Consider the following 116,461-nt stretch of genomic DNA (forward strand, 5'->3'; position numbering starts at 1 on the left):
TACAAGGTGTTACACAAAATTGTTATATCACCAAAAATCTCAAAGTAACCTAAAACTCACATCTTCTCTTATCTCTCTAACTACCAAAGTGTCGAGAAAATAGACACTTATAAATAAACTTTAACCCTAAAATATGACAACTTTAGGTTTATATATGAAATAAGTATATAAGTATTTATTTTCTCACTTTGACTTATAATTCAAGACAAACCCAACAAATCTATATCTTAGTTTAAATTGAGCCAACTTACAAAACTTGAACTTCTCTTTGATTTCCTCCACCAAGCATCTATAAAGTACTACACAAAACAATCAAGTTCAAGCAATGCTTGAACTTGACTATAGAGATAGGCTTTGTCAACTTGTTTACATGGTTCTCAATTATAATAATCTTCTTCACTATTATAATACCTTGTGACATGATATTTAGAATGAAGTGATATCTCGTATCAATATGTTTGGTCCTTTTATGGCATGGTTCTTGGTTAAATGAATAGCATTTTAACTATCACAATGTATAACAATCAACTCATGTGACAAACCAAAATTATCAACCAAACTTTTCAACTATAATTCTTTCATTACCTTCATCAATGTTATATACTCAGCCTCATTATAGGCAAGACAACAATGAATTACAAAATTATTTTCCAACTAATGACACACCCCAAGAAAGTGAAAATATAACCTATTAACAATCTCTTCCTATTCAAATCACTAGCATAATCTAAATCTACAAAGCCCTTAATACCACTTCTAGTGCTACCACCTTCATCATATACCAAACCACCTTTAAGATAATAGAGTATTCATTTCACGGTCTGTTAGAGGACTTTACCATGATTTTCTATAAACCTGTTGACCACACTAACAACATGTAAAATGTCTAGACGAGTGTAGACCATAGCATACATAATGCTTCCAATTGCACTAGCATATGAAACACTTGACATGTTCTCCTTCTTTCTTTTAGTTTCTGGTAACAATATTGAACATAACGTAAAATGGTCCGCAAATGTAATACTCATTGAATTATAGTCTTGCATACCAAAATAGTTAGAGTACCTTCTCAATATACTCTCTCTGTAATGAGTATAACTTGTTAACGCTTCAATCTATGTACATCTCCATACCTAAAATCTTCTTAGCTACACCCAAATCCTACATCACAATTCATCACTCAACTGATCCTTCAAAATATTGATCTTAGACATGTTCTTGGAGATAATCAGTAAGAGAAATATATCATACTCATATGGAGTCTTCAACTCTAAAATTATTGATGGAGGTCTATTCACTAAATAACAAGTCATATCAACTTATTTAGCCCAAAAGTGATTTGACAATTCAGCTTGTGAAAGCATATAATGTGCTCTTCTCAAAAATGTTCTATTCATACGCTTTGCAATTCTATTTTTTTATATTGTATTCTTGACATTATGATGTCTAAAAATTCCTTCATTATTGCAGAACTCATCAAACTCACGTTATAAAATTTTCAAACCATTATTAGTTTTTAAGTATTTGATCTTCTTACAAGTCTACTTCTTAATCAAGGCTTTCCATTACTTGAATATGATAAACACATTACTTTTTATCTTAAAAAAAAAATACACTTAGACCTTGCTAAAGTAGTCATTAATAAATATTAATAGATATTATGCTACAACTTTTGATATAATAGGAGAAGAACCTTAAAGGTCAAATTGAACATAATCCAGAATGCCTTTGGTATAATGAATAGTTGTACTAAATTTGACCCTGTATATTTTACCATAAATACAATGCTCATAAAAATCTAAGTTATCTATTTTTATACTACACAGTAAATCTTTTTTACTTAACTCTAACATCCCTTTTTTCCCATTTATATGTCTTAGCTGCATCTGCGATAGCTGAGTAGAAGCAATATTCAAATCAATCATAGATTATACATAAGATGAATAAATAATTGTTGAACCTTGAAGATGATAGTGGTCATTAACTATCTTTCATTTCATCATGACAAAAGCGCCTTTACAAACTCTTAGAACTTCATATTTAGCATAATAACCATAACTTTGAAAATCAAGAAGAGTCAAAAAATCAAATTCTTCATCATCTTTGGAATATGTTGAACCTTTACTGTTCTAACAATATCATAATACATTCTAATTCAAATAGTACTCACACCAATAATAAAAAGTTATTTGTTGTCCCTTAATGAAACAATATCATTGACAACTTTATAAGTGTAAAACTAGCTTCTATTGGGACAATTATGAAATGTTCAAGCAGAATAAAAAAATCCACTCATCACCAAAGCCATCAACAACCATAGCCTGAACATTTTCAGCTTCATCGGAAAAATTTTCCTTTGCTAGCAATATTTGCAACATCGAAGGTTTCCTCATTCTTTCTCTTATCTTTTTGTTTAGGACAATTCTTCTTAAAATGCTCTACTTCATGCCATTCAAAGCATTTAATTGTTTTTTACCTTGATTTTGATGTAGACTTGCCTCCACTGCCCGAAACCTTATTATTTCTTATTCCACTCATAACCAAAACCTTTGTATTATCATCATTATGACTCTCTAACACTCATTTTTTTTAGCTTTCTAGAGTTTAAAAAAGCTTTGACATCTTCTAAACTAAAATTATCCCTTTATATAGCAAAGTGTCAACAAAATATTCATAAGATGGAGGTAACAAACATAATAAAATCAAAGTTCAATCCTCGTCTTCAACCTCAACATCAATATTTTACAAATCTAAAATTACTTTATTGAATTGATCAGGATGGTCTTTAATAGGTATTTATTATTTGATCTAGTGAGTATAGAGTCGATGCTTCAGACGCAATCAGTTCATTAAGGATTTGGTCACGTAAAGATTTTCCAACTTCGTCTATAACCCAACAAATGTTGTCTCTTCAACAACCTCCCTAAAAACTTCATCAGACAAACAAAGCAAAACAGCATTATGTGTCCTTTCCATAAGATCTTATTTATCCTCATCATTCATCCCTTTAGGCAAACCATGTACACCTTTTAATGCCTTAAATAGACCTTATTGAACTAACAAGGCATGCATCTTAATTAATACACCATATATTGAAGTTATTTCTACCATTAAATTTCTTTATATCAAACTTCATTGTTGACGTTACTTTTGTCGCCATTGCAAAAGCCAATTGATAAAAAAGTGAGCTCTAATACTAGTTTGTAGCAGAAACCCTAAAACCTCAAACTAATTAGTAAGTAGAGAAATATAAAAGATAAGCACAATCAATCACACAAGAGCACACATAAAATGGATATGGTTAGACAACTTAGGCCTACTCCACGAGTGAGACGATCAGGAAAATTCACTATAAAAAAATAAAAGATTACAAGATGTCACACAAAATTGCTCTCATTCAAAATTTCAAAGTTACCCAAAACTCATTTTTTATCTCTTGTCTCTCTAGCCACCAAAGTGTAGAGAAGAGAAACACTCACAAATAAATCTTAATCCTAAAATATGACAACTTTAAACTAAGTTGTCATATAAACTAAGTAAATTGATTTACTTTTTACTACTTGGACCCACAATTTAAGATAATCCCAACAAAAACATCTATTTCATAATAATAAGGTACTATTTTTACATGGTCCTCCACTCATTTTCAATTGCCACTTTTACCACTGTTTGTCCTGGAACTTCAACGTCTATGGATTAAAATTTTACAGGCCTATACATATCTACTATTGCTGGGCTACAGATTGTACTACTGAGGTAAGTATTATTTCGGACACAGATTTAACAGCTTTTCGCCCAAGTAGGTACTTAACAAAGCCCAGGTCCAGATCTTGAAAAACGTAAAGAGTTCATCATGTTTCGACGAAGTTGATCGCATATCCATCTTCTTTTCGCCTACCCGACACTGCCACACGTAATGCATATCCATGGTAAAACCTTTCACTTTCCTCTCGTATCCTTCTTGGGAGCAGCTGGATAAAGCTGTCAGTAAGGTAACAAGGACAAAAGACAGCATTTCACTGCTGGCTACTATGCCTCAAGGACATGTTTTCCCGTTCACGCATCGAAGGCTACACAGTGTAGGAAGCACATTTTGTGGCGATCCATGAAAGATCCTAGCAGTGAGGGTGCCTACCCCCACAGTGGCAGAGGAAGCACATTTTGTGGCGATCCATGAAAGATCCTAGCAGTGAGGGTGCCTACCCCCACAGTGGCAGAGGAAGCACATTTTGTGGCCATCCATGAAAGATCCTAGCAAAAGACTAGCACAACCTCGTTAGTCAAAGGAGCCATGGTTTTTCGAGCGGTTTACACGTGCAAATGGACCCTCCCTGATGCATATTTGGCATCGAGAGGATCTCGATTGGATATGCAGTTGCAGATTCCGGCCATGCAACAGTCACTTGACAGTTCCTATATACTCAACTGATTTGGAAGGACACAGCCTCGTATTCCTGTGAAAGAGGGACAGGTGGGCAAACAGACTCCTTCCAAGATCACTTTAGTTAAACAATGTGGAAAATTTCGATACTGATGGGTTTTTTTAAAACAAAATGTTTTTAAAAATAATTAATTTTTAGTATTTTCATAAAATGTATTGATGTTATAAATAATTTTTAAAAAATAAAAAAATATTTTAAAAATCATACACTTAAAAAAAAATTAATGAGAAGGAAAGAGGTTTCGATATAACCCTTGGGCAAAAACAACAAAAGATGCGTCTGGTTGTGGAGATTTTGAAGATTTGGATGAATACAGTAATCGGTAGTTTTGTATGATAGTGTAACAAGGTTTTAATAACACAAAATCCTGAATTAATCATTTTTATTGAAATGAATGAATAAATGTAAGAATAATAAAAATGTGAAAATTATATAAAAAATTTACAATAAAAACAAAATAGATATTTTATTTTTATTGAATAATAATGAGTAATTTTTAAAAAAAAAAAATCTTCATTTTATGTTGATATATAATTAATCATAAACTAATTATTAATATTACCATAAAAAACCTCTAACGTTCTTGAAAACTATGTCTTATTGTATAATTACTTGAAAATTATTTTAATACATTAATTTTAAAAAATTATTCTAATTTCTTAAGGAAAAAAAAAAGGTTAAGGGTTATTTAACATATAAGCCTTGCGTGAATAGGCTTAAAAGGTCAAATCCACTTACCTAACATTCTTTGTTTTTTTTTAATGGATTAATGATACATTATTTAACCTGATATATATAATGCGCATCATTTTTTAATGCAAGTTTTGACCCTCTCATATGGTTTATAAAGTTAGGTATAAGTTTTTAAATCATATAAATTTAAATTTGAACTTGTTTTAATTTAAAAAATATAAAAAATTTTATAAAACCCTTTAGAAAGCCATTTTGAAGCTTAAAAAAACATTACAAAAATTATTATTTATCCCTTGATTGGCAAAATTATGTAGCTTTGTTTCGGGAATAAAAATGTTTTTACCATAAACCCTATTAGTCATTACAAAAATGGATAGAGGTAAATGGTTTTTTTGTGTTTTGATTTGATTGTATAATGTAAAAGCAAAATATATTAAACTTTGATCATGAAGCTTTTTAGTCTTTGATTTAATTTTAAAACAGTTAAATTACTTTATTGTCCTTGTAATTTAAAAACTATTGCCTTTGATTTAGGAATTCTTTTAATTTTTATATTTTGTTATTTGATAGTTATTAAGAGCCTGTTTGACTAAGCGTTTGCGGCTATATTTTTATTGAACAGTTGCAACATACTGTTTGGCTACATAACGAGCCGCAATTTTCATGCATGGGCCCCACCTTTATCTGCATTTAAAACACAATTTCGCTGAAGCAGAAATTACATGATTTTCATTTCTTGTTTATTGCAATTGTGTTTAAACATAGTATAAAATTGTTCTCCCCTTCCTTCCTTGACCAATGCTTCGGGTGTGGGTGGATTTTGTCCAAATAAGAAAATAATGAGGGTTGTTCTTGCTTGGGCGTGCCACTGTTGAAAGCGTTGAGGGAGAGCTGGGCTGGCCTACTGAAACTATTTTTCTTTTGTTCAACCACGAGAGCTTTTCTTAACAGTTTTCCTTTTGTTCTTCCCCTATTGTTGCACTTGAAGATGATGATGACAGTGATGAAGGGCTAGCCTATTGAAACCATTTTTCTTTTGTTCAACCACGAGGGTTGTTCTTAACAGTTTTCATTTTGTTCAACCATGAGGGCTATTCTTGACAATTTTCATTTTGTTCAATCACAAGGGCTTTTCTTAATAGTTGGGATGTTCTTTTCCTTTTGTTCTTCCCCTATTATTGCACTTAAAGATGATGATGACGATGATGGAGGGCTTCTCTATTGAAACCATTTTCTTCTTTTTTGTTTTCCCTTTGCTCTTCCTAGTCTTATTTATATGCTCTCCTTGTCTACGTGGAGAGTGAATTTAATTCTCTCTACCAAAAAAAAAAAAAACAGTAAAAAAATTTAATTTTTTAATTGTATTTTATTTAAAAAAAAATTAGTGTTTAATATTATTTAATAAGACTGCATAAATTAGAAGGAGATCACATGATGGCGTGATATTTTCAGAATTTGATTGTAATTCTAATTTTGTTTCTGATGATATTTTACATGATTTTGTTACACGCTCAAAAAACTATAATCCTTGTCCAATGAATTTCGTACATGATGGAATTGTAGATAGTTTAATGAAACAATAAAAAATATTTTATATAAAGTATTATTTATTTCATGATATAATATCATTAGTTAAATCTACAATATTTAAATTAAAAACGATCAATATTAATATATATATCTTTTTTAGTTATTTTATAACTTCAATTTAAAAAGCATTATTAACAAAACACATTAAAATTATTTTTTGTTCAACTACAATTTTAACCAAACATATATTTTTTCAAGTTAACCTCAACTAAAAGTACTTTTTATAAAACAATTTTTTTTTAAACCACGATCACAACAGCTACCACAATACCAAATACACTAACTATCATTATGAGCAATATAGTGATTTCATAAATATGTAAAAAAGAAGTTAAAAGTGCATGAACAATGTCTGCTAGGTTTGGACAACACGGTATCATCCGGTGTCCAAGACCTTGCTTTTAGGGCGACAGCCAAAACATCTTGGCATCCTTTCCATATAAAAGCAGCGCGTGTGGCATAATTGTTACCTGTTTGGTGCATGTGGCCTTTTGTTTTTTTTCTCTTTCCTGCTCTCTTTCTCGATTTTCATGATAGCCTTCAAAAAGACCAAATCAAACCTTGAGGTTTATTATCCTCAAGATTTCATCCATATTCTCTTTCTTATAATTTTTTTATATAGAATAATTTATGAAATTAAGGATTTTTATTTCAATTTTATCACTAAGGGATTCTTTTTTTTTTTTTGTTAGATTTGGTTTCTATTTTTTTTTATTATTATTAAAGATGGTTTTTGAAATTATTTGTTTAAATATAATTTCATCATTCTTGAGTTTTTTTTTCTATCAAATCTAATCTTTATTTATTGCTATTTTTTACATTGCAAGATTTTTTTAGATTGATTTTTTTTATTTAATTTTACAATATTTAATTGGTCAGATTTTTAGCTTCTTGATTAAGCCCAGATCTAAAATTTAATAGCTTGCAAGTTTAAGAGATTAATCCTAATTTATGAAATTAACATTGATTTTCTTGATTTTTTTAAAAAACTTTTTTAAGATTTTTTTTCCTTATCCTCCAACATTTTGTTATTTTTTTTATTCATTTTCTATAGGATTTTTTAGTTGTTTTGAAAATAACATGAATTTTCTTGGGTTTTTTTTTCTTTGTTAAATTTAGTTTTTCTAAAGGAATTTTTAAATTAAATTAAATTCATTGATTTTATCCTCCAAAATTTAACTTTTCATGCATTGAGCTTCTAAATAGAACCCAAGTCGAAAATTTAACGGATTATAAGGTTCACTCGGACTTGCTTTTTTTTTTCCTGGTTTTTTAAGCTTTTTTTAGTAAATTCATCCTCCAATATTCTTTTTATTTTTTTTCTATGAGATTTGTTTTTTTAAAAAAAAAAATAACAAGGACTACCTCTATTTTTTTTTTCCGGTCTTCGTTAAATTTAGTTTTTTTAAAAATAAATTTTGCTTTTTAATTAAATTAATTTTATTGGTTTCAACCTCAGAAATTTAAGTAGACATGTACTGAGCTTCTTAATTTGACAAAAATTAACCTGAATTTACGAGGTACTCTTAGACTTAGTTTTTTCTTTCTAAAAAGTGTTTTTTTTTTTTTTTTCATCCAACAACATTTTATTTATTTATTTATTTTTATTCTTTCCATATGATTTTTATATGGTTTTGAAAGTAAAAGGATTATCTGGATTCTTTTTCAAGATTCTAACTTTTTAAAAACAGAATTTTATTTATTTAATTAAATTAAATAAAGATGCTCGTTTCTTAGTTCTTTATCTTTTTTTTCTTTTTTTTTTTATTTTGGCAAAAATTGAACCTGATATTTGTGTAGTTGAAACTGAAACGAAATTGAAGTTTTTCACACTAGAAACAAAAGAGTTTTGTTTTTTTCTTGTGTTAAATGTCATCTCTATTATTTTAAATTTTTTTAAACTATAACCTAAAATTCTAGTTCATTACATCAATGATCAATCTTTAATTTAACTCCAGAATGTTATTTTGATACTTCAAATATATGAGAGCATGGCAAGCGGGAAAAAAATTCTCATCAAATAAAACCATGCTAATATAACTTATGAGGATGAAATTATATTAAAAAAAAAAAAAAAAAAAAAAAAAAAAAAAACTGTAAAAATGAACAGTGTAGGTCACGGAGAAATTATAAGGATGCCCAAACGGTCATCTGCACTTTTTCAAAAGAACAAACTCTTATAGTACATTGTATAATAATATAATGTGCATTCCAAAGCTTGTAAAGTAATAGTTGTTATCCCTATATTTGACAACTTATACCATTATATGACAGTCGTCCATGTTGATAACATCTGCCATCCAAACAAAAAGAATTTGTTAACAATACCTTTACAATCAAAATGGTTGGAAGAGCACCCCAGAAGCATCTTGAAACAATATTTATCGCTCATGAATTGATTTTAGCATGGCAACTTTAATACTAAAAAATGCAGAAATGTAAAAGTCAGAAATTACAGCATCTACAAATTCATGCATCCATTCACACAATTGAACCTGCTTACAAAATTGAGGAAAGTAAATTCTGTAGTACGTGCACCTGCAAGACATCATCTGAGCTTTTCTTGCTGAGCTCGGGAAGTATAGGACTCTTCAATATGTCGGGTGAGGAGTGAAATCCCATAATGAGAGGCACTTGAGGAAGCATAATAGGATGTCACAGTAAGTTGAGCAAACTTTGGAAGCACATAACCTACAAATTTATAATTAAACACGCAATTCAATGTATGTAAATTGTAGAAAACATAAGAATACATGTAAATCTAACTCAAGAAAGCAAATCAGCAAACGAAAATACACGGTCAAGATGATGAAGTGCTTTAGTATAAGATGTTTGTTTTATCAATCATGTCATTATACATTAAAAAAAAAAAAAAAAACACTAATGTGGAGTTTAAACACTTCCATAAACATGTTTTAGTCAACAAGACATGGAAAGAAAACGTCGAACATGCGAGAAATTGAATAACAGTCCTTATTTGTATTAATAAGATACATTGTACAATACACCCCCTTAAAAAATGCTCTGAGAGCACCTAGTAGTAGCCAGTTAGAAGACTACGCACCTAGGCAGTCTAGTACCTGCCAAGGAATCTAGTACGGACTACAAATGCTTCACTAACCCTGTCACATACCTTTGACCCAAAACTGTTAGGAACTTCCTCTCGTACTTGTCCAAATCCAAGAAGCTAACCTTTAGGGATCCCACAACTGTGAGGAAGTTGGAAACTCATTCAGCTCAAATAGTACAATTACCCTCTTAAGTTTCTTATTTCACCATGCTATGGCTACCTGTTACTGCCTCAGATGATGAAACTTCCACAAGATTGATAGAGTCACATCAGCCTAGTCCTCTCATTTCTCATTAAGTGACATGCTATTGCAGCAAGAAGCCACGGGTTTGGCCCCATTTGGGCTCTCAAGCCAACCTCCCTATGATCCATAAGCCAGCAACTAATTGGATTGCATTGAGACTCTTCAAGTTCATACTTTCATGAGCTGTATGGAACATTTCTCTATATTTTCCCTGGTTCCATTGTTACAGCATGCCTTACACAATCGATCAGATCATATAGATCATTAAACTCTTTAGCTTGAATTACAATAAACCATTAGCATTTACTTGACACCTAAATGTTTGCAATTTTTGTCTTTACTTTTCTTTTTTGAAACTGAAATTCTTTGAATTGTTTGGTTCACTGGGACTAACTGATCCTTTGATTGATATGGCTGTTATTGCCCATCACAGTATCAAGCACTTGAGGGGCAACTGAGAATTAGTATATGTTAGAAGAGAAAAGATACGAGGAAAAGAACAATATTTTATTTTCAAGAAATAGTATGTGGAGGGTAATATGGCAACATAAAAACGTTTGAGTTCCTGAACTCATTTCCATTTTCAGAAAATGGTTATAGGAATGTGACTTCTAGAAGTCACTACCAAACTGGGCATTGGAGTCTTAGTTCAGCGTATAACCTGAAGCACCCCCTCCCCCCCAATAAAAAAATAATAATAATAAGATAAAATTGTAGAATCAAGGCAACCCACTTATCCATTTCATGCTAAGAAAAAATGTTGCAATAAATCAATCACAGTAACAGAGGTTACGCCTACCTCCAAATGCAGCACTGGCAGCCGAAACAGCAAGCAGTGGAGGAAGCTGTGAGTAAACAACGCATTAACAAACTGAGTAAGCGTGTCATGATTCATTGATATTTGCCAAAAACAAGTGGCAGGCATAATGTAGTAAAAAGATTCAAAAAGCAAAAACAAATAAGGATAATAGATGTATCCCGACTAGGAAAGGAAGCCACTTTGGTCCCTTCAATCGATTCTGAAGGAATGGAATCCCTGAAATAAAAGAGCGTACTTAAAACCATGAACTGCACTAAGCGAAAACAACAGCAAAATTCACCAAGACGAGGGATTTTGAATTGTTACCGGTATTGAAACCATGAACTGCACTAAGCATTCCACCAATACCCGAGCCAGCCTATTCAATTCAATGACGAGAAAAAGAGATTTAAATTAAATCATCAGCTATAATAATTCTAGAAAATACATTAAGGATTCGAAGTTTTCCTATATAAAATCCTCAAACTCAACTTATCTCGAAAAGTAAAAAACAGAAAAGAAAATTAAACGAGCATGAAAACAACTAATGGAGTTAATTAAACAGAAATCGAGCAAAAAATTGAAAATTGGATGAAACAGAAATTCAAAAAAAAAAAAAAAACTGACCACAGCGGTTGCGTCATGTAAAATAGAGGTAATGGTCCATTCTCCCTTTGCCTGCACCGAAAAAGAAAAAACAGTTGCAAATCAGGGGGTTGTTTACGTTTTTTTACATCATTGAAAGAAGAAGGGGAAAAGGAGAGAGAGATTGGAGATGAGTAGGTACACAAATAGGGTTTAAGAGAGAAAGACAGCGAGGGCAGCGAGGGGAACCGAGTCCAGGTTTGATAGTAGGATCGTGATAGAGATTTCCGGTTCTTAATTTCTGCTCGTATACCTCTCTAGTCCCCATTGATCCACCACCAATTTGTAGCCTCACTCTCACCAAAATAAGACGCTCGCTCGCTGCACTCTGCAATTCAAAACCTACATACAACAGAGAGAGCAAAAATCAAAAGCCCAACACATAAATTGGCCCATCTAGTTTTATAATTGGTTCATGCTACATTGCTACTGCTTGCCGAGGAGATCCAAGTGTGTATTTGGCAATTAGGTAAGACTAGTTATGCGAATTGCGAATCACTGCAGATGGGATAAAAAAAATTAGCAAAATGTAAAAAATAAATATATAAGCTTTTTAAATTTATTATTTTTAAAAAAATTCTAATTATAAATCAGAACACCTATGAAACTTATTTGTGTCAATAAATATAAAAAATAAGATATTAACGCGTCTATTCACTTCGTTTAGCTGTAGGTTGAATTATTTTTTTTTCCAACACAAAAGAATTAATGTGTAGATGTTATTAACGTATTCTCTTACATCAAGTAAAAAATATAACCGTGAATCACAAAGTCTACACTTACATATAATAAAATATAATCAAGATCATATGCATTAATAAAAATATGTAAGATCTTAAACTAATTTTTAACATAGCCAAAAAATAGAACAATATTGCAATTGTTATAGTGAAACACCATTTCCTTAGTCCGTGTAGAATGAATTTTCAAAAACAAAAAGTGTAAAGAAAAAACATTAAAAAACAAATTACAAAAGAATAATAAAAAATGGTAAAATTAGGCCAAGTGTAAAGCATAAAAAAATAATATTTTTCCAAAAAAAAAGTGTAAAGAGAAAAAAGGACAAAAAAATAAAATAATTTATTTGGTATGCAAGTTATATTTTTTAAAAAAAACATACCATGCATACAAGCTGTTCCAATTTGTTTTTTTATGTGAAAGACTAAAAGTATCATTTCAAAAGCCTATGCAATTATCTAACTATAAATAAATTTATAACCATTTATGTAAATAAGAAAAATTATTAACAATAACCAAGAAAGAAACTGTAAAGATGAGATATTTACCCGATTATGTTTACCAAATTTATTTATTTATTTAAATCAATAAAAGATAAATTAACCTTAAAAAAACTCATGGTTTAAACAAAAAATACAAACAAAAATGATTGAATAAACCCACAACATAAAAAATATTATGAAAGACTGAAACATTAGAAAAATATAAAAAATGAACACATGGCAATATGATGGAAACACATAAAAAAATATTAAAAAAAAGGGTCTCGAGTGAACCCAGCAGCTAACCCAGGTGAACAAATTAAATATATGACATAGGATATGAAATTGGGATAACATTATAAATACCAAAGCAAAAAATTACCAGCAAAAAAAAATATTTGCAAAAAAATGATTTAAATAAAGATGAAAGTTGACTCAGGCTAATCTTTCATATTTATGACCCGGGTCATAATTCTAGGGTTACCCTATTAAAGGCAAACTTGAAAAAGAAAAAGCAAAATTCTTAACAAAACAAATATTGAGAGATTAAATTAAGAAAAAAAAAAAGCCAATGAAAAATAAAACAAATATCAATTAAAAGAATTAGGACTTAATTTCAACACAAAAACCAACTGAAATTAAATGTTAAGGGAAAATTTAAATGAAATTAAATGTTTAGGGATGGAATTGAAAAAAATTTAATTAAAAGAATTGGCACCAAACTTGACATAAAAATTCAATGAAAAGAAATGATCAAGGATAGAATGGAAGAAAAACAAATAAATCAAGAAATTGATTGAAAAAAAAAATAAGAATTAAAAAAATAAGAACCAAATTTGATATTAAAAAAAAAAACTAACAAAATCAAACAACTAGGGACGAAATAAAAAAATAAAATCCAATTAGAAACAATCAATATAAATAAAACAATTGTAATTAAGAGAAGAAGAAATAAATCAAAATAAAAAAGAAATTGAAGCTGTAACTTAAATGACGTGTTGTTTAGCCACTATTTATCTTTTTCTTTGGCAGCTTTTGTTGATCGAGTAGGCACCTTCATTAAAAGCAATTAATGAATATGGCGTTTTCAATCACCTTTGGAGCTGTAACCACCACCAATCAACTGAGAAACACACCTTTTACAAAGATCAGTTATTATCATCAAACATTTACATCCTATTTTCTTCAATGAACTCAACAATATCTTATCTCCGATCAGCCATCACTATATTTTTAGATTCTTGGTTGATTGGGTTAACACTTTCAAGCGAATGGATGTGAAGCTATAGACATCTAAATCGAGCAAGGTTGGATTGAAATAAAATGTGTACCCTTTACCAACTTCAGGTGTTCTTCAATGACAATGGCGTCATCAGAGTTGCTCCGACAAAGTCTCAAAAGTAGGTAACTCAATCATCGATGGTTGTGATTCTCATTTCGCAAGACCACTAATTTTTTTTAATGTATTCACGCTGCAATCCTCCTCAATGGGTTCTTATCAAAGATTTAGACATGTTTTTCTCAAGATCTAATGGCTAGAAAACAAGCTCATTGGTCTCCAAGTTTGGGAAAACCATTGAAATCTTTGAAATCAAGTTTGTTGCAAAACTACCATTATAAAGCTAACATATGTATATAACTCACAGCAGTAAAACATACATAAAACTCTCTCATTCTGATTAGAGGGCCAAGCTTTGATGAATGAGGATCAATCTTTGATTAAATCCATAAAAATTATAAGTTGAAACCCTATAAATAACCTTTAAAAAATCAGGGTCGGAAGGAAAAAAAAGGTGGCAAGGAAGAAAAGGGCAAAAAGCTTATTCTTGGAGTTTATTCATAATCATGTTTATTGCTTGGCATCTAAGAGCTAAAAGGATAAGTCAAAGTTTGAGCAAAAGAATTTTTGAAGCAAGAAAGGCAGTAACTATTCCGAGTCTTGGGAATGTATAATCCTTCACTAACCTAGTGAGTGATGTCCATAAGGCACATATCTAACTTGTTTTACATGTTTAAAAGTGTTTTTGAACATGTTTTATTGTTATGATGTTTTTTAGTTTTGATTTTGATTAATGCAACTAAACCAAAATTAATTTTTTTTTTCAAGTTTTTAAACCGAATCGAATCGAAAACTGATTCAAACCAATTAATTTCAGTTTGGTTCGATTCTACTTTTCCCCTTCCAAATTGGTTCAAACCAAAATTATTGCGGATGATTTTTTTCTAGGCTTTTTATTGACCATTTTTTTTTAGGCTTTTATTTTTGTACTTGCTTTCATTTTCTAGAAAATCAACTCCATTTTTTTTTTTTTTATAGATCCTTACCTAGAAGTTAAACCCACCAAAAAAATACACAAAACAAAAGGAAAGGAAAGAAAAGAAGTAATTTGACTGCAAAAAAAAAAAAAAAAACAAAGAGAAGATCAAAAGTTATTGAAATGTAAAACCATTAAATCATTATTATTTGAACCAAAGAAAACCAATTGCAAAAAATGTACATAGATCCTCACACTGTCCATCTTTATCTTCTTCTTCATACGGGAGAAGTCTGTTCTCTTCTTATTTTAGCTAATCAAGTTGCCTCTCAACATTTTTCTTTTTAGAAACTCTTATGTTAGCCTTCTAATCGGCTTGGATACCTCTTTTTTTATTCAGTTCCTTGTCTAGGTCTTTCCTTTCTAGAACAATCTAATGGTTATGGAGCATGAAGGAGGAGAAGATAGATTTGAGAGATGAGAGATAGTGAGCATGGAGAGGGGGCGACTAAGAATGCTGATTTAAGTTTAGGGTTAGAAGAAATATGCTATTTATACTTCTTTTTTTCAAGTGCTAGCCTAATTGAACCAAGCCAATTCGGTTCGGTTCAATCAGTTGCAGACTTTGAAAATCAAAACCGAACCAAACCGAAGAAATTTTGTGATTTTCTAATCGGTTAATTTTGGTTTTTTTTACTAGTTTGATTTTTTCAATTAATTTTTTTTTATGGTTTTTTCAGTTCAATCGGTTATTTGATTTTTTTACTCACCCATAAGTTTACTTATGGTTCTATAGATAACCCAAGAGAAGTTAGTAACTTATAAATCAAACTACATCATTTATGGGTATCGAGAATCTCAATTTATGGCAATTTTAATTAGTCTACATCTCATTAAGTTTGACTTCCAATCAAGTTTTAAAATCTAACAAAAACCTTTAATTAAATCTCTTAAAATCAAGAATATGGAACCATAAACTCACAAAACATCCAAAATAGGCTCATAAAAAAGGTGCAATAAAAAAAAATTTAATGACCAAAGCTGAAAGGATAAACAACAAGCCTATGTTAATCATGAACCCTTTTAGTTCATATTGTAACATAATATGATTCATTCTTTGTTATTAAATTAGCTATCCTTCCATTTTCGTACAAACATGCAATTGGGGAGGATGGGGCACTTGTTTTTTTCATTTTAACTTCAATGTCTAGGCCAGCTTACATATACCTTAACTAATTTCACGGGCCCTTAAATTAATGACCATGTAAGCCTCGAATGACCTTAAGGTTTGTGGAACTTAAATTGATAACTTTTAGAAAACAAATTTAGAACATGACCAGATAAGATAATTACTTGGGTCTACTAGTGGTGGCTATGGATGCCCTAAGACTTATAAATCAAGCTACATCATGTGTGGGTATAGAGTAACTAATCAATTTAGGGCAACTTTGGCCTTCTTGGAATGGTATATCTTGATGACGGGACACAGAAAATCGATAATGATCATAAAATCTAGAGTGGAACTCTCCAAGATTGTGCTTCAAGAGTTGGTACGTGGGAAGTATGTCCCTAGGGCATAAATCCACAGAAGTATAATTTATTTCTATAGTTGTTTGATGTTCCATTTGTGACTTCTATAAACCATTTATTTCTATAGTTGTTTGATGTTCCATTTATTTCTATAAGTATGTGCTTTCATAGTTACCTCTAAATAAACCTTTGCTGCTAGCAATTTATCATTGGATTAGTCTTTTCCTCAAAGCATCCGTAAGTTGGAGGCAGCATATCATGAAAGCAAATATTCACAAGTGCTCTTTTTTTGTCTTTTTTCTTTTCTTTTTTCTTTTTTTTATGTTGGAGGAATAATACAAAGTGGTCCAATAGACTTGTCAGGATGTCTTCTTTAGACCTTGGCAGTCAAAGACCTTTCACTTTCCACATGGCTCCATCTGCACTCTGTCTTTATATCCAACGGCCCGAGTGCAACTGCAATTTGTCCAGTGGAAAAGTAGGTTATGGGTAGCTCGGAAATTTCAACACCTTTTCCTTGTTTTATGTTCTCTGTATTCAACATTGAGTTCTTAAACATCCATGGATTCGACTTATAATTTTCCTCAAATTGACTCGTGTTGGAAGGTCTAGAGTAATTTCTTTGTCAAATGTATACATTTTTCCTTTTCTTGCCTTAACAATTGGTGTAATGACTTTTCATGTTAAAAAATAATACAAATAGACATAATATAATAGTTTAAACTATTAAATTTTAGATAATTTTTTAATATAGTATTTAGAACCTTGATAATTAAACGGTTACGAGTTTCAAATCTCAATATCATCTCCATTTATTTAATAAAAATTAAATACAAGGATAATATAAATCTACAAATTTCAAGCCCAAATAATTTTTACTCGATAGGATATGTTATAAAATAATATAACTTAATATAAATTCATATCTTAAAATCTCTTCTAATAATTTAATATTTAAGATTAAATTAGTTCTTTGATATTTCATTACATTAATTTTATACAGGCATCTAAATTTTAATTTTCATGGTTACATGTTTCCTCGAATGCAATACCATTAGATATTGAGTCACAGCATGGTGGTTGCTTCTTTTTTGTATTTTTCTCTTTTAATTAGCACAATTCTTCTCTGATATTGGTTGTTCATACTATACGTTCATTTTACGTTGTGCTCGAAACAAGCTCTAAGAAATAAGAATTATTTCTCATAGACCAAGAGTAAGGGTAAGAAATTATTTTCTGCATGCCTTCTTTCCCGGGTCCATTATAAAGATAGTTTATTAGATTTACCTTTATGACCCGACAGCAAACTTTATAAAGATTTGTTTTTTTAAATTTTAACATATTTTTTAATAGTATTTATATTACTTTTTTTCTACATTATCTAATCACCATAAAGAAACTAAGGTATCTTATAAACTTTAATTTTAATTTTAATTATTATATATCTGATATAAAAATAATATTAAAAATTCAATCCAAATTTATTTTTTTTATTTTTCTTAAAATTTTTAAATAGATTTTTAACATGGTTTTATCATATTTAAAATATTTTTAACTTTCAATCACCTATAAAATATGAATATAATATTATTTTTTAAAAAAAATTAGTTCAATCAATTATAAAATATTATTTTTTAATATAAACAATGATTTTAGTTAAAAAATCATTTATTTGATAAGATCAATAAAAGATTAGTATTTTAATTGATAATAAAATTAAAATATCATATATATTTTCAAGTTTAATAATAGTCTCTAGCAAATTCTTAGTACCTGGACTCTCTCTCTTCTTCTTTTTTTCTGTTTCAAAAATTTGTTGTAAATTGAAAAAAAAAATACTTTCATAATTTACTCTATTATTATAGAGCAAGCAAAAAATACAACTGTGGGACACGTGACTATTAGTCTTGCACCACGAACTACTCCATGATATCAAATCTTTCATTTTATATATATTTTTTATTACAAAGAAGAGGCTAAAATAGAAGATTTCGTGGAAGAGAAGGACCTACTGGTAATTAAACTCCATACCCGGTGGCTATATATATACAAGTCCCACCCAAGCCCATTTATTAACCTTCTTTTCAAAACATTAATTAGTTCTGATTCGCTATGGCCAAAATCTTCGCAAATGCAACTAGTTCCTTCATTTTTCTCTTCAACGTTATTCTCTTCTCCTTGACCCTTGCTGCAGCAAAACCTGAAGGTTTCTCAAGAAACTTATCTCCAGAAACCCTAGGCCTCAAGCGAGAGAAACTGAGCCACCTCCACTTCTACTTCCATGACATAGTCAGTGGAAGCAACCCCACTGCTGTTCCAGTTGCCCGAGCAGCCATGACTAACAACTCTCTCTCATCATTTGGACAGGTCACAATGATGGATGACCCTTTGACGGTGAAGCCCGAGATCAGCTCCAAGCTTGTAGGAAGAGCACAGGGGATTTATGCATCTGCATCGCAAAGTGAACTTAGTTTTTTGATGGCATTAAACTTTGTTTTCACGGAAGGGAAGTATAATGGTAGCACCCTTAGCATTCTGGGGAGAAACAGTGTGTTTTCTGGCATTAGAGAGATGCCAGTTGTTGGTGGGAGTGGGCTTTTCAGGTTTGCGAGAGGCTACGCTCAGGCAAAAACTCATGACCTTGACTTCAAAACTGGTGATGCTATTGTGGAGTATAACGTTTATGTCTTCCATTATTGAGTTGTTCTTGGGTGATTTTCTACTTCTTTTTTCAAGAAAAAAACTGCGCTGCTGTAATTTGCTGAATGCATCACGCTCCTTGGTTGCACAGTGCTTTATTAATTAATAAATTAAGTTGTCGAAAATTTAATTGCCCATGTCTTGATGGGCCAAGATATCTGTAAATAGAATGAAGCTGCCATACCGCTGACACTTCTTTTCCCTCTGGTCCCCCGTCTACACTGCTTTCATTAAAATCCCATTCGTTGGGTCTCGAATATTTAGGCAACAATGATGTTGATTTTATGAGCTTATACATAGCCGTGTCTGTGTGGTTTTCTTTATAAGTAGACTCTTTCCAAGTGACAGTGACTAAAATATAAAATCACTAGCCAGCTTTGTTGCTTTCTTCCTTCTTTTTGATGGAATATTCGAGCTAATTAATGACACTGGAAAATAATGGCCAAAATTAATAGCCAATATACCAAATTAATCGCATTGAAGGGGAGGAGTAGGGCAGTTTAGCCCTAAATGAAAGATGCCTTCAACTGGTATTACTGTACTACTGGAAATCGCTAAACCTGGACTCAAAGACATGCTTTTGTGTCCATGAAGTAATTGCAAGACGTCGGGTTTCGTTGCTGTGCTTTCACCTAGCTAGTGTTAGCATATTTTAGAAGATAATTATTACCTTAAAGGATTCCCTTTAATCCATTCTTATCAAAATATAAATATTTGTAATCCCTTTCTTAGTATCTAGCTATCCATCTTCTGCTTACAAACATAGTGAAGAAGTTGTTGATGATGAAGTACGGATCCGCGTTATGGTGATTTTTCTTTTACTTTTTTTAAGAAAAAAATCACGCTGTGCTTAAATTAATTAAACTAATTAAAGAGCGTGTGGAACGTGGAATATTAAACAAATTATCAAGGCTAATTAAAGTATAAATAAAAGACAAGAAAAAAAACGAAAACAGACAACCAGAATCACAACTTGATGAAAATCTGCCCTTAATTCAGATTATAACAATGACACTTCGTTTCATGCGGAGCGGTCGCACTCAAGATTTGGCTCTTAGACCTTGATTTATGTGGTGAAGGATTGCATATTTACATGGTGAAAATGGCAAAGGCGATAGAGATTCCATTCCTTCACGCAGGAGAATTCAAGACTGAGTATGAAGGTGGAGACTCAGAGTTAAATCCCTTTCTTAGAGGAGGAGTGTTCAAAAAAATGAAGAGGGTTAAAAAATATATATAAAGAACAGTATCTGAGCTCTCTTAATTAGCTGTAATTACAATAAGCAGTGCCTTATAGAAACCTAACGCAGGTGAGGATCCCACAAGAAGCAAGTCAATTAGATTTGATTCAGTTGTATAGCCTGATAGATTCTATTATAGACCAACAAAACAACTCTAAGCTCAAAACAAAATCTGGTCTTGTCATACTACATTAACAACTTAAAATTATAATAATAAAAATTTTGATCGTTTAATCAGGCTTAAATCTTTCCAAATAATTTTATAGGCTGTTATTCTATGAATAATAACTTTGTTATTTTTGGATCATTGGATTTCTCCAAATTAGTCCTATAAATTGTTGTTTGAACTAATTTTATTATATTTTCTATAATTTTTTGGATTTATTATTTTATTTCAGATTGTGTTTTAATTTTCTTTATGCTTTCAGATTTTAAGTTGTTTCCTAATAGAGTTATGATTTTCTAGCATATTTAAAGGTCTTATAAACTTTTTAAGAAAACAACTACCATATATTTATTTTTTTTAAAAATAAAACTATGAATTTAAGATTTATATATCTCAATCCTTTTTTCTCATTAAAACTTATGTGTTTCTTATATTATTGTTGTCCTATTAAGCAACTTCCCAAAAAATTATAGACCCTCAGATTATTACCAATATCATAAACAACAATCTTTGTTTTGTTTAGTGTCATGGTTTCTTTGGTATTTTACCTTGTAGTTATTACTAGATTAGTGACTCGTGTTGTACCACAGGCTGGCCAAAAAACTTTTAGCACACAAAAGAGATGCTTAAATGATGAAAACATATATAAAGAAGCAAGAAAAACCCAATACTCGAGTCATTAACACGACTAGATCCAATAAGATCGGGTAGTCTAATAATATAATTTAAACTACAGACAACAATAGCAGACGAACTGTAAAAAAAAAACATTTGGCAACAATCAACCAAAATAAATGAGTCACTGATATTATACCTAGAAGGAAAAGAAAAGAAAGTATTATTGGCAACCCACTACCACTTCATTGTGGACATCGTCCATCACAAAAAATGCTTGCTAGGATGGTTCAAACCTGAATGCAAAATTTTGGACATCGATATAAAAAGAAGCCGCATGAGTCTTTAGAGAAACGTCTTGGAAAAAAAAATCAAACAAAACAAAATGAAGTAAGCATCCTCATATATTTAATAAACCAATTATATTTAATTCAAGAATAAAATTTATTTTAAAAAATAAACTTAACAAAGAATAACAAATAAAAACACATGAGGCAACCCAATTAAATAAAAAAAAGTTAAAACCAAGGTCATTTAAAGTATAAAAAAAACATAGCTCAATATGCAATGAATGGCCTTTTTTAATTATTAAAATACTCGAATAACCCCACCCCCAATTAATTAATTAAAAAAAACAAAAAGACATAAATACCCTTTAACCTAAGAGTTAAATTATTTGACACCAAGGGTGCCAAGGTAGTTTTACTGTCAAACAAATATTGAAAATAATGAAAAGGCTCTCCATCTACCCATTTTTTTTTATATATTCTAAGAATGAAAAAGTTATTTTATTGTTGAAAATACAAAACAAATCCTGAGTAAAAGTTTAAAAATTAATTTTTTTAAGGGTAGCATTGTAAATTCACTGTACAATTCAAATACAAAATACTCATCTAGCTCCTAATCAATTTTAGAAGACCAAAATTATCCCAAGATAAAGACTATTTTACCTTTAAACACATGGCAAAAAGCTTATTTTAAGGTCAAGAAGGAGAAAATAATGTCCTTATCCATAATGAGTTGTGTCTAGGTGAAAATATTTTCTCAATCTCTTTTAAAAAAAAATTTCTTAATTTTATTTGAACTTAAATATAGATTATCTTTAGATTAAAAACAAATACAATATACTTTTGAGGTGTTGACTTAGATATATAATAATTAAAGAAATTGCTTAAAATAAATAGTTGAGAATAATGGAATGTGTTAGGTTGTGCCTTAGCCAACCTTCCTATTTATATAGAGGTAGCAAAACACTGCAGTAACTGTAATGATTACAACATCCTATATTAGAATCATATTCTGATAGATACATGAGTAACTATAATGATTACAACATCCTATATTAGAATATTATTCTATAATATGCCCCCTCAAGCTGAGGGTGGGGGATCAACCCAAAGCTTGAATCAAAAAGCAGTAAAGGATGCAACAGGAAGCGGTTTAGTGAAGACATCGGCAAGTTGATCCCGAAAGAGAACAAAACGAATCTGAATTTCTTTCTTGGCAACACAGTCATGGACAAAGTGATAATCCACTTCAACATGCTTAGTACGAGCATGGAAGACAGGATTTGCTGAGAGATAGGTAGCACCAAGATTATCACACTAAATGGTAGGAGCAGAGACTGAGGGAACCTGGAAATCTGTTAACAAGTATTGAAGCCAAATGACTTCAACGGTACCATCAGCAAGGGCTTTATACTCCGCCTCAGTAGAGGAGTGAGCAACAGTGCGTTGCTTGCTGAATTTCCAAGAAATCGGCGTCTGACCAAAAAAGACAAGATAATTGCTCGTAGACTTGCGATCATCAATACTACCAGCCCAATCTGCATCTGTAAAGCCATGTAGAGCAAAAAAGGACCCTTGAGTGATATGGAAACCATAAGATGTCGTACCTTTAAGATAACGTAAAATACGTTTGACAGCGACCCAATGAGAATTTGTAGGAGCATGCATAAACTGACAGACTCTGTTAACAGCAAAGCATATATCTAGACGAGTGAATGTAAGATATTGAAGAGCACCCACGATTTGATGAAATCATGTAGGATCAGAGAATGAATGATTCGATAATAAAATGACTTTCAAAAGGGAGACTGGAGTATCAACTGGTTTGCAGGAAGTCATACCAGCGCGGGTGAGGATGTCAAGAATATATTTATGTTGACGCAGCATTAAACCCATACCGGTATACTGAACTTCAATACCTAGAAAGCAGTGAACATCACCTAAGTCACGAAGCTTGAACTCAGAGCTGAGTAACTGTATAAGGTGATGGAGCATAGCAGAGTTGATACCCGTGAGCAGAATATCATCAATATATACCAGGAGATAAAAGATATCAGTACCATCAGATAAGATAAACAGGGAGGTGTCAACCTTGGAAGCTTGGAAACCGATGGAGAGCAAAAAATCACTTAGACGAGTGTATCATGCTCTCGATGCCTGTTTCAAACCATACAATGATTTGTGCAATCTACACACATGAGATGGAAGAGAAGAGTCAACGAAACCTGGAGGTTGTTTCATGTAGACCTCTTCAGTAAGAACACCATTGATGTAAATCCCGAGAAAAAATAAATAAATAAATAAATCAAGGCTAGATTAAATTTAAAGGAAATAAACTAAACTAGAAAGAAGTGGGGGCAAAACAAATACACTTAAAGAAGATGGGGCCTAAATGCAAATAAAAATAATTATAGAGCATAAGTACTCCTTTTGTCACAAAAGAAAACAGATCTGGAGATAACGTAAAGAAAGAAAAGAGGGAGTTTTATGTTCATTTTTACAAACCATCCAAGATTAAGGGTTGTAGGTAAAATAAAACACTGGTGGGAAAGGGGTTAACAAGAAGAGAAGAGGGAAGGGCCGGCTGCCATTAAAAAGAAAAAAAAAAAGGATCAAAACTTTTATGTGTATCGGGTAAGGTATTCTAAACCTGTTTTTATGAGTCATTTCAAGTTGATTTTGAATTGATGCCTGGATGTTAAACTATAGATTTTAGTTCTTAGACTTAAATTGAAGAAAAAGTATGAGTTACTAAATTAAAGAACTTCTTGTGTTGTGTGTAAATGGAAAGGCTGACGAATATGGACAGTTTCATCTCTTGATTTTCAAGAGATTTCAGGTAGGAGGATGAAAGAATTAGGATCAGATTCCTTATAGAAATTGTAGTTTTGAATGTTGGCTAATAAATGAAATTGGTCTTGCTCAAATTGGAGTTATAGGACTCCCGTTATGGGTCACCAAATGAGACAGTAACAGTTCAGATAGTAACAGTTTAAAAAGTCTAGACAGTAACAGTTCAGACAGTAACAGTTCAAAAAGTCTAGACAGTAACAGTTCAAACAGTAACAGTTCAAAAAGTCTAGACAGTAACAGTTCAAACAGTAACAGTTCAGACAGTAACAGTTCAAACAGTAACAGTTCAAAAAGTCTAGACAGTAACAGTTCAAACAGTAACAGTTCAGACAGTAACAGTTCAAAAAGTCTAGACAGTAACAGTTCAGACAGTAACAGTTCAAAAATGTCTAGACAGTAACAGTTCAAACAGTAACAGTTCAAAAATGAGACAGTAACAGTTCAAAAATGAGACAGTAACAGTTCGGATTTTAAGTAGAAATAGTTCAAATATATGAATAAAGAAATGATGACTGAAAGAAAGACTTATTGGTTGTTGATATGTTTATAATAAAACATATCTGTGAGTGAGAAGAACTTATGGGATAAACCTGTGAATTTCAGGAGGGACCACAGGCGTGGGGCAACAACAACAGCAGTAGCAGGGGAGTACGAGTAGAGCTTCTATTTCAGGTAGGTGAATCGCACCTATACTTCCTAGTAAATTTACATGATTTATTTATATTACCAATGTGAAATGTGCATTTCTGAATGTATGGGTATTCAAGGTGAAAAGTTGTGTAAATTGCCAAATGATGAAATTATCATTGACAAAGGAAATATGAGAAGTGCGAATTGAGTCGTAAACTAGCATACATTTAGTGTATGTTAGGATCCCGGATAATGGGATCATCATGTAAGGACTAACATACATTTAGTGTATGTTAGGATCCCGGGTAAGGGGATCACCATGTATCGGCTAGCATACATTTAGTGTATGTTAGGATCCCGGGTAAGGAGATCGCCATAATTGGACTAGCATATATTTAGTGTATGTTAGGATCCCAGGAAAGGCGATCACCATGTATGGGCTAACATACATTTAGTGTATGTTAGGATCCCAGATAAGGGGATCACCTTGGAATGACTCATATGGAGTGATGGTGATAGTACCGGTGATATTGGTATCGGTAATGTGATAAGCAAAAAGAAAAAAATGATCATGTTCAATCTCTCATAGAGTCTATAATGAAGGTTGAAAGTGGTAGAGGGAACAATTAATAATAGTTGGACAAGGAAGGGCTTATAATAATAAAAAAAAGAAAACTAGAAGGGAGAGGCAAATGAACTATGAATACATGCTACTTTGTCAAATTGTTAGGTGTTCATGTTGTCATATTTATTGTAATATTCACCTTTCAATAATATGTATTTTGTTTCAGGATCATCCCATACACGACAAGAGTAGGTCCTAGCTTATGCTCCTTTCTTGTAATCTAGTTTCTAGGGAGTATACCCTTGTAGTTTGTAAATATGAAAATGTTTGTATAACTTAATTTGTATAATTAATGTTTAAACTAGACTGAATGAATGTGACCATGTAGTTCATGTAATCATGCTTATGCCGATGTAATTATACTTATTTATTTTTATCCATCCATAATGATATCTTGTTATATAATGCATGTCGTAAATATTGTGGTTGATAAAAGTGGGCATAAGTGTGGAAATTGAAAACCCATGATGATTGGGTCAGGAATTTAGTTAGGAGATGCGAACTATTAGAAATGTAAATAAATTCATGTCAATAACCTCGGACCTTCCGGTATCATGAACATATATGTATATATATATATATAAAAAAAAAATTATTGTGTTTTATTTCGATTGATATGAGATTGTCGTTTATCCCTAAAATGGGGGATGTTACAATTGAGGAAGGCATTATGAATATCAAGCTGATGAATCTTCCAATTTCGCGAAACCGCGATAGAGAAAACCAATCGGACAGTGGCCTGCTGAATAACTGGACTAAAGGTTTTAGAATAATCAATACCTTCCTGCTGGGTAAAACCTCTAGCAACAAGGCATGCTTTATAGCACTCAATACTACCATCAACATGACGTTTGATCCGATATACCCATCTACTGCCAATAACGTTCTTCGAAAGATAAAATGGAACCAAAGACCAAATGCGATTTTCGCGTAAAACGACAATCTCATCACACATAGCATTATGCCAAACTGCATACCAGTCAACATCAGAGAATCCAAAAGGCTTAGAAGAGGGAGAATACAATACCCGTGTAGAGGTAAAAGTAGTGGTAGTGGAAGCAACCAGATTAGCTGTCTTCGGCTGCCGCGATCTAAGAGTCATAGGATGTCTATTATGTGCTGGTGGAGACGCAGGGGAAGAAAGTTGTAGCGAGGAGACCTGTGGTAGCTGATAAGAAGAAAAATCAACCATAAGTTGCAGTCCAGCGGGAGAGGATGATAAAAAATAAGCCTCAAGCACAGGACTGTCAGCAGATGAGGGACTGAAAGTAAAGACTGAAGCTGGAGGAGTGCTGGCCAGGGAGGGCGAAGCAGAGGAGGGACTAGAAAGTACCCCAAGACTATGAGGAGAGGAGACCAATTGACGATCTGAACCTGCATCATAAGGGTTAGATAAACAAGAATGGGATGATGGTCAAGGGATGGGTGGAGGCTGTGGTCGGGTGGCTGTTTTGAGTGGCAAAGCGGAGTGTTGGGGACTATTTAGGTGGCTAGTGAAAGTGGGTGGCGGTGGGTGGTTTAGCAAATTTGCGAGGGTGACAGTAACGGGTGGGGTGGGGGTTGTGGTGTAGACCTTTGCAATCTCTTCAGAATTATCAAATGGAAACACATGTTCATAGAAGCGGACATGACGGGAAATATAAATACGGTGAGATGCAATGTCAAGATATCGATAACTAAGATGCGAGGAACTATAACCAAAAAACACACATGGAGAAGAACAAAAATCCAATTTATGATTATTATATGGATGCAGAAAAGGAAAACAGAGACACCTAAAGGTACGCAAAAAATGATAATCAGGAGACCGTTGAAATAAACAATCAAATGGAGAGCGATGGGCAAGAATTGGAGTAGGCATGTGATTTATAAGATAAATAGAGGTTTCAAAAGCATAATTCTAAAATTGAAAAGGTGCTTTATATTGCCCTAAAAGAGTAAGACCTGTTTTCACAATATGCTTATGACGACGCTCTACTGTTCCATTTTGTTCATGAGTGTGGGGAAAAATCAGATGATGATGAATACCAATGGTCTGAAAAAATATGGATAGTTTTTGGTACTCACCGCCCCAATCAGTTTGAACAGGTTTTATTTTTAATGAAAATTGACATTCGACTAGAGTTTGAAATTGATGAAAAACAAAGTAAACATCAGACTTAGCAACGAGAGGATAATACCATACATATTAAGTATAAGCATCAACAAAGATAACAAAATAACGATAGCCATTTGAAGGAAAAAGAGGAGTAGGGCCCTATACATCACTAAAAATTAATTCAAGTGGAGCAGAAGTTTTGTGACCCGTAGGTTCTAAAAACAAACGCGATGATTTTCCTAAAGGACAACTTTGACATTGAAAATTAAGACGTTTGTTGTTACAAATAATCTTATTTTTCAAGATTAGCAATTGAAAAACATGTGAAGTAGGATGACCTAGTCGACGATGCCATAAATCGGCAGAGGCAGAAGTGTAGGGAGACCAATAGGCTTGAGAAACTGACGTGACGGAAGATTTGGTCAGGGCATAGAGACCATCTTTACTCTGACTTGAGAGAAGGACATCATGGGTGTTGAAATCCTTGACATAAAACACACGAGGGTGAAATTCAAAATAAACATTATTATCAAGATAAAATTTCTGAATAGAGAGCAGAGGTTTCATGATTGTAGGAACATGAAGAACATTAGATAAGGTGAAAGAACGATGTGGTGTCTATATTTTTGTATAACCAAGATGAGATATAGGAAGGCCCTTACCATCACCAACATGCAAATTATCATTACCAAGATACGGTTCTGAAGCGGTCAAGGTGGCAAGATCAGGTGTGACATGTTGATTGGCATCGGTATCTGGAAACCAATCAACAGAACCAGTTGAGGAGAGATTGTGTTGCACCAGGTTGGCAGTAGGTTGTTGGCCATAACCTCGCTGCTGGAATTGAGGGCAATAGGGAGCTGTATGGCAGAAATTCTGACATAATTGGCAACGTGGATTCTTCCCCCTATTGCGCTGCTAATAGCCCTGCCTATTGTCACCGAAGAAGGAGTTTTAGAAGCTGCAGTGATCAGGTTTGAAGCCAGCAAATCGGTTGTCTCTGGTGTTGGACTGGTTGGAACGCCAGCCACCGTTGAAGCGGCCCCTGTTGCGGCCAGAATTGCCAAAAGTCTGGCGCTATGCAACAAGAGCAGAAGATAGAATGTTGGGTGTGGTCAGCAGAGGAGCATGTATGGCAGCAGAAGATTTATGAAGAAATTCATGTGTAAAGAGATGGCTATGAAGATCTGCATATGATAAAGGTTCAGCCTTGGTAATAAGACTGGTAACTAAGTCTTTAAACTCTCCCCAAAGACCACGAAACACATATAAATTGAAATCTTCAAGCGAAATTGGCCGACCAGCAGCGGCCAATTCATCAAATAAGGCCTTCGCTTTTTGCATAAATTGAGTTACTGATTCATCACCCTGTCGAAGATCCTGAAGAGAGCCGTGAAATTGCATAATACGAGAGTTGGAGGTGGAAGCGAGAGCTTGCTCAAGAGTTCCCCAAGCTGAACAAGAACTTTGATAGCCAACAACAAGATGCAAAATTTCCATAGATAAAGAGGAAAGAAGAGCACTTAGAATGAGTTGGTCTTGTTGTTTCTAGGTTTGAAAAAGCAGATTTACCTGAAGAGAGATACCATCATGAGCAAGAACATGTGCTAATAGAGATGTGTTGGAGCCATCAACAAAACCAAAAACTCCTTGGCCTAGGAGATAAGGCAGCATCTGCATACGCCAATATAAATAGTTAGTGTTTGTTAATTTGAGGGAGATGACTTGATGAGTGTGAGAAAGGGAGATAATGCTTGCGGCAGTAGAGGTAGCGGAGGCAACAGACATGGGCTGCAAGAGGAGGCGTTCACCAGCCATGGTAGAGGAGAATCCAGGAGGTGACGCAACAGAGCAAAACAGAGGAGGTGCTGCAAGAGAAAAGGGCTGCACTATCGGAGAAGAAGAAAGCTAGACTATTGGTGCTGCAAAATTTGAAGATGTATGTGGCAGTTGTTCCATTGAAAAAGGGAGGCTGGGAGAAAAGTAGGTTTAATTTATTTTAGGGTTTTATGGCTCTGATATCAAGTTGAGAATAATGAAATGTGTTGGGTTGTGCCCTAGCCAACTTTCCTATTTATATAGAGGCAGCAGAACACTGCAGTAACTGTAATGATTACAACATCCTATATTAGAATCCTATTCTGATAGATACATGAGTAACTATAATGATTACAACATCCTATATTAGAATCCTATTCTATAATATAAACAAATATAAATATGAATGTATGACTTAATTACTTAGTTGGAAGGGACATATATTCTTTTATAGTATACTCTAGATTTGGGGGCTCGTAGCCACAAGCCAGAATAACTTTTTTTATTAGTTAACAAAATATGTTCGAGTGATTCAAACATATTTTAATGAAGTAAAAAAAAAGATGTTCGGGGCATAATTTAATCAAATAATAAAATGACATATAACAAGATATAAAAAGAAAAAAGAATGGTTACCAAAATGAAAACGCGATAAATATAAGATTCCATCCAATAAAATGAAAAACAAAACTGAAAAAAAAAAAAAAAAAAAAAAAAAAAAAAAAGAGAGAGACTTAAGCCAACCTAAGTGATTGAGCCAAATATGCAAGTTAAGCCATAAGACCACGATAAGCCAATAGGAAGAAAATAAAAATAAAAAATTTTAAGTTCATTTCCAAACAAATATAACATATAAGAAACAAATTGGAAAGAAAAAAGACCAAAAAAAAAAACACACAAGCAAATCAAGTGAGTCAACCAAACCCTGCAACTCTAATCATGCAAATGAGATAACTCGAAAGAAAATAAATCAAAAAAATATTACGAAGCTTAATTTTAAAACAACTTAATGCTGAAGGCTAGAATATTGTAACAAATATTCAATTTAAAAAAAATCATAAAATCAACTCGAGCCATCCCAGACAAACCCGTCAAACCCACAATCTAAAAGATGGGATCGGGATAAACAAATAGAAGAGATATTGACAAAAATCACGAGGCCCTGTATTAAAAAAACTCCAATCTTAAAGAATGGAACTGAAAAAGAAAATCAATTCTCAACCAATGTAATTTTTAATAAGGTAGTTTTATATGTAGTGTCCTTGTTGGTTGCAAAAATGACAAATGATTTTGTGTGCGCCTGAACTCAAGTTTTTAATGAAATTAGGTTTTGTTTGAGGTTACTTATATGGATCATATCCCAACCAACTTTTGTCGTTTTTAACATCGAAGTAGTTTTTGAACTTGTTTCTTTCCTCAATGAATTTAAATACAATTGTTTCAAGATATTTGATTTTAGACTTTAAGTCAGTATTTTCTTTTTTGAAGTTCTACAAGCTTTTTTTTTTTTTAGACACTATATAATTAGGTATATGCATTGAATCTCGTACTAGCTTCTCTTTTTTCTTTTCTTTTTTTATAGAACTACAAGTTTTTCTCTTAAGTTGTCATTTTCATTTAAAATGGAATAATTATTAGTTTTTAACTCATTATTTAGTTCAACCAAACTTTCATTTTTTTTAACAGTTTTAGTTCTTAATTTAAGGAAGTGATCTATTTACTAAGAATGATATTTTTCTTTAAACATTTCTTAAATTTCTTTTGTAAAACAGAATATAAATCATATGTTTCATCATCATCCTTCTCCTATTCTTCTTATTCTTCACAATCGTTTTTAGCCATGAGACATTTATTTCCATTTTCTCTAAAATTCTCTTTATCTTTGTCTAAATCATCATCATCATCATCATCACTCCATATCCCTGCCATCATGACATTTTTTCTTGTTTTATTGGAGAATTTTCTTAAGTTTAATGCTTGCCCTTTTCTAACACTTGTCCACAAATTCCAATGCCATGCCCAGTATTTCAACTACAGCATAATAAACTTTAAATTAGCTCGGAAATACTTAAATGGAATTGACCTAACTTGAGATATCTTCATCCATTCACCTTACAAAGAAGCTGCAATATTCTCCGACTACAATCTTTATCGACAACTGAACGACATTCCTTTGTAACCATATGAATAGAAAGTTTAAACCATGAACAGCTAGCTAGAGCATGTAAACAAAGAATTAATTCAAAGCTCACAAACTAACCTCATTAACCAAAAAACTTAAACAAAAAAAAAAAAGGTTTTATTATACTTCTCTCACAAAATACTATTCATTATAATAGCATTATTATTATTATTATTATTATTATTATTAGTAGTAGTAGTAGTAGTAGGTTTATCGAGTATTATGCCTCATTATTTATTTCAATTTATCTTTTATAAAATTATCATAGTCTCATAATTTGAACTGCATATGTTTAACAGGTTAGTTTACTCATTTGATTTAAGTTTGTTCTTCTTTTTCTAATTGATATTTTTTTTTTTTATCTTTTAACTTTGGGTTGATTAAGAATTAGATTACATAATTTATTTCAGTTTTTTTATGAGGTTATTTACATCTTATAACTCAAGTTACGGGTTTGATGGGTTAACCTAGGTTAATTAGAGTTGTTTTTTTTTTTTGTATCTCTTTTAATTGATTTTTCAATTTCAACTCCTTTCAATATTAGATTTATTAGGGATTTAACTTCATAATTTTTTTTTAATTTACTTTTAATAAAATTATTTCAGTTTTATTACTTATATCATGAATTTACCAAGTTAAATTAATCAGTCAACTATGAGATCATAAAATAAAAGTTTAAGAAGAAAAATAAACAGTGCATATAGCATTAGATAACCATTATACAAGATCGGACATTAAAAGTTTAACACATTTTCTTTTCCCTTCACATGATTTTTAAGATTCATCACAAATACCATCATAACATAACTTTTATTACAATGTAAAATGTGAAAACCCACGGATGCATCTTCAAAATTTCTCCTAAAAAACCAAACAAATAGCCCCTCTCTGCTCGCCATGAAAGGTTAGCAATAGAGTTTCAAACTCATCCCCATGATTTTGTATTTTAGAATCTGCTAAAAACTCAATCTTTTTTGGTCTATTTATTTGTGTGGTTGTTTCTATGTTTAAAACAACCATAGTAACTCAATCATATGGTAATGTTCCAATAACATATTTATACTAGTGGGGCCTACCATTAATTGTGGCACAACCATAAGTTTACAAGAAGCAGCAAAGAGCTACTTCTTGCACTGGGAAAACTCATGAACAGTGGAGTCATTCATGGTTTTTTTTCCTGAACAGTGGAGCATGTCTCCATTGTTCATGGGTTTTTTCCATGACATGCTCCACTGTTCCGGCCAGACCAGTTCGATTTAAAGCTAAAAATACATTGAAATGGGTCTAACCTAACAAAATAAAATAAAAAAAAATTTAATTGTGTTTTTATTCAAAAAACTTGTGTTAAAAAGAATATTTTATATAAAATATTATTTATTTTATGATATAATAGTAATAGTTAAATTTACAATATTTAAATTAAAAATCATCAATATTAATATATATTTTTTAAAATTATTTTATAACCTTAATTTTAAAAGCATTCTTAACCAAACACATTAAATTACTTTTTGTTCAACCTTAATTTCAACCACAGTTTTAACTAAATATATATTTTTCCAAACCAACCTCAACTAAAAATACTTTTTATAAATATTTTTTTTTAAATTATAACCAAAATCACAATAGCTATTACAACACCAAACACACGCAAAATTCCCTGAGAAATAGCATCCTGCACTGATATTGTTGCTGCATTCTTGTTGGGATCAAGGCACCAAACCTTGTCCTTTCCTGTAATTGGCATCAAACACTTAAATACTAGAGTTACAAAACCTAGTATTTTATCACACGTATTAAAAAAATCAAATTAAAATTAACTATATTTAATTTAGTGGATCAACCATTAACTTTTTAAATCCATTAAAATTCTATTTAATTAAAAAAAAAAAATTGAAATTGCTTTAATTTTTCTTTAAAAAATACAAAAACAAATGCTATTTTAGATTATCTAAATTTATTCAAGTTAACCTATTTTCAATCTTAAATGGAGTTATGATAAATCACGTTTCATAATTTTGGTTTTTTCAATAATAAACACTAGGGAAGTATCTATTTTAATTTCATTTACAAAAGAAAATTATAGAACACACTATTTTTTTAATATATTATTGATATTGAGTTATAAACCGTTTTATCTCATCAAACTCAACACACATGTTCGTAGATTAAAACACTTATATTTTTTTAAAAGATTTAAGTTTTAAAAATTTTAAAATTACTGAAAATTTATATAATTATTAATTTAAAAATTCATAAAATTAATTAAAATATATACAAACTGATTATCAATGTCAATCTAAAAAAAAAAAAACACTCATTTTTTTGCATTAGAACAACTCAATCACAAACCTTAAACCAGATACAGGCCCAAAAAACCCAATACCCGCAAACACAAGCCATAGTCCAAAACCACCTATAAATCCCCATCTAGGGTTTTAATTCCTTCCTTGCACCCAACCTCCGCCAGCCCCCTCTCTCAGAAACACAAACACAAAATGCCGGCTGGTCACGGTCTCCGGTCTCGCACAAGAGATCTCTTTGCTCGTCCCTTCAGAAAGAAGGGTTACATTCCATTGACAACCTACCTCAGAACCTACAAGATTGGAGACAATGTAGACATCAAGGTTAACGGAGCTGTCCACAAGGGTATGCCTCACAAGTTCTACCATGGACGTACTGGACGTGTCTGGAATGTCACCAAACGCGCCATCGGCGTCGAGATCAACAAGCAGGTATATTAATCTCCTTCACTGTATCTTAGGGTTTTTGGTAAGACTTTTATAGTGCACTTTATGTGTTTGATCATTTGTTTGTTTGAAAATGATAGGCTTTTACTTATAGGCTCGATATTTATAGACAGTTTGCTTCGTGGTTAACATGGGTTTCTTTTTTATATCTAAAAGAAGCTGTGAGGGTATCTATTTGTGATTTTGTTTTTGTTATTGATGAATTTGAGGTTTCGTCTTGTAAGTTTTTTTTTTTTTTTTTTTTTTTACTTTGTTTGAAGATTTGAGCTTATTTTCATAACCAGTAATTTTAAAGCTGAAATAACTAGCTGGGCTGGTTTTACTTTTTTGGTTTGATTACTGGTTAGACATCTTTGCTTGTCTTTAGCTTATGAACTGTTTAATTTAGCCATTTTGTTGAGATTGAGGTAACCAACCTACCACGCCCGCCATACTTGGACTATGTTCTTTCTCTTCCCTGTCCGTGAAGGTGGATCAAATAAGGGTCCAAACCAAGCTCACGTCTCCTTCATTGTCATTGGTCCTTTCTTTCGTCGTGGTCCCTTTTTTATTAAATCTTTTCTTTTGATTTGTTTCTGCTGAATATTCAAAGGAGCCCCTGTATCATTGGTTGCATGTCATAGGTGTTCTCTTTTTAGCTTGAACTGTAGATGGCCTTATTTAAGTATTCATGGAAAACGAGCGTGAAGATTATATCTTTGTTTGATAGGTTATTACTGAACTTCCATCTGACATTATTACACACCATTGCTCAGCGTGGACTCATATTTTGTGCTTTGCATATCACCGGATTGACCTGCCTGTTTGTTTCCGAGATGGTCGCTTGTGTTGTTTTAGTGATTGATGTTTTTTACTGTTTACTATAATTTGAGCAATGGAGGGCATCCATGTTAATCCCTTTCATTTTTACAGGTGGGTAACAGGATCATCAGGAAGAGGATCCATGTAAGAGTGGAGCATTTGCTTCCCTCAAGGTGCACTGAGGAATTTCGTCTCAGGAAGAAGAAGAATGATCAACTGAAGGCTGAGGCTAAGGCCAGAGGTGAGGTTATCAGCACAAAGAGGCAGCCACAGGGTCCCAAACCTGGTTTCATGGTGGAAGGTGCGACATTGGAAACTGTTACTCCCATTCCATATGATGTTGTTAATGATCTCAAGGGCGGTTACTAGGTCGCCTACCAACTTTTTGTCATGCAGTTTGGTTTGTGTCTCCAATTTTTGTGGACTGGGGCGAGTCATTGGTATTTTCAGTTTCTGTTTACATTTCACTGTTAGAGATCAGCAAGATTATAAAATACTTGTGGGAATTTGGAATTCATTTAAAGTAGCTTTCGAATTAAATGTTTTCGCTGCACTTTTGCGTTTCATTTTCCTGCTCGTTAGGGTGGCTTATTTTGAAGAAGCATCAGTTGCCTTCTCAAAATATTCCTGAAAATTTAAATATTGAATGTTTACCAGTTAAGCCACCCACTTTTTTCTTTGCCTTCGCGACATCAACTTGTTATTTTACTGTTGAAAGCTGATAGGCAAGTTCTTGGCATACTGAAGTTGCCCCGAATAAACGCAGGGTTTCATGGGGCAGCAAATTTAAAGTCTTAAACTGACGGGTCAAGGATTTTAGTTTCTAAGCTCTGCTTTCCGCTTATGCGTTAATGTATTATTAATGTTTACAGCTAGTTTTTCGACCATGCATTTGCTCTTTGCTTTGTTTTCTTCTTTTTTGGCCTTCACCACGCGTTGGGTCTTGGTGGCAACTACTTTTCATGTATCTCGCAAAACTGGATAGAGGAAAGGCATTTGGTTTTTTAGAAAAACATCTGTTTACCAACATTTTCGTTTTTAAGCTGGCTAAATTCCAGTAGTAGTTTGTGCCAATAAATAGAAATTCATTTGCGAAAAAATTATCCATATCAAAGTAAATCTACGAGTTAGAAATTAGGAATGCATGGAATTGTTACATAATAAGCAGCAGTCAGCGAGCTAATTGTAGTTCTTTTGACACATCTCTGTATCCGTGGCACGCTTGCCTCTGTTGTTATTTGTTGTCATCTCCCTGGAAAAGATTAAAAAAGACAGTCTCTTCAAAGAAAAGAATATGTACTTTTACAGCAAGCCTGTCACGAGCACTACAGAAGTGACTTGGGGATCTAAGACAAATTATCCTCTCGCAGAAAATATTCACTAGCTAGTGATTTGAAATGATTTGAACCCTTTATTCATGTTGAAAGAATCTTACCATACAATCAAGACATAAGCTTGAGGACCCCCTCTCTTCCAACCAAGAACAAGCTCAGTCTACAAAATCAAGCTGAAGCTGAACGATGAGGATATACTATGCACTCTTCTCTCTTCTGCTCCTGCTAGTCTCAGGTTATTCTCTTATCACCCTACAAATAATTAATCATTTCACATATGTTCTACCATTACCTTGTGTGTGAGTTTGGCAGATTACCAATTAAAGCAGAAATAGATGATAAAATCAATAAATCATGTTAAAATGCCATAAAGTCGTAAACTGCTGGGCCTCTGGCATTTGGGAGGTTAGGCATTCATGCTTCTTTGTTCCACTCAATTTTTTTCTTTTCATATTGCCAGCTGCGTTTAGCCATGCCAGGGCAATCCATGGGGCCAATGCGGTGAGGATTCCGGAGCACACGTGCCACAAGCTGCTAAGCATGAACAGATGTGACTTGCAGAAGTGTAACCAAGAGTGTTCCAAGGAACCTCTAGGGGTAGGAGTGTGTAGGAATGCCAACTGTTCTTGCACATATTATTGCAAGCAACCTCCACTGTAATGCATTCCCATACTGCCGGAGTTTGTATTCAGGCACGTACATAATACAAATTTAGATTTAGGGCATCGTCATGATGGCATAACATGAGTCTTCACTCATATGTAAAGGAATGCAGTATTTTGTGGCGACACGTTTTTTGATTTTGCTCTTCCTATCATTCACTGCCATCTACAGGTGTTGTCTTGCACAAAGAATTAATAACAACGCTAAATAATTTATTGTGACCTTGATTTTTATTTTCTTTTTCATATTAAATTTGACTCAACCTCCAGCAGAGCACGTGACAATGAACTAAATTTCAACTAAAAATTCTGGATGCAAACTTTTATTGGGAGGAAATGGCTCTATTTGTCTGTACAAAATGGAGCAATTATCTAATTTGAATTTATATCTTTAATTTTGTCAAACTAATTTCTGAGTAAAGCAATTTTTTTTTAATGTCATTTTATTTTATTTTTTCATCCAAACTTATATAAGATTACCTAATTTGCACGAGATTGATATCGATATCAAAAAATACCCCTTACTTTAAATGAGACAAGTAGCTCATTTATCACTATATTTTAAAGGCTGTAACCGTTGAGCTTGCTTATATATATATATATATTATGTTTTTATATTTTTAAGATCTTTAACATGTTCTTCTACCGTCACATATTATTCAAACTAATTAAATTCCTGCATAATAACTATATATTATCTATAAATGTATTTTTTAAGAACCAAACAGTTCTCTCCTTTTAGTGGTACTCATGGAATTTCATTCCTTTTAAGGATACCTTTTGTTTTGCAGCTGCTAGTTATGAAGATTCTATATTATCCTTCAAATTTCCTCAATTCTCCACTGACTGGTTACGTAACCACATTCTTTTTTCCTTGGAGAAACGGTGATTACCAAGCTCATCAAGGACTCGGGCATTTCACCTGTGCGTTTTTTCCAGTTAAGGTGTCCGGCCGGTGACCCCATCTAATGAATTCCAAGAGGAGAACAGTAGGATGACCCAAATCTGTCTACTCCTGAAGCTGAAAACTTGTCATGTAGTCCGTGTGGTAAGAAACAAGAGCTGAAAACTAGAGAATTTTATTCCTTTCAGAAACCAGAGAAAAAGAAGGAACTGTGACAAAATGATCATTAAACCCAAAAAACTAAGGGGGCACATGCAATAGCATGCCACTAACCACTTGCTTTGCCGGGAACTTGTAAGTACAGGATAATGACAGACTGTGCCACAGGGCATTCTATTAGCAACGAAAAAAGCAATTGAACGAGGCATAACTTTTCTATGAGACAAAGGTGACATGATACAAAGCAGATCATAGCGAGGATCCCCGCTAGGAGACACCTAGAATAGAGCATATTAACCATGATCTACGATTCTTACAATAGCTTAAATCGATCCATATCTGCAGGTCATTGCCTTGGGATCTCTAATCCTGCCCACATCAACAGCAACTAATCAATCATTTAACCATCATTCAAAACAATAGCAAAACACACATACACACACACAAGAGAAGGTGCATTTAAATTCTCATTCTAGGACCAGCAGAAAAGAAATGCATTTTAACACGGTTTTTCAAAATCCAAAACCCCTATACTGACCACATTGAGATTATTAGATGGTCCAGTATTTAAAACTCATCATACAAATCAGAAATTCTTTCAATCAAGCACTACAGATCACAAAGGTAGTGGCTAGAATAAAGGCTCCAATTTTCAAACAGTCTAACACTTAATTTTGAATGAACCACCAATTCTCTTAAAGGTCACCCTGCTAGCATGGAAAGCAAACAGCCACATGTTTGATTTGCATAGCTCTTGACTATGAGTTGTGAGTTGCAAGCCCAGGACTAGATAGTCCTTGACATATCTTTTATTATATCTGTTAGGAAAAATAACCATGCCCAAGTGTCCAAAAAGTATTGAGGATGTAAACACAGGCATTTCCTCTTCATGAGAAACTTCTTTTAACAAATTCAGCAACACAGTGAAGTCCCAAAGACTCAAGCTGGGACTGAGCAATCTCCTTGAATTTAGCAAAAAGGCTGTTGATGACCATTCACTTAGATACACCGATTTAAGGCAACTATCTATGTCAAGCCCTTCCATAAAACACATATTGCAGGTTCTAGTAAAAGCATAGGCCTCAAGGAACCACAAGCTGACATCCATATCGCATGAAAAAACCAAAAACCATGGAAGAGAAAAATCCATAAAAACAGGTAGAAAGAAATTCAGCAACAAAACTCATATTTGCTACCTGTAGTGTCAACGTCTTGGTCTATTCTTGCAACGAAATTCAGCAAGAAGTGCTATATGATCTGAAGACCACTCTGGAGAAGGAAGGGCCGTGTCTTTCCTCAAGCTTTCCTCATCCAATAGTTCCAACAAAGACTCCACCATTAAAGAGTCCGCTGAGAGAAAAAAAACAACTGTGAATCCCATTTTACTAAGCTTTGCATCAAACAAGGATCAAACTTCAAATAGCATGACCAAATTAGGATAGGAGACAACAGCACGGCAAAAGATAAGAAAGAATAATGTTGCAAAGAAGTTAACCTGTGTAAAATATATAATCTAGGGCACCGATAAAGTCTCTAGTGCAATTCGTAAATAAGGGTTCATTTGTTGTAGCATCCATTCTCCTCCTCTGCTGATCTGAACCAAGACCAACGCCCACTCTTGCAAAAGATGAGTATGCACTGACCTGCAATATTAATTGTATCACTACCAGCACAGCCCACAACAAGCAGAGCAGACATTACAAACCTTCCCTAAATCCCACCACCCCAGAAACAAGAGACAAGCCTTCCTCTTGGCCTTCTTTTTCAAATATAAAATATTAGCCAAAAGTTACCAGCATTTTGATTTCCCTAAAATCTCCAGAAAGAAATTTAGTGCAAGCTATATACTAAGACCAGTCTCTTATCAGAGGACATATTACCAGCGGCAGCTGATGTGTAAGCTTGTTGTGAGGCCGTAAGATTCCAAGAGGGTCTACTACTAAATCCGGATGCAATGGATCCACCTTACCCATTGCAAGAAGAGAATGGGGAGCACTGCAACCAGGTTCAACAGCAACCTCAGTTATTGAATGTACCAAACATGCACAAGGCAAACGCATCTTCTATAAGTGATAAAACTGTTTCATAACAGCAGACCAACCTTCCAGGAACTGAATTGAAATCTCCACACACCAACATAGGAATATCAGCACTAGCAGCTATTTTCTCCAATCCTTTCAAGAGAGTAAGGACCTAAGTTCACAAACCAGAAATCACAAATCAATCATCAATTTTACAAACACAAATCAAAAGAAATGTACACATAAAATGGAGAAATAAATAAGAACCTGCCAAAGCTTGACATCCTTTAAATCCTGGTGAACATTTATATGTGTATTTGCCTGTATTGCAAGATAAAAGGAATCCAAAAGCAATTACAAACAGAAAGTTATTCATCCATAAAAATTGGAGCAACTATCTTATGTTTTGCACCCACCAACCTCGAGGAAATTTAAAAAGTGAAAAAATACAGCAGACATTTAATAACAGACAAAGTATCATATCCGCACCATCAATTAGAGACCTCATGAGCAAATTATGACAGACGCCATACTTTTTAGCATGAAGAAAAAAAATATTTTTTAATGAGAAAACAAGGCACGACTGCTGAAACAACCTCTTTATGAGGACCGAAAAAGCATCACTATTTGACACAATAATAAGCACAAGATCACTTACAACACAAAGTAGCTGCCGCTTCCCAGGATTATCAGCTCCTTGATTACTAAATTTTGCTTCCAGAACAACTATTAATGCAACATTATCCTACAAGTATTAAAGAGTTTACATGAGATAACTAGGCCAACATAAAATGGAAAAAGTTCCTCATGCACCTGCAAAACTTCAACAAAATCAACTGCAATACACTAACCTTAACTAATCGATTTAGAGCAGTTTTTCTTTGAGCACTTGGAACCAGCGCATCAGTCAAAGACTGAGCAGCCTTATTAAATTCAACCTGCAAACAAGTGACCCTTTGATGCATGAAAAAAAAAAAAACAAAGAAAAACTACACAAAAACATACCCCCACATCCAAAGGACTTTCAAACCTCATATTTTTTAACATGTGAAAATCTATCTCTGCGGAAAAATGTTGCACAACCATCAATTGTATGGGTATTTCCAGCATAGACCTGCAATTAATAACAAGACCAAGCATTAATTATGAATATTGAACTTGATACATGAATTGCAACGATAACAAGGAGTGGTTTAACAACCTCGTTAGTTTTTCTCTTATACAGAGCTTGATAACCATGCTTGTCCAGCTCAGGGGCAAAAAATTCCTCATAATGATCACTTTGTACCTGAAAGCAGGGGAAAACATCGTTAGTTTCCCTGAATAGGCAGAAGATTATCTCCCTTCTCCATTGATGAATATAACCATTAAACAAAGAATTAGCTATGCAAGACTCAATTTTCCAGGAAGCTACCATAAATCTTGTCATGTGCGTCATAGATTATAGTGAGCTCACTAACAAATAGTTTTCATGTAAGGTCTTTCAAGAAACATAATCTGTCATTTTCATCTAGAACATTGCTAGAATAAGTAATCCAGTTAGAGTCCGACAATTTTACTTAGCCAAACCTGAAGAAACAAAAGCAATAGCAAGGCAGCCACAAAGAAAAGAATGAAAGAAGTCCAACCATCTATCCCCGTGTCTATCATTTTCACTTGCATTTTCTGACAAGATTAAGAACTTCAATGGAAAAAATCAACTTTAAAATCTCCGCTCACTATCCTGACTGATAAATGAAATTGATATTCATTTCATGTCTTACCTCCTGAAGACAAACAATGTCTGCACGATAGCCAACTATTTCCCTCAGTAAGTTCTGTCGACGATATGGCCAAGAAAGAGCCCATGAAGGACAATAACTGTATGTTTCGTTTGTAGCATACACATCAGATAAAATGTTGTATGAGAGCACAGTAAAGGTTCCAGTTGATGAGATACGACCATCCAAATCTAAAGGCACCATTGCATCAAGTCCACTAACTGGGATCAAACGACGTGGAGTTGGGGAGGGGGCTGGAATGACACGGGAAGTTAGTAGTGTGTTTGGATGTCCTACAGGTAATTTAGTTTCTGCATCTACCACAACACATTCAAACTTGAGAACATGGCCAATATCATCAGCTGATGGTGTATATATTTTGGAACGCCCAACCTCAAACCAAGTTTCACCACTCCTCTGTGTCACCGCCGCAGGATACAAAGGCGTGGAACCATTTGTCAAGCTAGCACTTGATGCAGAACCAGATAAACTAGTATTAAGAACTCCAGATCCTGAGCTATTATAACGCCCAAACAACTCTTCCTCCTCATTTCCATTTTCATTTACAGCACTTGCAGCTCGATCATGTAGAACACGATGATGCTGCCATGCATCAGAGAAGCACTTGGGAGAGCAATGGTAACTTTTGGCAACAGGTATTTTGGCCTTAACACAACCTATACACTGCAGTGTAGCATGCTCAGATGGATGTACGCTACATACAGCAACTTTTCTATCACTCTGTATCCGATACCTGCAAACAAGCCCAAAAACAGGGTGATGCATATCAAACTAAGATAAGACTAACTTCTATGTGTCAAATCATCCTGTAACTAAGGTACAGGTGCAATGATGCCCAGTCAGAGGATGCACCTTAAAGTTCAACCAAATCACAATCATGAAACAGCAATTCCATCAAAAAGCTAAACTTTAAATTATGTGTAAATATGCTAAATTAAAGTGCTGATGCTTAATCGGTTCTTTTACAATTTATTTTGCTGCTGCTACTCAAGTCATGTACCAACTCAAAAAATATTTGTTTCAATCCATTCCTAAGTTTATCCATAGTTGGCACTACATTACATTTAATTATGATATTCTTTTGACCATTCAAAAATGCAACTCCATTTTTAAGTTTCCTTATTTCTCCTTTAACTATATTGACCACGGGGTACTCTCTGTGTCTTCTGCACCGACTACAAATGGTCCCACCTAGCTAAGCATATTTTGCTTGACAGCTTACAATTATCATACTCAAATGTGTCACCATAAAGCAAAAATGTCAATAAAGCTAACAATACAGGTCACACCTTTTTTGTCAAAAAAACACCTCCTGAAGGAAACTAAAAGGATGACAAAAATGGTTGAAGTTCCAGCTAAAAATCCTAAACCCTAAAGTCACCATGTTTTAGGAAAAGTAAAGACATGCATATCTTAAGCTGGTGACAAAAATCTAAAAGCTTTTTCATTGACCAGATTAATCTAGTCCAGATCTTATATAAGTTTAAACTTTTGTTTATAAGAATGTTCTCACAAATATTGAAGAGAACTATTAGCATGCAATGTTGGGAAATACCAATGATACCAAGGTTTTATTCCAAATCATATGCCAGCTACCAAAGAAAATAACAAAACACATGTTGAGCATGCATGTGCATTATCACTCCCTCTATTATTGCATACAGCACATTACTGCCAAACAGCTGCCACATCAGCAAGTAGAACTGAGAGCTATAAGAGCCCAGAACAAGAGCAGGGCACAGGCATGGGTGCTCGCCAGATACAAAGGCATGGGAACAGAGGCTTGTGCCCATGTCCATGCCAATGGTCAAGGCCAAGTCATGTGGCACATGAATTAAGAATGATAAAAGTGGTGACCCTAACACCTCCAGGATATTAACTTATCTAATTGCTGTAGTGGAAAAAAAAACAAATACTATATTCCTCCAAAAACTTTTGTTGAACTATTTGCCCCATAATGGATAAGGCACTTCAAATTGTAAATCCAATGGGAAAACTAAGAAAGTAACATTAAATTCTTACTTTTTAAGTGCTACAGGAGGAAGTTTATACAGGTCAGGAAGCAAAAACCCAACATAGATCACCATAATACTAGTCAATTATAGTAACAGTTTTCATTACTAAATGCAATTACCCAAATTGGTATATAACGATCATTAACATTACTTTTTAAGGAATTAAGTCTTGAAGCATTGCAGCTCTTTCCATTGTGAACTATTATTAATCTCAAATGGCAAATCTCACTTGCGCCAGAACACTTGTCTGATAAAATATATCTATTCCCATTAAATCATCAATATGTTTTCAAATAACTGCGCATCGAATAGTTCAATAACAACTGACCACACTAATAAATTTATAGGACACATTAGAATCTATCCAATCAATCACCCAACAGAAAATAGAGAAAATTGCAGGACTGGAGAACAAGCATGACTCAAAAGCCAAGACACATGGTCCAACTACCAATTATGTCTCTCACTTCTCTTCTTAGGTTTACTTGCTGTTGGTTAAAAACTTCAACCCTGGATTACTGACTCATATTTCAAAAAACAAATTGAATGCCCAACATTTGAGATGTATAATACCACACTGTGAAGCTGTAAAAGGCCGTCAAGTGTTACAGCTCACACACAAAATCATTTTATTGAGCCAAAATGCCAAATATTTCATGATAATTACTTGTAGCTCACCAAGTTACTTCTAAAACTGCATAATGTAAAAGCTTTCATTTTCATCACTAAACAGTAATTCAATACCTAACTTTCTATTACAACTCTTCACTGTTCACCACATGGTGGTACGATGTGCCTAACAGTTGTCAAGAGGGGTTGAGGCACTCACCTAGGCAATCCAAGCAAGGCGAGGCGAGGCCCCAGTGCCCTTATTAGCCTTGGGCATTTGATTTCAATGAAGTGTCGCCTAGACGAGTGCCTTGTGAGTGGGTGCAAGGCGTTAAGGCTAGCACCTACTTGAAGTTCTTCTTTTATGTAGGATTTTTCTTCTTTTTTTCAACTGATTTATGTTTTGACCTATTTGTCCATTTTCTTAACTGATATTTAATTTTGCTTTTTAATCTATATGGCTACTTACTACTTTAAATTATCTTATTTTGCTTTAGGGATGAAAAATTTAAAATTTTATATGACTATGTTATGGTATTTTATATTTTCTTTTGATTTTATAATGACCTAATCTTAATTGGGAAGATATATATTTAGATTTATATAATATAATATAATATTACTTTTTTTTAATTTATAGTATATTGCCTTGGTTCATTTGGGCATGCACCTCGCGACTCGGGCATTTTACAAGCTTGGCGCCTTTCGCCTTTGACAACAATGGTACCTAACAATTTGGGGGGGGGGGGAAGTAAAATACAAACTACACAGCCTAGATTTTCAGTTTACCCTAGTTTTTTGTCATACAAGTCACCACAATACCAAACCAAATAATCCTTGCTACAGCAACATACCGTTTTCATGGAGTCTTATTCGCCAAGCAATTTGACTTATCACCAGTGTATTAATAGAAATTTTAATCCTTATGATATGTTATCTAAAACGCTTTAAAATGAGAACAGCAAATATTAGAATGACACTTTAAAGCAGCCACTAAACACCATAAAACAATATTCAGATACAATCCATATATAATAATATATGCGAAAGTAAGCCAACAAGAAAACTCTGCTTGCATATTCAAGATTTCCCCCGAACCAGAATACACTCATTAATGAAATTCACTTCACATAAGTACTGACACCACCGAAAGCAAAAAAAATAAAAACCCTATTATACAGTACCAATTATTTACACCCACAAGCTTTAGCTCTACCACTCTACATTTAAAAAAAGTTCAAAACATCAGCTAAACCCCACGTAACAGACTATTCCGACCCCGTTAACACACACATAATAACATTAAAAGAGCCCCAAAATGCACAAAAATAATCAACCAAATCCAAAAGTTCTGAAAACCCATTACGAGCAAAAACAAAATAAAATCACTCACCACTTATATCTCAAGAAATGACCGTCAAGAGGGGCAGACTCGGGCACATCATCGGTAATATAATCCTTATCCGGTCGCCGTAAAACAACATACGGCGTTAACTCACAGCCAACAATAGGAATATCCGATGGAAGATGCACACGCAGCACGCTCAGCATGCTTTTATTTTCTTCTTCAAAGTTTTTTTGTTACACTTCACTTTCCTAATCACACTGTAACCCTATCGTCGATAATAAAATCAATCGGCGTATATTATCCGGCGGATCCGCCATTTAATTGAACCGATTACCCGCCAGCCTAAATCAACCAATCAATCAAAAACCCTAGATTTCTCAATTAAAAAAATAAACAGCAGATCTCGAGAAATTACAAGTGAAATTCAAGTTAGGGTTTAGAGAACGATGGATCGACTAGGGAGATGATCGAGAAATTTCCACAGAGAGAGGGAGCGAGAATTTTTTGAAATTTTTTGAGAGAGGGAGAGAGAGAGAGAACGGGGAGATTTCGATAATTAGGGTTTTACAGAGAAAAAGGTAGAGTGAATAATAATAATATGAAAATACGACGCGCGTGGGTTTGTGTGGTGGTGTTGGAGGTGGTACGGTGGTGTTCTGCTATGTCTAAAATCGGCTGCTGAGTGAACCCTTCCAAAACGGGAGGTGTTATTCGTTGGGAGAGAGAGTATCCTCTTAATGATAATACTATAATAGTAAGTTTTATATATACTGAGGTTTTATATTTCCACTTCCCGGGAATGTGTACGTGCAGTATTAGTTAGCTTGCTGTTCTGTCATGTCTCATGTCTAAAAATTACATTATTCTTATTATAACCGAACCCACCTCACAAATCCATCAAATTATAAACTAGTTTACTAACTCGGATTTAAAAAACAATTCCAGATCGCAAGAAAATATTTGTTATTGTTATTAAACATAGTTTTTAGATCAATTTTAAAAAAAAAAAGAATTCAACTTTTTATCTAGCCCGAATTGAAAATTAAACTTGGTTAACTTAGCGAGTTCAAAATCAATCATGAAAACTAGTAAAAAGTATGACCTGAATTTTTAATAAAAATCCAACACGATATATTTTTATTAATATTAAGATGACAACTTATTAAATAAATTCAAGTTTCGCGGTTTAGCCCTTCCAAACCTAGAACTAGATCATGGGCTCCAAAGTAGCGTTTTGTTATTATTCTAGGACAAAAAAGATGGAGACAACAAAGATAAAAATATATATGGTTGAAAAGACAGAGATAAGGATATAAAAATAAAATTATCTCTAAACAATTTTGAAGTTAATTTTTATACTTTAAAAATAGAAGATACAGAAGGGACATGTCTCCATAAATAATAATTTTTTATTCATAAAATATAATTGTAAAAAAAAAAATCTTAATTCTAAAGTTGTTTTACTAAGACTTGCAAGAATAAAAATAATTATTATCATAGTTTTTAAACACAACTCGAGGGTTGATCGAAGGCAAAGCCTGGGTCATTAGTCAAGGCTCAGGTCACGGGTTAAGTTAACCCAAGTTAGTGTCAGAACAGAAATGGTTATTATCATAGTTTTAAAACCCCGATTTAGAGGTCGACTTGGGATAAAACTCGAGTCACATGTCAGGATGATCAACATAAAAATAAAAATGATTTTTATCATAGTTTTAAAACTTGATTTAGTGGTCAACTCGGGGCAAGGCGGGGGTCACTAAATGGAAGAGTCAACTCAGGCTAATATGGTTAAATGTAAAGATAAAAATTATTATTATCATAGTTTTTAAACACAAGGTGACCCAAGTAAGCGTATGAATAAAAGTGTTTATTATCATAATTTTAAAACTTCACTCTAATGTCAATCGGGGAAAGGTTCATGTCACGAGTCGTGAGGATTAGCCCGGATAACCTAAAAAATTAAAAATTAATCAAAGCATCCTTATTTTGACTAAATTTTATTTTCTAAAAACAATGGGTTTTTAACCTGTGTTTTATCCTAGATTAACCTTAGTTTTATGTCGGCCTAGGTCGAGTCAATCATTTTTTTATTTTTTTAAAAACTCAAACTAGTTCACACCCTAATTTGACCCAGTTTTGAGTCATCCCACCAATCTAGTCCTTATTTTATAACTAAGATTATTATAATATTAGTAATTTGAATACTCAATATAAACTAAAATAAAAAAATAATATCTAATTATTTTTTAAATATATAAGTTTGACATCAATACATATTAAAAGTAAAATGGATTTTTTTCATATTTTATTATGTCTTCTCCACCATAACTAAACATGATATAGAGATAATCGTTTTGTCTTGTACATTACAAGCACACATAATTTTTTCTCCATCTCTTTTTTTATCTTGTCTCCATCATCTATGTCTTTTCTGTTCCATGATAATAAACAAACATTACCTAATAGATTTAATAACCGTCTTTTCTATCCCATGACAGTAAACAAACATTACCTAATGGATTTAATATTTACTTTTTTTTTTAAATTCTAGAAACTTTGAGATTGATCATGTTTTTTCTCTGTGTTTTACTTTGTGGTCATCTCACTTTACGTTTTGTCTTTCTAATTCAATTGAAAACTTTATATCATGAAATTAGAAAGTATCAAATCAAAAGAAAAAAAAATAAAAAGGATGAAATTTTAAAAAATGATAAAATTCAAGAATAAAGTCAGTATATTTACGAGAAAGATATAAAATGATTTAAGACAATAAATGATATAAAAGAGCCTTAAATTCAAGGAACAAAGAAGTTTGTTCTTGAATTTTAAGTTGGTTAATACTTTAAAATCTATGTATCTTTTATCTTAAGAGATGAAAAGTTATCAACTTTTTACCTGAATGGTTTAGGAGGTATTTATATCTCCTGAACCTTATCATTTTCAGAGAAGAGAAAAACTAGAAAGTCCTATACTTTCGTCGATATTATTAAGAGACAAATATCTCTTGCATATCATTAATGAGATAGTAAATACGATAAGTTCCTTAAGAGACCTTGTATACACCTATAAGTATAGGAAAATTATTACAATTATTCTAAATGGAGAGACATGACGATTTATCATGTTTTTTTATACTTGTTTTGTAGATAATCGTTCAGGATCAGACATATAGTCTTAATATTTGGTAATGTTCAAGTTTTTTGGGTTTGTCATATTTGTCAGACCCATGTTTTCTTGAGTTTGACTAATTATCAAGTCTAAATTTTTTTGGTCTGGTATGTTTGCCAGACCCATATTACCTTAAGCTTGGCTACCTATCAAATTCAAGTTTGTTGGGTCTAGCATGTTTTTTTTACCCATGTTTTCTTGAACTTGGATGATTATCAAATTTAAATTCTTTGAGTTTAATATGTATGTACTAAACTTATTATAAAATCTTAATAAAGAATTACCTCATCGTGGAATGTTTTTATTTTTAGATTTGTTAAGCTTTTATTTTTCATGCAAATGAATAAATCAACAAAGAAATTAATAATAATAATAATTTAATTGAGGATATTATCATAGACAAACTCTTTGTAAAATATCACAATGTATTGATAATCTCGGCAGTGTTTCTTAAATATGATTTGAATCTTTTTATAAGGATTTTGTAACACTGAAACTTTTCAATATTTTGTCTTGGATAACTTTTTTTTTCCTTTTCTTTTGTTTTCTATGTGGTAGATTATGCTTCCCAAGAAGATATTATTGTTTGTGTCATCTTTTGACTCACTTTTGACTCACTCTAAGATTTCTTTTTCTTGTTTGTATGATATTATTGTTTGCTTTACAAAATTTAAAATTATAATGGTAATTTTTTTTTTAAATGTATTAAAATAATATTTTTATTATTATATTTTAAAATTTATTTTTATTATCGGTATATTAAAACTATTCAAAATCAATAAAAAAATTAAAAATTTTCAAAAACATTCTTTACACACAAAAACAAAAACACCCTAACTATTCTATTACCTAACAAATGAAGACATGCGATAGTCAAGTGACAAAAATATATTTATTAAGTCATGAGTGGCATGAATATTATATGCATTTATTAGGTCACATATATATTTATTTTATATACTAAGGCAGCCAGACATTTCATATTTACTGGCTCACTGAATTTATTTATAATAAGAGGGCGTGCGAAAAGAGTTTCACTTAAACAAATAATATATCTCAATGCTTGGTTGCCTCTGATGTTATACGCTTACCATCCTCGATATATTAATAAACTTTCATCCAATGGCAAGAAAGAGTATTTTTTTTTATATAAATTTACAAGTCCATAAAGGTCAACAATTCTACTCACACGAAAAACCTCGCAGTGAAAACACTACTTTCATCACATTGAGTTCAGCTAAGCTTAAAATCAGACACAGCTCCTCCTTCTCATGGCAAAAACAATGTGTCCAGAGGTCGTTCATGTCATGGTCTCAACCATTTTAGTCTTGATGATGTTTACTTCTGTCTTCTCAGATTTGGCTGCGGATAAACGAGAGTGCAACGAGCAGCTGGCTAGCCTCTCAGCATGCCTACCTTTTGTTGGCGGCGACACAAAAGCTCCGACTCCAATATGTTGCAGCGGATTAAGACAAGAAATTAACAAGACAGAGAAGTGTCTGTGCCTCATAGTTAAGGATCGCAATGAACCCGACCTTGGCTTCAAGATCAATGCTACCCTTGCATTGAGCCTCCCTTCAATTTGCCACGCTCCTGCTAATGTTTCTGCATGCCCTGGTACCTCTAAAACAAATGATTTTTTAATGCTTACGTAGATGTTTCAAGCTAATCTGAGACCAAGATCTGCTTGGTTTGTCATTCTTTTGTATCATTGTTTTCCTTCTCGACAGAGATGCTACATCTGGCTCCCAATTCAACAGATGCTCGAGTTTTCGAGGATTTTGCAGCAAGTAATAAGAGTAACGCAGTTGTTGCTGGTAATGACCTAATGTCAACCTTCACCATATCTTTTTAGCACACCTAGCTTTTGTACTGACTAACTTCCCCATCACAGGCGTTCGAACCAGTTCAAGCAATACAATGAAGGAAAGGAAATGGCTTGAAGTGAGCATGGTCGCTGTTATCACATCAGCTCTCACCATCGCGGGTTAAGAAGATAACACTTGATATAATCCATGTCGATTAAGAGCACGTTTGGCATTGCTCCGGCGTTTTGACAAAATTTAAAATTTTTTTTTTTTTTTTTTTTACTAAAATTGAGTTACGGTTGTACTTTTTGGATCGTTTTGATGTGCTGATATCAAAAATGATTTTTAAAAAATAAAAAAACATCATTTGCATGTATTTCGGCACGAAAAGCTATTTGAAAAGCAACCGCTACCACACTGCCACACTACCACACTGCCAAACATCATTTAAATGTGTAATGCTCATGTTCCACGTATTGTAATTCCATCACTCTTTCCACTCCAATCTGCGAGCCCTACTGTTTGTCACTTGATCACAACCCAAATTTTGCGACAACTAATACCACTGATCAAATAGATACTAACTCAAACTCCACTGCATGCGAACATGCAACATCCTCTGACCAAAAAGAAATAGCTAATGATAAAAAACAATAAGGTGATATTACAGTGAGATATATCTGATAAAAAAAAAATAAAAAAAAATCATCTAGCACAGCTATTTTAAACCAACTCGGATTTGTAAGAGGTCTAGGTTCAGGCTCTAAACTGTTTCTTAGCAATACATGTAAGAATCGAAGACTTCGGTATTCAATGTGTCCTGAAAGCATCTGTAATTTTTCTTAACGTATCCTGGCCTTTTCACCTATTTTCTGGAATGACCTTGCTGTGACCCACCGTATAGGCATGCCCTGGAAAATTATAGAGCAAGACTATAAAATACATGAAAGTAGTAGCGAACTGACAAGTGCATGGTTCAATGTCATAGAGATATATATGTGCTGTTTATCAGTAGGGATATGCTAATCCTAATCCTTGTCATCAGCAAACTTTGTTAAAGTAAACAAAATGGATTACAATGTGGGACACTCAACTTGATGAGAGGGGATGATATTAAGCTATCCACTTAACACCACATCAGCTGTGCACTTTAAAACACCTCAAACGAGGAAACAATTGAAGCAATTCATCACGACTTCGTCTCTGCAAGAAAATTAGCATGCTTGTGAAAATAAAAATGAAAGAAACATCAAGGGAATGAAGAAAAAAAAACAGGTTTACTCCTTCACACATGAAAATCTATCCCAGCACATTGTTGTGATGCATAACCTGAATGTGCAGTCACGCATCTCCAGCTTTGAGCATTCACATCAAAATTTCATTTAAACCTTATTGATGCTTTTCTCATATTCCCCCAACATGACCTACCTAGTCTCACCACATGATAGGGCATATCTCTTTGTTCTTCATATTGCACGATTTTTTAACAGTCATGTAATAACAATGGCGACTAAAGTGGCCCATTTGCCACTGGCAATTGGTACCAAATCATCTGGCACCAATAGATGATGCATGTATGTAAAAATTCAAATTAAGCTTTGGGTAATAAATAACAGGACTAGCTATTCAAAACTGGAAGGATTTTGTGTTCTGCAATAAATTGCTAGATACTTTAGAGCTACATCAGTGTTGGATAGAAGTATAGGGCACAAATTGCAAGAATATAATGGATGTAATGGAATATTATGGGATCCAAGCCAGATAGATCGTCTTTTCTTATTGCATTTGTTGTGAGTTGCAAGAAAACAAGAATTGGCTATTTCAAAGAGACTACCAATATTCATGTTGTTTATCTTGTTTATAGATTTGGAAAAGACAGGAGGCGGAGGAGTCTGCCACATATTTTCCAGTTTTAATCTGAAAGATGTATCCCGGCAATGCTGCTGACTTTCCTTCCTTTTTTTTTTCATTTGATAAGTGAGTTCCAATTTTGTTATAGTTTTTGACAAGCCCCCCCTTCTGCTAATGCAATAGCATTGGAGAGGTACAAACTCATCGGTAATTATTCTGACTATTAATTTATAAATACACAAACTTCAAGAGAAACTCTGAGGCTGTTTGCAGTAACAAACAAGCAATACCTTTATGCCAATGCATCCATTTACATCAAGGGTTGTAACTGTGTTTGAGCAGAACCTTGAAAGGACCTCCAGGCACTTATCTGTCACACCAACTATTCCAAACAAGCTGCATCATTTTTTAACATGACATCAGAAACAAGAGTATAGCATGAGAAATTGCAATAACTGCAAGGTCACTGCATGCTGATTGAGTTTTATCAGAGTAACAATACAGAATGGACATCATGCTCGTCAATTTTAACCAAATTTATAGGCATTAATTTGATTGTCATTCTATTAGGCAGATGGCAACATCTGTCATGAAACAAATTAAATTAACTACACATATGAAGAAATTTCCAGTTGTCTATTGTGTTTAGGATATCCTAGCCTGTAGTTTGTGTTATGTAAAAATTATACTAACATCCAGAACATCATCCTCCATTTCATGAAAAACTGGCAAACTGGGAGCAGCGGAATGACCAAGGCCAGGGCACATTTGTCTGGCACAGTTCCCCGTGAGCAAAGTTCAAGCTTGTCAAAGCTGTCAAATAGTACCAGAACTAAAGAACAATATGTTCAACAAACTCTTCCAGCTAGGCTTGACTAAAATCAACAATATGATCTTTAACCAGAAAAGCAGTCAGTTAAAGATGGCTGCAAAATCAAGTGTTTACATGCTTTGTCATTCATTCTTTATTGGGACAGGGTAGGGATGCATTTTGAAATTAGTGCCGAGAACAAAAGAAAGACCAGCAATCAGAGAGTGCATTCCTTATGTTGGTGTTAACTGCCAGAAACATGTATTATCAGCTCTCTCTAGCTTAACCTAGGAATTTACCTGAGAAATTCAAGAGAGGTGCAACCTTCAGCAATAGCTACAACCCCCACATCAGTAACACGAACACACCTGATAGAAAAATAACAGAAGCTTTTGAGCTAATTTTCTCTTATTTTTCCAGGAATTATCTTATATTTTACTCACCATGTCAAATTGAGAGAGACAATATTCTTGCATTTAGCTATACAAGAGAGTCCTTCATCAGATAGATTCTGAAAGTCAAATTGAGGTATTACTAAACCTGAAATAAATTTTGGAATGTAAAAAGCATGTCCAGCAAAAAAAGAATTTTACCTGCGCACCACATAGATCTAAAAATTTTAGAAGGGGTAGACTTGATATCTTCTTATAGGCTTTGTCTGTGAAACTGACAGTAAAGCAGGACAGGTTTTATTATTTGGAACTGCAACGCCTAAAATTACAATTAACAACTATCTAGAGATACCTGGAAAGAGCGTAAAGATTTAAACTCTGTAGAGAGGAGCACTTGGATAATATTTGTTGCAAGCCACCATCTGTTAGCTTGATGCACCTAGAAATCCCGAGATGATTGTAAGTTTATAGCAAGGACACCATAGCAGGAAAGTATAGTTTTGTACCGGTAACAATCAAATTCATAACCTTACAAGTGTATATCCTTCTAGAGGATGCTTTAAGTTGCATAACATGGATTAGTGCAAAATTATTCTTGATCTTATTTAAACTTAAGCACTTCTTTTTGCAATTTTAATTCATCCCTCATAACACAGTGAACTAAATTTATGGTACTTCCTATTTCATTTGATGATGTTTAATTGTAATCTTTTCGCTCATTCCCTTATATTAATCTATTCAGTTTTCATCCCCAAAAATTGATGATAATAACAACCAACATCGATCAGTTACATACCTAGTCAGGTTCAATGACTCCAATTCTTGATAATTTTCAGCAATTAATTGCAAGGCTTTGTCAGATATATTCTGCAAACAAAACATCAAACTACTCTAGTCATGGATTACATTGAGATAATGCATATTCAACATGAACAGTTGAAAATTAAGCACAAGCTATACTGATTATTAATATGTTTGACTTGTTCTGTGTGTTAACCCAAACCGGTCACAAAATCTATACTTGAGTTAATTGTGTTGAATTTAAACAGTCCGATTTAAGCACAAGAAACAATCATAAACAACTGCACAGGATTAGAACAAGTCTTCAACAGTTCTGCACATTTGGGCAAACATAAAACTAAAGTTTGTGAAGAACCCCCTACAGTGAAGTTAAGACAGCATAAAGAAGTTGCTTTTTTTCTGGTAAAAAAAGAAGAAGAAAGAAAGTAAACAGAAGGTGCAGCACATTTCTACAAAGCCATTGAAGTATAACACAATTACATGTCTCTTCTTTTTAATCACAAGTATGATGTGCATCATATAAGAAAAAAGGTAACATTCAATTTGCGAATCAAGTACCTTACACCCACTAAAGTTCAAATCAACAATTTGCTTGCAATTTTCCACCACGTGCTTTATACCAATGTCTGTTACCCTGAAGGTCAATTTACAAGCCAGACTACTTAGTACTGAAAAATTGCATTTAAGGATCTATTTGAAGAGCAAATGATCTGAAAATGATCTTTACATACCTGACATTCCAATAAATAGAGAAGACCTTTAGTTTAGAACAAGTACTGGCTATTGCTTCTATTCCTTTGTCAGATATCTTCTGGCAGCCATTCAGGTTTAAAGACTCCAGTTTTTGAAGAGAGACAAAACACTGAGGTACTAAGAATTCTCAGTAAAATGTTCAAAGAAGGCCAAATCATTTAAAAACAATTTAAAATTGTAAAAACTTCATTTCTAGCAATTTTCAGATTCAATTCTCAAAGACAAATTACTTCCATTAGATCTGTGATTTAGCAGTAACCCGAGTCCTCAAAGTCTCCTTTTAATTATAATTAATAAATTCTCAGACCTGAAGTGAATTTGCTTTCCTTTTCAACCTGCTTACATGAAAAACTACAATATCTGAGAGTTTGCAGGCAACCTTTTATCAGCATGTTAATATTGTGGAGAATTGTATTGCTTGCATGAATGGTCCAAAATTTTGTAACAGGGAAATCACTGCTTAAAACATTGCCTTCTCAGATTTACATCTCTGAATCTACTAATAACAACCATGACTCTCCATGTTCAAGTCTATGAATTACTAAGCTAAATTAGCTAATCAAAAGCTTCTGATTAGCCTATCGCCTAGAGTCAGTCCTGTCCCTTCGTCATGCTTGACATTTTAAGTTTATCTCTCAACCTTATCTGTCAATTATAGAATACATATTATATCAAATTGATCCTCGAGAACTAGTGCATATATGTGTTAAAACATCCCACATTTGTAGACTTCTAGCAGTTAAGATAGAAAATATGCCACAATATCATTTGTTGACATAATCAAATAATACATACCTTGCTTTGCAGGACTTCTAGATGTTCGTCTTCGATATCTTGTGCAAATTCAAGGTTTATCTCCTTCACGTGCTGATATCTTGGCTATAGAAACATAACATGTCCAACACCTCAATATCAGTCTATCACCATCACCATAGCACAAAAATGTCATATTTAAAATGCTCCCAAATATATAAACAACTAGTTCTGTTCTTGCATGATGCCCAAGTCCATTGTAGTATATATTTTATGTTGAAGTTAATTTTTATAATTAGGAGAGATAATAATTTAGCTTAATGGAAACTGTATTTTGAGTTTTAAATTTATCGTATAGTTAGTTACTGGATATCCTAAAAATGATTATCTTTTCGATAAAAGAACTCAATTTACTACCTTTTTGGTATCCCATAATTCAAGGAAAGAATACTATGAAGGAAGTAGCACAAAATTAATGCATGAATCTAATCAATTAACTCACTATATAATACAAAATCTCTCTCTCTCCCCCTCCATCCAGCAACGGCATCACAGCTTTCGAAACTTTTCCCACTAAGCTTAACAATTACATGCTCTACTTTCTCTCAGTTCCGCCCCACTTCAAATAACACAAAGCTATCACTTTTCACATACAACACACACACACATAAACTACCTTTTATCAAAAAATACAAAGCAGAACAGAACAAATATTGTTTTTGGATGAAACCGAACAAATTTTTTCACATGGATGTAGAAACCAGAGCATATTATTTATTACCAGTGAAGTAGCAGCAATGAGTCTATCTCCAGCTTTATTCATCTCACGAAAATCAAGAGCCTTTAACAAGATCCCAGATCATAAAAACCAATATCAAGCCATAAAGATTAAAAATTGATCCACAAAGAGAGAGAGAAAAGAAAAGAACATACCATCCAGAGAGGTGGGAAGCAAGTGAGTGTCCTGTAAAGCCAGGGGCTGACAAGTAAAAGAGAAACGAGGTCTCTTTGAGGGAGTTTTGTGCTGACAATTTTCATTACTTTTGGGATTGTTTCTCTGTTCCATGTTGTTGTCGCTGTTTGCTTTGGTTCGATTTCTTTTGCATCCATTTCTTGTGGTTTCGCTGGTTCTCTGGGTTTCAATAAATATTAAATAGTATGTGAGATTTTGCACCTCCATCCTTTTTCTCTTTACATATTTAAGAATAACCCCTTCATTTTTTTTCTAAGTTCTCAATTTTTTTTCTTAATTTGAGTCCTTGTCATTTAATCCGAATTATTTGAATGCTCTAAATTTTTGTTATTTTAATCCTGAAGTAATCAAATGATTTAGCTTCATCAATTAAAATTTTAGAGAACTTTTAATTATTATATGATATGTCATAATTAAATTTTGGATTCTCTAAAATTATCCAAAAAAAAAATGAAAACAATTAACAAAAAGGAGTTAATTAAAGGTTAAATGACCAAATCGAATCGAGTGGCTAAGGTTGGGAGTCCATTTGCAACAAAGGAGGGTCTAATTGAAGAAAACAATGAGAATTTGGGATCAAATTAAAGAAAGATACTGAAGATAGGGGCAAAGTTGTAAAATAATTACGTTCAAAGACATAATTGAACTTTTGATAAGCCTAATTGATTTAATCAAGGGCTTAATTAAACTTTTAATAGGTTTAACCGATTTAATTAAAAATAAATTAAGTTTGGAGGCTTAACTTAAATTAATTCACAAAAATTAAAAGATTATGGACACAATTAAAACTTGAAAGGGTTAAATTAGTGCACTTAGGGGTTTAGTTGAAAGAAATTTGAAAATTGAAAGTTGATTGATGGTCAAATTGAAGAATTTCGAGATCAATGATCACTTTATAAAAAGTGCAAAAATTTAAAGATCCAATTAAAAAATGATAAGGGTGAAATGGCTAGGAACTCAAAAGATTAGGGCTGATTAGTGGCTTTATTGCAAAGTTCCAAAGGTTTAGGGATCAAATTGAAAAATACTATAATTTCATTATTTATTATCTTCTTCCCATTAAAACAAAAGAAAAATATGCCTAAATACTCATCTTTTAGCTCTAATTTCTCCCTCACCTCTTCACCACATCACACAAATCTTATATCAACTTACACCCTAGTATTTGTACTTAATTATAAGCTAAAATTCCAACTCTTATTGCACCAAAACCATTTACATATTCTCTCCCAAAAAAGCTACTAAACACTCCTCCGCTTGTAAAAACAACATTGTGTTCTTCATTTGCTTGCAGAGCATAACAAACTTTTATCTTTATCTTCAAAGAATGACAGAGATATATTCTTCAATATCAAAAGTCAAGATTACACCAACTTATAAGCCCTATAACCTCCTCGTTTCTCCCACAAAACCCTAAACCAAGAAGCTTAGAGAAGGAGGAACACTGACATGAATATTGCCTCTTAACCAAGACTATAACAACTATAAAAACTATAACTAAAACACTTTGAAACGGACCCCAAATCATACAAAGCTTTAACCACTAAAACACCTTCCAAACAACCATTTTCTATACTAGAAAATTCTATTCTCAAGTCACCCTAAGACAACCCTCAAATCATCACAAAACAACCCTTACAAGCAGTGGCAATAGCAACCAACTCTAAAGAAAAAATAAGAGCAGACATCGAACTTCAAAGTAGTAGAACTCCCTTTACAAATATTTATTTCTAGCACTACTAATAGGGAATCCAATAATGAAACTTTCTCCCACTAATAGTAGCATTAAAATGTAGCAGTAGGAAGAAGAGATATATTTGGGCGGAAAGACATGAGCAAACAATAAACTTCAACGTGGTAAATCCTCATTTAAAAAGATTTATTCGCGACACTACTAGTGGGGAATCCAAAAGGGTATGTAGTAGTTTCAAACCTTGTAAAATCTTCTCCCACCAATAACAGTATTAAAACGAAGTAGTAGGGAGAAAAGACAGTCTTGAGTTGAAAACCAGAAGCAAACATTGAACTTCAATGTAGTAAAGCTCTCTTTATAAAGATCATTTTGTGGCACTGCTAGTAAGGAATCCAAGAGGAGATGTTGTAGTTTCAAACCTATTAAAATTCTCTCTCACCAGTAACAACATCAAAATGCAATAGTAGGGAGAAAAGACAGACTTGGGCTTAAAAATAAGAGCAAACATTAAACGTCAACATAACATATCCCCCTCTAAAGATATTTGCTCATAACTCAACTAATGAGGAATAAAAAAGGGGATGTATTAGTTTTAGAACTAGTAAGATTTTTCCTAGAAGCAGTAGAAATAACACTTGGCAGTAGGAAAAAGAAGATAAACCTGGACTAAAAAAAAAAAGCATGCAAATTAATAGAGAAGAACCCCCTTTAAAAGTGTTTGTTTGTTGCATCTTCAGTAAGGAATCAAAAAGTAGATCAAGGAGTTTTAGACTCACATGGTGATCCTCCTCCAATAGTGACAAAGCATGATTCCATGCATCGACAACAACGTTGTTGCATAATACATGCGCTACTACTATTCAAGCAGCCCTTTTAGCATGATTCCAGTAATTCCTGGATACATCAAACATCTTAGAAGGTAGATTCATAACCTCAAATTATTTTTCTAATAAATTTCTAAAATGTTATGAATTTTGGGATAAATTGCTCATTATTATGTATGTTTTTGGATTGTGTGGACATTATTGGTTTGGATTTATGTGTGTTTTTTGTTTGAAATGATTTGGTAATTTGTGTCGATTAGTGGGTTCATTATTAGGGTTGTGATTGATATTTGAACATTAAATATTGATACATTAATTATGTTTATGTTTGTGAATTAGTATATGATTTGAATATAATTCATGAAATTAACAAGATTTTATGGTTGATTGTTTGTTTGTTGGATTATTAAGTTCGTGAATGATGAAAGAATAGATTGTTTTGAATTGGTATCTTGTTTGATTTAAAGCACATTATTGTATTTTTCCAAACAAACCCCGCGTGATTTCTAAAATATCATAAAAAAGATTCAGGGACCATTTTAGAATTATTTGTGAGTCCTTCGTATGTTTTTTCAACCATTTCACTTAATATTGGAATTGTAGACCTACACTATAAGATACTTATTTTGTATTAAAAATACTTTCTTTTCTTCAAGATTTTTATAAAAATCACAAAAAATCCTTGTTTAAACAAATACAAAAATATGTTTTTATTCATATGCATACAACCAAATTCTAAAAAAAATACATCATGCATATTTTATAAAAAAATAAAAATCGCATTTTTATCATACTTAAATCTAAAAAATCAATCAATGAGTATCACAACCGATTTATGATTATGCATTCGAATTTGGCCAAAACTTCAAAAACACCATAAAAATTAATTTGTTTAATCAATAGTTGGGATATAAATTTTACAATGTAATGCATACTCTCATATTAAATTAAATGAATTGACAAAAATAAAATGTTAGGAATTTGTAGACTTTGATATTTAAGAGTATAAAATTACACTATAAAATATATCTTCAGGAATTAAAGTTACAAAATAAAAATACACCATTAAGATTTAAACTTTAGAATAGTTAAATTTTATCTTGATAAGATAGAGATCTCATTACCAAGAAGGATCTTTCTTGAACCATAGATGAACCAAAATATAAAAAACAAGAGTTAGAAAAAAAAAAACAATCAATCAATAATGTAACTTTCTATAGGTAAGGTGCACTATAAGTTATGCATCTTTTCCATGTATAACTTGTTCTCTTACCCAGATTCTTGTAGACTATTAGGTTTTTTAGTAACCATAATACTAAATAACGACTTCAGAACCTTTCAAATCATAGTTTTATGATTTATCCCAACAAATCCAAAAAACTCCTCGATACAGGAGGATAACCCTACACTCGACATCGTGCACGCCACAACATAATCTATTTCTTCCAAGAAATTAATATGGTTCTAGTATTAACAAATAGTAAAATACTAATTTGATTCTTTGTGCTGCGTTGCAGGATGGAGGAATTTTGTTTAACGCAAAAAAGATGTAAACATTGTTAATGTTTTTCTCTACAATCAAGAAAAATCTTAATTGTAATATAAAAATTTAATACATGCGTTCAATAAAATGAATCTATGTGTCCTAATAAATGATAAAAACTTTATGGATTCCAACAAAAGACTAAGTCAAAAAACTGAGATAAAGATCTATATTAAGATATCTGATCTCATATTACGAGAGCTCTTCATTTTTATTTTTATTAAAACGTAAATAATTTAAACTCCATTGAAAAAAAATCTAGTATAATTCCTGCTTTTCTTATTAACATATTTTTTAGCAAAACAATTATATTTTTTTGCCATGGATTCTTTATTTGATAAAAAAAACAAAAAAAATTAGAATAAAAATATATATTTGAAAGAAAAAAAAATCAAAAAACACATTGTAAACCTCAATAAACTAATCCTTCAAATTAAAACTCTCATAAATTGGTCAAAAACTACAAAATTAAACCGAAAAAAATCTCTCTTAAGCCCAATCTAATTTTTCAAGCAAGATGAAGGTCAAAAACTACCATTATCGAATTTCTCTCTTCGAATGAAACCCTTAATCATTAAACTTGGTAATTTTGGTTGTTGAAATCATGACAACTAACAACTTTCTTTTTCTTCTGCTGTTTTTTTGATGATTTTCTCTCACATCTCTCAATAAACAAAATAAACTTTTGAACCAAAATGAAAATTGTAATGAATATAGGATTAGCCATGTATTTTTTTTTTATGTTTTATAATTTAGTTTTTAATCTTTTAATCTATCTTTTTACCATAGTTGCACATTGATATTCATCTAATTATGCTAGAAAATGATTCAATTGAAAGGAAAAAAAGTTTAGGTGCTTTAATGTTTATATGAACAGTGAAGCACCATAGGTTTTCTCATATTTTAATATATTATATGAACAACAAAGCACCATAAATCTTCCCATTTCTTTTAATATATTATATAAACTCTGTTTTTTGTTTATTTTATCCTTGCATCATGTATATTTTGTTTAACCTAGGTTTTGTGGCATAATTCTTAAACCTATGACCTAGATCATGGACTTTATTGGATTTAATAATTTTTTTTAAAAAAATTTTTTTTAGCTAAATATATATTAACAAAAATAGAGAACTTTTTAAAATAATAAAAAAGTTAAAGGATGTAATTGGAAGGAAAAAAATTGAAGAACAAAAAATAAATAAAAAAGAGGCTAAGTGTGTGGACATGGCCTCGACCTTAAAAAAGAAGCCTAGGCCTCCGTGTCTAGACCTTTTTAATTTTTTTTTAGGGGTAGACGACAAGTTATCCATCCTTATTTTTTTAAGGAAAAAAAAAAAGATAAACAATGCTTTGTATGCTCTTATCTAGATTCTAGCCATTAGTGGTAACAAGAAAGTTAGTGGTTTTTTTTTTCCTATCAAAACCCTATTTTAGACAATTCTTTTGTTGAATAAGTCTAGTTGCCTAGTTAGAGGCAAATCTCTTGTTGAATAGAAAAAATAAATAAATATTATAGTAGTAATATGGACATTATCTTTTATTCATTATTTTTATTATTTAAAGATTTGATCTTATTTGGCTTTGAATAATTCTTTAAAAGCTGGGTTGTCGTAAATTAAAAGTCGTCTAATTGTCTGACTTCAAATGGTAATCCACACAAACCACCAATGAAAAACCTCTTAAATCCCTATTTAGGAGGGAGGGAGAGGGAGAGGGAGAGGGAGAGGGAGAGAGATATTGCTACACTTAGATTGTTAGTTCTCTATTTTGTGACTTGCATTGATTTTCTATTTAATAGACAATCACTAAAAAATAAAAAGCATAACTTACTATTTATAGAAAAATCTGAAAAACCCTATAGATTAATAAAATAACAATTTGCCTCTTGAATAATGTTCATATATTAATTTCGGAAAATTTTAAAAATTAACTCAATCAAGTTCTTGATTTTTCTAGATCTAGAAATACAATCCTTGAATTTAATTATATTATAGTCCTTAATTTCTAAAATATATTTTAATCAAATCATACTTAATTAAATTATCCTAGTTTAATTTATTATTAATGGTTCATAATGCATGTGACCTATTAGGTTTATAATATACTGACCTAAATATAAATTATAATTATAATTAAGTATAATTAAATAAATTAAATAATTGATTAATTTATATTTAAAGATCATGTGTATTATCCAGCAACGTGTCATGATCTAATTTGATATTAAAGCATGAAGTATATCTGTGATATTAAATCATATTTGTTCTTAACATAATAGTCATTGATTGTTTGAATAAAATTTAAAATTCTTTTAAAAAATCTGATTCCACCTTAATCAAGGATTTTTTAGTCAATACTATTTGAGAACAGATGAAACATTTTTTCTAATTCACCTAGGGTGATGAATCATCTCTTAATCATTTAAGTAGTTACTTATAATTCATATTATACATAATGTTTGTTCCTTCGTTATCTTAATTAATCTTGATTAAGATAACATGTAACAAGATAAAAACATAACATTCTCTATATATGATAACTTGGTGATTTCAAATCTAAGAATCATTTACACAATCGTCACGTAAGCTTTTCTATAGAAATAAGTGATCTCTTTATATGGAATTCTCATATGAATCAATTATATATTCATGTTTTATGACAAACACTTGTATATACTAATTTTTTGAAATAGCTGGATGCATTGATATATGAATTCCTGAAAATCAATATCATGAATTCGTTCTCCACGATGGATGGAGTTTAGATGAACAAAATGATCTTCTTTTTTTTTTTTACAGTAAAGTTATATTTTTATATATCATATATCATCATCAAGTTAATGAGTTAATAAAAAAGATTATTTTAAATTCAAGCTGGAATAACATGTAAAATGTACTTATTACTTATAATTAGACTAAACCTTTAAAAATATATAAAATAAAAATTTAAAATATTAAGAAAAAAATTATAATCCATGACCAGTGATTGGATTTTATATTAACATTATAATCCAATGTTTCATAAATTTTTTTTGAGATTTTATCTTATGTTTTATTTTTTATTTTTAAGTATTACTTGCCAAGAACCACATATTAACATTTTCTCTTATATTCGTCCATTCACATCACCCTTTGGGCATCTCCCCCTTGAAATATTGAGAGGAATGCACTTATGAGAAATCAAATTAAATTTGTTCTTTCTTTCTTTTTCATTTTTCTTAAGAACAAGGAAAAACAACAACATCAAGCGATACAAAAAAATACAAGAAGAAAAACGACCTCTCGGGGAAGAAAAAGAAATTACCCGTGGAGAAAACGACAAGTCGTAAGGAAATTAGACTGTCGCCATTGCAACCACAACAAAAGAGAAAACACAAAATTCTAACAACAAAAACCTAGGAGACGAACTTCACTGAACAATGATGTTCAAAACCCACAATTCTCTTATTGCATTAAAAACCTTATTACAATCAAAATCCCAGCTTGAACCTCAAAGCAGCAAACTTTACGATTTTTTCCAAAGTCGGTCCATTGTAAAAGTAAGGCTTAAATGGGTGAAAAACCGATCTTTAGACCATATAATTGATACAGAAACTGATCTTAAAGCAGCTTGTCTTTTAAAAGATGCAATCAAAAGGTCTCCTACTGGATTTCTCACTGCAAAGTCTGTCTCTGAGTGGCAAAAACTTCTTGGCCTTACTGTCCCTGTTTTACGTTTCATGCGCAGGTATTTTGAAGTGTTTATGCAGTTTTTCTTATTACCCTTAAGTGATTTTTCCTTGTTTTATTGAAAGTAGGGTTGTAGAAATGAATGTGTTAGATGAAAATTTGAATCTTTTCTTCAGTTTTTAGGTGTGCCCATTTTTTGATTTTCCCATATCGATAACTTGGTTGTGTGGTTGTTTTGCGATGAGATTTCGAGAGCGGCGATTTTTAGAGGATTTTGTGCTTCATGAATTGATGTGGAAATTGGAGTTTTGTAGTTTACTAATTCTATGTATTATTCTCTTTGGTTCTAAATTGTAGCTGATAGATTATGTCCTAAATTCTAAGAAGCAACTCTTGAGTAAAATCAGTTTTCTTTCATGGATTTAGGTATACCTTCACCTCGTATGCAATTAATGACTTATTTGAATGATATTATTGGTGGGATTTATTGATGGTTAAAGGAATGATATTTTCTTACTACTTAATCCGTTTATGTGTAGGTACCCAACTCTTTTTAATGAGTTTCCACATGCTCAATACACAAATTTGCCTTGTTTTCGGTTAACAGAGACTGCGCTCTTGCTAGATTCACAAGAACAAACCATCCATCAAACTTATGAGAGTGATACAGTGGAAAGACTTTGTAGAGTGCTTATGATGATGAAGAGTCAGACAGTGCCCCTTCAATCACTACACCCCTTGAAATGGGATCTGGGTTTGCCTGTTAACTTTGAGAAAGTATTGATACCTAAGTATCCCGACCATTTTCAATTTTCTAAGGCACCAAATGGGACTAGGAGTTTGCGGCTTGTGCAATGGCGTGAAGAATTTGCAGTTTCGGCATTGCAGAAGAGCAACGAGACTAGTGAAAAGGGTAAGGAGTATCGGCAGTTTAAGAGTGGGTACACAGCTTTGACTTTCCCAATGAGTTTTCCAAAGGGCTATGGAGGGCAGAAGAAAGTGAGAGCATGGATGGATGAGTTTCACAAACTACCTTATATTTCACCTTATGATGATTCAAAAAGGATTGACCCGGATAGTGAACTCATGGAGAAACGGGTTGTTGGAGTTCTGCATGAGCTTTTGAGCCTCACAATTCATAAGAAGACTAAGAGAAACTACGTGAGGAGCCTGAGAGAGGAATTAATTCTTCCTCACAAGTTTACTCGACTCTTTACAAGGTATCCAGGGATTTTCTACCTCTCGTTGAAGTGTAAGACAACAACTGTTGCTCTAAGAGAAGGTTACAGGCGTGGAAAATTAGCAAATCCACATCCTCTTGCTCGTCTAAGAGAAAAGTTTTATCACGTGATGAGGACAGGGCTTCTTTATCGCGACAGAGGTGTAAAGATGATTCCTCAGGAAATTTTGCTAAATGACGTGGAGGATGAAACTGGACAAGAAGAATCCGAGGAGGAAGAAGTTGAAATAGGTGATGACTGCTACGAGGAAACCTCTGAGATGGGAGAGGATTCTGATGAAGATTAGTCTTTTATCCTAATAAATTCGCTAATTGCCACATTTTTGAAGTGAGAGAAATGGTCCTCGGGACCTTCAGATATCGAGTTAATGAACTCCGAACAGAAGTATTGAATTTGGATAATTATCTTGCCAGTTGCAAAGGTAGCTCTTGACTGTTTATGTTACTAGGGGATTGTGTTTATGCACATCAGCATGCATGCGTTTTGTCTTTAAGCTAGGGGTTGTTTTTGTTATTTCATGTAAAAATACATGTTAATAATATTTTTTTTATTTTTAAAAAGTTATTTTTGATATCAAAATAATTTGAAAATATTAAAAATATATTAATTTAAAATTAATAAAAAAAATTTTAAATTTTTTTAAAAATATTTTTAAAACAGACATTCAACCCGAAGATTATACACTATTGTATTGCCATCATGTCGTGTATGATTGCAGGCAAGTCCTTCCAAGTCGTGCTCTTCTACTTTAAGCATCTTTCAGGCAGGCAAAGGGTCTCCGGTAGTTTAACATCGCGGAGTCATTTGAGTTTGTTTTTCATCAAATTATTCTGAGGTTACAAACTCTTTTAAGAGTTCAGATTCATGTCGACTGTATTTCTTTGGTTAGTAATGATATGACTTCGAACATGGCTTGCTTTTCGTTTTTTTTTTTTTTCTTTTTAAAATGATTTGTTTTTGTATTTTTGAAGTAAAAAATAACCGCATTTAAAATTGTAATTCAATTTTTAACATTAAAAAATCTAATGTATCACCTACCTGGCGCAAATTGATTGTTTCACCTCCCACGACAGCTGATGCATAAAACACAAATACAAAGACAAATCTATGACTACTGGAGGATAAAAAAAAATTAATTTAATCCTTTGAATTGTGAAGAAAAGAAATTTATATACGCATATGAAAACAAGAGATCGGATTCCGGGATTTAATACGATACTAATCCCAAGCACTGGCTACAGTTGGATTGTAACCCCCACCATAACCAGCAGAAACCCCATATCCACCGCTACTATTGTTTCCTCCACCATAATAATCTGTACCCCTGTTAAAAGAGCCATCCCTTCTCATATCACGGCCACCAAAACGGGCTCCCACAGAGCGCCGATTCTTGCCACCACTAAATGAAACCCGTGAAGCATAACGGGTGAGCCAGGCAGGCACTTCTTGATTTGATTCTTGCATAAGATCAGCTAGTGGTCTTGCTAATGACAAATTATTCTCATTAAAAAATGCTGTAGCCAGACCTGTTTTTCCAGCTCGCCCTGTTCGCCCTATCCGGTGAACATAATCATCAATGTCATTTGGAAGATCAAAATTCACCACATGAGCCACATGGGGTATATCAAGACCCCTTGCTGCCACATCTGTCGCAACTAGAATTGGCGTCTTCCCACTCTTGAATGATCTAAGTGCCATTTCTCTTTCCTGCATGCCAACATAGAGATGATCTCATATTGAAGAATATCATATTGAAGAATATAGCTAGTAAATTGCATGGTGCAAGAAAACAACAGACAACAGAAGAACAGGCAACTAAACAAGCTGGAGCGATTCTCTACTCTCTACAGATTGTTTTTGTGTCAAGAGTGAAGAAGGCCATCTGCTCCTTTTCCTAAATTGTAGTGTTACTTTCTCACAGTTTACCAAAGAAAGGAGTCTAAATTACCATATGCCCCAGAATAATCTTTATAAAAACACTAACCTCAAGACTGCTTAAGCTCATCAATGTTGTAGGGAATTGCATAAATAAAAATGCTGAAGAAACAAAGTAAAAGATACATGCCACATTCATGTACTCAGTACTCACTACTAGACCCAAATCCGATAACTTACCTGTTGTGATCTATCTCCATGAATTGATGTAGCAGGAAATTTATTGACATACAGCCAATGTTCCAATGAGTCGGCTCCCTTCTTTGTCTCCACAAAAACTAATGTCAGAGAATGCTGCAATTTAACAAAAATCCACGGTCACTATAGTACACTTTTGAAGTTTTTTGTATGGTGGCTGTTTGCATCCTTTTATTCCTCTCTTCTCTCATTCAGGCTTTTTTTCTCTCTTGATAACACATGTCTCACCTTTTTCCTCAATTTTATCCTTTTATAATATGAGTTAAAACCTTCTACTCTCCTACCTGTCACTAGATAAATCAAATTCAAGGGGCTAAGTTTGAAATTTTAATGAGGCTGGAAGAGACTTTTTTCCTTAATTGATATGAATAAATCAAATCACCGGTAATTTTGCTAGAGAAAAGATTAGATCATATAAAATTGTCATGGTCAGCAAGTTGTTTCATCGTACCTTGCCATTAACTTCAGTTTCTCTCTGAGCATGAAGAAGGTCCATGAGATGACTTCTCTTGTCAGTCTCATGAACATATTCAACTCTTTGAACAATTAAATCAGTACTCGAACCGACCCTTCCGACAGCCAAAAATATGTAATTTGAAAGAAAATCAGAAGCAAGTCTCTGCATGTCAGCCAAATTGCAAAAAAAAAAAAAAAAAAAGTCAGATGCAATGGAAATGGCAGTCTTCAATGGATATCAACAAGCAACCTTCACATGTGAATGGTTAGCACCTAAAAGAGTGCTCAGCAACTCCAAGATAGCAATGGTGCTTGCTTATCTAAGTAGGCAATTGTCCAAACAGAACCAAAGGTACATCCTCACTAGAACGATAAACTTTAGCAGTCAAGCTACTTCATACCATAATTTAGCAACCAAGTATTATTATATATACACTCACTGAAAAAATAACATCCAACATTTTCATAACCAAGATAAAATACTCAGACATATCACTATATTAATAAATGAGCTTCACAAGAAAAAAAGTGGAAACTAACTCAACCAGCACCAGCAACTAAAACAAACCTGTATTTCTTTAGGAAAGGTGGCACTGAACAGCATTGTCTGTCTCCTGCCACATGGGGGCATGTCCATTTGTTCCACTATCTTTCTAATCTGAGGTTCAAATCCCATATCCAGCATCCTGTCTGCCTCATCAAGTGCTAAATATCTGATCATCTGCAATGACACTCTAGCCCTCTCAACCAAATCCACTAACCGTCCAGGAGTTGCCACTAGAACATCAACCCCTCTCTCAAGTTCTCGCAACTGACCAAGCAATAAAGAGCTAGTGAATAATTAAACTAGATGACAGGCACTCCTTTGAGACAACATAAAGGCAAAATAAAGCTGAAAGGTCACAAAAGGCATAACTTTATGAAGAAAAACATATATATGTGTATCCAGCAATGCAATTGACTTTGATGGTGTAAAAGCAAGTATAACCATTGCTATTGCAACTCCCCAAGTGAAGTAAGTCGCTTCATGGTACCATTTTATGATGGTCCCTTAAATATCACCCTCCCTGCCAATCAGCTCCCTTGCACCACAACATTCATGCTAAGGTTGCATTTGGTATGGAGATAAAAAGCTACAAGTATAAATGTTAAGAGTAGTTGGCTGTGTTATTGGCATCATTAGAAGAATGGACAATTGCTCTAATCATTTTGAACATGGTTCAGGCTAGAAATTTGGGTGATGTGTCAGTTGAAGTACATCCAGAAATGAATCCATGTAATTGGTCTGAAAAAGAAGGATGCTGCTAAAGAGGACTTTACTAATATTAGTGCCACTGTATTTTCCATGGTTTACCAGACATCTAAGCAGTTTCCAATGAAGGAGATATCATTCAAAATAACAAACCAGAAACAAGCTATTGTTATCATTTTAAAGTTGGTTAGGAAACCCAATCCGAAACGCCCCCGTGTTGTCACATAGGAGGTACAGCGGGCACAAGTGGACTCTGGTCTTATCTATTTCCCTCTATCATATAATAGAGAGGATGAATGAAATAAGAAAAAAGCACCAATGATAGAATAATTTCCAGTGAGCGAGTACTTTTTTAAGGATAATGGATTCAAGAAGAAGAGAACCATACAAAACATATCCAGCACTAATAGAAAAAAAAGAAAAGAAAAGAAATGAAGAGAGAGAGAGCTATTGTCATATGATTAAACCTGTTGGTTGATTGGAGCACCTCCATAAACTACCACCACCTTGACACCAGTTTGATAGGCGAATTTTTTGGCTTCATCGTGTATCTGCAGTCAGATTGCAAATAAAGAAAAATAAGAAAAACAAGTCGTATAAAGCCATTACATGATCCAGAATGCACATGATTAGCCTGAAACTAAATAACACCTGACACGAAAGCTCCCTTGTAGGAGAAAGAATGAGAGCCAGTGGGTACACTGTCCTCCCTCCATGTGGTCTCTGCACATACTGCTCCCGCATAATTCCAGCAATTATTGGAAAGCAAAAGGCAGCTGTCTTCCCTGACCCTGTCTGAGCACAAGCCATCAGGTCCCTCCCAGCAAGCAATATTGGGATTGCATTGCGCTGCACTGGAGTTGGTTTCACATACTTGCATCTCCGAATATTCTGATTCACTGCCTCACCCAGGTCTATCTCTGCAAAGGTATTCACAGGTGGTGGCACATTTTTCCCACTCGTCTCCACAGGAATATCCTCATACGCATCAAAGTTAATTCCTGTATTCTCTTGCACGTCAAAAGCCGGCTCTGCATCACCATCATTATCAAATGGATTCACCTCACGCTCCCTCCCACGTTCCAGCCCACCAATTCTATTATTCCAACCACCACCACCTCCTCTACCACCAGAACCATAACCTAAGCGCCCAGAATCCAGTTTCGAAGCACTGCCGCCACCGCCACCCCATCGAGAACCACCTGCAGGCCCGCCATAACCTACACGATCATTTCCTAATGACGGAGCAGCAGGTGGTGGCGCCAGGAAATCAGAAGATGGTGGCCGGTTACGAAGGTGTGGCGGAATGTAAGTGGCACGAGTAGGACGCGGACCAGACGAACCAGATTCTGCATTCTCAGATGCAGAGTTAGCCACAGAATCTGCCCATGAAGTTCTCATAATTGGTAGCAAATCACAACTGAAAAAAGAATCCAATACCACAGCGCCGAAATTCCCTATAATTGAACATCAGAAACTCGATCAATCGCAATTGCAAGTAAAACTAAACCTCAAATTAAATTAAATTAGATAAACAACATCAATTAAGCAAAATTGTAAAAAAGAAAAGGAAGAAGCACAAAATTCACTAACTATCATGAGATGGTGAGTTTGTTAAAAACGAAGCGAAATAATCGGAAAAATGCAAAAAATAGAGTAACAAAATTGTAAAAAAAAAAACCTAAATTGAAGCCGAGAGAGAGGGAGAGAGGGGGAGAGAGAGAGAGACCCGAGTTGTTGCGTTAATTTGAGTTTTAAAATTCAAATGGAGAAACCCTAGTCTGCTCTTTCTTTTCTTTTTCTTCTTAAATGATTTATCGGGATCGGACACGAAGCGAAAATATCGTTACGGATGTTGTCCTTTTCTATGCTTGGTTTATTAAGATTTATTTTTTTTGTTGTTGGTGGTGGTGGTGGTGGTGGAAAGACCCGGAAGATTTTGTAGTTTCCGTTTATGCAAAATCTATTATTTGCACCTATGTTTTCTTAGTTTTTCAAAAATAAAATAAAAACCCTTTTTATTATCATTTCAATCCCTTATTATATTTTTAATTTCAATCTATTATTTAAGAAAAATTAAAGAGGATGGTGATTTCACTATACCTCTGAACACAATGCACCGTAGAAAGTAATAGTATATTTACTGTATTGTCCTTGATAAAAAAAAGGTTAAGTTGAGAGTAAAATTATCCTTATAATTAGATCATTTTTGCGTTTTACAGTTGATATAAAGTGGCATTTACTTTCTTTCTTGCGCAACAAACTTATGTTGGTGCCCTTAAAAGAAATAAATTATTGGGTTGGCATTGAGGGCTTTTTTGGTTTTTTATTTAATAAGCAAGGGTGATTAAGTCCAACATCTACCATTTACAGGAGCGAAAGAATCTTTTCAGAACATGACACTCAAATCATATAAAGTGTTTATTTCCACTAAATACCTATAATACTCTTGTTTTGATTAAAATTTTTTCTTTTTTTAAATCTTCAATAAAGGGTTTTCTTAGTTAAAATCTCTAATGCATTCCTATTTTTTTATGAAAGTTATCTCTATTAAATATATTTTTTTCCATGACAGACATCTATCTCATCAAATTAAGAGCGTGTTTGGCAGTGTGATAGCGGTTACTTTTTAAATAACTTTTGGTGCCGAAATATATGCCGATGATATTTTTTTATTTTTAAAAAATCATTTTTAACATCAACACGTTAAAACGATCCAAAACATATAAACCGTATTAAATTTTTGCAAAAAAAAAAAACAAATTTTTTAAGAACGCGGTGCTCAAACGCTACCTAAATGTGTCTGTGGTTCATGCCTCAATAAGTAATTGTCTTAAGAAAGTGTTATTCATAAATAGTAGAAACACAAACAAACATAAACAAACAAGAAAATAATGTCTATAATAAAACATCATTTATTTTAATATAGACCATATGACCAAGACAAAACACATATAAACTAAAAAAAAAATTAAACTCTTGAGTTTCCTCGTTCTTCTCTATATTTGGGCTCATAGGCAAGATACATTTTAGAATCGTTCCCTAAGGCCTTAGAAAGATAAAAAAATTGTTTTGGTAGCCATGTAATATTTTACAAGTAGATGGAAGCAAAGGCCTTAGCACAGATAACTACTTGTGAAGTCATCTCTTTTCTATATAAAAAAAAATATTGTTTGTAGATTCGGATCACTAAAGGTGTTGATCAATGATAATAACACCTAGCTTGGTAATAAAAGGATGATATCAAAGTGTCAAAGGCTCCATTTGACTACAAATTCTCCTCAATATCACCCGATAGACAAATGGACAAACAGAACTCACTAACAAGTTACTACATCACATTGAAAAAAAAATAGAAAGTTGAACTCCTTAATGAAATTTTATGGGCATACAGGACCACTAAAAAAACTTCAACAGGAGAAACACCTTCTCTCCAACATATAGGATTAAATCTATTATTCCTATAGATGTTGCATTTCTTCATGAAAAATAATGAAAAGGGAGTTAAAAGCCATCTTGGATTTAGTAGAAGAAGTTAGACTAACAACTACAGTGAAGAATAAGTCTTCAGACACAAAGCTACTTGATATCACAATGTCAAAGTAAAAAACAAAGAACTGCACTTCTATTGTACACATATTGCACTTGTTGAATCACATGACCACACAATCCTCTGTATATGTGCATGACTTACTAGTACTTGACACAATTCCTCCTTATGTAAAAGCTTACATTATAACTTGTGACTCCAGATTCCTACAACATCTCGCTACCCAAATAGAGGATAAAATATTTTTGGCAACATTAATATCATAACCTATTTTGACCCCTCATTTTCATGTGTGTGTACGCGCATTGAAGCAACTCAACTAATTTTAGGCCATTTCATGAATTTTTTAACCTTTTTTCTTATCGATGAATTTTCAAAAATCAAGAAAAATAAGAAAAAAATATTTAGTGAGTATAATGATAATCAATTAAGAATTAAAGGAATACAATTATATAATAAGGATATTCTTAGATGAGGTAGAATATTTTTTAGATTAAGGAATAAAACATAAGAATATTTCTAGATGGGGTGGTATAATATAAAGACCTTTAGATAGATTATGAGGGATGGTTGAAAGGAAAACCCTAGCCACTATGGAAGGAGGAAACAAAATTAGAAAAAAAAAATAGAGTGAAAAAAAAAAAGAACGAGAGAAAATCAAGAGAGAGAAATTTATTTGTAGAATTTTTTTTTTAAAAAAAATATGTGTAGGAAAAAAAAGAAAGAAGAAGTAGAAAAACAAATATGAAATAAGAAAAACCATGGCCCATCTCATCTCTCTCCTACTATCACCAGCCATCACCCTCATTGTCGTCCATTACCTCCATAAACCCCCATGCTAGTGCATTGTCAACCACCACTTTTATAAACCCTCATGCTAACGCTAATTAACTCCCATTGTGATAGTAGTACTAGGAGTAGCCCATCTTCTTTCTCTTTTCAAATTGAAACCACACCAGGCCCTCAACCTTCCTTTCTCCTCCATGCCCATGGACGATGACATCTCATGCCAATCTCACTGACCATTTTAGGCACTCGCACGATATCCACTAGGAGCACCAGAAATAACAATGAAGAGAGGAAAAAAATAGTAAAAACCAAAATGGGTATAATGCCCATTTCATAAATGATTGAATCCTTTCCTTTAAGTACAGACGTTGGATTTTTTTAATAAATAGCTTAATTGACGAGTCTCGTATTTTTTAAGAACGGACGCTAAAGTTTTTGAATGACCTAATCGACGAGTCTTCTATTTTAGATATGGACATCCATTTTTTTCATGAATGGTTTAATTGACGAGTCTTCTATTGGACATCAATTTTTTCATAAATGGCTAATCGACGAGTCTTTTATTTTTAGGAACGAATGTCAAATTTTCCATAAATGCCCTAATTAATGTGTTTCCTATTTTAAGGGATGGACGTCAATTGTTTTTGCAAAACATTAATAATAAATTAAATAAATCATGAATAAACTCAAAAAATAATTTAGACAATTAATAATATGTACTTTATGAGAAAACACATAGAAAAGATAACTTTAAAATGATATAATAAAGATGATGTTTATATTTCTTTAAGCATAATCAACCCTTTACATGAATCTCTGAAACTAGTACTTATTTTATCATTTCTAATTCCTTCAATTGCTAGGTGGCAACTCTATTTTTTAATTCTCCTTTTAGTTTTTGAAGATCCTAATGTTTTGCTAGATGCGACAACTAGCATTTCATTCATATGCCAGAAATAAGTACTTACACACCATATCCATGTGGCACTTATAAGAATGCACACTGAGGTTTGGACAAGATATATAGGCCAAATATAGCAATTTTCATATGCTAGGTGTGCATATTGATTGTTAACAATATAATATTGTAGCGAGTCAAAGATTACAAATCCCTTATCATTATACTGTTTAGATTATTTAAGATCATCTCTAAATATCACGTTCATCATAATGCCACTATTGTATTCAGAGGCACTAAGCAAACACACCTTGCTCTATCACAAGTTGCATATACAAACTCCCCTCAATGCTTTAGTATTCAAATGCCATATAATGGACAAGGTGCATCATTTTTAACTTATATAATTTTGAATTTTAATTTTTGAATAAGTAATTTTTATGTAAAATGCAAAAATAATCAAGGGATGATAATACAAAAAAAATATATAACTATATATAAAAAAAAGTTGTTTGAGCTAAACTCATGTAGTGAATGCAATTGGCCCTCCTATACAACTAGGCTGACCAACTTAATTTTTCTTTTTCTTTAGCTTTGACCTTGTCTCTTTATTATTTTTTTTTTTTTTTGACATTATCATTTTTTGTTGGACAATAACACGATCAATCAAGTGACACTCTATACAACCAATAAATGTATGCTATTTCTTGTGGGATCATTTGTAGGCTTTCACCATTTTTTGACAGTTTATATACTTTTTGTATATTGAAGTATGTTAGCGTTAGCACCCTTACTATGGTGAGTTACACTTCATATTATTTTTTTAAGGTAAGTTATGGTATTTATTTAGATACTAGTATGCACAAATGAAATAGATAAGAAGAAATAATCCCCTGCTACATATTATATCACCTTGTTATAATTTCTATTAAATTGGCTTGATATGCTTTAATCTAATTTCAACATCAAAGAGTTTGTTTTACATGGAAAATCAACTCACTTTAGAACACCCATTTTAAAGTATTTCTATGACTTTATTATACCAATATTCAATTTCATTTAACCTTTGATTAGGAAAAAGACTAAAATTTGTGCTCTTTGTTTTTCAAAAAAAAAAAAAAACTAGGAATTCATAAAAATAGTTAATCTTGGTTTTCTATTAAATTCATTTATATACTACATAAAACCTTGAATTAAAAACAAGTAAATAAAAACCAATATTAAGTTTTGAAATAATAAAATTATATCAAAATTTATAGAATTATATCTTTGATTATTTTTCATATGAATTTTTTCAATCATCTCTCTTTACTTTTGACTTCTTTAAATAAAATGATTGATAAAATCTATATTATTCATCTTGACAAAAATTCCTAATATTAAAAAACAAAGGATTGAGCTATAATAAAGTTTAAAACTTAGGAACTAAAGAATAATCACTCCTATTTGTTGAAAACATAAAATCTATTTTTCAAAATCTTTCAAAACAAAAAAAAAAGTGATTTTCAAAGATTATGATCTAGTTATTTGGTTTTTTTTTAATAAAAAGATCCTTTTTTATTTTAAAAAGAATCTTAAAGAAAAAAACAAAATCACAAACAATACCAAGTAAACATATATAAATATTTAAGCATTATAAATGGTGTTTGTTTTACATAAAATATTTTAAACAAAATAATTTTTTTTTCCATAATTGATAAATAATGATATAAAAATATTATAATAATAGATAAATAATAATGCAATAAAATAATAAGCTATGATAGTTATAGGAGCTAATGTGAAAAGAATAGAGACAACGATAACGATAACAATAATAATAAAAAAAAATATATTGACATAATGAACATAGTAATTATGATATAATGATAAAATATTAATGGTGATAATGATTATAAAAAAAATTATAGTGACAATAATGATAATAAACAATAATAATAATTATGATGATATTAGAATAATAACAATGATTTATAAAATAATAATAACATGAAATTAACTAAAATTATAATAATATTTTTATTTTAATTAATTCTTTTCTAAAATATTTCAAATAAAACGAACACCTCTTGTGTCTATTACTCGAAAAAAAAAAAAAAAAAAACAATCAGCCTGTTAACTTTAACAACCAAAGCATCACACTCGCTTTCTCGTTCGCGCGCTTCTCCACTTCCTTCACTACACCAAAAGAACTGCGAAAAGAAAGACACAGGTGAAAAAAAATCTGATTGAATCAATATAGGTTTAGGGCTATCCCTAATCGGCATATTGTTAAACCCAATTCGGTGTTAAGATCAATCAAGATGGGCACGAATTCGTTATCTTCAGAATCAATTACCGATCTTGATCAACAGATCGAGCAACTCATGCAGTGCAAGCCTCTCTCTGAACCTCAGGTTTTGCTCAATTCAATTTCTGCTTGATTTAGGAAAAATTGAATCGAATTCCCTAATTTAGCAGTTGATAACTTGGTTTAGTGTTTTTAATTGTATTTTAGTAGTTGGATTCAACTGTATTTAGTAATTTTGAAATTTACTAGTTTCTTTTATTTTTTATTTTAGTTTTTTTTTTTTGGCTTCTGGTAGAGAAAGGAAATATAGTGATAAAAATAGAAATGATTTGCAAAATAATTACTACTTTCTTTTACTGACGGGGTCACGACAGGATTTTTGGCAGTCAATGCGGGAAGATTTAGGATTTTTTTTTTTAATTTGGTTAATGCATGTGTTTTTTTTTTTCTTTATGGTAAAAAATGGAGAGTTAATATTTTTTTTTTTATCTGTTTCGATGTAGGTTAGGACATTATGCGAGAAAGCTAAGGAGATACTAATGCAAGAAAGCAATGTTCAGGTTTAACTCTTCTTTTTTTTTTTTTATTGAATTCAATTGCTCTGTTGTCGCATGCTGGAATTGGAAGATGTTGAGTTTGTTGATTTGTTTTTGGATGACAGCCTGTGAAAAGCCCTGTGACAATATGTGGCGATATTCATGGGCAGTTTCATGATCTTGCAGAACTTTTTCGTATTGGAGGGAAGGTATCAGTTCTGACCATGACATCACTTTGTAGTTTTTCAACTCTTCTGTTTCAGATGAGGGCTTTGTCTTAGATAGTTTATTGAGACCTGTGCCAAATGCTTTTGAAGATTCAAGTTATCCTGAGGTATAGTCAAGTAAATTGTCATTGGTCAGGAAACTACTTGTTTTTGTTCATTGTGCTGTTTCACCTTGTGTTTTGATTTGTCCTTTGGGTTCATCTATAGAAGTATCTACTATATACAATCTTCTTTTTTGGTTCATTAGCTGTTTTTGCTCCTGATTTCGATACTATCTAATTCCCTGATTAGACTTGTGACCATTTTAAAATTTACTGACAGTGTCCTGACACCAATTACTTGTTTATGGGGGATTATGTGGATCGTGGCTATTATTCTGTTGAAACCGTGACGGTATGTACATAATTCATCCAGTCTTTTGCTTTTCATTGCTTTATTAAACTGATTAGTATTAGATAGGTTGTATGTCATTCCATTCCTTGCTTACATATACTAACAGAAAGAAGTATAGATATCCATGATAGACTAGTGGCCTTGATTATATTACAAAACTTCTTTTACCCACAAAAACTCAAAAAGGACCCTTGTTGCTGAGGCTCGTTCCTCTTTCCACAATATTGTGATAGGGCTGAAGTAGCTGGAGAAATAATTTAAAAATAGTTTAGTGGCACAATTAAATATTCTTCATGTGTTAATTTGAATCTGATGTAAGGGATAATGCCAATGCTTGTGGCGCTTTTTTAAGAGCTGGTGATAATTTTTGAGCAATGATCCTTGAATTTCTGACTGGCTTTTCTTTGATGTTTGGTTTGGCTAATATAAATTGCATGTTAACATTCTATGCCTCCTGTTTGAGGTAATTATTTCAAATACCACCTTTATAAACTGTGCTTCTACCCAATCTGTGCATAGAAAATGTCTGACACTTGGAAGATTTAAATTGGTGACACTTATTGATATATTTTCCCAGCTCTTGGTGGCATTGAAAGTGCGCTATCATCATAGGATTACCATTCTCAGAGGAAACCATGAAAGTCGCCAGGTACTTTATTTTTTGTGAACTTTTTCATCATGAGTTTTTATTTATACTGACCACTGTGGTAATGCTTGGATCCTGTGTGGGTCTTTCTATTTCTTTTATAAGTGCTTCTGTTGTAAACTTGTAATCTGGATTTATAATTTTAAGCAGTTTAGTGTATGATAGACATTTCATCATCTAGATTTTTCACTTAATTCCTGGAGGCGTCAATGGAGTTTCTAGAAGATGTGATACTTAGTTTTATTTTGGACAGTTGAAGTTAAATGTTAATCTGTATTAATTGTGTTTACTTTAAATTGTGGGCTGTGCCTGCATATGGAAATACTGATTACTTACATCGTTTTTTGTCCATGCAGATTACTCAAGTTTATGGGTTTTATGATGAATGTCTAAGAAAGTAAGTTTTTTGTTTGCAACCTTTATTAGTTGGCTATAAGTTTTAGCAGTGCTGATATTTTCTAATAATAAGTGTGCAGCACATGCTTGACATGCAATTATAATGCATATGTAGCATATGTCAATTTGTTTATTTTTTTTAATGATTTTATCCATTGGAATTTATCAGCAATGTTCTTACTGTTGCATTAAAGTCTATTTTTTTGGTTCCAATAACTACCTTTTGATTGCTGCATTGGTATTAATAATCCTTGCAAGCATTTTTAATTTTCCTCCTACTTTTGCTTGTTTGAGTAATGCATTTGGTGGGATCCTTGTAAAAGTTTTTGGTCAAGTTTTGACAAAGTTCAAATTTGCACAACTCAGCAGCTATTTAGAGAGAAAAAAGATAGCACCATTGGAAAATAGTGGTATTGAAGTTTTACAAGTTGACAACTTTTGACTTGTAGGTTCCTTTTTCATCAATGTAATACATTATGCTGGGATAAATGTTTTACATTTAAAGAACCTCTGGCATCCTACCCCCCCTACTTGGGATTACTGTGCATTCTTTTCTCTTCTTCAGCTCTATCCTTTTTTTTTCTTCCATGTATCAAGTCCATTCAACAACTTGCTCAAAGGATGTGGTAACATATTAATGTGCTTCACCTCTACTTTGCTGTAGTTGGGCTTGTCTTAATCCAAATTAGATGCTCCTTTGGAAATTTTTCACCGATTTCTTACATCTTCATTGCTTGTGAAGTTTCTTGATTATCTGGTTAAAATTAGGTGATACAATTAGATGGGCACAAATTAGATGCTCCCTTGGAATTTCTGTTGCTGGTTTCATACATCTTCATTGCTTGTGAAGTTTCTGGATTATCTGGTCAAAGTTTCTTTAATTACAGCATATTCATGTGCATAGCATTTGATTGCTTTTGATTGCTTTTGATGCTGATACAGCTATCTGTTTATACATTTTGACATGCACTTTGTTTTTGCTACATATAACTTCACTTCTTATAAGGTAGGGCTAGCAATTTGTTATAATTCAAAGTGTGCTAATGTAGTGATGGAAACAGTTGATAAATGTGCAAAACAAGTATTGATTATAAGTGGTATTATTGTGGGAGACTAGTTTGTTGAATTGCCTGAGCTGCTGTTGGTATGCCCTTGTAGATCCACTGCAATAATTTGACACATCTAACATACTATCTAGCAGTATTTTTGTAAATTTTCAATCTTTTCTTTCAAATCTCTTATATTACTCTTTTCTTATGACTTGTTACAGGTATGGTAATGCTAATGTTTGGAAGATCTTCACCGACCTTTTTGACTATTTCCCATTGACTGCTTTGGTTAGTAAGACTTTCTATTTCTGGGGCCTACTATTGATTTTGTAAGTAGTAAAAAAAAGAAAAAAAGAACTGGGTGTGTGGGAAAATAAATTGGGAGATATTAACCAACCTGCTCTAATCCCTAGCTAGATATAGAAGAGATTCTTTTTAGCTGACTCATGTTGAGTTCTTTTTTGTTTTTCATTTTCAAATCTCACTGTTATGACTGTTATGCTTACTTTGATAACGTTGTTAAATTAGCCTTTTGAGGCTGTATCGTTTGGTCAATCATGACTGTGTATTTCCTAGTATTGTGGTCTTTCGAAGCTCCAGCTTACGCTTCTTCATGTTCCAAAATGATCCTTCTAAAATGGTGCGAGTTGCCCATCTTATGAGTTTGGCTAGAAGATTTCCTGGTTTAGTGTTATTTACAAATGTGGTCATCACAAATTTTTCATTTCTCACTACATATATCACCAGAAATCGTCTCATATTATTTTGAGGAATCTCTTGGGTGAATTTTGCAACTTTATTTGGTGTTTAAGAAAGCTAAGATCAACTAGAGTGTTGGAAGTCAGTGACAGTAGAAAGCTAATGGTTTTATGGAAGTTGAAATGTATCATTGGTTATTTAGTAACTCCTGAAACTCTTCTTTTTCCTATTTTGCTTCATAGGTTGAGTCTGAAATATTTTGTTTACATGGTGGATTGTCCCCAACTATAGAGACTCTTGATAACATAAGAAACTTTGATCGTGTTCAAGAGGTTCCTCATGAAGGAGCCATGTGTGATCTGCTGTGGTCTGATCCAGATGATAGATGTGGTTGGGGTATATCACCTCGTGGTGCCGGGTATACCTTTGGCCAGGTAACTTGAGCTTCACGTGTTCTATCTCTATTCATGCAAAGAATGTGTTGTTTTTATCAAAGTTACAATGGTGACCTCATTTCTCCTGAATTCTCTTCATCTACGTTTGTTATTTAATGCAGGATATATCCGAGCAATTTAATCATGTGAACAGCTTGAAGTTGATTGCTAGAGCACATCAGCTTGTTATGGATGGATTTAATTGGGCACATGTAATCACCATTCTTGAAATTCATGAATAGTATTTGCACTCTCATGTTTGGCATGAAAATGAGGTTTGGGAATGACATTGTTTCTTCGGTACAGGAACAAAAGGTGGTTACCATATTTAGTGCACCTAATTATTGTTACCGCTGTGGAAACATGGCCTCCATACTGGAAGTTGATGACCGCAATGGCCACACATTCATCCAGGTAATATGTCATCCACTGATATTCTTCACAAGATCTTACATAATTTTAGTGCCAGCATCTCATTTTCGATTTTTGGTGCATTCCAGTTTGAGCCAGCTCCCAGGAGGGGAGAACCTGATGTCACCCGTAGAACTCCTGATTACTTCCTGTAAGCAGCCTTCTGTAAAACCACCACCACTTACTCATCCACCCCCCCAACCCCAAATCCCTACCTCATGCTCAGATGGTTGTGGATCCTAGTTACTTTGGGTCTATAAAATTTAAGTTTTAGTAATGCCTTGCTGATGGTCATGGGATGAGAAAAGCCTGTATTATAGTAGGCAAGTTGGATGCCTTTTCTTTCCTGTCTTGTGCTTGAAACCACGCTGGATATTTTTGTGGGAATCAGCTAAGCTGATGCACAGTGAAGCATTAGAATGTTAGGTATCCCTGTTTCATATTTAGCTTTCCTTCTGGGGCCTCTATGGGGACAACAAGGTTGACGTCTGCTTGATGCTCCATGCTAGAGTTTTTCGAATGGTGCTCGCTCTACTGTGATTGAGCACATGGATGCTTTGATCAAATTAGAAACGATCACCACTAGGATTTTAATTTATCGCCAAGGGCAAGTAAATTTCAACTGTCCTCAAGGGGCGCAACGGTAAAAAACTTGAAATATGCATAATAGGTTTTAAATTCAAGTCAGGATATGCACCTCTTATAAGAACCTGGAATGGTTAAAGTTTTACTAGCTCATTTGGATTCATGGATCATAAAATACATTTTTTTTATAGGGGTGGGGTTTTCTCAAATTCAAAAAAAAAAAAGAAAAGTAAATTTCAACCCCTCAGTTTAACTTGCTATGCTCATGGCAAGTTTAAGTCCACATGGAAACCAAATATTGCCTAAATGATCTATAAATCCGGCGTCATCAGTACTGATGTTGTGTTTAACTACATTATGGCTTCTGCGAGAGAGAGCACACACACTATATTTATTATCATGACTCAAATGGATTGCGACATTCGCCCTAGGACCTTCCCAAAATTCTGATTCTACTACAATTGCCACCTGGTGACAAAAGAGGCCACAAGAAAGAAATCAGAGGGTAAAGGCTGCAAATAGAGCAATGGCATTTTCTGGACAGGATCAGTTGCCGCAGGAGAGGTGTCATCATCGACGAAAAAAATTATGCAATGATATATAATATGAAGGTATGATAAATTCTCCCTAGGATCTTTACAACCTCAGATACGAAAAGAGAGATGGAACAAGATCCACCACAGACCAAGCGAGGCCTGAGTATTGGAGGAATCGAATGCCCGTGTCAACATCAAATGAGCCCTGAGATGAGAAAACGGGTAACTTCTTAATATAACCTGATTGCTTAAGCTCTTCCGTCTTTTTACAAGTAACTGATCCTTTTAGCATGGGGATGTAGCTGGTTGATTTTATAGGAATGCCCAAGGTGTTTGATACAATAGGAAGGATCCATTTTGCCAGCGCCTTGCTGCAGTACTTCACAATGAGTATTGTTGGTATCCCCACGAGCATTCTTCCAAGAAAGGCTGAAAGAGTGAGTTGTGGTGTAAATATGCGTGGCACTGATTCATGGTGGAACTGGTGGTAGGTTTGCTGGACGCCGGCCACCTGAAAAATATTGCAAATTTACCTCATGAATGTTAACTAACTAGCTTGTTTCGTAACATTAGTAAAATCAATATTAACTAAGTAAATGGTATTCCAGACTTGATAAGTTATGCTTGATAAAAACTTCACTGACATCTGCAAGTTAAAAAAAGAAATAGTATCTAAATGACATCCATGTTCTGCTACTAAAATTAATTGACAGGAATACTCAAGCCTCAAGGCATAGAATGCATGGCTGTTCTTTGTTCTCACCACATAACCACAATTAGTATATAAAAAAATTATCTCAAAGGATAAGGCGGTGCAGAGTCTGCAAGTAGTTTCATTGTGCCAGCAATCTCTATCTAATAGTTGATAATAGAGATTTCATAGTGTAATAAAGAATGATGAATAAAAAGACTTCATCATGGTGAGAAAGGCGAGAGGAATTGTAAACAATTTTAGGAAGTTGATACTTTGGATATGATGCTTCATTATTGGACCGGAGGACTGGCTTATACATTGGTACACTCCTTTTCTCTCTGCATTCTATGTGCGGTCTCTTTGATTACGATTACACCTGGTTAGTGTCCAAGGACAAAAAAGACAGATACAAAAGAAATAGATATGTGTTTGGTTGAAGAGACAGATAAAAATAATATCTCCAGGACATTTTTAGAATGATTTTTTGTACTTTTAAAACAAGAAATACAAGGAGACGTGCCCCCTCTATCCCCGCTATCTTCGTCTATTACGTTCCAAAATAGTAACCAAACGCTACCTTTATGATCTTTGAATTGAATTTGTAATTCATGTTATCACATACACCAAGCCTCAAACTCTTCCCCCTATTTTCTTCTCACTACACGCACTATCCTAAATGATTTTGTGCTAGCCTTTAAAGAGTTGTTTCCAAGAATGTACATCATTAATTCCCAGCATCAAGTTTCTCCTTGGCACTATATGATTGCTGAGATGCATTGGAGGCAAGCTATTGCATTGTCATCATGGAGACAAGAACCTTGTGGAATTTTCCACCTACCTTGTTGCTTTATCCCTTTTTTGTCACACCATTTTATTCATTTTTCCATGCTCAGACGCTAATTCCTCTCACCCCTAACTATCTTACTATCTTCACTATCCTAGCCTTTGCCTTTTCATTCTATGCCAAGATAAGTAATGGTTTTGTTCTATGCTAAGATTAGTAATGGTCCAAGTACCCTTTGCCTTCCCTTTCACGAATAATCAGCAGAAAGATAATGGTGGAATTATTTATCGTACTTCGCTAAATATATTTTCCTTCATGCATGGAACACGGTTTCACTCTAGTGAGATTTTATTTTTCTAATATTTATTAAGGTTAATCAAAATGCCTCAAAGTTCCACTGTTTCTACTTTCAGGATGTTCTCTCAAGTCTCAACAATGTAGACTTTCAACTTTTCCTATTTCAAAGAATGATGATCATAAGAAAATATAAAAGTGCAAATACTTCCCACTGCATGGTAATTGATATAATAGAAAAGGCAGACAAACAAAGCTAAGCATCATTCCAAAGTTAATGGGTGAGTGATTGCTTACTATTCCAAATGCAACACCATCGAAGGCTGTGTGGAACTCAAAGCTTGGAGTTGGAAGTTCTGGAGTCGGATAAGCAAAAAGCAATAAAAGGCTCAGGGCAGCCCAGAAGGTTGTCACTGCAAGTGAAATAGCACATACATTACGAGAATACAACAATTGCAAATTTATCCAGATTAAAAATTTTGATGCTGGTCTTTGAACAGGGAGTACGATATCATGTTATACCTTATTTGAACAAGGTGAGGTCAAAAGTAAGTACAAAATTCATAATTCAAGCACTAAAGAATCATCCCCTGTAACCTAAACAACCCCAATCAGATTATTAACAATATCCTAAGTCACGATTCAGTAAAAAGATGTGTGTCCCTAAGAGCCTCAAATTCTTTTCAATATAATGATACTGGTATTTGCATACCTTTTCTCCGTTTGAGAGGAAGAAAGCTTGAGGACAATCATTTGTAACCTGCCAGCAGGCAAAATTCAATCTTGGTATTGGTTGTTTAAAGTTCATCCATCAACTCATTCTAGGATTGTTGGCTCTGCACTAGGCAACCATAGAGGCATCCATAGAGTTTTCATGTTTCTCCAAACATGTATCTTGGTTTGTCTCCAACAGTCTTCCTATTTGTCAAAAATTTCATGTCTTGCTCACCAACTTTGGAGCTGATGGGCTATTCAGAAATTTTGATTGGTATCAAAGCCTCATATAGGAATTTGTTCAAATGTGAATAGACTGAAGAGTGAAAAGGACTAGAATTATGATAACATGGGAAGAAGGTAGCGTTCTTCTGTGAAGGTTTTGCTTAATATAATCATACTCATCAAACATGCATTCCTTCCATAAATTTTTGCCACTTGATTGGCTTGAAAACAATTTAATAGTTCTAAACGTAGCTTCTGCAAATCAAAATTTGAAAACCATGATCGCTAGAACCATAAGATTACATACCATTTTGTCCCGAGACTATGAAACTGTCGACATAATCATGGACGGATAGCCAAAAGGAAAGGATCACAAAACCAACAGCAAGACCAGCTATGATATCAATTCCACTGTGCATTCCGAGGTAAATTCTTCCTAACAAGGAAAAAAAAATTTCATTTTGGGAAAATCTAAAAGGAAAAACTGATAATGCTGCCAAAAATTATGGAAGACAACTACACATACCCAAACCAGTGAGGCAAACAATCAAGCAAACAACGGCAAATCCCGCAAATTTCAAAGAGCCATCTTCATTTTGGGTATAGGATAAAACATAGTGCAATAGGTATCTGGAAAATTATTTAAAGAGAGTACAGTTAGTCCAATAATAAAAATGCTGTAGAATGTTCAGGTGCAAATTTCAAAGCAATATAATAACCACATTTGAGTTTTTGAGGAGACAACAACCAACTAATTAATATTACAATCATACCACTGCTAGAACCTTGAAAAAATTGAAAATAGAAGGGAGACGAAAGAAAAACGAAAGATCAGCTTTAGAACATGCACAATGCCTCATAAATTAGCTACTGGTATTCTTCAATTACTTGAATAACACAAAACGGTGATGCCTGGTAAATCCTATAACCCATGTCAAAAACCACAATGCAAAGATGAGTACGAAAGGAGGAAGATGAATACCCAGATAAGCAAACTGTGTTGAGAGTGTGGGAAGAAGGCAATCCATATTCCAAAGCATTCTCCTGCTCATCTTTTGTGGCAGTTATTCTCCTAACAGGAGGACAAGAGGGTCGAGGAGCTGATACCACATCCTATGACAAATAAAATATCAACACTGAGCCGATAAAATAAAGAAAGCCTGTAGCCTTACAGTTCATCTTCCAAATCAAAGACATTAACAGCGAAAGAAATGGGATGGATCGGGTAAGAACGAAAGTAAATAAGTACCTTTATGCAGTTTCCTGAATAATCACAGAGAGACATTAAAAGGGTCATTTGCCTAGCCAACTTGCCATGCCCACTCTACATTGTGAACCCAAAAGCCGCTCAATTATTACCAAAACAACAACAGAATCCAAAATAACCTCTAAACAGAAATGAATAAAGCATACCCAGAAGAGCAAAGGAAGAAACGCAGTGTAGAAAGGCACAGAAACAACACAGGATAATCCAGAGAATAAAGCATCCAAATATCCATGCTGATATTTCTGCAAATAAGAGCCAAAAAAAATGCAACAAAAAATGAGAAGAATAATAATAAAATCCCACACACAGAATTCAATACAAAAGAAGAATATCTGGGTTGTGTTTATACTGATGAAAGTGATAGAAACCTGGATCTGGAGGATGATAGGAGTGCCAGTTATGACATGGTGAGAAACCCAAGGTTGGACCAAAGTTCTAATCTTTCGAGTGACATCAAGAGATGAAGATATAACAATCCACGACACAATCCCACAAAGTGCCAAACCTTGCCATAATGATATGCTCTCCATTAATTAATCTGTATCTCTTAAATTCCCTCCTCAAAAAGAAGGATCAAAGAAAGTAAACAAAAAGGAGAAAACAAAAGAACCAGCCAACGCAAGAAAGAATTTGGACTCGGCAGGTTTGAATGTTTCCTCTCCTTTTTTTTTTCCTCTTAATTTTTTATTGTGCTTCTTTTCTAGGAAGCAGCCGGCAGGGCTTCGGTGGATTTGGCAGGCGGGAGAACGAACAACGAACACGAAAAGAAAATTGTATGGATGAAAAACAAAAAGGCTGGATAAATTTAAAAAAGAAAAGGAAAGGAAACCAGTAATATTAACATTTTAGCTCGTACTACTAAAATTACATGTTAACAGTAATAGACTGCTTTTTTTCCTTCAAAAAGTATTTTTAACAAAAATAAAAAAAATTATTTTAAAATTATTTTTTTAATATTTTCAAATTGTTTTGATATATTCATATAAAAAATAACTTTAAAAGATATTATTTTAATATATTTTTAATAAAAAAATACCTTAAAAAATAATCATTATTATATTTTCAAACTCTTCTAAAAATATAATAAGTGAAGAAATGCTCATATTATCTGGATTTTGCAACACTTTTTATAAAAGGGTAATGATTAACATTGCTTGTATGATAATATAACAAAATATATGTTGTAACATGTATGAACACTTAATAAATTTTTATTCATCAAATAAACTAAACAATTAAAAACAATATCAACATATAAATTTCACAATTTAAAAGCAACATCAACACATAAATTTCATATTAAAACCAAACCATTACATCTAGAATAAATCTATTGCAACTTAATCCTCCCAACTTTATTCTAGTGTATTGATCCTAGCTTTATTCTATCTAAAAATAAATCCTACAATGGCATCATATCCTCAAGGCTGTCATGCAATGGGCTCGAACACATAACTTTTCAAACATTGCAACACAAACATGCACAATATATCATAATATTTTGAGAATAACAGAATATTCATTGGGAGTTCGAGATAAACCTTTAGGGGTCATTAAAGTAATTGAAAAACTGCTAGCAATGATTCAAAATAGTAGTGGAGCGTGACAAACATAATGATTATAGTTTTTAAAATAATATATATTTTTTTATTTTTTTAAATTAACACATTAAAATAATTTAAAAATATTAAAAAAATCTAAACTAAAAAAACAATTTTAATTTTAATAAAAAGTTAGTTGAAAGTGACTTAATTGTACAACTTGTGTTGGTCCCACGTTAAACAAAATTAAGAAGGGCCATAGGGACATTAGTTTGGCAAGTTTGACGGTCTCTCCAATGCTGTCCACATTAATGCAACCACCAAATACCTGTCTGCTTGTTTATGAGCTTAGCTGTGGTCTTGTAGTTCAAGGCAGAATCTTCGGTCAAAGGAGATATTTACTTTTGTTTTTTTTATATATATTAAAAGTATTTTTTAAAAAATTAAAATTATATTATTTTTTTACTTTAAATTAATATTTTTTTTAGTATTTCAATTAATTTAATGTGCTATATCAAAAATAATTTTTTAAATAAAAAAATATTATTTTAATATATTTTAAAATAAAAAATACTTTAAAAAATAACTGTTATCATATTTTTAAACATTCTTCCAATAAACAAGAGGCTCACATCAAAACAAATATTAATTTAAAATGTGCCTGGAAAAAGGGAGAAATTTTATACAAAATTCCCTCCTCAAAAAGAGGGATCAAGAAAGTAAACAAAAAAGAGAAAACATTAGAACCAGCCAACGCAGGAAAGAATTTGGACTCTGCAGGTTTGAATGTTTACGCTCCTTTTTTTTTTTTTTTTTTTTTTTTCTTCCTCTTGAATTTTTTATTGTGATTCTCTTCGAGGAAGCAGCCGGCAGGGCTTCGGTGGATTTGGCAGGCGGAAGAACGAACAACAAACAACAAACACGAAAAGAAAATTGTACGGATGGAAAACAAAAGGGTTGAATAAATTTAAAAAAGAAAAGAAAAGAAAACTAGTAATATTAGCATTTTAGCTCGTACTACTAAATTATATCTTAACAGTAATAGACTGTGTTGTTTTGTGTTCAAAAACAGGTTTTTGAAAAACTTTTAATTTCATTTTATTTTAAATTATTTATTTAGTATTTTTAAATTATTTTAATATGTTAATATTAAAAAATAATAATAATAAAATTATTATTTTAATATTTTTTTAATAAAAAATACTTTAAAAAACAACAAATAATACTATATTCTCAAACAACTTTTAAGTGTAATAAATGTCTCATTTTACATGATCAAATATCTAGATTTACATTTATCTCTTAATTTTTTTAGTTTCTCTTTTAATTATTGTTAATGATTTTTTTTTTGGTTTATTTACATAGATAATTATCGATTTATTTAATTAGATACTTATAAAAGATTTCTGCCTTACACTTTGAATTTTTTTATGTAAACAAAATATTGAAATAGCCTGCATGCCTAGGTTTTTTATAAAAAAAATTACGACTCGTAGCATTGCACGAGTCAAATAAATAAATATATTAGGACAATACTTTATTTTATTTAAAAACAAATATTATACTATAACTTAAAATGCGTGGGTTCCTTTACTATAGAAGCAAATATTGTTCACGCACACACAAATCTTTGTAGATGGCATTGTGCATTTGTCAAAAAATTATTTTGGTCCTCAAAGTTTCCCCCTGTAATTTAGTCCTAATTGAAAACCAATTAATTGTAATTTCTTAGGAAAATGTGGGTTTTAAAGAAGTGGTACTAAAATGAAAAAGACACCAAACATGGGTGGCATGCCATAAGTTTCAACAACTAATACATTTTGGTTCTCAAATTTAAAAAATAATACAAATTATACAATTTCAATACCTCAATATTTTTCAAGTTAAATTTTGATACAAAATTTTATTTTTGTTATTTTTCAGTCCTTGACTGGAGAGGGGAAAGAGAGAGGCCATTGTATTCCAACAGTAAAGAGAGAAAACTATCATTGACACTGATTTAGACCATCAAAACAATCAATATTTGCGTCAAATGATTCAATTTGATGATGAGAGTTTATATTGAGTGTTTTTTTTTTTTTGCCTTGAAAGTCCTTGAAAAAACATATATAAGCGTGATTTGATCTTTAGTTTCGGGTTAATTTTGGTTTTTAGGGTGATTTTTAAGGCCATAGATAGGTACATCTCGATTCTTAAAATGTTTTCTAAGTGTTTTGGGTTGAAAATAGATTGAAAACATGTTTTTTGATTAAAAAAAAAAAGTTGAAGTTTGATTTTTCAACCACCATAAAAACCAAAATTTTGATAGCATCAGACGATGCATCATCTGATTTTTTTTTTTAAAAGAAAAAACTTTAGGGCAAGCAACATGCCCCAAATGCAACAAAAAAGTTAAAGGGCCTAGTCACGCTAGCCTTAAAGAAATGGGCCAAGATTGCTAGCTTGACTTGCTAGACCTAGCAGTGCCTGGCTTTTCCTGTTTTTATTTTTCTAGTTTTTTTTTAATTTATGCTTTTTTTTATATATATGTATTTTTTCAAAGTTTTACTTTATTTATATTTAGATTAATATTCATTCTCTCTTTTATTTTATTTAGGAAGCCTCTTTTAAATGACAATTATATTTTGGTTATGCATTTAATTTCTTAAAAGGTTTTTCTTATCCATCTATATATTTTTTTTTTGTATAGATGAATTTTATTTTGGAGAGAAGAAAAAAAATATTTGCATATAATATTTCTAATATGTGCAGGCTTGCATGATATTATTTTCTCTTTTATTTTATTCAATCAATTAATGTGTGTCTATTTCTATTATTGTTTAATTGAATACAACAATTATTTTAATAAAAAAATGCAGCAAACATAACCAAATAAATATTCCGTCTTGCGAGATTAAATATCTCGATCTATACCCATCTCTTGATTTATCCATTTTTATTTTTAGTTATCATTTATCATTTGTTTTTTTTTTTTATTTTTAACACACATATTGCTCGATTTATTTAATTATATGTATGCATAAAGCTTTTTGATTCTAACTTAGAATTTTTTTTTTTAACTATGAAAACGTGTGTCTGTAAAAACAATTTCATTAGTACTTAGTTTAAGAGTGATTTTATTAGCAAAGCCAATGATATCTTAAATTTTAATGAATCTTTTCATTACCATTTGTGTTTAAAGCATATTACTAAAACATGGTAAATTCATAAATCAAATGATCATAAATTTGAATATAATTACAATTTCAACTATCATTAAAAAAAAAAATAATTTAGTTCAAAATTATTGCTAGATAAAAAAAAAAAAAAGAGAGTTTTTCTTTAGGGTATTTGGAAGTGATTGTTTACAATTTCAACTTCCATTCACCTTGTTATGAATCAAAACAAGAAGGGCCTTATTTTCTTCCTCTCTCTTTAAGTATTCTCCCCTCCTCTTAAAATTTCCAAATATACTGTAAGTTTCACAAAAAACAACAACATAGAACTCGATAGTAACGTCCAAATAATGTTAAATTTCTAATTCCTTCTCTAGGAATTTATCAAATAAGATTTGTTTTTTATTGAGAAGGTTCCTAGAACGTCAATGGCAGCCATGCAAACTTGACCAAATTGGTTAAATCTCACTCGTCTACAATATCTGTACGTAATTGACTTCAAAAGGAAGATAAATAGCTGACCATTCAAATGACATTTCACCAAATTTTTTTTTTTGTTGAAAAATTGACGTTGGAGTATTAGACTGAGGACAAGTAGGCAAGATAGAGAGTACTTCAAAATTTAATGATGGTTATTTTTTTAAAGTGATTTTGCTCAGAAAAAATATTAAAATAATTTTATTTTAGTTTTTAAAATTTTAATGAAATTAATACAAGAAGGGCCTTATTTTATTTTAGTTTTTAAAATTAATACATCAAAATAATTAAAAAAATAAAAAACAATAATCTGAAATAAAAAACAATTTAAATTTTAATAAAAAAATTGGTTGAAAGAGACTTAATTGTACAACTTGTATTGGTCCCACGTTAAACAAAATTAAGAAGGGCCAGATGGACATTAGTTTGGCAAGTTTGACGGTCTCTCCAAGGCTGTCCACATTAATGCAGCCAACAAATATCTGTTTGCTTGTTTATGAGCTTAGCTGTGGTCTTGTAGTTCATGGCAGAATCTCCGGGTGGGTCCCAGAAGATACTCATTTTGGGCAAGAGACAAGAGGCTCACAATGAAACAAATCTTAATTTAAAATGTGGCTGAAAAAACAGGGTGACATTTCATACTTTTAAAACTGAAAAAATTATCTGATCAAATTATAAATCTATCCTTTTATAATTTTTTATCATCACATATCTATCCTTATAAAAATTATCACATATTATTTATTTAGTTTTAATGTATGTTGTGATTAATATTTTACATAAGTTTGACATAAATAATGAATGATCGTTCATGGATATATCAAAGTTCACTTGAAAGGTTGTGTATGATGAATTATTATAATAGAGTTCAGGATTTTATTAATTATTTACTATCTAATCTAAAAAATAATAGTGAAGACGATATTAGATGTCCATGTAAGAGGTGTAAAAATAAAAAGTTTCTCGATCTAGATGTTATAATGATGCTTCTTTAACAAAAAAGATTTATGGAGAGATACATATGTTGGTTTGCACACGGAGAACCATATGTTTCTCATGAGACCATGGTAGAAAAGATAATTAGGTCAACTTCTAGTTATAGCAATGTATATAATGTTGTTGATGACAATAGTAATCCTTATAGGAATATGTTTGTGGATGCGATGAAAATTGATCAGGGTTACGCAGGTTAATATCCAATCATAGATGAAGAACCTAATGCAAATGCGACCAAGTTTTTTGATCTTTTGAAAAACTCCGACGAACTATTATAGGATGGATTCACAAATCATAATAAATTATTGGTCGTTGCATGAGTGTTCACCAAAAAGTCAGATCATGGGTTGAGTGAGGCCGATTATAATAAAATTATCGAATGAACGAGAAATATTTTATCTTAAAGGTATAGGCTGAAAGAGAACTTTTATGCTACTAAATCCATGATGAAACCTCTCGGCCTAGGATTATAAAAAATTAACAAGTGTTCAAACTTATGCATGTTGTACTACTTTGAAAATATAGAATTGAACAAGTGTACAATATATGGGTATGTTTGTTATAAATCCAAAACTGGTAAGGGAAAGACTATTGTTACACATAGAAAACTTAGATACTTTCCAATCACACCTAGACTACAAAGATTATTCATGTCAACAAAGATTATTAAGCACATAATATGTCATTATTCACATAATACAGTGGACGGAGTGATAGTGCATCATTCTGATAGTGAAACCTGAAAACATTTTAATAGGATGCATTTTTAGTTTTTTAGTAGAATCAAGAAACATACATCTTAGATTATGTACAAACAGATTCAATCCATTTCAATTATTTACTACTCTTTATTTTTATTGGCCAATGATAATTATGATTTACAACTTGCCATCAAATTGTGTACAAGGCTATTTGGATTTGCTCACAAATTCATACATTGATCTTATCGGTAAAATGCACTGCTACTTTCTATACCTCCCTTTCATGATTTTCTGTATATATTGGCCAAGCACTTCACCTGTTCCAGTGATTTTCTGCATATATTTTCATGTTCTTACGACAGCTTCCTATCCGATGAGGCCATTTCTGCTATCCGACTTTGCTGAATGACATCTCTCCATAGATGAACAGAGAAGTCTTCCATGGAGCTGAAGAGCTTCATTGATGGAACATGGATTGGTCGGCCATTTGAGTCCATGTATGGAGAGGAATTGTAGTGTTCGTAGAGCAATGTAGCCAGGTCTTGGAAAACAAGTGGATTGACAAGGGATGAAGCAATCTGGTAGACATTGATATCTGATTTTTGCTCCGTTCCAAGCCAAGCTATTGCTGCCAATGTTGCATTAACCACCATATCTGCTGGGACCTTCAACGAATTTCGAGAAAGAAGCAATTCTTCACAAGTAAAGAAAGATGAGGTATTGCTTTCCTTGTAATAATATAGGATTATGAGAATTAAGCACTAGTTACCACATCAAGGACGCCATTTTGGTCTGCTAAAAAACCTGTGAGCTGCCCTTTTCCATAGCACAAAACTATAGGATCCATCATCCTGAGACAAAGGGTGAAAGAGAATGATACTGAATCATTGAAATTAATTAATGTGATGATAAGAGGTTCGATAAGAGGTGCCTGTTCCCTTCCATCCATCCTGGGAATGGTTCTTTCCATGTGCTCTCAATGACACTAGGTCGAATTACGACAACCGGTATGTCTCCTCTCATGTTATCAACCACCATCTCCCCCATAGCCTTGGTGAATACATATCTTGCCACCCATATCTTTTTGCCCTGCATTTTTTGGTGTCAAATATCATATTTCAAGTCACAATTTATTCACTTCTACTTGCCATTTTCCCAATTACTACATCTTGACCAATAGAATTCATATCGATTCCTTCAGAAATGGAAAGAAAAAAATCATTCACCTTTCTAAAACCAAATCTTTCATCTTTTGAGCCACTTCATTTTTTTGAGGAAAATCACTTCCTTGGAAATTGACAAACAAGGCCAGCTTTCACTTCATTTTCGATGTCTAATGCTGTGCTTCCAGAGACTGTTGGATTAATTATTGGCGGGATTTTCTCTCTAATTAATTTTTTTTTGGGTTACAGTTGGTCATAATTAAGTTCTTTATGAAATAAAATAGAGGAAAGGGTGTGTAGATGGGTAGTAGACATGCGCTTGGCTCAGATTAAACCTACCATTTACGAGTTTTTACCTTATCAGACAATGAGATTCAAGTCTTTAAAGTAAAAACTAATGATTCGTGGAACTAATATAACGGAGTCGTATCTTAATCTGATTTTTATACAATCCATTAAGGATATTGTCCACAAAAAAACTGAGTGTTCAGTGATTCACTCGGTGAAGGCATACATATTATTATATTATAACGAATCCTTCACAACACGACCGAGAAAAAACAAATTTAGCGCAAAATAATCTTTTATATGAGGTTATTTTTTTCAATCAAGTAATTCCTCAGGGGAAAAAAAAGAAAAAAAACGGAGGGGGTGATATTTTAATTTTGGTGTTTTAAAATTTAAAATGTAGTTGTAAAGTATTTAGAAATATATTTAAATTATTTTTGATTCATAATTAAAAATATATTTAAAATAATATTTTTTTTAAAATTATTTTTGATATCCACACATTAATGACAAATCTAAAAATATTAAGCGTTTTTAAAATATTTTTCGAAAACGCATTATAAAAAAAATAAAACCTACATGAGAAAACCGAAGAGCTGCAAGTAAAACAGGACAGGAAAGTTTTATTTTTAATTCTTTCTCGGGTACACTGGTAAGAAAAGAAATAATCTCTCCCTTTGTAAACCATCTTAAAAATGATCAAACAAGCATGCCGTCATCACGTCAACATCTTTCTCTTGCAAAAGCATGGCATTTCATTAATCCCCTGACAAACACCGAAGGCAATTGCACTTGAAACCAAACCCTTGGAGCAAGAAAGATTGCCGAGCATCATGATCCATACTTGCATCTATATAACAGATCCGGAGCTCTTCATCTGCAACATACCAACAGAAGCTATAAGTCATTTTAACGTTCACATGACAAAGTTTGCCGGATTTTCCCACAACCAGGCAAGCCCAACCCACAAATTGCAGTCGTGTAACTGCTCAAAGTAAGCACACGACTAGCTACCAAAAGTCGTTTTGGGAGTAGAGACAAAACAATAGTTGCACAAAACAAGCTTCACATAAACTCAAAGGTGTAAAATGATTTCTCGACTTCCTTGTTACATCTCAAGCATCCATTTTTACAAACCAGTAATGCTTAACCATGCTAATTAGGGGTGTTAATAAAAACTGATCAACTGGAAAACAGAGTAAACCAAAAACACCGAACCAAGAGGAAAAACCAAAAAAACCGTTAAAAACCCACTCGGTTTGGTTTGGTTTCGGTTTTAAAAACGGAAACCGTTAAACCGGACCAGACAAAAAGAGCCTAATATCTCCAAGAAAAAAACGGGCGTATATATATTAAATACTTAACCAGTTAACCTAAACCCAAAATTATCCCCCATTTCACTTAACAAAACAGCCACCAACACTCTCCCTAGCCTACCATCTCTCTCGTTCTTCCTTTTGCTCCCCAAAACTTGAAACTCTATTCATCTGCATCTGCCATATCTCTCTTGTTCTTCACCAATGTACAAAGTTTTTAAATCCATTGAAACCATTCGACTGTAAGCAACTTCTCTCCCTGACTTCACAGTGGCTACAGCCCTAGTGCTAACAGCCTTCATAAGTAGTGGAGATCTAATAAAAAAGACTAGTAAGACAATTATAGTGATTCCCAACTCTAATATCTGAAACCGATAGTCAGAATATTTGACATTCAAGGAAATCAAATTAAAAAATTACTACTTATAGAGGGGGGAAAGGACAACAAATTAAAACTACACTTCATTAGACAAACCTTCCTCAACATCACAAAGGGCCTTCAACTGTGCATCTGCATTGTCTATCCATACAATGTGTGCATTGGGATCTGCAATAAATAATTGATAGATTAGTTCGATGAATTCCAGGCATGGTCCATGGCAGATGTGTTAGGATTGAATGCAAAGCCAATTGAAAAAATCCTGGTAAGTTCAGTAGGGTGGACAGACTACGTTTATTAATTCCTTGTTAAAGATCAATATGATTTTCCGATCAATGACTGAAATTTCAAGATTTGAGAAAAGATTGACTATGCATAGTCATGCTTCAACAAAAACTCCAGTTACCAACAGCATGAATTTATCAGAAACAAATAATAAATGAACTATTCCTTTATAATATACCCCAGCATTATGTCAAGGAAAGGGTGAACTTACCACAATCATGATTGTATAAGGATGGAAGCATGTACACAGCATTTCCAACAGCAGCTTCAGCTTCTATACAGGCTGCAGCTGATGATAGAAGATCCTCATATGATCCTACTGCCAATTCAATACGAAATGCATTTATGCGAATTCGTGCCAGTACACTGTTGTACCATTCCTTGGTGAGGACTTATAATGTCAAAGACAAATTCTCATTCAAAAACAGTAAGCACAGTGCAATTTAAATTAAAAGGTAATGATAAACTATCCAGGATACAAGCCATCTGTTCATCTGAAATATTTGCCATAGCAAAACCACTCTTCAGCAAACCATAGCCCTCTTCCATCTGTAAAATGTTCATATATTATAATAATCTTCGCACAACTGAATTGTAGCTATACCATCAAGAAAGAGGACAGCAAAACATATCAATCTATTATGAGCCAAAAATCATATTCCGATTAAAAGATCATACGAGCAGGGACTTAGGTTCTGTACTAGACAATAACTTCAAAAGCGAGACAATGGGCTTTCTCAAAAGACTGTCAACAGTAACATAACATTTTCAGTTAAGAGACCAAAAAATGACTAGCCTGCTCAAAGATTTGAGAAGGCTAGAATGGAGATTGAAAAATATATGATTGATAAAGCTAACACGTTTTTCAACTCTCTCAAATAAGGCCAATAAAAATGAGCGGGTAAAAGCACTCCATCAAGTTAACAACAAATCCTCTATTCATTACTACAAATATTGCATGCATTGATCAGCAAAGCAGAAAGGAGTGGAGGAGAATTTCCCTATGAAACCCAGACAAGAGAATAGAGAAAGGAATTTGATATAAACAAAGTCACGTCCGAATTTGACCTTAAAATATTTGCTGACTAGTTTTGCAAGATCAAGCATATCTCTATCTCTCAAACTGTATATCAGAACAAGCTGAAATTTTATAGGAAGATACTACACACATGAAACTATATTTTGATAAATTTTTAGGTCAAATAGAATTCAACAACATATTATTCAGAGAGTTGAAGTTACTAGACAAATCTTGTCAAATCAGTCACTAGGCCTTTGTGTGTTGTTTGGGACATATACAGATCTACAAGTGGAATGTTGTTGCGATTCAAGTTGAGCTGTAAACTAGACATCTCAAGTTTACCAACTACTTAAGGTAGGTCCAATAATTCATCCAGACAATAGAGAACAATGTTTTTGAAATCAGAATTGAAAATCTGCCAAGAACGTGCAAAAATTGAAGATTCAAGCTACATGGAAGAATTTTGGCAAGAAGACTTTTTTTTTTATTATCCAATTTTTTTTATTTTTTTTATTTAACATTGAATAATTTTTTTTTTTTGAATTTGGGTTTGTTCTAGCTCATTAGACATTGTTTAGGGGTTTATTTCATTATTGGACTTATGTTAGTTGAATACTAGTTTAGGCCTATTAGCTTGCAACCCAAAAGGGGTCCACTAGATTAGTTAGAAGCGACTATATTATGTTTTTTTTAGCTGCAAATTTAAGTAGCAAGTTGGAGAATAAACGAGAGTTTTCTTTTTTTTTGTTCGCGGCAAAACAACCTTTCTTTGTAGAGACAAAGATCGTACATAGACTTATCAAAGATTAACTGGTTTCGTGATGTCATTCACATGCTTAGGGTTCTTAAATATAGAGTTATCCCTGGATCAAAATCTTTTTCCAATACCTTTGGTTCTTAGGTATAGAGTTACCTTTGGATTAAGGTTCTATCAAACCTGGTTTTTCGGCTTTCCGGGTTGTTATCTACTTCGTTGGGGGTTGCTTGACTACATGATCAAGAAATCCGCGTCACAATTTTTTTTGGAAGAGAAAAAAGGTGTGGCAAACATTCTCTGTCATAGCAACAAGAATAGTGAATTTTTCAAGCTCAAACCATATCAAGTGGCATATAAAATGCCATTATTTGTGCTGCATTATTTCAACCTATAACACCTTATCCAGCATATTTGTGGTATCACAAATAAAAGGTTCGTGTAAAGTCGTCACCTCTAAAACCATCTCATGAGATAAATTAGATGGTTGAAGTATGTCAAGACTTTCAGCAGATGCAGCTCCTGATATAACCATGCAAGCCAACCGCTTTACAAGAAGTGGATACTTTAGACCTTTGTTCCTACATGATGACAGAATCAAAGAGTAAGAATACAAGACAAAAAAAAATGCCCTACAAGTCAAATCCTTGGAAGATAAGTACTGCATTTCATTTCTGTTTTCCCTGCAACAAAAGAGCAACTGTGGAAAGAGCTAATAAAAGGAGCTGGAACCTGAAAGCTCTCTGATATAACATTCTTTTACACAAGAAGGTAAGAGGAGGAACGAGTACAATTAAAGAATATCTGGCTCTGCAATGATTAAATAAATGATCTTTTGTTCTCGATGCCACTGAGTAAATCGCTAAATCTCATAATAGACTGTAGTATAGTAGAGCACGACGTTAGAAATTAGGCTTACATTAATGCTATTAGTTAAAGAAATCAAGATGAGATCAAGGCATCATCAAGATACAAAGAAGTCAAATGAAATGGGTTTGAGAAACCTTCATACCGACAATAGTCATCAAAAGCTAACCAATCTGCTTTCGTCTCAACTTCATAAAACACCTGAAAAAGTTGTGAGAAACTGAAATTTAGTTTATGAAATCCAGTCCTTGGCCAGGAAACATCCAATAAAAAATCATAGCAAAGAAAGCCCCAAAACGGAAGCAACTTCTCAACAGTACAAATGTGTGTGTGTGTGTGACCCACGTTTGTTTAAAATCATAATTCAACCTCTTAAGCTGAATTGCACTTATTATCTGCAAATAGAACTAGTAAAACGCACCCAGTTAACTAAAATATGGTCTACATTAATCACGCATCAAATTTGAGCTATTTCTCATGCCAAGCCAATAAACCAACTTTGTCTCTTAATCAAAATGTCAAACAGGTTATGGGTATTTTACTGCTTGACCAATATCGGTTGCCTATTTAACGAAAACTGCAACTCCCGTTATACCTTGGCATTCTCTTTACACTCTTGACTGCAAAAGGCAACCCCCTTTCCATGAAACTCGGTCGAAGTTAACTTCTTGAGGCAAAAATAACAGACAGTGTTAATAGTTGAAAGAGAAGGATGCGCCAAAATAGGTTTTGCAGTGTGTATGAGATCTCCAGCACCGATTTTCCTAGTGGAAAACACGCCTCGACCAGCTGACTCAGTGAGTGCAACTCGAATCGGAGGCGGATCGGGTCGGGAAGGCCTGTTGTAATCTTCTGTGGTGGTGGAGAAGGGAAGTGTGGAATGTTGGGATCTTGGGAAATGTGGGGTTTTGAAGCGGGAAAGGTAACGGCTATAACGGACTAAATGGGACATTTTGGTTCAATGGGACTTCTATCTTATGTTATCTCTCTTCTTGTCTTCTATACACAAACATGGCATGGGACTGCGAGTACCAACCATGCATTTGAATTTTTTTTTTTTAAATTATTTTATATATAATTTTAATGTATGTTAATATTAAAAATAGATTTTAAAAAATAAAAAATATATTATTTACTATTGTTTTAAACGATGATATTCTATATTTCTAGAACCATCTTAGGAAAAAAATTAGAAAAAAGGTGAGAAAAAAAATTACTGAATTCATATCTTAAGTCCTTGACAATAATATCTTTATATATACAATATATCAACATTACTCCTTTTCTTTTTCAATATAGCATATGTCATCTTGTAACTCTTTTTTTTTTAAAAAAAAGAAAAAAAAAATAGCTGCAGCTTGAAAGAAAAATATGGGAAAGTAGCATGAAAAAATTTATAGCCAGAAAAAAATGCTAGCACAGCTAGAAAGAAAATACTGTTAGGATCCATTGATTAAGGATATAAAAGCTCAATTACAATTCAAAGGATCGAGGACTCTCCATCGAGCAAATATGTACACAATTTTGGTGTGAATTGAGAGTCTGCATGAGAAAAATATTCATTACCAGTAGATGCAGAAGTCTCCTTTCAAGGAAACAAAAGGAGCTTAGAGTATGCTACATAATATGCATATTCACACAGATTAAAGATCATCTCTATACTAGTCATAGTTAAAAAGTGTATTTATATTATATATATGTATATATAAAGCACACTTGCACGGGTATTTAGCTCCGTCGTGCCCCAGAAGATGATCATCGATGCAACGGTGATCTCCAATCAAGATTCTCCTCTGGATAGTCCTTTTGCATTTCTTCGGGAGGGATGAAGCAGTCCATGGAGAGTCCAGGCACGTTGAATGCAAGATCATCGATTGTCCATGTCTCCTCCATTCGTGTGATCGAAAGACCTGACTTCAAGCTGTCCCCAAACCTTGTGATCATCACACTTGATTGACCGCCGTGTGCTATCATCACACCCTCCACTGTCCGATAGTCTTCGATTTTTGTTGCCATCGTGGTTTCCCAATATGTGGGGTAGGTTCCCGGAGACTGAATTCTGGTTAAGTAGGAGTCTTCTAGATGCACCAGCAGGCCACTTCTTTGGCTAAAGTAGCCAAATATTATGTGCTTGATCATCTCTGCTGTGCTGTCGCTTCGAGCAGCCAAGTCTGTTTGATCAGCAGACAACTTCAGAACGAAACAATCTGTGCCTGAGACACACTTTTCTCCCATGTATTGTGCCGGAGAGAACACAGCTGATATTGCCATGGGATCGAGTCCCTGCATAAATTATTCCATCTTGAACATTAACAACTTGAGATTTTTATGGTGCTCCATGTATTCGTACGTACTGTGTTTTAATCACCTCTGCAAGTACTGCTTTAATTTTTTACTCCACAGGGTTGAAAGCCAAGAATATTTTCAAAATGGTAACAATCAACAATATGAAACTCATGAACAGTTCAAAACTGTCTCACCCATTCAATAATCTACTCCAAGTTCATTGTCAAAAAAAACTAAAAATCTGCTCCGAGCTACACTCAAACCTCATGCAAAGGGTCATTACCTGTAAAATGGTGTCTCAAAGAGCTACGAGGAGGAATTATGAAGACAGCCCAAAACTTTATGCATTTACTTAACAATGTTAAAATTAATAAATGAAACACATTTCTTTTCAATCCCAGAAAAATGAGGGGTGCTTTTTAATGTTACCATGATGGTCTCAAATGATCACATGTAGAGTAGCTTTTGATGCCTGTGCCTAGAGCATCACTGTCAAAAACTACCGCTGTCTATCTCCATTAAATAGCTAGCATTGGTTTCTTTTCTGACAAATATGATTCAACTGACTCCATTATTTGACAAAGGGGAACCAAGACCCGGCATCTTGGGGGTGGTTGGATCTTGATTCAGGTAAAATGAGGTGTGAAATTGAACAGGGACCACCTATAGCACCTAGTCGCATAGGTGAAGCACATGAACAGGCACGTAATCTCAGATAGCTCCCACATGATCAGAGTAAAAAAAATCACAGTGGAGACCAACCAACCAATCTGAGCTTCTTAGATAGTAAACTCAAGCAACACATAAAGTCGGTTTACTCTTTTTCATCTCAACTATTTATTCTGATTCTACTCTTTCTATTTAGTCACTGGCCAAGATCCAAAGTTAGATCACTCATTATTAATTGAATAAGACAAGAGTGCATCAATAATTAATACTCCTATTTATTACTAGTAGCTACACATGCAAAGCAAAAATGAATTAACTGCAACAACCAAAACATGAAGTCATTAAAACCCAATTGGCATAATTAATCAGTACCACTTGCCTGAAGAGCTCGGCGTAGAGGCCGAACTCCGCCTTTAGCTGCATGAGAGCCAAGCCAAGGAGTGTGACGCCAAGCCACATTGCCATCGCTACCAGCAACAACTTTATGACCATCAACAACTAGCTCGATTAGCCACTTGTTAGGGGCCATTTGCCACATTACAAAGCACCCCTTTTCTGCAACTGTAGTGGCTCCAGCCATAGCTGAGCCACCAAGCTCGTCAACCATGGCCATTGTAACTTTTCCAGTAGCAAAAATGTTCTTCACTTCTCCTTGTAATTTCCGGCAACCGGTTGCTGCACTGAAGTGTTGTATAATGTATTGAGCTGAGGAGGACACCTGTTAATTAAACACGTGTTACGGTTGTTGCCAGTTAGTGTAAATCAGTAGTAATTATTAAGTTCATCTAATTTTTTACCAAACATAATCTTTTGCATTAAATGTTTTCCTTCAAAATACAAAAAAAAAAAAATCTATATGAACCCAAGTTCTTATATATATATATATAAAATTAAGTAGGAGCACAGTACTTTTCAGTTTTCACTCTCTATGGTCTTTAGTTTTTCTTGTGGTATTTATTTCAAAGAAAATTACTTCACCGCTCTCCTCTAGAACATCTTGTAACTAGTTAACTGTACCTCAAGTTCTAATGAAAAAGATTCAGACCCTCGTTCCAATCATTAATTTTTCGAATTGATAAGTTGACCCAGTAGAAGAACACCCTGATTATAATCTTAACCCTTTCGCTTTATACTTTTCCACATGTACTTGATAGCTATATTAATTACTTGACCCACAAAATGTTGGCCCTCGAGGTTTTTTCTTTTTCTCTTTTTATATATTCTTTAATTGGCCTGTTCCTTAGTGGGGGCTTTGAGGCATCTCAGTGGCGAGCCAGTGAGGCACTGATCACCCGAACTCAGAAAATGACCACAGATTGGTTACTTTCTTTCCTTCTTTTTTTGTTTTGGGCCTTACAACATTGGTTACCTTGGCTTAGAACTCCTAAGCAGCAAGAACAAAGCGAAAAACCTAAATACATTTTGACAAAAGTACAACAAATCTAGGAAAGGCAAATATCACTACATGTTCTTTGAAAATAGTGCACCAATAGATCAAAATGAGCTAACTTTATTTCCTTTTCAGCAAGAGAAAAGATCTAAAAACACATGCATTCATATGCATAGTACATAACAACGTACCTCATTGATGGGTAATTTAGAATGGATGGAGATAGGAAAGAGAGGGCATCCAAGAACACTTAGAAGAACTTTAAGGTCTGATTTTTTGTTGAAAACAAGATAGAAATGAGTCTTGAGCCAGTTTTTCCATGAGTAACCCTTCTTCTTTGAGCAGTTTGTGCTGTATTCTTCATCTTCGTTTATGGGTTCCTCTGATAACGGTGCAAGACGACTCATTTGCTCTCTTTCTTCTCGTTTGTTGAGAGAGAGGTGAGAGAGTGGTGGCTACTATGGAAATAGCAGTGGAGAGACGAGAGGAAGTGTACTTAAAGGGAGTCTTTCTTTGGGTTTCAACTTTATGCACACGCTGTTTCGGGGCGTGTTGCTCAATTCTTTTATTTAAGGTTCTTTCTTTTCTTTTCCCTTTCGGTGTTGTAAGAACACTTCATTAGAATATTTTCTTCACTCTTCTGTTCTTTATACGAAGAGGGTGCAAAAGTGCAAAGAATTAAGGAACTGCTTTTTAACCTGTAGAGTATTTTGTTGAAGTTGATCCTTCTTTTTTTCCTTCTTCAATCAAGCTTTTGCTTTTTGCTTACCTTTTTTTTTCATATATAAAAAATAATAAAAAAGGCATTCTCAAAAATATAGAACAATAAATTAAAGATATATATCAGTGTAAAAATATATTTTTAAAAATTGATAAAATAATATAGTTTGAATTCGTCATAATACCATATCATAATTCTAAATCGTGATATAGTACGAAATTAAACCTCAGCCTCCTTTCGATTATAACTTATTTATATGTTTTGTCTCGGAACCACAACAAGCACAAGTTGTGTTATCACGTTAAAATCTTTAATTTTATGTGCTGGTGCCTTAAATAGCTGGTTTCCCAAGGAAAAAGCACAAGGGGACACGTGGGCTCTTGCAAGAAAATTAAGATAGTGTTTAATTTTGTAGGGTATAGCTCAACTGGTTATAATTTAAATTTGTTCATTAAAGATCAAAAGTTTAAGTTTCATAAATCTTAAGTCCACCAAAGGTTTATATGGTTGTTAATTTTAGAGCTCGTGGAATTAGTTAAGGTGCACGTAAACTGGTCCGAACATCTATATTAATAATAATAAAAAATAGTGTTTAGGAGCGAGGCTAAATGCTACTGGGACATAAATTTAAATATTTTTTGTTTAATTATATTGTTTTAATTTGTTGATTTTAAAAGTAAAATTTTTATAAAATAATAATTATGAAATATGCAGGGGAGAAAAGGGAAACATGTAGGGAGATAGCTCTCAAAATAATTATGAAATGAATAGCTTCAAAGATTTCAAGAAGTTAGTTCATATTAATCCCTGTGGTTGTTTAATTTAATGTAATGCCTATTTTGTCTTTGCTAAGTAATAAACTAGTTTAATTACTAATAAACTTAACTGTGGTTTACATCCTATATAAATAAACTCTTCATCTTTATTTGTGATTATCACATTAATCCTTTTATAATGGTTTTATTTCTCTCACGGCACTTGATAATATATGTTAGGGTTGTTTGAAAGTATAATAATAATAATTTTTTAAAATATATATTTTTAAAAGTATATTAAAATAATATATTTTTAAAAAAATTATTTTTGATACCAATATGAAAAAAATTAATTTAGAATAAAAAATAAAATAAATAAATAATTTTAAAAAATATATTTTAAAATGTAAAAATAAACATGATAGATAATTAAGATTATATATTTCTCATTTGGTAGTGTGGTTGTGGTTACTTTTTAAATAAATTTTTTGTATAAAAATGCATGTTAATGATGTTTTTTTTTTTTTTTAAAAAAAAAAAATTATTTTTGATATTAGCACATTAAAATGATTTGAAAACACTAAAAATATATTAATTTAAAATATATAAAAAAATAAAAAATAAATTAATTTTTTAAAAAAATATTTTTAAAACATAAAAATAAATAGATCTTAATCGATTGAATTGCTTCACACGCAAGTAACACAAACTAGATTGGTTTGCTTCTGAAGGGAGTAAACGACATTAATCGGACCTGCATAGTTCGAGGAGATTAATCGATTTGATATTTGAATTATTAATCATAGAGGATCGGATTGGATCTGGTCGGATCTACCTGTGAATCGGGTTTGAAATTAACTAGTAAATGATCACAACTTTGAAGACAACTCGTTGTCGTTTTCGCTGTGGGACCTCTCAAAATCTCATCGTCATCATGATGTATTGGAAATCAGATGGGCATATAATATAGGTAGCTACAAACTGATTAATTGGCAAGGTAAGATTTTTTGGACCATCAGATATAATATTATATAACTTTTTTTATTGCATGAGTTCAAGTTCCAAGCAACAAGGACGTGTAGGCAAGCAGAGTTGAGTTTAGTGTGATAAATGCTAATGACACAAAAACTATTTATCGGATATGGAGTTAACAACACTGGAGTTTAGTGATACAATAACGTTTCTAAACATTCACGAGTTCTAAGTCTTATTATAATTAAAACCTCTAAAATTAGTCTGGGTAATTACATATTTCTCTTAATAATTCCAAATTTCTAATTAATTTTATTTTCAAGTCTAGATTTATTCGTTTGTCTCCACTTAAATATAATTAAATATATTTCCATCAACTTGAAAAATATAATTTAATTGGTCAAATTATATATTTATTTTTTAAAAATTATCAATTTAAATTTCACAAATCTCAAGATCATTAGAAGGTTTACATGGTTGTTAACTTCAGAATTTTATAAAATTAATCAAAATATATATACAAGTTAGCCCGGACACTCACGTTATATATATATATATATACACACACCTTCATCTTTATTTTGGTAAGTTCAAAATTTTAATTATTTTAAAAATTAATGATTTTAAGTATAAGTTAACAACAAGATTCATTAAGAAAATTTACCATATAACGATGTTAGCTGGTGGAAATATTAAGTATTAACTAACGAATTAAAAAAAAAAAAAAACTTGATTAATAAATTATTAAAAGTTGTAACACCTAAACGGGAAATAAAAAATATAGACACACAAATCGAAAAAATTAAAATTAAAAGTACAAGCATTCAATTAGAGACAGACTTAAAAATTCATGCACACGTGACAAATATATCATTGTTCAATCTAACAACCATGCCACACTAAAATAGATGGAACCTAGCAGAAATAATTGAATATAAAAAAAATATGAAAGTTCACACGCTTGAATAATAAAAATAAAAATAAAGATGTTTAAATAGAAAAAATTGAAAAGTTAGTGAACTAAAAATTGTTATTAAATTGGATATAATAGGAGTAGGGACTAAGTTGTTTCTTTCATTTATTTTTCCAGGATAATTTGCCAATTAGAGGAAAAATTATTAAATTTAGGCTAATTGATTTTCCTATCAAAGACATGGACATGAGTTAAATAAATTAATAAAAAAATGATTTAAATCAATCCATAAAAGTATCATTTATAAATTTTTTTTATTAAAATAAGATAAAACGTATTTTTTAAAGAAAATATCAAATTAAGTTTTGATTGAATTTTTTTAGATTAAATCAGTGTTCGGTTCAGTTTACATGCATCTGAAATTAATCGACCAATTAAATTATGCTTTTTAAAGTTAAGTTTTAATTGCATTGATTGAAGTATAGATGGCTCGTCAATTTAATTTTGTTGAATTGATTTTTTAAAACTTGGCTCTCTCAAGGCTTAAATCAGCCAAAATTCAAGTCGATTGTCTGGCATGCTCGGTTTAATAATCATGTTCAATGGACACAACATTCCTTTCTCTACTTTAAAATCTTCACCCAACTTCTTATGACTTTTGAACATTAAACTTCGATGTAGAAATCCGAATTCTAATTAAAAAAAATAAGAAATGACCCACGATTGGAACGAAAATTCATGCACACACACTACTCGATGTTATTATCTTGTTAAAAAACAGAGAAAACCTCAGATTAGCTCCTAAGTTGATACCAAATTATCAATTGAGTCTCAAAACAAACAATTTCACCAATCGCATCCCAAAAGTCTTAAAATATTGCTCCATTGGGTGCTTTTGTCTATATTTGGTATTTGTTTTCCGTCAAATTCCTATTAAAACGACACCTTATATTGCATTAAATAAGCATGTTGGATGGAAAATATTTATGCATAAACCTTGGCAAAATGACCGAACCTTGGCAAAATAACCAAACCAAGAAACATTTTATCTCTTTTTAAAAAATATATATATATTATCTCACTAAATATTTGGATTGACTCTTGTAATTGTATGTAAAGTATAGATTATGATACAAATATAGAGGAAAAGAAAGAAAAATAAAAACAAAAGAAACATATTCCATGTTTAATTTTATTATTCAGTCAGAAGTATTTAGACTTTAATATTAAAAAATAGAATTCTTACGAATCCAAGATAAACATGATCTAAATACGTGGAAAATGGTTTAGAAACCTTATTTAATATTTATATGAGCACGGGCGCGTGGGCATAGTAGAGAGGTGGATTCGGGGGGTCAAGAGAAGGGAGGAGCTTCAAAGGAAGGCAAGGCGGGCGGCTTGTCCACGTCAGTTTCCCATATGCAATTATAGCTTTTCTGGTGAGTTTGGTGCAAATTTAGGAACTCCATCGGTCGTATTGCTATTGTTTTTCATTTTGTTTGTAGGAACTCAAAATGCACATCCCAAATTCCTCTCCTATTCCAAGTGGAAATTTGAACTCTATTAGCAGCAAAAGGTATAACATAGAAGCCATAATCATAGACAATGCTCTATAGTTGCTCAAAAATTCATCAAAAATAATATCTTTTTTTATTTTTTAAAAATTATTTTTTAACACTGGTATATTAAAACCACCCAAAAATTAAAAAATAATAATTTAAAAAACACAAAAAAAAAAAATTGTTATAGAGATTTTGGTTATATCATAAATCACCTTGGCATATTTGTTAAACCCCATTTAGATAACTCAATCGAGTTGGATTTAGAATGTTTAGAAGTATGATTGTTATTATTTTTCACTCAGAAATATATCAAAATGATTCTAAAAATACCAAAAAATATTAAGTTGAAAAAAAAATAAAAAAAAACTTAAATATTTTAAAAACACTTTTGATACATAAAAATAAAGGGTTTATACTAGATTTGTGGCCACTGCCACGCCACAGGCCTTTTTTTTTTTTAGCATAAATAATGGATGTTCAAGATGCTACGTTAATTGCTCACTGGTGGTCATTAATTGAGTTTCTTGCTACCATTTATACAAGGATTAATTGCTGTTAATTAGTTGTTTTTTTTTATTACGGTAATTGCTTTTGCCCAGATTAATTTGCCGTGTCGAGTGTGCTTTGCTTTGAAACTTGCTCTCATTGAAATTAAGTTGGAAAAAATGTAGGTTTCTACTAAAACCTTTCTGATATGCAAATACATTTAATTAAAAATATGTTAAGGCAATTAGTGGGGTGATCTGATATATCATTAAAATATATTTTAGTATAATACATATTAATATGTATTAAAATATAAGATTGTATAATATTTTTTTTTTTGGAATTGAATACATAAATTTTATGTGAGTCTAACAAATCTGTCCTCACTATAGGAGTGAGATGTTTGTAGCAAATGAATATTTATGTGAAGGACTATATAAACTAAATGTTATGATTGCTATGCCAAAAAAAAAGGATTAATAAAATCTTCCCCCCCCCTGTTTACTTGATTGAGTCTTCTAAACTATTCCATAAACAAAAGTAATAAACCTCTAGATTTAATTCACACTAATATCTATTCATTTAAATTTATGAAAACTAGAGGTTGTAAAAAGATTTTTATTATTATTTTTATTATCGATAATCACACAAGATATTATTGTGTCTATTTACTAATAAGCAAAAACGAGACCTTAAAAGTATTTAAACATTTCAAAAAAACAAGGTAAAAAAATAATTTAACAAAAAATCAAGGTTATAAAAAGTGATATAAATAGGGAATATGATTTATTTTTGTTATTTTGAGAATGGTACGATCCATCAAACCATGGCTTCTCAAAAGTCTAACCAAAACTCATGACTCTTTGGTCCTCAATTTTACCAACATCTTATGTCTAACAACACACACTTATTTACACACACTTACACTCATTTTATCATATATTTAGTGGGCATTCCAAAACAATCACCATTTTACATATACTTTAACTATAACCAAACCTTCCCAAAATATCAATCACAACACAACAATTTTCAAGTATTTTTATTATTAATAATACATCAAAACAACACTATATAATCAAGTTTTCAAATCTCTTAAAATTTCCCCATAATGGTTGGCCTTGGATTTGCTAAAACCTTATTTATTTAGATCAATTTATTCCATAGTTTCATCCTAAATAACACTCAGTCCATGATTGTTAAAATCAATTTCTAACAATATATTCATTTCCTCAATTTTCTTCATGAACCCTAGAATTGAAGATTATGGGTTTTCTATTCTTTATATTATGTGACCCAATTCAAATCATTTACATGCATTCACATAACCCAACAACAATAGTAAATAGCTCAATCATCATTACCACACAAAATCCATTTAATCCCTAATCTAAAGAATTGGGGGCTTCCCAATTACTAATCAAAACCCAACTAGAAATTGAAATTTAATGGTTAGAAACATTTTATCACTATCAAAACACTAAATGGAGTGTGTATTTTTTTCTTCATTTTCTATGTCAGAAATAAAACTTTAATCCGGTTTTTAATATTAATATAATTTTATGCTAAAATTTAAATTTTGCGTATTATTTTATTTAATTAAATTATTATGATTTTTTAAACTAATCTATTGATAACTCCCATCCATAACCATCATAAAAATTCAATAAGAGTTTTCACCACTCTTGATCAAATTAGCGTGATTATATGTGGAGTTTATATTGGCAATTAATATTTTTCACGTGTAAAATCATTTATTATTTTATTTAGAATTCCACTATATTATTTTAATTGTCCAGCCTGCACGGAAACACATATCCCAAGCTAGTCCCAACTATTTACCATATTTATATTTACATATATCTAATCCAATCCAATTTAACTTTGGTGGTTGGATATATCAAAAGAAAACATGATGGTTTTTTTGGATAAAATATTTTTCTCGAAGAAGGTTCTGATAATTATCCTTAAATCATTAGCCAAATATACAACATGCTTGGATATATTTTTTTTTTTAATGTTTTTGGTTGGCTTGGGCTGGTTCTTATTTAGAAAGTTGTAAGATTAGGTTGGGTTGGATGTACATACTACATCTTGCTACAGACCCGACACGACACGTGCATGCCCCTTACTGCTCCTCTTTCCCAGGATTCTTTTTTAAGCGAAGATTAAACCTTAAAGTTATCCAGTTGTTTCGTTAGGGTTCCTTCTTCAAGTGGGTCGTAGCAATCTCCTTTGATGGCTAAGCTTCCATGATATCATTATCCATTATCCATTATCCAGGCTTAACATGAGCATCAAAGCATCGAAGCCCGTAATATTGTTCAGACCTTATGGGCCTTTTCATTGAAAATGAAAAGGAATGATCATTTATCTAATAATTGAAACAAAATGACCATTGAGAAAAACGAGGAGGAGGAGAAAGAAACCTTAAAGAATACTGCAAGGTAAGTTGCTTTGCCTCCGGACGGTCCCATGCAGATGCAGTTTGTCCTGAAGAAACAGTCCAATTAGTGACGAATATGCTGCCTGCATGTGCAAGTCTAGGGACGCCGATGACAACCCAATGTTTGCTTGCTACGGTGGTTGTATTCTAGCCATATTTGATATTTGAAGCGAGAACTAGTCTGTAGATGTTTTTTTATTCCACCCCTCGAAAGATGCTGTGCGTAGAAAACAGCCTGCTGTGGAGGCGACGACCAATGGGACCCATGAGGAACTCACTTTTTCAAGTAAACCACAACCTTATCCAACTTGTCTCAGCTCAAAAGGCTCAACCTTAATATTCTTATCCATCCACGGCATCTGCTACAGGTGCCATAGCCATCTTTTCACATGCAACTACAGATGGCCAGCCCTTATCCATGAACGCTCTAAATTATGTCCTAATAGTCAACTCCCCTCGCTGCTTCTGCATCGGTCTGCAAGTTATCTCATACCGTGGGTGAGACGGATAGATTAGAGATTTCCATTGGCAACGAACACAACTTTCTTCGCATGGGACCATCAAGTCTTGCAGTAAAACTCACGCTATTAAGTCTATCAATCAGCTCCTGTGTTTCTATCAGCCTAACAGACCGATTAAATGTTGTTTGCAGTGTATAAAACGTACTTACTGGTGTGTATGCGACTAAAAGTTCTCCTTTTTCTATTTTTCAAGAGTCGGGGAGCATATATATAGTCGTCCAATTCAATAAAATTAAGTTATATTTAGCAGGAAAAATGGACTTTCAAGAAGACTGTGTGAGCCATTGATTACTAAACCAAATCAATAAATAAATCAAAAGAACCAAGTTGAAAAAAATAATAAATTATAAACTTTAATTGAAGCATGAAATTAAAAACTAATAAAATTTTAACAAATAAGTTAAAGAAATTTTTTTTTTAAAAAATCAAAATAATAAAGACTAAAATTTAAATACTAAAAACATGATTGGGGTATACTTTTGAGAAGAGTAGAGAGAAAAGAAAAGAAAACACAACCACTATAGACAAACCGTCAATCCTTCATCGTCGTGCGTAATACCAAGATAAAAAGAACATGATGATGCTTCCAACAATATGATGAAATGACATATTTGGCCATTAGAAGGTGTTGCACATGCCAGCTAGCACTAGCACCTTCAACATGCTGGCGCAAATAGAGCTAGGCCAGTACTTTTTTTAAAAGGATGATAATTCCCCTTCATGGATGCCTTATTTTTTCTTGATTCAAAAGGTAAAGATGATTTTTTATTGTATTTAGAAAAACAAAAGGACATGAACACCCTTGGTCAATAGCTTTAATTTTATTTTTTTTTAGTGGTATTTCAATCATTTTACTATTTAAAATTTTTTATAAGACACGTATATCTTGCACAATCCTTTAATAACCAATGAGCCATGAAAAAAATATTGAATTATCCCCAATTCCAAGGGGTATAATTTTTTCTTTGAAGAGCAAGAAAGTAATTTCATTATAGCAAAAAATATTGTTTTGTGTCTGGGTGTATAATGGTTTCGTTATGCCTTTTAGAGTTTTGATCATACACAAATACTCTTTATGGAAATTCTTAAAACTTGTTCTAGTAAAAAGGTTAATTTATCCATCTTGTGTCATCAATTAACAAACAAACAAAACAAAATTGATTCCCATGATATTTATGATTTAATCCCATATTAAATAAAGATAAAGAAAATGCTAATAGAGGATTAGTTTAGTAATAAGTGAACTCCTCACAAAATGATTGCTTATAAGATTGAGAATTTAAATCTCACCTACTTCAGCTAATAGTTGGTGATGTCTATGTTCGCATATATGAGTGTAGCCTCTCTTGAAAGAACCTTAAGCTTCGACCCTAATATAGATGTGTTGTGCTATGGTCTTTTTAGATAAAAGAATTTTATAATATGAGCATAATATTCCCTTGTAGTATGAGACAAATGTTGAGTATTTAGATAATATGAATCAATATATTGTTTGTTTTTTGTTTTTTATTTTAAATGAGAAGAAATTGCAATTAATAACTAATTGAATCATGAGAGAGGCATATAGCAATCTCGAGTGCAGGATCCCTACTTGCCTTTAATAGATTAAAAAGAAAAGAAAATGAAAAAAAAAACTAATTTAGGAAAAAACATAAGAAAACAATGAAAGAAAATAAAAATGTTAAGCACTATAAAAGAAAACGAAAGATAAATTGCAAAAAAGCTTAATTATAAGAAGAAATTGTGTATATGAGATTGATCATTATTTCAGCTACTAAATAACCTATTTATAATGTTACAAAGATGGAGTTAAACATAGACTTAAAATCCTAATCATATGCAAACTGTTTATGACAAATAAAGAATTTAAAATCTAAATTTTAGTATAACTCAAACTCTTAATTTGCGTAGATCTTTCTAATAGTTGTATGTTTTCTTGTAATACTATGATATCCATTAGTTTAACTGTTAAAAACTATTGTTCTAAATAAGACTCGAATGATCGATTATTATTATGAATTCAAACCTCATGGGTTGATGAGCGGTTTCACTAGTTGATGATCAATTTTGTATTTCTTTGCTAATTTATAAAGTGCATAACTATTATTCTTAATCAAATGATAAATGATTATTTATTTTTAGTATAAACAACATCCTAGCCATGCTTCCACCTTATTTACCAGAAAAATAATAAAGGAAATTTTTTTTTTAATGTTTAAGATATTTTCATATATTAAGATTAAGATTCTTTCTCCATTTATTCTTAGGTAAGCTATTGAAGATTTTCTTTCTATCTACTAGCATTCTTTGTTGAATGAATCCAAAGTGACAAAGCAATAATGTAAGAAATAAAATTTAATGTAGAACCTTGTAAGGTAAAACTAGATTTTTTGCTCGCATGATATCGTGGGTTGAATAAAAAAAAAATTAACCAAAAAAAAGTTCAGGGTAGGATTATGTTTTTTTAAGAAAAAAGAGAAATTTGATAACTAGATTAAATCTTGATTAATCTAATAATATGAAAAAAAAAAAAGAGGCAACAACAATAAAAAATAAATTTTTAAAAAATATTGTCTTGGGCAAAGCTGGGTTAACATGTAAAGCTTGTGACCTAGCATATGAAATTGGGATAACCCTAACATGTCTAGCCTATTGGTATGCGCTACACCGCAAGTCGGAGTAAATATTTTTTTTGAAGTGCAAAAAAAAGTAAAGGTATTGTTAACACACTTCTTAGGAAATGAAATAGATTTTAATGATGAATTGAAAATCAATTGTAAAGTGAACAATATTTATCTAATATTAAGATAAAAACACATTATATCTATTTGGGTTGACCCAGGTTTAGATGCAAAACTTGTTGGGATAATCTTGAAAAAACCAAACTAGAAAGCTAAGTCTCCAATTAAATCAATGTTCAAGGACGAAGCTAGTAAAAAACAACACTCAATTAAAATAATAAAAAAAAAGATCATATGAATTTAGGTGAATTAACCAGACTTGCGACTTAAGTCATGCATGCCATAAAATTCAATATATTTTTTTTATCTTATAGATTATTTTTCATTTAATATATTTATATGACAATTAAATGCTTGTCCCTTTTTTTTTTTTTGCATGAAACATTTTTCTTAAAAGGAAACAAAAATGACAAGTGGAGTAAATTTTAT

At 32.6% G+C, this 116,461-nt stretch overlaps 12 protein-coding genes across 16 annotated transcripts; 5 read left to right on the top strand and 7 right to left on the bottom strand.

Annotated features, from left to right (window-relative positions):
* Nucleotides 1-8,841: 8,841 nt before the first annotated feature.
* Nucleotides 8,842-11,928, bottom strand: LOC118043869 (uncharacterized). Of its 2 annotated transcripts, XM_035051968.2 has the most exons (8): nt 11,626-11,920; nt 11,466-11,516; nt 11,166-11,217; nt 11,017-11,075; nt 10,839-10,884; nt 9,264-9,416; nt 8,987-9,018; nt 8,842-8,876 (listed from the first exon to the last, which is right to left on the bottom strand). In XM_035051968.2, exons 1-6 carry the CDS (start codon nt 11,749-11,751, stop codon nt 9,274-9,276), a joined length of 477 nt encoding a protein of 158 aa, XP_034907859.1. In that variant the 5' UTR covers nt 11,752-11,920; the 3' UTR covers nt 8,842-8,876; nt 8,987-9,018; nt 9,264-9,273. The 2 variants fall into 2 exon arrangements, with proteins under 2 accessions (XP_034907859.1, XP_073265915.1); XM_073409814.1 differs by having other exon boundaries at nt 8,842-9,018; nt 11,023-11,075; nt 11,626-11,928.
* A 6,639-nt stretch (nt 11,929-18,567) lies between these two features.
* On the top strand, nt 18,568-19,483 carry LOC118043842 (dirigent protein 22). The gene has a single exon (XM_035051934.2). The coding sequence runs from the start codon at nt 18,601-18,603 to the stop codon at nt 19,186-19,188; it is 588 nt and encodes a 195-aa protein (XP_034907825.1). The 5' UTR covers nt 18,568-18,600; the 3' UTR covers nt 19,189-19,483.
* Nucleotides 19,484-34,142: 14,659 nt separating this feature from the next.
* LOC118043867 (large ribosomal subunit protein eL21z/eL21y) lies at nt 34,143-35,807 on the top strand. The gene is made up of 2 exons (XM_035051966.2): nt 34,143-34,438; nt 35,366-35,807. The coding sequence occupies exons 1-2, from the start codon at nt 34,202-34,204 to the stop codon at nt 35,621-35,623; spliced, it is 495 nt and encodes a 164-aa protein (XP_034907857.1). The 5' UTR covers nt 34,143-34,201; the 3' UTR covers nt 35,624-35,807.
* A 2,506-nt stretch (nt 35,808-38,313) lies between these two features.
* Nucleotides 38,314-46,842, bottom strand: LOC118043728 (carbon catabolite repressor protein 4 homolog 1). 2 transcript variants are annotated; one of them, XM_035051785.2, is made up of 12 exons: nt 46,133-46,842; nt 42,098-42,848; nt 41,536-41,622; nt 41,365-41,448; nt 41,186-41,272; nt 40,993-41,079; nt 40,602-40,655; nt 40,415-40,506; nt 40,194-40,308; nt 39,809-39,956; nt 39,510-39,663; nt 38,314-38,701 (listed from the first exon to the last, which is right to left on the bottom strand). In XM_035051785.2, the coding sequence occupies exons 1-11, from the start codon at nt 46,288-46,290 to the stop codon at nt 39,518-39,520; spliced, it is 1,809 nt and encodes a 602-aa protein (XP_034907676.1). In that variant the 5' UTR covers nt 46,291-46,842; the 3' UTR covers nt 38,314-38,701; nt 39,510-39,517. The 2 variants fall into 2 exon arrangements, with proteins under 2 accessions (XP_034907676.1, XP_034907675.1); XM_035051784.2 differs by having other exon boundaries at nt 38,314-38,682; nt 46,133-46,841.
* A 3,609-nt stretch (nt 46,843-50,451) lies between these two features.
* LOC118043841 (non-specific lipid transfer protein GPI-anchored 14) lies at nt 50,452-51,303 on the top strand. The gene is made up of 3 exons (XM_035051933.2): nt 50,452-50,872; nt 50,986-51,072; nt 51,150-51,303. Exons 1-3 carry the CDS (start codon nt 50,527-50,529, stop codon nt 51,245-51,247), a joined length of 531 nt encoding a protein of 176 aa, XP_034907824.1. The 5' UTR covers nt 50,452-50,526; the 3' UTR covers nt 51,248-51,303.
* A 380-nt stretch (nt 51,304-51,683) lies between these two features.
* On the bottom strand, nt 51,684-57,561 carry LOC118043840 (F-box protein At3g58530). Of its 2 annotated transcripts, none has more exons than XM_035051931.2 (13): nt 57,358-57,561; nt 57,206-57,265; nt 56,467-56,550; nt 55,650-55,753; nt 55,477-55,552; nt 54,914-54,984; nt 54,470-54,556; nt 54,319-54,391; nt 54,169-54,236; nt 54,025-54,093; nt 53,205-53,310; nt 52,158-52,266; nt 51,684-51,974 (listed from the first exon to the last, which is right to left on the bottom strand). In XM_035051931.2, the coding sequence occupies exons 1-12, from the start codon at nt 57,532-57,534 to the stop codon at nt 52,201-52,203; spliced, it is 1,041 nt and encodes a 346-aa protein (XP_034907822.1). In that variant the 5' UTR covers nt 57,535-57,561; the 3' UTR covers nt 51,684-51,974; nt 52,158-52,200. The 2 variants fall into 2 exon arrangements, with proteins under 2 accessions (XP_034907822.1, XP_034907821.1); XM_035051930.2 differs by having other exon boundaries at nt 55,650-55,780.
* A 7,220-nt stretch (nt 57,562-64,781) lies between these two features.
* Nucleotides 64,782-66,862, top strand: LOC118043736 (protein WHAT'S THIS FACTOR 9, mitochondrial). The gene is made up of 2 exons (XM_035051803.2): nt 64,782-65,186; nt 65,668-66,862. Exons 1-2 carry the CDS (start codon nt 64,879-64,881, stop codon nt 66,653-66,655), a joined length of 1,296 nt encoding a protein of 431 aa, XP_034907694.1. The 5' UTR covers nt 64,782-64,878; the 3' UTR covers nt 66,656-66,862.
* A 622-nt stretch (nt 66,863-67,484) lies between these two features.
* Nucleotides 67,485-72,105, bottom strand: LOC118043735 (DEAD-box ATP-dependent RNA helicase 37). 2 transcript variants are annotated; one of them, XM_035051801.2, is made up of 7 exons: nt 71,892-72,105; nt 70,862-71,667; nt 70,678-70,761; nt 69,527-69,769; nt 68,954-69,121; nt 68,485-68,598; nt 67,485-68,076 (listed from the first exon to the last, which is right to left on the bottom strand). In XM_035051801.2, the coding sequence occupies exons 2-7, from the start codon at nt 71,609-71,611 to the stop codon at nt 67,588-67,590; spliced, it is 1,848 nt and encodes a 615-aa protein (XP_034907692.1). In that variant the 5' UTR covers nt 71,612-71,667; nt 71,892-72,105; the 3' UTR covers nt 67,485-67,587. The 2 variants fall into 2 exon arrangements, with proteins under 2 accessions (XP_034907692.1, XP_034907693.1); XM_035051802.2 differs by having other exon boundaries at nt 71,940-72,103.
* A 5,425-nt stretch (nt 72,106-77,530) lies between these two features.
* LOC118043754 (serine/threonine-protein phosphatase PP2A-4 catalytic subunit) lies at nt 77,531-82,980 on the top strand. The gene is made up of 11 exons (XM_035051817.2): nt 77,531-77,843; nt 78,241-78,297; nt 78,399-78,482; nt 78,822-78,893; nt 79,471-79,542; nt 79,896-79,936; nt 81,206-81,272; nt 81,926-82,117; nt 82,240-82,329; nt 82,424-82,531; nt 82,618-82,980. Exons 1-11 carry the CDS (start codon nt 77,751-77,753, stop codon nt 82,681-82,683), a joined length of 942 nt encoding a protein of 313 aa, XP_034907708.1. The 5' UTR covers nt 77,531-77,750; the 3' UTR covers nt 82,684-82,980.
* Nucleotides 82,981-83,686: 706 nt separating this feature from the next.
* Nucleotides 83,687-88,424, bottom strand: LOC118043753 (lipid phosphate phosphatase delta). The gene is made up of 8 exons (XM_035051816.2): nt 87,996-88,424; nt 87,774-87,869; nt 87,610-87,684; nt 87,343-87,473; nt 86,887-86,990; nt 86,668-86,796; nt 85,719-85,834; nt 83,687-84,160 (listed from the first exon to the last, which is right to left on the bottom strand). The coding sequence occupies exons 1-8, from the start codon at nt 88,155-88,157 to the stop codon at nt 83,750-83,752; spliced, it is 1,224 nt and encodes a 407-aa protein (XP_034907707.1). The 5' UTR covers nt 88,158-88,424; the 3' UTR covers nt 83,687-83,749.
* An 8,121-nt stretch (nt 88,425-96,545) lies between these two features.
* LOC118043919 (histone-lysine N-methyltransferase ATXR4) lies at nt 96,546-101,617 on the bottom strand. The gene is made up of 7 exons (XM_035052039.2): nt 101,166-101,617; nt 100,716-100,771; nt 100,158-100,284; nt 98,408-98,477; nt 98,140-98,319; nt 97,740-97,811; nt 96,546-96,825 (listed from the first exon to the last, which is right to left on the bottom strand). The coding sequence occupies exons 1-7, from the start codon at nt 101,520-101,522 to the stop codon at nt 96,707-96,709; spliced, it is 981 nt and encodes a 326-aa protein (XP_034907930.1). The 5' UTR covers nt 101,523-101,617; the 3' UTR covers nt 96,546-96,706.
* A 376-nt stretch (nt 101,618-101,993) lies between these two features.
* On the bottom strand, nt 101,994-105,504 carry LOC118043920 (uncharacterized). Its single transcript, XM_035052040.2, has 3 exons — nt 105,107-105,504; nt 103,905-104,243; nt 101,994-102,853 (listed from the first exon to the last, which is right to left on the bottom strand). Exons 1-3 carry the CDS (start codon nt 105,320-105,322, stop codon nt 102,326-102,328), a joined length of 1,083 nt encoding a protein of 360 aa, XP_034907931.1. The 5' UTR covers nt 105,323-105,504; the 3' UTR covers nt 101,994-102,325.
* Nucleotides 105,505-116,461: the final 10,957 nt, after the last annotated feature.

This window comes from Populus alba, chromosome 6 (assembly GCF_005239225.2).
Source record: "Populus alba chromosome 6, ASM523922v2, whole genome shotgun sequence".
Taxonomy (NCBI): domain Eukaryota; kingdom Viridiplantae; phylum Streptophyta; class Magnoliopsida; order Malpighiales; family Salicaceae; genus Populus; species Populus alba.

Coding starts and splice junctions, on each gene's coding strand:
- LOC118043920 (XM_035052040.2), bottom strand. CDS start 105,322: ATGAGTCGTCTTGCACCGTTATCAGAGGAACCCATAAACGAAGATGAA. Junction 104,244..105,106: donor CTAAATTACCCATCAATGAG/GTACGTTGTTAT, acceptor TTTAATTAACAG/GTGTCCTCCTCAGCTCAATA. Junction 102,854..103,904: donor CTCTACGCCGAGCTCTTCAG/GCAAGTGGTACT, acceptor TAATTTATGCAG/GGACTCGATCCCATGGCAAT.
- LOC118043841 (XM_035051933.2), top strand. CDS start 50,527: ATGGCAAAAACAATGTGTCCAGAGGTCGTTCATGTCATGGTCTCAACC. Junction 50,873..50,985: donor TAATGTTTCTGCATGCCCTG/GTACCTCTAAAA, acceptor CCTTCTCGACAG/AGATGCTACATCTGGCTCCC. Junction 51,073..51,149: donor GAGTAACGCAGTTGTTGCTG/GTAATGACCTAA, acceptor TCCCCATCACAG/GCGTTCGAACCAGTTCAAGC.
- LOC118043840 (XM_035051930.2), bottom strand. CDS start 57,534: ATGGATGCAAAAGAAATCGAACCAAAGCAAACAGCGACAACAACATGG. Junction 56,551..57,205: donor TCATTGCTGCTACTTCACTG/GTAATAAATAAT, acceptor ATGTTTCTATAG/CCAAGATATCAGCACGTGAA. Junction 54,237..54,318: donor TAGATCTATGTGGTGCGCAG/GTAAAATTCTTT, acceptor TTTGACTTTCAG/AATCTATCTGATGAAGGACT.
- LOC118043736 (XM_035051803.2), top strand. CDS start 64,879: ATGATGTTCAAAACCCACAATTCTCTTATTGCATTAAAAACCTTATTA. Junction 65,187..65,667: donor GTTTTACGTTTCATGCGCAG/GTATTTTGAAGT, acceptor GTTTATGTGTAG/GTACCCAACTCTTTTTAATG.
- LOC118043869 (XM_035051968.2), bottom strand. CDS start 11,751: ATGGGGACTAGAGAGGTATACGAGCAGAAATTAAGAACCGGAAATCTC. Junction 11,076..11,165: donor AGTTCATGGTTTCAATACCG/GTAACAATTCAA, acceptor CTTTTATTTCAG/GGATTCCATTCCTTCAGAAT. Junction 9,417..10,838: donor TGCCAGTGCTGCATTTGGAG/GTAGGCGTAACC, acceptor ATAAATTTGTAG/GTTATGTGCTTCCAAAGTTT.
- LOC118043728 (XM_035051785.2), bottom strand. CDS start 46,290: ATGCTGAGCGTGCTGCGTGTGCATCTTCCATCGGATATTCCTATTGTT. Junction 42,849..46,132: donor CATTTCTTGAGATATAAGTG/GTGAGTGATTTT, acceptor GCTTGTTTGCAG/GTATCGGATACAGAGTGATA. Junction 40,507..40,601: donor AGGATGTCAAGCTTTGGCAG/GTTCTTATTTAT, acceptor TTGTGAACTTAG/GTCCTTACTCTCTTGAAAGG.
- LOC118043754 (XM_035051817.2), top strand. CDS start 77,751: ATGGGCACGAATTCGTTATCTTCAGAATCAATTACCGATCTTGATCAA. Junction 78,483..78,821: donor TTTTTCGTATTGGAGGGAAG/GTATCAGTTCTG, acceptor ATTTACTGACAG/TGTCCTGACACCAATTACTT. Junction 79,937..81,205: donor TATGATGAATGTCTAAGAAA/GTAAGTTTTTTG, acceptor GACTTGTTACAG/GTATGGTAATGCTAATGTTT.
- LOC118043867 (XM_035051966.2), top strand. CDS start 34,202: ATGCCGGCTGGTCACGGTCTCCGGTCTCGCACAAGAGATCTCTTTGCT. Junction 34,439..35,365: donor GCGTCGAGATCAACAAGCAG/GTATATTAATCT, acceptor TCATTTTTACAG/GTGGGTAACAGGATCATCAG.
- LOC118043735 (XM_035051801.2), bottom strand. CDS start 71,611: ATGAGAACTTCATGGGCAGATTCTGTGGCTAACTCTGCATCTGAGAAT. Junction 69,770..70,677: donor GTGCTCCAATCAACCAACAG/GTTTAATCATAT, acceptor TTGCTTGGTCAG/TTGCGAGAACTTGAGAGAGG. Junction 68,077..68,484: donor ATGGAGATAGATCACAACAG/GTAAGTTATCGG, acceptor GTTGGCATGCAG/GAAAGAGAAATGGCACTTAG.
- LOC118043753 (XM_035051816.2), bottom strand. CDS start 88,157: ATGGAGAGCATATCATTATGGCAAGGTTTGGCACTTTGTGGGATTGTG. Junction 87,474..87,609: donor ATTCAGGAAACTGCATAAAG/GTACTTATTTAC, acceptor TATTTGTCATAG/GATGTGGTATCAGCTCCTCG. Junction 84,161..85,718: donor ATGGTGTTGCATTTGGAATA/GTAAGCAATCAC, acceptor AATATTTTTCAG/GTGGCCGGCGTCCAGCAAAC.
- LOC118043919 (XM_035052039.2), bottom strand. CDS start 101,522: ATGTCCCATTTAGTCCGTTATAGCCGTTACCTTTCCCGCTTCAAAACC. Junction 100,772..101,165: donor AGTGTAAAGAGAATGCCAAG/GTATAACGGGAG, acceptor CAACTTTTTCAG/GTGTTTTATGAAGTTGAGAC. Junction 97,812..98,139: donor CTTATACAATCATGATTGTG/GTAAGTTCACCC, acceptor TATTTATTGCAG/ATCCCAATGCACACATTGTA.
- LOC118043842 (XM_035051934.2), top strand. CDS start 18,601: ATGGCCAAAATCTTCGCAAATGCAACTAGTTCCTTCATTTTTCTCTTC.